General features: G+C 44.4%; 4 protein-coding genes across 6 annotated transcripts in view; 2 read left to right on the forward strand and 2 right to left on the reverse strand.

The window, feature by feature from the left end:
* Positions 1-12851: 12851 nt before the first annotated feature.
* pxylp1 (2-phosphoxylose phosphatase 1) lies at positions 12852-27828 on the reverse strand. 3 transcript variants are annotated; one of them, XM_030381697.1, is made up of 6 exons: positions 27626-27828; positions 25793-25928; positions 21073-21258; positions 20004-20130; positions 15029-15168; positions 12852-14602 (listed from the first exon to the last, which is right to left on the reverse strand). In XM_030381697.1, exons 2-6 carry the CDS (start codon positions 25869-25871, stop codon positions 13590-13592), a joined length of 1545 nt encoding a protein of 514 aa, XP_030237557.1. In that variant the 5' UTR covers positions 25872-25928; positions 27626-27828; the 3' UTR covers positions 12852-13589. The 3 variants fall into 3 exon arrangements, with proteins under 3 accessions (XP_030237557.1, XP_030237558.1, XP_030237559.1); XM_030381698.1 differs by having other exon boundaries at positions 27378-27642; XM_030381699.1 differs by lacking the exons at positions 25793-25928; positions 27626-27828 and adding an exon at positions 23999-24236.
* Positions 27829-38291: 10463 nt separating this feature from the next.
* LOC115561234 (solute carrier family 25 member 36-A) lies at positions 38292-51544 on the forward strand. The gene is made up of 7 exons (XM_030381102.1): positions 38292-38713; positions 42853-43017; positions 44183-44260; positions 46363-46463; positions 48050-48116; positions 48318-48607; positions 48891-51544. The coding sequence occupies exons 1-7, from the start codon at positions 38673-38675 to the stop codon at positions 49082-49084; spliced, it is 936 nt and encodes a 311-aa protein (XP_030236962.1). The 5' UTR covers positions 38292-38672; the 3' UTR covers positions 49085-51544.
* A 1412-nt stretch (positions 51545-52956) lies between these two features.
* Positions 52957-95826, forward strand: LOC115561663 (SPRY domain-containing SOCS box protein 4). The gene is made up of 4 exons (XM_030381839.1): positions 52957-53289; positions 64786-64882; positions 81954-82822; positions 94591-95826. The coding sequence occupies exons 3-4, from the start codon at positions 82114-82116 to the stop codon at positions 94716-94718; spliced, it is 837 nt and encodes a 278-aa protein (XP_030237699.1). The 5' UTR covers positions 52957-53289; positions 64786-64882; positions 81954-82113; the 3' UTR covers positions 94719-95826.
* An 11217-nt stretch (positions 95827-107043) lies between these two features.
* LOC115561537 (calsyntenin-2) overlaps positions 107044-130963 on the reverse strand; it is a 227159-nt gene continuing 203239 nt past the window's right edge. The window contains exons 9-17 of the mRNA XM_030381674.1: positions 129476-129638; positions 124563-124729; positions 122584-122732; positions 116960-117174; positions 112949-113119; positions 111615-111760; positions 111375-111501; positions 108637-108821; positions 107044-107509 (exon numbers count right to left, since the gene is read on the reverse strand). Coding sequence (XP_030237534.1) covers positions 107294-107509; positions 108637-108821; positions 111375-111501; positions 111615-111760; positions 112949-113119; positions 116960-117174; positions 122584-122732; positions 124563-124729; positions 129476-129638 — 1539 coding nt within the window. The 3' untranslated portion in view covers positions 107044-107293. The remainder of the gene's footprint in view (positions 107510-108636; positions 108822-111374; positions 111502-111614; positions 111761-112948; positions 113120-116959; positions 117175-122583; positions 122733-124562; positions 124730-129475; positions 129639-130963) is intronic.

Genomic DNA, 130963 nt, shown 5'->3' on the forward strand with positions numbered 1-130963 from the left:
CCTCTTCACGTGTCAAACTGGAGGCCTTGAGCTCGCTGTCAGCGGACCGCAGCGTGGCCAAGAGCCTGGAGCGCAGCGAGTGTGCAGGTTGGAAATCTCATTCACCATCCAAAAGAGAGGCCTCCTCTGTTACCACAGACCAATATAAAGCACACATCTGTATGACTCAATGTGTCGTTAGTGGGGAATGACAACCAGGGACGGCTGGTATAAATGGGCTAACAGGGCTAAGCCCTCCCTACCTTTTACAGTAAAAATGAAAAAATATTATTAAAAACCTTAGAACATATTGTTTAATATTTTGGTAGAACCAAAAGCAGCAACAGCACCAAAAAGTGACCGAAAAACCCAGGATGTATGATATATCTTGGGTTTTTTCCTGTGAATGGGCTAAATGTATTATTGGAGCCTTGTAGATCTAAAATTCTTCCCAAACCAAAGCATTTTCCTTAGGCCTCTTCTCTCCGACAGTTATCCTAGAGGCTACCAGATATTTAAACTCTGCAATGTCACACTATTCATACGCTTCACAGGAGTCTTATCGAACACAACGTACATTCATACGTCTTAGAAGCTCATTAAGGTAAGTCACCCATTCAACTTTGAGTACTGCTTATGATCGAGCATTGATTCTCATTTGCGTAAGTCAGTCCCAACTGGGGAAGTGAGAATGAAACATAAACAAACAAGACCTTGTGCAATTCTTCAAGGAATGTTGTCGTTTTCTGAGGGGATTCTAATTATTTAAGCGAGACATTGTCAGTCCACAGTATTTCCTTTTGAGAAAAGAGTTTCAAAATGGTCCCTGGACACAGGTCATTGACTGGCAGTGGTGGGATTTGACCTCACGCCTCCAAAGCGACTGCAGCCTAAATCCAACACCTTAGACCGAACGGCCACACTACCACAAATTAAGTGCTTTCTTAATGGCATTTCAAAATGATGCTTCAGTTCAAAGGGGTTGATTGAGCTTGCAAGGATTTGAAGCAACGCCTCCTTGAACTGGAGCCTATATCCAGCACCTTGGCCAACTCAACAACACTTTATCACAGGACATCTGCAACTATTTTTGCATTTCAAAGTAAGACTTTTGTTACATATTTTAAGAACCTGACTAACCCACGCATAGACCCTAGGAAGCAGGATCAAACATATAAGCTGTTAATACTATACATAGCCACAAGGGGAGCAGGACCTTACTGAAGGCTGCAATAGCTGCTCCATCCACAGAAGGCAGCAGCACAGACAAGTGAGGAAGTCGAGGGTAAAACGTCACACCGGCTCCTCCCACTGCTTCCGGGCCATGCGGATCAGACCATAACAACAAATCTCCAAGAGCAAGCTCCTCAGAATCTTCCAGCAGCGATTAGATAAGGGTTATGTTTATGATCTGCTAGGAGACGCTCAGCACGTGCAAAGACACGCTTCAACCTCCTTTTGCTCCATAGTATTAGTTTACCATACCGAAATACTTTATAACAAATAAAGTCTCTTAAAAGCTATCCCGGATTTGATCACTTTCCTTGAAGAACTCTGCACTTTAATGCAGTCTGAATGGTGAATGAATACTTTAAGTTGGTGGCAATAAGTTGGAATTATACAATTGTTCTTAAACGCTTGTGCCCATGCAAATCATTTGACCAATTTCAGAAATAGACATATCATTTAAGTTGGTTGTGGGTCGTTGGTCTCTAGGGGTATGATTCTTGCTTTGGGTGCTAGAGGTCCCGGGTTCAATTCCCGAACGAGCCCAGAAAGTTGTGCTCAAAGTTGTCCACAGTTTTGACGGATTGCCCCGACCTTTCTTGAAATGCTACAGGTTTCCCATTGAAGTCCCTTAAACCAGGCATTTTCCTTGGCAGGCTAGTCAATATTTTTGTCTTAAGTCTTAAGGTACGGCCACACCAACCGCGTTACCCGCGTACGACGCGTATAAAATTGGCAATTTTTCCATAGGGAACCATTGGTTTACGCGCGTATGAGCTGCGTAGATGCGTTACATGCGCTAAAGCAACATTTTAGCCGCGTTAAGGTACGAACACACCAAACGCGTACCCGCGTAAAGATTTACGCGCGTAACGCAGCTAAAATGTTGCTTGACCATTTTGTGTCAAAAATGGTCCTACGCAGCTACGCGCCTACGCTCCTACGTGCCTAGATGAGTCCATGTCCATGCAAGTGAACAGAGCGTTCCCTCTTCGTCATAACTATCAAACCAAACATCCTTCACATTCACCGAGCGAACATTACGAAAGTAAAATGCACATTTCTCGCTAATTTTTTTTCCATAAACGCATTTAATGGGGTAACTATGTTACTATTTCCACCCAGAATAAAGAAAGTTGTCGGCCGTGGCTGCGCTGGAGTCCGAGGTAGGAAACCCAAACGCCGCCGTGTTTGGGTGATAGAGTTTAGATCGGGTTAGATTAAATAATCTCGGATATAAATAACAATAATCGGGTTAAATAACTTCACATGGTGTGTCTGGTGTGTTTCCATCATTCGTAGTGTTGATCAGCAGATATATAGTCCGCCAAGACGTTGAGGTTGCTTAGTAACCAGAGACTCTGTCCATGCAAGTGAACGGAGCGTTCCCTCTTCGTCATAACTATCAAACCAAACATCCTTCACATTCACAGAGCGAACATTATGAAAGTAAAATGCACATTTCTCGCTAAAAATGTTTCCATAAAAGCATTTAATGGCGTAACTATGTTACTATTTCCACACAGAATAAAGAAAGATGTCGGCCGTATGCTTCTGTCGAAGCTCACTACTCTCTGCCAGTGACGTCGGGTCAAGCTCAACGCTGATTGGGCAACGCGGCTAATCGTCATGCGTATGAGCGTAAAAAGTTAAATTTTTTGAACTCCTCGCGTACGCGCGTATATGTACGCGCGTATATATACGCGGCTCATACGCGGCTAACGCGGGTAAAATGTTGCTTTAGCGCATGTAGCGCGTGTACGCAGCTCATACGCGCGTAAACCAATGGTTCCCTATGGAAAAATTGCTGATTTTATACGCGTTGTACGCGGGATACGCGTTTGGTGTGTTCGTACCTTTAGCCGCGTATGAGCTGCTATATATACGCGCGGTGCACCTAACGCACCTACGCGCGGAGTTCAAAAAATTGAACTTTTTACGCTCCGACGCATGACGATTAGCCGCGTTGCCCAATCAGCGTTGAGCTTGACCCGACGTCACTGGCAGAGAGTAGTGAGCTTGGACAGAAGCATACGGCCGACATCTTTCTTTATTCTGTGTGGAAATAGTAACATAGTTACGCCATTAAATGCGTTAATGGAAACATTTTTAGCGAGAAATGTGCATTTTACTTTCATAATGTTCGCTCTGTGAATGTGAAGGATGTTTGGTTTGATAGTTATGACGAAGAGGGAGCGCTCCGTTCACTTGCATGGACAGAGTCTCTGGTTGCTAAGCAACCTCAACGTCTTGGCGGACTATATATCTGCAGATCAACACTACGAATGCTGGAAACACACCAGACACACCATGTGAAGTTATTCAACCCGATTATTGTTATCTATATCCGAGATTATTTAATCTAACCCGATCTAAACTCTATCACCCAAACACGGCAGCGTTTGGGTTTCCTACCTCGGACTCCAGCGCGGCCACGGCCGACAACTTTCTTTAATCTGGGAGGAAATAGTAACATAGTTACGCCATTAAATGCGTTTATGGAAACATTTTTAGCGAGAAATGTGCATTTTACTTTCGTAATGTTCGCTCTGTGAATGTGAAGGATGTTTGGTTTGATAGTTATGACGAAGGGGGAACGCTCCGTTCACTTGCATGGACATGGACTCATCTAGGCGCGTAGGTGCGTAGCTGCGTAGGACCATTTTTGACACAAAATGGTCAAGCAACATTTTAGCTGCGTTACGCGCGTAAATCTGACGCGGCTTACGCGTTGGGTGTGTTCGTACCATTAGGCCCCGTTTACATGAAGGGAAAAGGCAGATATTTCCACGCGGTTTGGCCTCTCATTCACACGAAAATGCTGTTTTTGTCACAGAAAACGATCATTTCTAAAAACTCCGGCCAAAGTGGAGATTTCTGAAAAACGCCGGTTATGTGTTGTCGTGTCAACGGGGGGAAACAGGGTTTTAGGTTCTGAAGCGTCACATTATGCGCCAGGAAATGCTTAACGTCATATGAGCGCCCTATGTTTACAGTTTGTTTGTTACAGGAAGACGCTCGTGTTATTCGTTGTTGTTGATTCTGCGGATTCTGATTGGCCTGCATGGCTTTAATTGCACTCAACGGCGTATTTATGCGTTTTGGTGTAAACGACAACTTTTTTGAAAACGATATTGTGTGCACAATGTTATTTTTGAAAACGGAGGGGGGGAAATATTTGTTTCTATAAATACCCTGCTACGTATAAACGTGGCCTCAGTCACCATCAACCCGCAGACCTGCTTTCATTGGAAATACAATGTATTGGAATATATCATTAGGGAAATACAATAGGACAGGTCATTGCTGAAGTGCAATGACCTGTCATTGTGTGGTTTAACGATCAACATCTGGACTTTGAACCCAGTGATTCAAATTCGTATCTCGCTGGAGCCTTGAAGAAGTTATATTCTTCCTAAAAAAACAGTACTCTGAGCATCCCGCGACGACATCGTCTCAATGACTGATTTTCTAGAGTGTACAATATAATAATACTCTACAATGTTAAACTACTCAAACACTTCACAGGCATCCTACTGATCACTGTTCATTATGCTCCTTGAACACAGATTATTGACTGGCAGTGGAAGGAATTGAACCGATGCCTCCTAAGGGACTGGAGCCAAAATCCAGAGCCTTAGCCCCATCAGCCAAACTTCCAGGAATTAAGAACATAATTGATGGCCTTTCAAAATGACGCTTCAATGCAAAGAGTCGGTTCGCAGAGAATACTCGAACGCAGTACAGCTAGGACAGTAGCTACAGTACAGTCACTTTCGACCAATCACAGCACAGTAGCGCAAGTGCAGTATGGCGTATGTGTAGTATGTGTTTTTAAACGTTTCTATCATGAATTATTCATTTAAATAAATGAATAAACTTTAAATGTATCCATGAAATTTTGTTGTTTCGGTCACACAAATTACTAAAATGCTGTCTCATCTATATAACATTTTATTATTACGCAGTGCATTACGGAACGCACTGCTTTTACCGTCAGGAGTGCGGTCAGAATATGGCCGGTAATGGTGCATTTGTAATCGGGTCAACAACGTTTCGTATCGAAACATTAAAAAAGCATTTTTGACACAAAATGGTCAAGCAACATTTTAGCTGCGTTACGCGCGTAAACCATGACGTCATCGCCCCACCCCTCCACCTCCTAGCCAATGGCTCTTAAGCCCGCGGAGTCTCAGAAATCACGTGCGAGCATGCGCATAAGGGCAGCCTTTATGTGCATGCTCGCCTCTTCTTATTATTTCATTTCTTCTGGATTTCTGTACCTGAAGCAGCGCCCCTTATGGGCCTGGAATGTGTACTACAGCGTTTCTACAGATCTACCCGGTTTCGCTTGGCTTCGTCTTTACGGAGGTACTTCGAAACCGGATAGATCGAAACCGTAACGGTTTCGCCCGTTTCGGCTTCGTGTGAACAGGGCCTTAATGTTGCATTGTCAAAGAGGAGTCGCCATTCACAAAATTTAAATCCGAAATTATTCTCATGAAGAAAAATGGATTCAACGTCAACCCGACGTGTAACAATGAGACGGCATGTGCACAATTCATTGCGGTAATAGGCGACACCTTAAAGCAAAAGACAGCTGCGGACGTCGGAAACGCCACATACATGTGTGACGACCCCCTGCACCCCCTTAAGGCTCTTTGATGCCACCACAGGGCTACTACTTAGGTAAGGTGATCATAATCACATTATTGATCACACCTGGGTTAATGGGCGGGGTATATAAGCAGGTTAGATCTCTCTCTCAGGAGGCACTCTTTTCGGTTGTTGCAGGTACTATTACGGTATTCTTTCACTTGGGCACGTTGCGTTGTTCTTTGTCTTTAACTCTTTCCCCTCATCCTCACTCTTATCAGCTATAGTCTCATTTCTAACATACAGACGCATTCACTGCATCCACTCACCCACAACCTCTATCTCGCACTTAAACATATACCCTTAGACATTCGTTACTCCTTGTTTGTTTGTTTGCCTTGCTAAATAAATTACATTTTTGCTTTAAAACTCAATTCTGTTGTTGTCCCTTTAATTATGTAATGGTGAAGTGTTTCACCGTAACATAATTTTGGGGGCTCGTCCGCGAAGCCTGTCGGTGAAAAATCCGGAATCCATAGACATTTGTGAGTCAATTGTTTGTTTTGGCTATAGTTTTGTGCAGTCTCTGGCAAGGAAGAGTGCTCCAGCTGGGCTTGCCTTTCCTTCGGAGCACTGTTTATTGTTTTAGTTTGTTATTTTTGAGAAAATCCTGGTCCGAAGTTTTTTAACTTCTGTCAGGGGCACGCTTCGTACAATGGTAAAACATTGTAGCGAGTTCAGCGTTAACCAGTCGCCCCAAGGCCGGCACTTCTCAGAAGAGTTAGCCAGGACAGTTAGCTTCTTTGGGCTAGGTATTCAGGGCGCCAGTGGACTGCGTTTGAAGACACACTTTTCAGTGGGAATTAGCACCGACAATCAATGGATGATTTCACCTGGATGAATGGGAGTATTTTGGTTAGTGGCTTGCGGATGTGGTTAGTGTTTGTTTTTGTTAGTTTATAAGTTAGTTTGCTACTGTTAGCGTTCACTGTGCAAGTTGTTTAACTTGTAGCGGAATACTGCATTGTTTGTGGAACGTCCACTGGTCTATTTTTAGATAGACTGACGTTCATTGTTTGGGTTTGCGTAGCCTATATGCTATTTTTAGGCTGTGCATGCGAACGCATCGGACATTCAAAGCTATTGTGTTGTGGCGGTGTTTCATCCGTTGCTTTGTTTGTTAATAGTAACTTGGCCATTTTTGGAATTGGATGAAAGGACCACCAGGAAAACTGCACATCAGCCAAGATGGACATAGCAATGTTGTTGCACTACTGACTCCTTCATGATTGACGGCGACACAGACGTCTCTACCAAAGAGTGTGTGATAGTCTACAGACAGTGGCGAACTTAGCCCTTTGGGGGCTCCAGGCGAACAGTCATTTGGGGGCCCCTGCATCTACCGGTCTCAGTACCTTATATCGCATAATGAGATACTCCATACAAGGGATGAACAAAAGTCACTATCCTTCTTTCATGCAAATGTTAATTATCTATTTACAAATTGAGAATAACATACAAAACAATAAGATTAGTTATGTTGACACATTACACTGACTGTTAACCATAAGTCCTCATTTACCTGAGGGTTTCCAGTAGCTCACAGCAGCTATCTGCTGTGAGCTACTGGAAACCACTACTGGAAACCCACTGATAGCTGCGTCCAGCTATCACTATATTTCCTGTGCTCTTCAGACCTTTCATGGTTGATTAGATGCATTGCAAGGTTATTCTAGTCTTTAAATCCTTCCTCACTCAGTTGTTTTTGTTTTCCAGAAAGGCAACAACAAAAGCAAAAAACACGGTCTGCACTTTCACTGTAGACTAACCAAGACCTGTTCACCCTCTCACCATTTTTCATTACTATGTAATAGTATGCTTTTGTGAATCTGCGGCCCTTGGGCCAGAGTGCTGGGTCATCCACAAGAATATGTGTGCACCTGCCCAAGACACAGCAGCTTGGGCCAGAGTGCTGGGTCATCCACAGGAATATGTGTCTCGCAGTCATTGTTATCGTTATTGTCATAAATTTCAATAACCAAAGTGGAAGAAGGAGAGTGAGAAATATTCACTACCAGTTGTGCATCATCTCCGTCAGTTTGTTGACACACGTCATTAGCATCGCTGCTGGCTGAGCCAGAGCCACTTGGAATGAAAGGAGCAGTAACGTGACAGCAAACGACGTTGACGGCTGCTCTTGATCCGCCGACGGTCCCGCTGCCACTGCGGTGGCTGTAAAACAGCTGGATAGCTTTGGCAGCTTTGAAAGAAAGTCCTGCCTTTGGTCTTTCTTTTTATGTGACCCGCTTTCGTACGATCGCTTCATGTTTCACTCGATTTCTCTCTCTCTCTCTCTTACCGCTTACTGTTTTGAATTTGACATAATTTCCGCATACGCATGATGAGCGTGATGCGCGTAACATGGAATAGTCCATGTAGTGCAGACTGAAGGGGGGTGCACACGGAAAGATCGTCAAAACATGAGTAATAATTAGACATCCCGATGCTACTATTGTGAAGAGATTTTTACAAAAATAATAAATATGGGGAAAAAATATATGCATTGGGGCCCTCTTGACCAGATCAATATTGTAAATAAGAAACTGTTCTTAATGTTTTATTGGGAAAAATAAAGGTAAAAAAAAAATAAAAATAAAAGATTTTGGGGGCCCCAAAAACCTTCTATGGGGCCCGGGGCTCCAGGCAAATGCCTGGTTTGCCTAATAGTACGGCCCGCCCCTGTCTACAGACGCATTTTGGGCAAAGGCAGACCGGTCAACATTTTAATTGTTTAATACTTTAAGCACAAAAAATGTTTTATTTTGCTTAATGGTTTAGTTCGAAATGTTCAATTTCAGCTCAATTAAGCACTTTAACACCTTATTTTTCTTTTTATTTATAATTGTGCTTCAAATAAAGACACGCATTTCTCTACACCTTATTCTTGTTTAAAAAGTCATTCACAGTATATGAAAGTTATGTACAGAGATATAAAGGTGACCTCATGGCGTCTGGAGCCCTGTTAAGTATTGATAAATGTAATGCATTCGTTAGCCCACCCACCCAAAATCACCAACAGCCGTCACTGATGACACACTTCCCCTCCTTTTGCTCCGTAGATACCATACTAGGGTTGGGCAATCGTCTACAAGCTTCCATCGTCCGATAGAGCCCACTAGCGATCGCCGATAGTCGATACTATCGGGAGGGTCATCTTTATAATAATTTTATAATATTAATTATTTATAATAATTTAGCACTTTGAAAAAAATCGCGTTTTTATTTTTCGATTTTTTTCTTAAAAACAAATACGATGGTCTTCCCCTTGGACCAGCGTGAGCCGTGAGCCTCTGCTGATTTAAGTTTCGATGCGTTGGCGCCGGCGGCGCTGTCATGATGACACACGCTGATGACACACAGCTCGTAGCTGTGTTCGAAATCGTTCCCTATCACGGATATAGTGCACTATATAGGGTGCTCGCTATTTTGTAGTGTTGTTCGAATTCTCACTGGTTAATTTCATGCCCTATATAGCGCACTTAAAATACCCAAAATGTGATGTTCCCTACGTGTTACTCCCATATACCACAATGCAATGCAGTCGTGTTTTTCCGGAGGAGAAGAAGAAGCTCAATAACCGCAAGCGGCGAAAACGACTACATTTAATGATGGAGTCTCCGGCTTTCGTTTAGAAATATCAACAATTTATTTGGGATTTAACAAGAAAATGAAACATTCAAAATTAATAAGAAAAACCTTGTTCAAGGAAATGTAACATTCAACATCAATACAACCTCCAGCTTTCCTCTAGAGTGCCCGGTTTGTTTACACAATCTGGGCGCATCTGTCTGCGTCACACAAATACCCGGCGCATTTACTGACGCAGATGACGTTTAGAAATGTTCAGCGTAGTGTCCGAATTCTCGTTTGTACGTTCCCTATGTAGTGCACTATATCATGAACACTATAGGGAATAGTGAGTGAGTGAATAGGGAACGATTTCGAACACAGCTCATGTACCACAGCTGTGACCCGGAAATGGGGCAGCGGGGTGTGATGTCATTTCGCCGTGCGAGCAGACTGGTAGGTTTCGAGCCCCTCCCCTCTCCTCTCGCAGCAGTGAGTGAATACGGGAGGTCAGCGCTACATAGTATGTTTTCCACCGGTGCCAGTTAATTTCAATTACAATTTGCGGGGCTTTTTAAGTTGAAAAAATAGCTACCACAGCGCTTTAAAAAAAATAATAATAATAATAATAATAATTATTAAAATATAATTATCGCCTTTTTATCAGCTACTTGAGACGATCGACGATGGAATTCATCTATCGTTGATAGTCGATAGAATCGACTATCGGCCCATCCCTATACCATACCGAAATACTTTAACAAATAAAGTGAGTTAAAAGCGATCCGGATTGGACTACTTTCTTCGAAGAATGCTGCATGCCCCATATGACATCACAAGTGGGCATGTCCTCCTAGATCTGTGCTGGATAGATCAGTCTACCAGCCCAAGAAGTTGACTGAAGTAAACGTTGCTCATCTATCCAGCACAGATCTAGGTGGACACACCCACTAGTGATGTCACATGGGGCGGATTATCGAAACGGCTTGTAGGGCTAATCACACTCACACCAGGTGGTATATTATGTCCCCTTTAAGCGCTTCCGAACCTCGGAGCTGTTTTGAAGGCAGCATTGAAACAAACACCGTACCCACGAGGTATTTCTGGACAACATTTATTTATTGAAGAAAATGTCGCGCAGACGTTTGCCGCCATACTTTGTTGCTCTTTGTTGAATGTGTTGTGTTCTATTTCATTGAATTTATTAACAGGCTACACGATGTCAGGCTGCTATGATGCCGAGGCTATCGCCATCCGGTAACCCCCGGCCTACCATAAGGGTAATATCGTCGGTGGAAAGGCACTACCAGACACATTTTTTTGGGGGGGGAATGGTAGGAGTAAGTACTGCCTTTTTCGCCCCTGATTGGTTAGCAGGGCTCTCCTCCGATTGGTTAGGGTCAGAGTTAACACTAACCCTAATCCTAAACTCCCCCAAACAGCTAATCAAAACACGATCTAAAGGGGAGCCCTTCTTACCAATCAGAGGCAAAAAAGGCGGTACTTACCCCTACCATACTACGAAAAAAATATTTGCCTACCGGACCTTATCGTACTGGACCTAACCACACCCAACGGTGGAAACGCGCCATTAGATTATAATCTATATAACTTTCAAACAGGAAAATTTATGGAAGACGAATTGTGCCCACAAAATAATTAACGTTTAATATTTCAACCATAAAACTTATATTTCAACCATAAAACGCTGTATAGTGGGTATACGGCGTATACCTGCGTATCACGTAGACTACACCACTGCATGCAGGTCCCAATACTGTACATGGTGTAGAACTCTGCTCTGTAGTTGGCGGATACTCTACACCATGTAGTGACGCCTGTGACAAACAAAGTGTAAGATGAAAGAGTACATTTATTTTTATAGAGAACATGGTTTTACTAGTAACATTACTAGTAAAACCAAAAAGTTAACTATTAGGGGGCAGCCCTACTTCATTTATGAATGTGTATGTACAATCTGTGGTTAGATAACATTATGACAACAGGGTTAGGCTTAACTTAGTAGCTTCAGGAAATCTAGTGAAATTGCCAAGTTACAAATAAAGGTTAAATACAAGAAAATGTTTTGGCCAGTACTTGGAAGAAAAAAGCAAAGGAATAGTGCCAATACAGAATACTTCCGATAAACTGGCTCAAATGTGCATTTGCGTTTGATACACTGTGACTTACCTTTCAGAAGGTAGGTCTTTGAGACCCTCCTAATGTTGGCCTTCCTGCTCTCTGGGTTTTGGGCGGTTGTTGTTAGGCTGTGATACGTGTTCAGATTGAGGTAATGCTTGACTTCCGTATAAAACGCTTCCATTTCTGTGAAAATAAATGAAATAAACAAAGACAAAGACAGACAGACTGAAAGTTTTCAGAATTAAGCCCAGAAAACTAGTAATTCAATGGTATTAGGGAAAGGGGAATTATCACCTACAAAAGCGCCCCCCCCCCCACAACTTAATTCAAATGAAGTTCATTTTTAAAATGTCTATTTATTTTATATTGTTTTTGTTTTTTTATAAGTTGGCTGTAGTTATTTTGTTTTATTTCTCAAGTATGCTGCTTAGAATAGTTTGTGGCGTGTTTAGTCACATAAAAACGCCTAGGCTTATTTGAAAAGGTTGAAATAATTAGCTCCGAAATGCCATCAATCTCATTATTATTCATAAATTAGAAAAGAAAAGGAGATCGTTAATACTTACCTAAAGAGCGGAAAAATACGTCATCGTTAGGGTTAGTATGCGCATTTAATGACATCGTTTACAGGAAGTGCGTCATTATTGCGCATCTAGGACCCCCGAACCGATCTGGCAGCCGAACACATATGGTACCCACACCGGCAGCACACCTCTCCCAAGTGGCCAAATTGACCTGGCCTGGTCAGACTGGCCACACTCACACTGGCAGATTTGAGCACGGTTAGGTGTGAAAACGGCCACGGCCACGGCCAGATGGCCTAGTGTGAGTGCACAAGAGTGTTAAGTCACTAGAAGCAGCCCCAAGGGATAACTGTTCTTGTTATGCCTGGCATTCAGAAAATACAATGGGGTTCTTTCAAAACTAATCGGATGCTAATATATTAGGTCAGCAAATGAGAAAAGAAAAGCCATTCACTTTCCTCATCATTATTATTAAAATTGATAACATTAATCATGATGAATTCCATAATTAACATCTTCCAGTATTGACAATATCCTCAAATCAAATGAGTGACTATGAATGATGATTTGAATACCATTTGTGCGTTTATTAAACCTTGCTATGTGCTTTAGTGAGTTGAATGCTAAACCATAGTTTGTTGTTCCCTTCTTACGGAGCAAACCATCAATGAACAAATTTCAAGTTTCTTATTACAAAAAAGTTTCAACAGTTAGTCGTGAAAATAAGTAATGAAATAACAAGGCAGAAGACTCATGTTTTCCCTTAAACTCTACATGTTTAATACTGACTACACATTAAACAGGAATTACTAATCCAGCATTGTGAGGTTTATTTCCCCGGTCTTTCTCCCTTCTCAAACAGGCAGTTAATGTTAGCATCAAGCAACGACATTTCAACACCCTATGCTCTTATAGAAAAGGTAGAGATTTAAAGTGGCCATGTGCTGTTGTATTTCCGACCAATTGCATTTAGCGTACAAACATGTTCTGAAAAGACAATATTTAGAAAAAGCGGTGTACAAAGGTTTACAATTGTTGGTTTCTTAAAGACATTGCTGTCAACTTGATCTGAATAGGGCAGAGGTCAAACTCAAGGAACAGAGCCCTCCGTCCTTAAGGAAGAATGTGTATAAACTAAAGGAATGTAAAGGGACATAAAAAAACATTTTCTAACAGGAACCAAACATTCCCATCAAAGCTTATCTACAGCGCCATCTCTGGCCATCGCTGGCTATTGTTCCGTCCCTCTCCAGGTGATGACTCCTCTTCCTGCCCAGGGGCATTGAGAGCGAGCACCCGGCCACCGGTTTCGTTTGGTCCTCCTGAGGTTTGTGGATACTGCGCTTAGCTACTCTTTAAGACACTATCAACAGCACAAAAGCACCATTATAAAAAGAAGTGGAAATGAAACAAAATAAAAAGAAGGAAACCAAAGCCCTGGACGATGTGTCGTCTCTGTAATGCCCACGCTCCGGGGGTCCGTGGGACCACCCCTCAGCCAGGCCGCTTGTAGCAGGCCTCCTGGTAGGACGAGGCGTTCAGCAGGGCCAACATGTCCCTCCTCACGTACGACAGGAAGTTCTTCAGGGGACACAGGGGCCGGGCTCCGTGGCGCTTGTGGCCGCGGCAGAACGCCGTGTGGAAGGTCACGTCCTCGCCGTCGTACAGCAGCCGGACGAACGCCTCGCCGCCGGGCGTGCCCTTGCCCTTGCCCTTCGCCGGCGGCTTGCCCCCCGCCGCGGGGGGGCTCCTCCACAGCTCAAACACCACCCTGGCGGCGAAGCGGGGGAAGCGGGCCTCCTCCAGGCCCAGCGCGCTCAGCAGCGGCGCCACCGTGACATCGTGCGCCGCCGCCAGCGCCAGCGCCACCTCCGCAGCCGCCGTGCCCGGCTTGGCCCGCGCCGCCCGCTCCATGCGGGCCGCCGTGCGGTTCAGGTAGGGGTGCATTGCCAGGACGGCGTACTTGCGGTACAGCCCCACCTGCCGCTTGTCCGCCTCGTCGTCCAGCTGCTGGCGCCGGATGACCGAGAACTGCTCCATGGTCAGGCAGGCCTTGGCGCCGCCCCCGCCGGGCGCCGTCTGCAGGCAGGGGAACGGCAGGCCGTGGCACAGATGGCACAGCAGGGAGTCTATGGGGTTGGCGGCTCGCAGCTGGCGGTTGGGCAGGCCAAGGGCGCGCGCCATCTCGGCGTAGGTGCTCTCCAGCTGGGCGTCGCCCACGCGCAGGCGGTACTGCCGCCGCTGCTCCTCCTCCAGGTAGCGGTTGCGGGCGGGGCAGTCGCAGGCGGCGCCGCAGAACAGCGTGCTCCACTGGTGGCGCACCGTCACCTTGGGCCAGTCAAAGTCGGGCAGGAAGCCGAAGAGGAAGGCCAGGCCGCTCTGCAGCGTGCGGCTCTTGCCCGTGGTCTCCACCCAGAGTTGCCGTGGCGACCAGCCCGAGGGGAGGAGGCTGTGGCGCTTGTAGGCCTGGAGGAGGAGCTGGCCGTTGCGCAGGTGCTGCACCACGCCTGGGGAGGAGAGAGGGAGAGAGAGCGAGAGACGTAGGTGAAAGGCCTCTCTAACTCATGACCTGTTGACTTATGAACCATGCTGGCCTACACCCACTACACATACAATGATGCTAATAAAACTGGTGCGTGACAAGCACACACTAGCCACACCCATACAGCTTGGTTTGGCCAAACCAGAGAAAGGTTTTTCACTCCACGAACAGGACGTTCTGTGAAGAGGATACTCTAAGGTTTTGTCTGTATACCAAATATAAATAATAACCACTGAAGTTATTTATTAAACAATTATAGTAGAGACTAGTTATAATCTTTTGATGACCCTCATTTTAAACTAGGTGATTGTATGACGAGGGAACAGTGTCCTTCTACCTATGGGGAGAGCTACCCCCTGTAGAGCCCAGGGCGGTGCAGCGGAGGACCCACCTGTCTGCGTGAGCTCTCCCATCTCACAGGCGCTGTGGTTGGGCAGGCGGGGCACGGAGCCCAGGGTGGACTCCCAGTGGCCGCGGTCCCCGTTGGCCATGTGGCTGATGAAGGCGCTCAGCTGGGGGTGGGAAGGCTTCCTGGGGGATGGTTGGGGTTTGGATGATGGGAGGGGTTGTATGGATGGATGGAATGGGTGGGGAGACGAACAGTACGGGGTTACCTTCCATTTGGCCCAATTGTAAAAGAAAAAAAGTTGTCTTGGTTGTTGGTCTTGAAACAAACAAAAGTCCCCCAACTCTCTCACTAGTACATACATTTCCAAAACGTGCCACCAGGTGTCGCTCTAACACAGCACTGCCCTAACAGACGCTGCACAAAGTGTGTGGGTGGGAATAAAAAAGGATAATCTCTCATGTTCATACAGCACACATGCAGTGCCATGAGAGAAGCAGTCAGACCCAATAGATCAGAGATGATTGAAGATTACCCGGTAATATGTTTTCTGTGTAGGGGCTGTGACACAGTGGTCTCGGATTAAAGACCTAAGAGGCCAAACGAGGGACTAATGCGTGTGGGCACAGGCACTGACGCATTTGGACAACCACACACACACACACACACACACACACACACACACACACACACACACACACACACACACACACACACACACACACACACACACACACACACACACACACACCGTTTCCATGGAGATCAGAGATTGGACTGGATATACAACATTCCACTTCCATGGCTCAGCTTTAAAGAATGACCTTGAAACACAGAGAGACTACTCTCTTGTACACAGCCACACAACTAGGAGCTATGACATAATTCCTTTTCTTTAAATCAATACAGAGGCCACTACAAACCAGCGTGCATACTATTCATCTGTGATCTTCTCCTTGAGGCAGACCTCATGGCATGTTTTTATCTTTGCTGTAGCTCACTGTAGCGCAATGCACGCACACACTCACACACACACACACTTCACTATATTACCGGGCTAGTCCCCAAAACACTACCATGCAGCCGCAGCAAAAGCCGTTCTGCGTGTCCTTTTCCGCGGACTGGAGATTGGCTGATCCATATCTTAATTGGCTCCGCTGGGTGTCTGGCTACTGGAGGGAATGTGCGCTGGCCAGCCGGCTCACACTAAGATACCCCCGGCTGCCCTATTAAGATGATTGTTGCCAACTGCAGATTATGGAGCGCAATTACATTAAACAAGGGATTAGCATCACTGGCATACGACCGGGAGGCCGATTAGTCAGTGTGTGCGTTTGTTTGTTTGTGCATGTGTGTGTGTGTGTGTGTCCGTGTGTGTTTGTGCACGCGCCTGTGTGTGGGTGTGTGTTTGTGCGTGCGTGCGTGCGTAGTACACCGTAAAATAATTTAGCCGGCCAAACGAGAAGGTGAATATGGAGACGCTTGGATGACGGTGACCAGCCGGAGAGAGGACCACGGGAGAATGACAAAGTTAATTTTGAGTCCCTGTATACAAGAGGAAGAGAGACAGAGAGAAAGAGAAACGAGGACGGAAATGTCTCCCAGCTGTGGCGGGCTCAGTTAACCGCAGACAGACACGGTGGGCGAGAGCTGGTGCCAACAGCAACAAACAGACACACAGACACACCCACCCTTCTACCCACATGAAGCTGCTGCTTATCCAAGCAATCCCAATACAAGCCTTGTGTAGTGTCACCATTCTGCCCATCCCCCTCTCCATCTCTCCTCACCCCCTTCTCTCCATCTCTCCTCACTCCCTTCTCTACGTCTCCCTCCTCACCCCCGTCTCCCTCCTCACCCCCTTCTCTCTCCTCACCCCCGTCTCTCTCCTCACCCCCTCCTCCCTCCTCACCCTCTTCTCTCCGTCACCCTCCTCGCCTTAAACCACACACTCTGCATGTGTATTTAAATACGTGTTTGCATGTGTGTGGGTCAAAGTACGATTGCATGTGTATCGCCCTAGGCAGAGGATGTATAGCGGGGCTAACTAGACGTCCCTGTCGTGCTTAGCCAGGATTGCTCAGGGAGTGTGCTGCTCAAATCGAGCGAGATTAACCCATCAACAGCTATGCTCCAGCGCTCTCCGCACACACAGATATATATATATATAGCATCTGTGTGTAACCATCTGCACCAGTAGCTCACCAGCCCACCTGCTGATGTATCACACAGTGTGTCAAGTTCTGATTGTAGGAGGAAACAAGCAGACGAAGTGAATGGAGAGAAAGTAGGGCCTACCTCACACCGGGGATACTTAGACACGAGCATCACTCATTTAAAGGCCCACTATGCAACTTTTTTAGCCAAAATTACATTAAGTATGCAGGTTGAGAGTTATGCTGATGGTTCTGCATCCATTTCTGGGTTGATTGGTGGGTGTGTCATTTACCCATGTCGCCTCTCCAGTGAAAAAGCGCATATGCAACTTGATCTGTTCGGACCGACACAATCCGGATGTGACGCAGCGGAAGTATCCTCGGAAATGTAGTCAGATTGTAGTTTCGAAAATGCTTTACGGCACAGACACACACCCAAACATGGCACCGGCTAGATATAAACAGCCAGTTGCGAGGCAATTGTTGTCCGAGGTAGGAAACCCAAACGCCGCCGTGTTTGGGTGCATGATAGAGTTTAGATCGGGTTAGATTAAATAATCTCGGATATAAATAACGATCTCATCTCATCGTCATCCGTTTATCCGGGGTCGGGTCGCGGGGGGAGCAGCTCAAGCAGGGGGCTCCAGACTTCCCTTTCCCGGGCCACATTGACCAGCTCTGACGGGGGGATCCCGAGGCGCTCCCAGGCCAGAGTTGAGATATAATCTCTCCACCTAGTCCTGGGTCTTCCCCGAGGTCTCCTCCCCAATGGACGTGCCTGAAACACCTCCAAAGGGAGGCGCCCAGTAGGCCTCCTTGCCAGATGCCCGAACCACCTCAGCTGACTCCTTTCTAAGTAAAGGAGCAGCGGCTCTAATCCGAGTTCCTCACGGATTACTGAGCTTCTCACCCTATCCCGAGACGCCAGCCACCCTTCTGAGAAAACTCATCTCGGCCGCTTTTACCCGCGATCTCGTCCTTTCGGTCATCACCCAACCCTCATGACCATAGGTGAGGATAGGAACGAAGATCGACCGGTAGATCGAGAGCTTTGCCTTGCGGCTCAGCTCTCTTTTCGTAACAACGGTGCGGTAAAGCGAACGCAATACCGCCCCCGCTGCTCTGATTCTCCGGCCAATCTCACGCTCCATAGTACCCTCACTCGCGAACAAGACCCCGAGGTACTTGAACTCCTTCACTTGGGCTAAGGACTCATAAATAACGATAATCGGGTTAAATAACTTCACATGGTGTGTCTGGTGTGTTTCCAGCATTCGTAGTGTTGATCAGCAGAGAAATAGTCCGCCAAGACGTTGAGGTTGCTTTAGCAGCCAGACACTCTGTCCATGCAAGTGAACGGAGCGTTCACTCTTCATCATAACTATCAAACCAAACATCCTTCACATTCACCGAGCGAACATTCTGAAAGTAAAATGCACATTTCTCGCTAAAAATGTTTCCATAAACGCATTTAATGGTGTAACTATGTTACTATTTCCACCCAGAAAAAATAAAGATGTCGGCCGTATGCTTCTGTGCAAGGGTCACTACTATGGTCACTACAGTAACGAATTGCTTTACGGCACAGACCCACAAACACGGAACCGGCTCGATATAAACACAAGTAACTAATGGATTGTTATATTCATCATAGATCAGCCGACTAAAAAGAGACAGAGAAACCCAATGTCGGAGGAACAGAAGAAGAGAAAAGGGAGACAGACCGACAGAGAGGCCAGACACGAGTAAACGTTGGGCAAGCTTTTCAGGAATAGCTCGAACTGAAAGAAAAAGAAGACTGCAAATCAGACGCCGACTCGGCCGTGTTGCTTTTGAAATTGAAAGTACCCTTGGGTGAACTTTGTCTGCGTAATATTCTTGATTCTGATAGTCTCTGTACACATGTGTTTGCTCAAACATTTTTTTGAGCCCTGTAAAAATTGTTTTCTCGACCGTTTTGTTGTGAGCCCTGTTTGTTTCTAGCTTGCTTGGTTGCAACCATATAAACACCTTTGTTTCCATGGGTGTTTTGCTGTTCGTCTGTCTCGTCCCCCAGATACAGACTGAATCCCCGAATCCAGGTTCTTGTTTATTTCGATTATTATGTTGGCCAAACCTCTTACACTGATTGTTCTGTTCAACCTAAGATAAAATAATTATAACCTAGGGTATAAATTCTCCCCGTCAACTATAAAAAAATATGGATTTATGTTTATTGCAATGCAAATACACCATTTTAAAAATGTATAACCTTGCCTACACTTTATGAACATCTATTTCGGACATGGCTCCGCGCATTCGCCGGCTTCTTTGAAAACAAATGCACAGGGCTCGCGTAGAAGAGCATGGGGAAGGGACGTCAACGAGTTGTTACGACAGTGTTGTGAAATATCTACTACGAAGCTTTAGGGGGCGCTGTGTAGAGAAATGTGCGTGCCAAAACCAAGAAAACAGCGAAGACATGCCCGAAGTTGCATAGTGGGCCTTTAAAGTCAGTGGTGCGCTACACTCGGTCCAACGCGTCAGAGCAAGTGCGGCATCCTCCAACAAAGACCTTGTCCCTCAAGTAAAACCAAAAGTGTGTGTCATCCAAAAACTACAATACCCAACATTTGCATTTTTACACTTTAATATCCTGTGAAGTACTGGTACTGGGCCTCTTTATAATTGATACTGTTTGTTTTGTTAGCCCTGTTTAGCTTTGATTTCAGCATTTACTTTAGCCTCTATTTCTGTTTTCATTAGTACTTTGTATTTTTAACTACTGTTCAACTACTGCTGGGCTGTTGGGACAAAGGAGTTTCCCCTCTGGGGGATTAATAAAGTTGTTATCTATGTATCTAGAAGGGGAGGATTGTGCGCACCTGTTGGGGGACAGCGTGCAGTCGATGGTCGGACGCTTGGTCTTGGGGATGGAGTAGAGGGGGTAGCGGTCGCCATGGCGAATCATGACCTGAACGGAGAGCAGGGTGTAGTCCGCGGGACTGTGACCTGGAAGAGGAAACAGTTCCGCTCGCATCAGAATCATAGTGGCTGTCCCACCTCGTCTTCCTCTTCAATGCAAGGATTCAACGCCACCATCGTTCACGTCACTATAGACGTGTGTGTGTGTGTGTGTGTGTGTGTGTGTGTGTGTGTGTGTGTGTGTGTGTGTGTGTGTGTGTGTGTGTGTGTGTGTGTGTGTGTGTGTGTCCTTTCACATCCTGAGCCATCAGTGCAGTTCAAGTACTGTACAATGTAATGCAGCCTAGTCTGTGTATGTCAAAACAGGCCACTTTGTGCCCGTGTTTGAGAGTTTATTTCTTCAAAATCATCTTTAAAATAATATGTTTTGCCACATGCAACACACATATTTTGTATAGTTACAAACGCCATGTTTTGTAGTTTGTAACGATCCAAACACTGTAGCTTAATTTAGCTTGCCGTTATGTTTGGTAGTTAGTCCCCGGAATGGCTATGTAACCAGGTGGGTAGGGTTAGACTACACCTGCTTCATATTGGCCTCGAGTCATAGAAGGAAGTCAATCAACTGAAATTACTTGAGTTTGCAATTAAAACCATAATTGTGGGATGCTTAATGCACCCCTTAATAACATTAATACAGGTCAGTTGTGTTGTCTTAAGCTGTTTGCCCCAGGGTAGGATCCTTTTGACTTTGTTCAGCTGTTTTGTCTGATCCCTGAGGGCAACATGGTCTTTGTTTAACCTTAGAGCGGGATTGTTACAATGGAAACTCCAAAAGGTATGAATTATTCTGGTCGGGCATGGTGGAGAGTGAACTCAGAACTGAAGGATTCCAGTAGGCAGAGTGAATACTAATTGGCGCCTTGGAATTCCATTCACATTCACATCTACATTCCGCCTTTCAGCTTCATCCAGGTTATATAACGGAGCAACGACAGCTGATTCATTAAGGCTTCAGGACTCTCTTACCCTCCCAGGCCTGCTCCGTGCGGTTGGGGGTGTTGCAGTAGCCATAGGCCTCGGCGATGGGGTCCAGCTCTGGGGCTTTGGTGTGGGGCACAGGGATGACCCTCTTCCTGCTCTTCCCCAGGCCGGTCCCCGCCGCCCCCCCCGGGACCTGCTCCTTCTCCAGGGGAGTGGTGGGCATCAGGTTCACTGGGGAGACAAGGACCGGGGGGAAATATAGGTCAGGGAGAAGGAGAACTGAGCAATAATAATAATAACTAGAAAATGCATTTCCTGCAGAAAATGCGGTGAGTGCTGTGGTATAAAGTGAGGTTGTCAATATTTTTTTATAAAACCACATAGATTAAGACATAAAGAAATGTTAAATGGCTTAAATCAAGTGAGTGAGTGAGTGAGTGAGTGAGTGAGTGAGTGAGTGAGTGAGTGAGTGAGTGAGTGAGTGAGTGAGTGAGTGAGTGAGTGAGTGTCTTTAAGAGAATAGCGAGCCGGTGTGTGATTAAAAGTAGCCCAATAGAGCGGGAAAAACCGCCCAATCTGGCAACATTGCCTGAACGTCCTCACGCTCCAGTTTCAACGTAAGTCAATGAGACCAACTAAAAAAAGGAGGCGGTATGAAACTAAAACCGTGATTCTGAATAAAGTTTAAATGATATCGTAATTGAAGATACAAGTGTGTGGATTTGTTTAAAGGTGTGAACGATGGTAACCGGTGGAAATCTGACCGAGTTACGATGTCTTAAGTAATTTAAGTGTCAGAATGGGCAGATGGCTTCAATGGGACAACTGTAGAATATGAAGATACAAGTGTGTAGATATGTTAAATGGTTTGAACAAAGATAAACGGTTGCAAATTGATTTAGTTACGTCTTAAACAGTTAAGACGTCACGTAACTACAATGGGAGGCCTCCCATTGACCCTGGATTTTAGTAGTAGAATATCTTAAAAAGTATAAGATATTTAAAAAATCTGAATAGAAGTGCGCGATTCCAAGCTATTCTGAACATTTAAAAATTGGAATGGAGTCTCTAGGTGAAAAATTGTGGAAGGAGATAGGTCCCAAAGTTTGTAGAGAATAATGAAGAAAGAAAGAATAAAACTTATGAACAATAGTTGAGTGCTGCATGCAGCACTCACCTAATGAAGAGGAAAGAACAAATTAAACTTATGAAGAACAATATTTGAGCGCTGCATGCAGCACTCACCTAATAAAACTTATGAAGAACAATAGTTGAGCGCTGCATGCAGCACTCACCTAATAATACATGACCACAGGGTGCAGCCTGATGGCACGGGTGTGTCAGTGCAAACAACACTCTGTCTGACCACAAAGGGAGGGCATCAGGAACTAATGTTAGGTTTCAAGGAGGCTAGGGGCGTTAGAGTTTTGTCAGCAGCTCGTCTGTCATGAATATGAAATAAATCTGGGGACTGTGCTGAAAAGAAACAGAGTTGGTACATCTAACGGTGAAAATTGCCTAAGGAGACTTTTGGATGGCACAATGGTGAATTTTCTTGTGTTACCCTTAGTAAGAATGGAACTTGGATGGGCATAAAACGGGCATGTTTGCTTAGTATTTCTTTCCACTCAACACTGGAGGCATTGACTAGCAAGACAAATAGTTTTCCAGTAGGCTATATGCCAGACGACATCCACATTTAAAATCTCTCCTCGTCACATTAGTGCTTTTACTGAATGAATCACGCTGAGATCACTGTCCAATTTCCTCGTCAAATGTCCTACTGTTTGTGCTCACCTCCCGACTCTCTACAACCCAAAAAGGGTAACTGTATATTCTTCAAAGGCTTGTTTGAGTTAAGTAATAATGAAGGCATAAACTGGAAAATAAAAAGAAGGGTCTATAATTCAGACCTGTTCCCCCTTCCCCCTTCCCCCCCACCGATGTTGCCCTGGAGACCAGAGAACATTTTGACCCCCGCAAAAAGAAATGCCCTCATCATTAAACAGGAGGTGTGGGAAGGGAACAGCTCCTCTCATTCAGGAACGAGACGGAACACAGGGAAGAAAAGAAAATTGGGGGGGGTCCCTACTGGCAGTGCCGGTACAAAAACCACCGAAAGCGGTCTCCTTGCACTTTTCCTCTCACAGATTTGTATGTAGCAGGCTCTCCCTCACACACAACTAAGAACCCCTGGCTACTGTGAAAGGAGCCCCTGAACTAGCCAAACATTGCGTGTTACTGTGGGAGTTAACTGCAAAGTAGACGGGCACCTGCTGCCCCACATAAAAGACCACAAGTACATCAGGATTCGTCTTGCCACGACACCAACACCGGTACGGCACTGCAAGCTCTTTGCACAAACACACGGTGGGAGGATTCTGCATAGCAGTCGGTCACTCTTCACCTTCTCCCTCTTTTGCGTTGGCGCACAGACACGCTGCAATATCCACCCATTGTTTTTGTCTGGCCGAACGGAAAGGTAAATGACCCATCTGCAGCTGGTTTCACAGTAGAGCTGAAGACGGCATGGTTTGGCTGTGGGGCTGGATATGGCGACTCCCACTCCAATTCCAGAGGATCTAAGTACTGAAGCATCCCTTTATGTCCTCAGCCCAGTGAAGGGGATGGCAACTCCAATGAAAAGCTGACAGGAAACTCCCTGGGACAATCTGAATATCTAGCTTGCCTCACGCAAAAAACTCTGAACAGAGAACTACCACTCCAATAAGGAAAACCAACGTTGGAATTGTCCATTCTGGCTCAACATAAGACTCATCATGGCAAGTCTTTACAATTTCATCAGCTGCCTTAGTCGCGTTCTAGTCAAATTAATTAACATAAACCCAAACAGGTAACCAAAGAACATAGTGGATGTTTACAGTAGATATCAGAGAGTGATCTTAATAGTTGTATTAGATGCCCCCATCAAATCATTACGGAAGCGTTTCCATCCCCATGATTCACTCACCAGCGAGAAGGACCAGTAGAAGGTGTGGGGCAGCGATGGAGAGCATTCTGCAGACTGTGTGCTAGTGAGGAGTGCAGCCACACACTGAAGCCCTTTCACTATTACAACCTGTTCCCCTCGGCACCCAGTGCACCCCTTGCCAAAAACACAAGCACACCCACACACACGCAAACATGCTCATGTCCGCTCTGGCTGTGCAGCCTGACCAAAGCATGGTCCACTACATAATGGGCCTTTTGTAACGGGCTATGAGAACATGTACACAGCAGATACCACGATTAATACACACGGTACAGAAACGCCCAACATAAACCCTGAGACATTTTCAGGAGAGAAACACTGAAGACAAGATTTCCGCTGAAAAACATTGAGGAGAAAGGCTAACACAAACAGCAAAGGGCAAAGAGGAAATAGAGGGGCAGATGGCTGATGGGCTTCTTCTTGTGTGCTTTAAAAATAATCTTTATCGCAAACGACGCAAAGTGACTCACTGTGTGGCTTAAAAGCATCCAATCCTAACCTTATCTAGTTACAAGGCAACACACTTCTGTAAAACATTATAGTTGTTACGGGAAATGAAAAAGATTATTGCAAACTGTTTCACAACTCATTACGGGGTTGCTCGCACACTTAGTACTTGGTGCTGTCAACACTATACAGAGATATTATAGAAGAACGACCTAAATACAGTACGCTTCGTTCGAATAAACTCAAAGTTTGGCACCGGGTACCTTCCGATGCAGTGACTTCTTGCAGTTCAGCTGCAATTGTATTGTGCATAGGCTATAGGGAAACCGGGCTTCAGAGGAACATAGGAGAGCATGTTTTTAAATGCATTGCTGTGTCAAAAATGAGTTTCTAATTCAACCAGAAGCATGTACCAGTGCAGAAAGAACAGAATAGTCGACACTTCTTCAAAAACCGTCGGAGGAGAAGTTAAACCTGCCCTATGCCTATTTTACTGACTGCTTGACTCTTCCCCTACAGCAGTCATCCTTACTCATAGTGAAATGGTTGCATTTTGATGACTTTTTAACCAGTATGAATGCCCTACAAATGTATAACTGTGTATATGTACATAATAAGTGGTTATCTCTTTTATTTTATTTTACTTCTATGCATTTGCTTCTGTGGAAGCTGGGCTTCCTGTCTGGGATCAGTCCATCTCATCTTATGAAGGTGTGTGGTACATCAAAGTCTTGACACATCTTTGGCAGACGTGGAAGTGATGAGTCTCAGATAGAAGCATAGATATAATACAAAATGGAAACTGAACCAGTACTTTAAGCCATGCCCACTTGCTGATTGAGTCCACCAGGGATGTTGAAGGCCCGATAGAGAATGTTCAAGAATGTGTTTTACAATCTTCATTGGTTTGCATTCATCCGTCCAACAGAGAGCAGAATTGATTGCACCAGTGATCAATGTCTGTCTGTCTGCCAGCCCGCCAGCCTGCCTGCCCGCCTGTCTCTCTGCCATCGTAATGGCCAGCAAACCATCCCTAGAGTGCAATAATGCAAATACAATACATGAATGGCTCTAGGTTTACATGGCAGTTGGACAGAAAGGATAAGCTATAAAGGAGGGGGGATGGTTGGGACAAAGAAATAAACTAAGAATAAACTACAGAAATATGGACATTAGGAGGTTCATCTCAATATATTTGGATTTGTCTACATTTGTAAATAATCTGGGTGGAAATTTGAATTCCACAAAGCACACCACATTATTCGTAGGAAAACTAGAAATTTGTGTGTTTGAGACAATATAACAAACAAACATGTCGTGACTTACAGAACTGGAGGCTGAGGCTGACGATAGCCAGCACCGCCCCCACCAACACCAGCAGAATGAAGCGGTTCCGAGCTAGCATCCTGTCACCTGATTCGTCCACGTCCTTACCTCACACACCATCCCTACAGCCGAGACCCTAGAAAATAAAGACAACCATACGCAACGAGTCTGGACACAGTAGACGATCATGATTAAAAGAGTAGTAAAGTAGTATTACTAACGTAGAAAACAATATCAAGTGTTGTTTTTATTATTTCGTAAAAGATAATAGTACTAGAATTAGGGGGAGAAAAGCATCAGGCTGAACTGTAGACGAAGAAGAAATGGTCTGCTAGTAAATGTTGTAAAGTGTCAGAATTAAATGATTGCATCCAGTATGGAATCCATACTGTACAATTCCTAGACAGTTCCTCATTCTTATTACCAGTTCACCTTATTGTTCTCCGCTTCAGACAGCTGAAGTCTGTCAATTCTTAAATGAAACCCGCTATATAATACTAGCAGATTCTTTATCACCGTTCTGTGTAAAAGCCAACATTATATCATGAGTGCGATGATTACTGCCTTGTATATTAAATTAAATTCCTTGTTTTGTAATCTTGATCCGCTGGAAGTCACCCAGGGGAGCTCATTTTAATCATAGGACATGTCACATCTAAACGTTGGAAAGGATGGATGCGAAACACATCCCATGATGACATATAACATGAGCCACAGTACTGTATAATCTAAATGACATTACTGCATGTTGGCGCATGAACATACATGGTTTCTTTCTCTCTCTCTCACACACACACACACACACACACGCAGCGTGCCACACACACACACACACACACGCAGCGTGCCACTTTATGTAATTTTCCTCCAACCATCTAATTCACGAGCAGCAATTGGATGGAAACAGAACAAAGTGTGTGTGTGTGTGTGTGTGTGTGTGTGTGTGTGTGTGTGTGTGTGTGTGTGTGTGTGTGTGTGTGGTGGGGGGGGGGGGGGGGGGGGGGGTAAATGACGAAACAGCCACCAACTAAATGCAGTGCTACTGCAACCCTAGCATTAAGTAGACCGAAATACTCTAGTCTGGATGCAGTTATGACGACCCCGGTAGAACGAACATGGCTCACTCACTGCGCGCGCCGCTGCGCCCCCTTATTAACTCACGAGCAGCGCATGAACAACCGAGCTGAATGCGTGAGGCAGTATGCAAACCCGCGTGCACGCGCACGTTTCTGTTCTCCTCGGCAATGCAAGACAGCAAGAAACACAGCAAGTTGTTGTTTTATTGGTTGCTAGTTAGCAAGTTTGCTAATGCTACTAGCCGTCTTTACCTTGTTGGTCGGCGTTAATAAGCTCAGTAAATGTAAATGGGGAAGTTTATGAACCATCTACAAATCAATCACCGCGCTTTAGATCAATTGGTCCCCACGTCGCATTACAGAGCACGGCTACGTGTCACTGCTGCTTGAACACCTTAGTGCTTCAACTTCACCAAAGTAGTTCGGCTGACTGGAACTATATCGCTAGCTTCCCACGCTATTGTCAACAACAAATACCACATTGTCATTGCCATTGTAATGGCACATACCATTACAATGACCGCGGCACGCCAAGGGGTGAACGTCCAGACGAACGTTCAGAACCACAGGAATGGCTCACCGGATAGAGCGCGTATGAAGGATCAGTCCTGATTGCAGCGACCCGGGTTCGATTCCTGCCCGTGGTCCTTTGCTACATGTCATCCCCTCTATCTCCAATACCTTCCTGCCTATCCCAAATCATCCTGAAGCATAAAAAGCAAAACAATAAAGAACGGGGGGATCGCTGCACACTGACCTGATGTTGTAGTGTAGGGCTGTGAGTCTCACGTCACTCAGCTCCTCTGCTCAGCATTATGACGGACGGTGAACCGACTGGCGTCCAGACAGCCGGCAGTATCAGCGCCACGTTTGTTGCTAGGATCGTATGGTTCTCAGACAGTCCAGCCTCAATTCAATCTCCATATATTGAAGCTCAGTAGTGCCATCTAGTGGACAAGTAGTGGTAACACAATAAGAGGCGTGTACATTCTTGGGTTTACTGGACAAACTTTGAACTTTGAACATGCCATGGTCATGCAATGCCGATGGATTGGGAGTATGTGTCATGTTACATGTAGTATCAACTTTGTAATTATTAAGCATCTTAATAATCGTGATGGAAATAATATTTCAAATCTAATAATGGTATGAGGTACAATGGTATAACGTATGTATGAAGCCTATTTTTTATACAATAATGTTTATAAAGCTGAAAGCAAATGAATGTCGATCACAATTTGTCATGTCATTGAAGTCTTAGTATTTTGGGTTGATATAAAATATGTAAACACATGCTGGTTGTGGGAGTGTGTGTGGATGAAGACTGGTTTAAAGGAGACATATTATGGTGTTTTCCCAACAAGTAAACATAGTATATGAGTTCCAGAAAACATGTTTTTTAAGATGTTTCTGGTGTTTTGTAGCTTTAATGCAAATTAGCTGCTGCCCCATTGACCAATGAGCTGTCAGTGAACCACAGCATGGAGGAGAAGTTATTGTTGTCGTGTGCGGACTCCCGGAGCTCTGACTATATCTATATAGTATAATATAATATAATAATAATAAAAATAATAATATAAAATATATAGGCATTTATATAATATATCTAGGGCTGTCAAGCGATTAAAAAAAATGTGTCTAATTAATTACAGGCTCTGTGATTAATGAATCTTAATGAATCACATACTTACATTTTTCTGAGAAAGAGTTTCAAAATAATTAAATTCAAATAAATTATGGCAGATGAGTGATTCAATGAATAATAAAGTTCAATGCCTCTTTTATTTAAAACATGTCTTTTATTAACATAAGGTGCATTTTAAGATCAAATTATTGATCTTTTCCATCTCACTCAAGATTCAATGCATCTCAGTTGAGTGTGGCTTGACGAGGCTGGCTGCTAGCGCCAGCTTCAGGGGCTGTGGTAGCTCGTACCTGCGAGCTTGCTACCAAATGTTTGGCGGTGAGGTGATATTTAAGGGTTGATGAACTCCGGTGATAGGAAAATTCCTTTCAGAGATTGCAGATAACGGTTTTCCTATCTACAGTTTCGTCTGGGAGTTTAAACTTAAACATTTCGTTCACGGGGCCGAGCAGCGTCTTCTCGTCTGCCTCGATTTTGTTTCAATGCAAATGACGTCCCGGGTCAAAGGGCACTATAGAAGCGCGATTATCTACGTTAATTTTTTTAACGCGTTATTTTTTCTCTGATTAATTAATCAAAATTAATTCATTATTATTAATTTAAATTAATTATTATTAATTTTACAGACATAATTATATCTAATATCACAGCCAAAATCAATGTGCGCCTCGGATGATATTATGAATCATAAAGACTGCGTTTGAGGTCTCTGGTACTTCCCACAACAAGTAAAGAGTCGTAATGGGGCGTTATCTCGGCCATGGTTGAAAATAATTGGGGGATCAATGAGATCCGTTGACAGACGGAGGTAGTGTGAACACGCCAGGGCTTGTTCACACTACCTTCGTCAGTCGACGGATCTCCTTTGCATGGGGCTCTCGAGAAATGCATTGTGGGTCCGTCCATCCATTCGGCGCCGTGGCCTGCGTCAAAAAGTTGAGAAATGTTCAACTTTTCAGGCAGCGCCGGATCCGTCGGCCAATCAGATCGTGGTTATGCAAATGCACTCCACGCGTCTACTGGATTTTGCAATAACAAGCTGGAAGAAGCAGGAAAAATCCGGCCGTTATATTTTTTTAAAGAAATGTGGAATGATAGGATTGTTTTTAGTCACCTGTTGTTTGTTTCATCTTTTGTATTTATATCCACACATCGGCTTTGTAGCAGGAAGCAATTTGATTGGCTGCAGTATGCGTCTCCAAAGTCTAGTCCCCTGTCAGACACGCCCTCGGTCATCCGTCGACGGACGCATGTAGTGTGAACAAGGCGTAAAGGCGCTGTCCTGGTGATAACGAGCGGCTCGCCAGTGATGACGCTCATGCTTACGCAACAGCGACCGTTCATGTGCACTGCGTTGGGAATCTAAAAGTTCTTCAAAGCAGGGGTTTTAATCCAATAAAAAACACTCAGAATTAAATAGAACTTGGTAGAATCAGTTTCAAGTTTGCATGCCTTTATTTCCTTGATGCCTATCACCTACTATCCTTTTGCTTTTATTTATGAGAAGCAGATACGGTTTTGCCACTGTATGGAAGGCAACAATTGCCCCTATCGAGAGCTGGTTTACCAGTACACAATGTTTAATACTGAGCAAAGTCATGCCAACAGACGTTACAACGTCAATCAATAGTAAAGTGATATGATTATTTTATATTGAATAAAAACGATCATGTTCCGCCGTGTTCATGCGCGTCACCAGTAAACCATACGTCACCAACTGGACAACTCTGTTATCAAAATTTGGCCTAGTTGCTGAACGGAAGTAGAAGAGCGTCATGAGGCGTCGTTCACGCGAACTTTCCAAAGTTGCAAAAATGTTATCCCCATCATTTCCAGCGATGTGAACGCACCATGAGGCCTGAGCCCTGACGCCTTGTTCACACTACTTGCGTCCGTCGACGGATGGTAGCATGAAAAAAACACTTCTCTGTTGGGGATGAAGAGAACATGTTCACAGAATGGATCCAGGGGATCCTCATTAGGGCATCAGGGAGTGTTGACTTTACCGAGTGGACCGGCCATGTAGGCCTACATGTCTTGTCCCTGGTCAGTAGCCTATGTGAAACATTCACACCTCAGGTTACTGATGATGACAAATGAGAATTCCTCTGCGGTTTCTGCTTTTCTGTTGCTAAACGAATGTGATCAGAGAGAGGCTCTCTCTTTTTCTAATTACCCAGGCTTGAGCTTTTCAAAGATTATGAATGATTGAATCAAGTTCTCGTGCTTGTCTTCTCTAATTAACAGAGGTACCGTGGTCATGTGAGACAAGTCGCCAAAACGTGCATCCACTTTACTCTGGCTTCCCAGCCCATACCAATGGGAATCACAGGACACTGCTGGTTGGGCCTGACCTTTCTTATGTGATTGTTGGCATTGGCATGACATCGTGCCTTGTCATAATTCACGAGTCCTATTACAATATACTTTTTAGGGTGGAGCATCCTTTTGATGTTTCATTGTTGTAATTGTAAAACACTGGCCTGAATCACAGTGAGTCACTTGACTAGTTATATGCGATTCAAGATTTAAGAGATATTTATTTTGCTCATATGCAACTTGCATTATGCAAGTTTATATGCTTAAATATTGTTTCCTAAAACTCCCAGGCAGTGCACAACAAAGTACAAGAAATTTGAAAAAGCCAAGGTAAACTAGATACAGCTTTACCAAAATAGCAATGTATATAAAATAAATGCAAGACAGGTTTAAAGTGCAAAAAGTGAGGTCAACTAGCAGCCTGGGAACTTCTATTGATTCCAGAAACATTAATTTCACAAAGCCTTTCTCAATCTACAGTAATCAATAGAACCATTCTATCCTCTCAGCATTGGATTCATAAATGCAATGGCTTTGTTCCACTCTCTGTGAGTAGGAAATATTAGTCTTGACAAGAGAATATAACAGAAGTTCAAGTAACAAAAGTAACAATATCGATCTAGTTGTTTATTGATTTTATCCTTTTTTTTTTATTTCTTATCAAAATCTTCCTCTGAGTACCTGCTCTTTAATGAATTGTAGGCCTATCTGAATTCATTGTAACTCACTTTGGACTAAAGTGTAAATGTAAGCTAAATTACATAATATTCATAATGACTAGGTGTGCACATCAATTCAAAAGTAAAAAAAAAGAAGTAAATATGTGGCAACACATTTCTTTTATATTTGGTTTGATTAGGTTTTGGTAAAGTTTTAGCTAACATATGTGTAGACAAATTACATAAGTGAATTTAGACAGACTGTGTACAGGTAGGCGGATGAACTTTACACCTGACCTAGTTCTGGCATAGAAGAAGCATGTGATTAAAGCATGGGCCTCTATGTCTGTGCCTGGCGGCCAGTAATTTTTTGATGTGTAATGACGATGAACCACACACAGGAGACACACAAAAACACACACACACACACACACACACACACACACACACACACACACACACACATACGCACACACACGCACGCACGCACGCACGCACGCACGCACGCACGCACGCACGCACGCACGCACGCACACACACACACACACACACACACACACACACACACACACACACACACACACACACACACACACACACACACAAACTAAAATCCCACAATCTATTAATAGCAAAAAGTTCAGTGCCATTATTTGTCAACAAACCAAAGGTCCAGTGTAACCCCAATTCAAACATTAATAGAGAACAGCCGTGTTGACATTACTGCTGTACCAGGAAAGCTATTTCTCATAAATGGCAATAACAATGAAGGTTATTGAGTTTTATTTGCAGATACTTTGCTATTACCATTTATTTGTAAATACAGGGATAACATCTGTAAATTAAAATAATACATTCATTTTAATTAAAATTAAGGCTAATATCTGTAAGGGATAATGCCCGACGAGGTGTCCATTATGTAAGGAATAATCACCGAGAGGCTGGGCAATAAACAGTTTGATATGCCCGGCTCGTGGACGGCTTACCGCCCGAGACGAAGTTGAGTCCATTTCCTGATAATGGACACCTCGAAGGGCATTATAGAATAGAATAGAATAGACTTTATTTGTCATTGTGCATTGGATACACAACGAAATTTGTTTGTGCAACCACTAACAAAAGTGCAGTTGTGCTGGGTGGAGGGTAGGAGTGTAGTGTGATTATTAAGTTCTGTGATGGCCGTGGGGATGAAACTGTTCTGCAGTCTGGAGGTGCGGGCTGTAGTGGCCCGGTAGCGCCTGCCAGAGGGTAGCAGGGTGAAGAGATGGTTTGCGGGGTGAGTCTCATCCTTTAAAATGCCACATGCTCGGCGGAGGCAGCGCGTCCTAAAGATGTCATCCAGGGGAGGCAGTGGAAGTCCAACTATTCTCTCAGCAGACCTTATGACCCGACTGAGGGATTTCCTGTCCTTTTCTGTGCAGTTGACGTACCATGCAGTGATACAGTAAGTGATCACACTTTCAATGCAGCAGTGGTAAAAAGTCTTAAGCAGCTCAAGAAGTAGAGCCGCTGTTGTGCTTTCCTTACTGTGGCAGTTGTGTTCATCACCCATTTCAGGTCCTCTGAGAGCATAACCCCCAGGAACTTAAAGCAGGAGGTCCTCTCTACTTCCTCACCATTGATGATGAGGGGTTGAGGGTTCGCCTTTTGCCGCCTGAAGTCGACTATGATTTCTTTTGTCTTTCTGACATTCAGGGTCAGGTTGTTTTTTTGACACCATTCTGTCAGTCTGTCAACTTCGTCTCTGTAGGCACTTTCATTTACATGGGTGATTTGTCCTACCACAGTGGTGTCATCTGCAAATTTGATCACAGTATTTGAAGGATGGGTGTTGGTGCAGTCATATGTGTATACGGAGTACAGCAGGGGACTCAATACACAGCCTTGTGGAGCTCCAGTGCTGAGGGACAGGCTCGAGGATTGGTGGGGACCCAGTCTCACTGTCTGCGGGCGATCTGTTAGGAAATCCTTAATCCACATACACAGGCTGTAGCTGAGGCCCAGATCAAGAAGTTTGGTGATCAGCCGGTTGGGGACGATGGTATTAAAAGCCGAGCTGTAATCTATAAAGAGTAGTCTTACATATGTCTCCTTCTTGTCCAGGTGTGTCAGCGTTGAATGGAGGGCTGTGACGATAGCGTCCTCAGTGGACCTGTTTTCCCTGTAAGCATACTGATGCTGGTCCAGGGAGCGAGGGAGGAAAGCCTTAACGCGCTTCGCCAACAGCCTCTCAAAGCACTTGGCGATGATGGGAGTGAGCGCCACAGGTCTATAGTCATTTAAGGTGCTGATGTTACTTTGCTTGGGCACAGGTATAATAGTGGCTGTTTTAAAACAGGTTGGTACAGGTTATCCCGCTTATACCACGGTCACTTACCAACGGTGACCAAATTAAGACCATTCATTTATATTTTCATGCGTTTTACAATCTGAATATAAAGTTTTCCACAAAACATACATTTGTTTCCCTGGTTATGCCTGAGGGTCCGACTAATACCCGGAACCACCATTACACGCCCGTTGGGTTCTCATGCAACGGAAACGTTGTTCACTCCTCCAGTAATTAGGACGGACCATAGCTACGACTTTAGAACGGGAGGTAGCGGGAGGTAATATAGTCCGCTGAGCTTTGTTTTGTTTCCCGTTGCTATGGTTACTACTATTTTAGAGACTATACGCCAGCTAGCGCATTAATTGAGAACGGTAAACAGACAATTTGACGGAACTACTTGTCCAGGTGTCCGTATATCAGGAGTTAATGCACACCCTGCATCCAATCAGAATCGAGTATTCCCGCAGACCGTGGTATAATTACATATATATCGTGCATTGATTAGCACATTTTTGTTTGTTGATTGCATGCAAATCAGAAAATAGTCATTAATAAGTATTTAAATTAGAGCTGTCAAGCGATTAAAATATTTAATCGTGATTAATTGCATTAATGCCATAGTTAACTCACGATTAATCGCAAATTATTTTTCTATGCTAAATATCCCTTGATTTTTTTGTCCCATAAAAAAATAGGCAATCGGTATTTTGGTATCGATTCACAAAGGATACCCAACAGTGACACACAGATACTTAGCAAAGATGACTTAACAGGAATACCCCCAAATCAATTCTCTTTATAAGTTAGCATCCTAATATGGTTGTCACAGACAACCACTCACTAACTGCTCTTCATATAAGGCAGAGGAACCATCTTTCAACGCTCCGGTTTTAGGGAATGACATTCCAAATGAATCCAACTGGAAATTGAAATGTCATTTAAAAGGCTGATGTGTTTATTATAATTATAAATGTTTGTTATAAACCATTGTGGGGAACGGCAGTTACCGTTCCTGAATGGCATATGCCGTTCCACCTGAACGGCAGTGACCATTCCACCTGAACGGCAGTGGCCGTTCCTGAACGGCAGTTACTGATTCTGAACGGCATATGCCGTTTCTGAACGGCATGTGCCATGGTATGTCAGTGGTCGTGGTGTCACATGCCACAGGCCAATAAACGATCTCGGCGCTACTGGAGCTAGTGAACGACAGTAAAAATAACAAAAAAACTCAATGAGCAGTTATGTTATTCATGTTAGTCGGACTATGCATACTGCCCACGTTTTTTGCTTTCTAAAAATTTGTTGAGAAGGAAAGGTTCGGTTTCAGTGACGGTCCTACTTCGTCATTCAGATTGTATATCCACATAGGGTATACGTGAAAGCATGGGACATGGACTTTGTCCATGAGAGATATTGGGCATGGACTGTGCATCAAATGCAAATTTGAACAAAACATTGGTGTTCCTACATTTAGCTCTTAAGGTATGTTGACGAAGAGGCCACCCAAAAGCAGAAACTATCTGTATTTACTCTCAAAGTTCAGACTAGCATTCTGTTCGTTTCACTATTGACCAATAGTCAGTGATACAAGGAAACAGGAGCTCCACTTCAGGGTAATTCCCCAAAACAAAAACAAAAATACTTTGCCCTCACAAACCAAGCCTAGCCCATTCAAGCATGGCACTTACCGCAGGGCTTGCATTTTGCAGGAAAAGGCGTGTTGCGTTAAATTCAGTTTAACCGATTTTTACAAAAAAGTTCAAACAGTAGCGTTAACAGATAGAGCCATGCTTTGAATCAGGTTTAGGCCCTGCATCCAACAGGCATCATGAAACGACAATGTAGGCATGAAGCCATCGTCCATATTCCACAGATATGGCAAACAATAATAATACATAACATCTATAAAGCGCCATTCAGGACACAAAAGGCTGTGCTCGGTTGAATATTGAAACGGGCCAAGGATGCAGAACTGAGGACAGGGCTGTCTGCTGAGGGCCCTTATCTGCTCCGTCTGTCTTTAATCTCGAGGCAATTTAGTAGTTAACGTTGTTAGACTAGCTGCTGCAACTGGCTGCACATGATCTGGGCCCTGGTGAAGCTCAGCTCCAATTATCAAACTAAGAGGCGTATGCATTTTATTTAGCCACTCAAATGAGTATACCACATTTTATGCGTTCCACGCCAGAGAATTCACTCATGTCAACCTGCACCCCTGGTTCAAATGATGCTATATTGTAGGGGTCTTGTGCACGAGACCCCTACAATATAGCACAGACATGAACAACATAGCAACTAGATTAACAGGTTTTCTGTCCACCTTGCCCAGTCTTGTTCATAATTCTGTTTGTTTTACTGTGTTGCGGTGACTGCGACTGGATGCCTTGTATGCTGCGGAAACTGTGAATGAATGCCGGGAAACCCCTTTTTTTTCTTAAATGACTTAAAATCTTTGGCACCATTGCACTCTATGCTATTCCATGCTAATTAAGGGATTTTTTTTTTGCCCCTGGGGGATACAATAAATATATGGAATTTTAAGCCTTTTGAGACTGTAACTGTGATGATGGGCTACATAAATAAAATGCAGTTGAATTTAATGAATATGAACATGCACGGACACACGCACACACACAAACACACACACACACACACACACACACACACACACACACACACACACACACACACACACACACACACACACACACACACACACACACACACACACACACACATACACAGCCCTACAATCATGTGGATATCAGTTTGTAAATCATTTGTGCTATATATTCTGAAAAACATTAAGGGATATAAATGTCATCCATGAATCTAGTCTTTGGGTTTTAATACTACAAGAGCCTGGCTCTCTTGCAATTGGTATTGCTCATATTTCTGCATGGAGTCTGATAAGCCCATTAAGATATTGTGGACAGGTGACAGTTATGTATTTGATGGGGGAATTTTTGATTTGGAAGAGGGTGGACATTCCTTAAATCCCACAATATTTGGGATGATAATCTAAGGGTTCAGGGTTCAAGTCCCTGTACGGGCTTAATCTATTTGAACACAGATAGAATACCTGATGCCTAACATCAAGACAGAATGCCTGACTTGATTCTGACCTCTAGTAGGAATAGGTTACAAGAGGGGAACATGTGGGCAAGTTTGATACAAAACCAACTAAGGAAACTAAGCGGAGCCTTTTGATCCAATTGAGACATTGGTAACACGTGCTTCCTGCATCTTAAAAAGACCAACGCTAACTAGAAAATGCATTTCCTGCAGAAAATGTGGTGGGTCCTGTAGAACAAAGTGAGGTTCAAAATATGTTTTAGTAAAGACACATTGTATAAGATGTAAAGGAATGTTAAATGGCTTAAATCAAGTGAAGGGATTTGAACAGAGTCTAAATGGAGTAAACAATGTAAACATATACACCATTTAAAAAATAATAATGGTTAGAAACAAATAAAGTCAAGAGTTAAACAAATAGCTAGTGATCAAGTTTAAATGGTATTGTCTGCAACGGTTTGCTGTTGTGATAGCCAGCTTGGGCTAAAGCTCATCTAGAAAGTTCTCATGCTCTAGCAGGCTCAACGTAAGTCAATGAGACCAAGATGCACAAAGCAGGTATGAAATTAATCTTTGATTCTGAAAACAGTATAAAATATATTGAAAACCAAGTTACGAAGTCTGAGGTGGTTGACTTCCATTGTAAAAATAGTATATTAAACATAGGATATCTTAATATGAGTCTAAAATTGAAAGTCTCTAGGTGGAAAAATTGTGGAAGGAGTAGGGTCCCAACGTTTGAAAATAAAGAAATACTATAGATTTTTGGGGAAGTACACCTATGCTTATTACATCAACAAAGGACAACAAAATCAACACTAACTGTACACACAATTAAATAATGCCCCTTTAGATTGTGGCCTACTTTCCTGATATTTTTCTACAAATGAACCTTCCAAATGTTAATTAGTGATTAAAGTGCAAACATATATTAGCTGTTGCATTAACGTCTTGTCTTTGTATCTGTTGTTGTATTTCATTCTATAGTTTCTACATGTACTTCATGTGTTAGAATTTAAGATTTTTTACACACATTGTTCACTTGTTCAGACGTATTCTATATATCATAATGGTATTATAATATTATTGGATTATTACCAATAATACATAACAATCTGTGTAATTATTATCTAACAATAATTACACAAAATGGACAATATGTTTAAACATAAGAAAATTCCCCATCACACCCACAAAAATATCTCTCGCTTGTATATTATGTCTGTGAAAGACTGTGAAAGACTGTATAAGGCAGACATAATCATCACTAACTGTCTCGTTTTTTTGTGTTCTGTAAAAGAGCGCTATCACGTGCAAAGGTAGTGATTGGGCGGGCTTAAGTTGACGTAGGCAGAGCCCTCGCCCAATCCGCGCATCTGTTGTGCGGCTTCCCATTCGTCCATAAACACTGTGACCGTATGTCGCAGGCTTCAGTCAGGCACGGCGGGCAGCAGACTGAGTAAGTGAGGCCGAGGTTCAATATCACTCGTTACAGGGGCTCGATTAGAGGCGTTCAAACGTATGCACAAGCTGCAATGAAAATTAGTTTTTGAGACAAAAAAAGATACAGAAACATGCCAGCAGCCTTACCCGTCATCCCCTAGGAAGTGTCTTCTGTCAGGGGAGCCTGTATGCTAGGTAGCTAGGCTAGCTAGGTCTTATTGGTAACAGTCATTGAGTAACAGCTTGGGGGGGCGTGGGTTGCTTCAGTGCGATAGTCTCCTCTTGTCCAAGCTGGGGTCGTCTGGACGGTTCCTGAATATGATACACCATGAGTCAGAGGGACACCGTGGTTCATCTCTTCGCAGGAGGGTGAGTTCGCATCCCAGTGATGTCTCCCAGTAGCCTAGTTAGCTTGCGCTGCTTTGTGATGCGCCGTATCGCCTCGCTTCGCTTGACGTCGATTCCCAGTTTGGCTCAATGCAAAATGTGCATGTGTCATTTACTTTGAGTCATTGGTGTTCATTTACTGCAATAAATTGAATGTTGTGAAACCCGAAACATACGTGAACCCTGCTAATGGAGGCTAATATGCATGTACAACAACCACAGGTGTAGAGAAATGCCCCTCGTTAAATGTGCCTCGAATTGCTTGACTTAAATGCTGAAATGAAATGTTTAAATATAGTGACAAGGCACATGGTGACTATGTACTATGTAAAGTGTAAGATGTCAAACTTGTCATTTAGCTTTTTATTTCAATGACACTTGCATGCCTAACCGATTGTGATAAGCTCATCGTGATATTGGTTTATTGCAGTATTCAGCCTTCAAAGAAAATGTACAGTGAGCCTGGCAAGGCTGTCTGTTACTGAAGGATAGGACAAGTTTGTGCACGATTAAACTGTTATACAGAGTTATTGCAATATCGATAAAGACCAGTCGTGCATAACTGACTGATGCAACATCACATCCGTTGTTTCTATTGGAGACGGAATGCACGCTTGTCTATGCATTGTAGCCCATCTGTGCTTGTCTATGCAGTCTCTTTGTAGAGATATTCAACGTGTTTGCAGTCAGGCAAAATCCAGACGAGTGCCCAATGTCCACAGAATCAATTTGTTTTGCATTTATAATATGTTATTAGCACCTATGCCAAAAGTAATAAACGTCGTACCAATATCTTTGGAGTTTGGTACCGTATTTCAGATACAGAAGGAGCTCTTGTAAGTAAATCCAGTGTCCTCTGTAGACATGAGCGCACTTTCTCTGCAGCATGTTAAATCTCAAAATTTTGTCCCAGGCATGAAATGCTGGCCTGCTAGCAAAATCCGTTGACGGAGCTTATCTGTTACCGCTGCCGTCTCTATTTGTAATGATTGAAAATTAACCCCAAACCAGTGGCACAGTACTGTGACTGTTGATAAGTGGTAGACACACAATGTCCTGCCAAACAGAGTAGTTTATCTTTTTTTCAGATGACCTCAGTCTGGAGTATATTCTGTACAACGAGGAACTTTTGAATTCGTAGTAGACTTTCCTTTTTTATAAGCTTGGGTTTATCAAGAGTGGTTTTGAAATAAAAGTCTGGCACATTATCCAGTGAAGAATGTTGCCAGTCAGGTAACTGATTTCCCATTTGTAATGAACACGTGCAAAAAATTAATGTGCATGCTCCCGACACTATTGCTCGCCCATATTTCTACATTTTGTTGGGTTGCCCGGTATATCAAAAACATTATAGAAACATGCAATCACAGAATTAGTGATTTTACTGAAGAGTTCTGCTCCCTCTGTGTTGCCTTTTCCGTGTATCGCAACAGAGGTATGAAGGTATTATTGTAGCAAAAGTCTTTAGCACCTGTAACTGCAGAATTTGAATGCGTACACTAAAGTCAAAGTAAATTTGAAGTCGTATATATTTATTTTGCATGTGTACTCTAAGTCACAAATGTGTAACAGTATTTGAAGTCGTAAATATTTTTTCTACCATTGTAAACACAAAAGACGGTCTACTATGGAGTCAGTTTCCTGCCATAATTCAAACCTGAAAAAAAAAGTTTCAAAGGCTTGTAAGTCTGGGTTTGAAAACTCATCACCTTGTAAAAAAGGTTTTGCAACACTGAAAAAAGAGATTATAACCTGAAAAAAACTAAAACTAAAATTCAAACATCTGTAAACATGATTTTGTGTTCTATTTTATCTTCTTCATCATTTTCACCAACACATTTTCAAAGTTTAAACAATTTCACCAGCGCATTTGTAGAGTTTCAAATCTGGTACTGTTCTAACAGTGTATTTCATTGTTGCCCGGTTTTGAAACCTTGTAAATGGGATTCTGCAAACAGGTGTTCATACATTGAGAAATACGTTTTGAAAGGTTGAATATTTAGTTTTAAAAACTTGTAAAGGTGTACGTTTACGACATTGCAATGTATTTTTTCAGAACTGACTTTTCAGCACTGACTTTTCAGAGATTTGACCACACAGGCGCAAGCTGTGAGTCATGTGAATATTGGCAGTGTTCTGACGCCACTCGTTTTGAAACTCCTGACAGTCGAATCTGAAAAAAAAAAAACGTTCCTGCGGGCGGTACCATTTAGCTCTTAACCTATTGGTTGCTCTCGGCTGACGTACATTCCAATCACATGTGCCGTTCACCGGGCTGTGCGTTATTGACAGTGCTCTGCCGATGACACGAATAACAAGCGACTGTTGCAGCAGGTGCACAAATCCTTTTGCTACAATCTTTGCAGCGCAGTTGGTGCAAAACACATTCGCACAATCGTGTTTCATAATCTGAGAACATGCCCAAAATGGGTGCATTCGTAAACCCAAATTTGAACTAATGCATCAGAAGTGGCACATCTGAAAAATTCTCACAAATAAAATGATAAAGAACTCTATGTTGATTCGGCATTTTAATGAGCGAGCACAAGTCCATCGTTACAACTGCTCGAATCTGCTCCTGCAAGTCTCAGCCATGGACCTATAAAGATCGCAGCATACTCTTTGCGTGGGATAGGTTCCTTTCTGGAGAAGTGAAGAGGGCATCCTACTGAACGGAGGTGGGTATCCTACATTATGTTAATTGAAATGACTTGGTTCAAGTGAATTCCCCCCAAAGTATTGCATTAATGCCGCAAATGTGCTCAATGGACAAGCATGAGTACCACTAGCCTATCTATCTGGTGATCACGTAGCAAATTGTAATTTTACCGGTACAAACCAGCGCTTAAAATATTTTCAAATCATTTGGGCGATGGGGGGGATTCAAACCTTTTTTTTTAATCTTTTTTTGGGCAACTTCACACAGGCGGCGCAGCATCAAAGACATTTCTGAACTCGTGTTATGGCGACCATTAAAATACATTAAAGGACATTTGCGGCATGTTAATGCAATACTTTGGGGGGAATTCACTTGAACAAAGTAATTTCATTAACATAATGTAGGTTACCCACCTTCGTTCAGTAGGACGCCCTCTTCACTTCTCCAGAAAGGTACGTATCCCGCGCAAAGAGTATGCTGCGATCTTTATAGGTCCATGGCTGGCACGCGGTGGGTCCCAGTGTAATCTGAGAAATGCATCCCTGCCGGCGACTTTCATTGGATTAGGAAATTATGGGCGGAACTATTTTGTCCCGCCCACGGACGCTCTGGCATCTACGGATACGAATACTTTTGCTACACATTTACCACCTAGACGTGTTGCAAAAAACCCCACAGCTGAGACTTGCAGGAGCAGATTCGAGCAGTTGTAACGATGTTATTGTGCTCGCTCATTAAAATGCTGAATCAACATAGCGTTCTTTATAATTTTATTTGTGAGGACATTTTTCACAGATGTGCAACTTCTGATGCATTAGTTCAAATTTGGGTTTACGAATGCACACATTTTGGGCATGTTCTCAGATTATGAAACACGGGTGTGCGAATGTGTTTTGCACCAACTGCGCTGCAATGATTGTAGCAAAAGGATTTGTACACCTGTAACACCGATTTGCGTACTCGTAGACCCTATTTTGTGTTTACAATGGTACAAAAAATATTTACGACTTCAAATGTACTGTAGCACATTTGTGACTGTAGAGTACACATGCAAAATAAATATATACAACTTCAAATTTACTGTGACTTTAGTGTACGCATTCAAATTCTGCAGTTACAGGTGCTAAAGAATTTTGCTACAATAATACCTATACAGAGGGGCCAATCCTAGGCAATCAGGTTAACATGAACAAAACCTTTACCTTTCTCTTGCTTGATAGAGTAATTACACAATTACAAAATCTTTAAACGTTTACGACTACACCAAGGTTTTGTAAACAATTGATCATTTGACAGCAGTTGTCAATGATGTCCCTTTTTCTATGGCAGTTAAACAGTTTATTTTGAAACTCCTGACCTAAAGATTGTACAATTATCATGCAGGCCTGCTATATTGAACGTTGATTATTGCATGGAATGTGGTCGTCGCCATGCAACAAGGTCATTTCTACCTCTGTTCCAGGTCTGGAGGTACAGTAGGAGCCATATTGACCTGTCCGCTGGAAGTGGTGAAGACGCGTCTGCAGTCCTCCTCCGTCACCCTCTATGTGTCTGAGGTGCAGCTGAGCACTGCCAATGGGGCGAGTGTGGCCCGCATGTCACCGCCGGGTCCCTTGCACTGCCTCAAGTAGGTCTCTGTTTAATTACATTTCAAGCTGCTATCGGTAAGATTCAAGAGTTTTAATGAAAGATGGTGGTAAAGCGTACAAGAGAGCAGGATTTTGAGACTAAACCCAAACAATTTGCCCTCCCTCTCTGCTCCCTTTGTTTTCCACTATTGCTAAATGTAATATTCACCCAACTGTGACTGACTGGCTCAGGGAATCTATCTCGTCTGTCACAGAAGAGATGCCCTGATTGTTCAGAAATTAGCAGGGAGTGGTCTGAACCTGACATTGGCTCATACAGAGGCAGGCGCATTTGACTCAAAACTGATATTTCACCAAGCATTTCCCTCACTTGAAGCTGATGGATGGCTATGCCATTTATAACAAAATTCAATCTAATAATAACTCTTGAATCTGGCCTACATCTTTTTAAACCATTAAACAATGGTTTGCTTCCTCCCTACGCACATTTGTCTGGGCTCTCTGGGCTATTATACGTTGACAACGTAATTTACATGTTTATAGTGTCCATGAGCGTTGAGTGTTGGGTATGTTTATGAGTGGTAGAAGCTCTGTTGTGCGGCCACATGTATGTACTCTACGGCAGCGTTGAAAAGGATTAGCTAAAGAATGTCATTGCCATGGTTGCTCATGCTGACAGCCTCTCTCTGTAATCAGACTCTACAACGCCAGCTTGAGGGTGCTGGCTCTGCACTGACCAAAAAGACACCAATCCTTTAGGTTTCACTATGCATCCCGCTGGCCTTCAGTTTTTTTTCTTTTACTTTTACGCGTAAAAAAGAATGCCGCAGTCAGTTAGTTCCTAGTAACATAAACCTGCACCCTCCCTCCGGTCTTTTGGGCAAAGTGTATCAGACTGGTCCAACACGTTGCACTGGGTTACGCAATATACAACGCCGCCTTTTCAATCCCATTCAAAAAGCTTTTTGGCACTACTATTGTTTTGAACAGTATTACCGATTCATTATTTATCTTTATTTTTTTACTTGATGAAAGTATGTTTTCTTTACCTACGAGAGTTTTGCACTTTGTGCAAACCATACAGTGCTGGGGGAGACGCTGCAAAGGATGCCATTTTGAAAGTATTGAGGGCCAAAGAATTTGAATTCCTTTCCCTGGGCAGATGGTTGTTTCAGGCTTTAACACGTATTTCTGTGTATTCAGGTTGATCTTGGAGAAAGAAGGACCTCGCTCGCTGTTTCGGGGTTTGGGACCCAACCTGGTGGGCGTTGCCCCATCCAGGTAAGAGTGTAAAAAGTGTCAAGAATGTGTAAGACTGTTTCTGTTCAAAAGCCCTTTCTGTTCATAATTACAATGATGAGGACAAAATAGATAATCTACGGAATTGCCACTCCAATTTTGCTTGTGTCAATCCAGATCATTTGATATAAGAGGTTCTGTTATCACATCACACTAGGGTTGGATGGCTAGTGGAGAAGTTTAATGGGTTTATTCTCTACGTACTATACTTACTTACTACTACTTTTCCATTGTTCAGGCATTTCTTTGATTGATGACAACACTGACATCAGGACGATGTTGGAAACATTTGACGGTTGTTCAAAATCCTGCCAAAGATGTGCCCAATATCTGATCATATTTGTTACATTTAAGCATTCAAAGATATTTTTAAAATCCTTATATCACCTACCCTTCCCTACATTTTTTAATTTTTTTTTTTACCTTAATTTAACCAGGATTGGTCTGCTTGAGATTAAAAATCTATTTTACAAGAGAGTCCTGGCCAAGACAGGCAGCAGCACAGTTTCACAGTTACAGACAATAATTTGAAAACAACAGACGGCATATAAATAGAGTCACAGTCAGAACATCATCAAACAAAGCATGTACAGACAGGAGAGCACGCTTCAAAACGTCATTAAGAAGGGATCCCTCATCATGCTTTTAAATTAGACTACAGGACTTGCCAGTACTCCAAAGTCTCGGTAGACATTTAGAGTAATGCATGGACCTCGGGGAAAGTCATTCATGCATGCTTATTAATGGAATCCATTTACCTTGAAAGGCCAGCAATGCCCTCAATGCTGTGTAGGACACTTTTATACTGTTACATCTTGTACACAAATGGGGTTCTGAATTACATCTGCTTAGCGGATCGAAGCAGGGAACATAACATTGACGCTCACTCTCATGGAATAGTAAAGGGTCTGAGTGGAAAGTGTCAGTGTTGCTCACCTGCCATGCAAAATTTCTGCTAATGCTATTTTTCCTCCAGATGATAATGTCGGCAACGTTGTGCCTAATGATGCTGGGTGGTGACTAATGCTATATTGAGCTAGTGCTGGCACTAGGCATGTGTCGAGTGTTTGCGTTCTGGGCTAATGAATGCTGACACAGGGACTATGCAGTGTAAACACGTGCTGGTCTTCCCTTAAAGAGCCAGTGAGCCCATTGTTTCAGATGGAATTTGAACACCATGTGATTAAAAAAAAAAAAAAAGAAGCCTTTTGGAAATGAGTGTAAAAAAAAGCCCTACTTTCTCACGGACATCGCAGTCAACCGCTGCCCAGACTAAGCTCTACACGTCCACACAAACTGCGGCGCTGGTGCCCTTTGGTCGTGACTCGTGACGTCAGTCTACCTCGAAAAGGTAGTTTGACGTCATGAAAAGAACGCCACCTTCGTTCAGCAGAGTAGAACGTTCACATAGTGTTTTGGGGAGAATGGCAAAACATCTAACTTGGGAACTTATTTCAGTAACGGTGATCAAATGCATTTATCACTATGTTGCCAATCATATACGACAAATGACCACGTTCAAAACTGGTTTGGGTTCACTTGCTCTTTAAATTTGAAATGAACACTGAAATACATAGAGGAAACCACCAAGTTGAGAACCTCTCCTTTCTTAAAGAGACTAAGCTTTGAGTGGTGATACGTGTTTGTCAGAAACATGTTGAACTTGAACCTATTTACAAACTTCTTAAAAGAGGGCAGGGGCTCAGGCCGCAAGTTTCATCTGCTTAAGCCAGATCAGCATCTGTGTATCTCCCTGCTTGTGTCAATCACATCAGTTACAACCAGTCTGCCCTCCTACTATTGCCCTATTTGGGAATACAATCTCCACAATTGGACAAAGGGAATTTGATGCTTTGCTCTTTTAGGGTCTGTTGAAATGTTTCAGCTTTTAGCTTGTTACAGTGATAATACGGTTGTCATGTTGTTAAGTAGCGGCATGACGAGTGATGGTGGGTGGCTTGTTTATTTAGATGTACATAAATAGACTCAGTCTAATTAGCCGTCGTACTACAGAACGTAGCATGCATCTCTAAACATGTTTCTAATGTCTCATTTTTTTGTGTAATTGCATCCGTTTCTTACAGAGCCATTTACTTCGCTGCGTACTCCAGCGCCAAAGAGAGGCTGAATGGAGTCCTGGAGCCAGACTCCACGCAGGTGCACATGGTATCGGCTGGCCTGGCAGGTAATCAACTTCATGACGTGTTGTAATTTGCATTTAAGCCGGTGTAAAGATTATTGGTCCTACATCATCCACACCCTGTAGCTATTTAATATCCAGCCATGTTCCTGAGAACTAGCAGCTGTTGAACTACTGTGTGAACTACACCCATACACAGTATATATGGAAACAAATCTCAAATCGATTATATTGATTGATTGCTGCCGGCTTTCTGCAATGTTCTGCACTCAATTGTAGCAAAAACCTCCATAGTTCAGTCCAGAAACCTATACTCATGATGGGAGTGCATGTCACTGAGACGGCTTGACCACGTGTTTGGTGTCGTGCACCACAACACAAATCCTAGCAGCCGCCACCACCATCATGTTTTCCTAAACTAACGTCTCCCCCTAGGGGCCAACCCTATTCGCTGCAGGCTCACAGGGAGACCTGATTATGGGTGCTCCCGAGTTAGCTGTAATCCTAAGCCTGATGAGGTGATGGGCCAACAAGATACCCAGCCCGTCTGTTTGCCAAAGGCACTCTGATAGTTGATACAGATGGCAAACATACTCTCACTTAAAATGGGCCCCAAACATGATAAACGTTACTAAATTCAGTCTAGCGCAGGCATAGCTTGCACGGGGGCCTATGCTGGCACATACACAGGGATGTGCAAGGGGTTCTGTTTATTGGTTGAAATGAAGGACAAAACCTGTCTTTATTCCACCAACATTTCTTCCACTGTGGGCTTGACTCTGGTGCATTGAATCCTGTGGATGCTGTTTGTACGTTGACGGTGTATTTTCTATAATGAGGGTGGTGATGGTGGGACGGGTGTATCTGGGTACATTGGGGGGGGTGTATCTGGGTACGTTGGGGAGGGGGTGGGGGGGGCTGTATCTGGATACGTTGGGGAGGGGGTGTATCTGGGTACGTTGGGGAGGGGGTGTATCTGGGTACGTTGAGGGGCTTGCATGCCGGTCAGTGTGCCACACAACACAAGCCTGTGTCTGTTTTAGGCCTTTGCTCTACCGTAGCTCTTCTCTGGCACAAGGGCACAGAGACCCCTACTCCCCCACTCTCCACCTGGGGTCTCTGTGAGGTGCTGCATCTGTGAGGAGAGTAGCTCGGGTCTGCGTGAGTACTCACCACAGAGCTGTGCTTCTTCTATTTCTTCTTCCTCTTCTCCTTAATCCCCTATCAGTCTTCCTCCTTTCTTTCGTTCTTTCTTTCTTTTGCCACACCAGTTATCAGATGCACAGTGCACGGGTCTTTTCTATGTCCGTCAGCGGCCATGTCGAATAGTTTAACTCCTCCTTTTTCTCTCCGAGCTGCCTTACTAGTCTTTACACCAGCTAAACTTCTCCATTTTTAATTCCCTACTGTCCTCCTGGCCAACCAAAGTTCAGGAATGCAGCATAAAGAATATACACACATCTCAGCTATAACAGTTGACCAGTAGGTAAAGTTGTTTCCCGACTGGTAGCTCTTTATTTAAAGACGTTGGTTTTATCTGGGGTTTTTTTAGCACTCATGTGGTATATAGTATATAGATTAAAATAGCCCTCATAGTATGGTAACGTGATCCTCTCCCTCCCTGTCCCCAGGCTTCACTGCCATCACCGCCACCAACCCCATCTGGCTCATAAAGACTCGGCTGCAGCTGGACGCCAGGTAGGCTCTGCTGGGGTCATTTTTGTTTATCAGGTACTATCAGCACTTTGTTCAACATGAGACGTTTTGTATTGTCCCAGCCCAAGGCTATGGTTGAAGAAAAGTGGGAAAGACGACACACGATAGTATTCAATACTTCAATGGCAAATATTTCAACACTAAAGTTGTCTCTTAACGCGTGCTTTCCTTGACGTCCCTCAGAAACCGCGGGGAGCAGCAGATGAGTGCGTTTGAGTGCATGCGGCGGGTGTACCGTGCCGACGGCCTGCGCGGCTTCTACCGTGGCATGTCTGCGTCCTACGCGGGCATCTCAGAGACTGTGATCCACTTTGTGATCTACGAGAGCATCAAGCGGCGCCTCCAGGAGGCCAAGGCCGCCCACCACATGGAGGACGAGGAGGAGGCGTCCAAGGACGCCTCAGACTTTGTTGGCATGATGCTCGCTGCCGCCACCTCCAAGACCTGCGCCACATCCATCGCCTATCCTCACGGTGAGAGCATCCCGGCTCCCGCTAGAGCAGACGTGACTGATCATTTACAATACTAGCAATACGTGAAAATCATGGAATGGGACACACAAAAACTTTGCAAAGTTCATGTTTTCTTTGGAGATTTATGTAGGATAACGTAAAACATGATTTGGATTTGTGGATTTTCCGATTTATGATTTGAAGCTGATTTGTACCATGGAAATCCCATTGTAGTGAATCACCACGGAGTAGCCCTAATAAGCCCCTGAATCCTTTCCTCCTGTCTCTCGTGTTCCTTCTGCAGAAGTGATTCGCACCCGGCTACGAGAGGAAGGCACCAAGTACCACTCATTCTTCCAGACTCTCACCACGGTGCCCAGGGAGGAGGGCTTCCGTGCGCTGTACCGCGGCCTCACCACCCACCTGGTGCGGCAGATCCCCAACACCGCCATCATGATGTGCACCTACGAGCTGGTGGTCTACCTCCTCAGCGGTTAAACAACAACATCGACCACCACGACTAGAAAACAAACAAACAGCGCAGTCATCATTCGTGTTTGTGTAACCCCTGCCCCCTTTCCATTTCAAAGAGTCGGACTGAGAAAAAGAGTGTGAGGGAGAGGGAACCAACTCCCATATAGAACGGTATGTGAAGAAGCGAGACCCCCTCTTCAGATAGACAGCCTGAGCGCTGGGCTCACCCTGTGTCTTACTGAGGTCAGTTGGCTGCTTTATAAATGGGGATGTGTCTTTCTCTGTTCCCATGGGCAGCCTAAAACATTGTGAAGTTGTTGGCCAATGGTGTTGACCCCTGAAAACTTCTTGTTGCTTTTGAAAACGTTATAATTTGACCACCCTTCCTCCCTCCCTCTCTCTCTCAGGGGTTATAGGGGCCACATTACTGTACCGAAAAGTATATTTAATTACGATAACCGAGCCGAAGACAATAAATGAAGTTAAAAAAACTCCAATACTAATAAAAAATAAGTCAAAGTAATCTCATTGCTGGCACTGAGCCGGAATTAAGTATAGTGGCAGGAAACCAAACCAGATATTCTTGCCATCTGATAATTTAGATGCATTCTTTGGCTTTGGGGGCCTTTCAGAATATTTTGTTTTTTTTGTCTGCATGTTGGATTCAGAAACTTGAATGGCCGTTGCAGTGCAGCTGCCCCGCATTGATAATCTGTAAGTGGTCGGGGGACCACTGGTGCAGTCTAGGGGCCAGGGGGGGGGGGGGGGGGGGGGGGGTTGTGCTTTCTTGTGTGAACCGAGTAGAAAAGCACAATGGATGCAGTGATAGGGTTGTGGATGCTCATTCTCCTAGTGTTAAACACAAGGTGAGTTGTGTGTGTGGTCGCTGCTTGCACTCAAGGGAGCCTTTATCGATAAGTGCTAAGCAAACTCACGGACCGATAGCTAGCTCTGCGGTTCATCCTCAACACCCCGGTCCCTCAAGATGTGCCAGATGCTTGCCGTGGTCGAGACATGTAGGTGTCCCTAAACGTACCCGATGTTTAACGCATAGTTCTGTGATTATACCTCATCAAATATAGAATAAAGTATCGGTTTAAAGGCAGTGTTCAGACCTTACCTCTTCACATGGAGTGTGCGTATCACATGGAGTCTGAGATTTGCCTGCAGGCAGCAGTTTCTTAACCAACTGGAATCTAAGAAGGAAAAACAATATCATCATTACTAATAAGCCATTAACTCAAACCATTAACTGACCAATTTGTGAAACATCCAAAATAGACAATTTAAACTAGTTATTCTATTGGCTACAGGACATGCTTTATAATGATAAAGTATTTCAACAAATGAAGGGTTGTTGTGGCATTTTTATGTGTTAAGTTAAATGCATAAGCCAGTCTTCCCACACGTCATTTGCTTCTCCATCAAGCTGTCGTCATTATTTATGCACTTTTACATTGCTTCTAGCAGTTGTACGTGTTCTCTATATGTTAATGTTGTATTGTTGTGCCCTTTTTGCAATCCAGGATGGATGACCAGGTCAATCATCTAATTTACTCTTTTGTATGTGTGCGTGCGTCAGGATTTGTGTGTGATGTTACACAACTGAGGCTGAACCCATTCCTTGTTGAGCTGTTTTTATTTTTTGCACCATTGAGGGCCCTCATCATTTGACCTCTCAAATGATGAACTCCCGTAATAAAGAAGCGTCCTATGTGAATACCCTGATCCTTTTCTATGATGCATTTCACTCAAGCTTATGTTGATGACTTCCAACCGGCAATATGCACCCTCATGCCCAACTCCCCGTCCTTAATATGCAACACATGTGCTACACTTTGTGCCGTCTCACCTGAAGCTATACAAGTATCTGCGCCTGCTGCCCAACATATACTATCTAGGCTTGACTAGATTCTAGACTACTAAAATACACTAGTTAAATATGCAAGTAAATATGGCTATGGTCCAAACAACGTTGTTTATTATAATGTTGCTCAGACTCCAGTGCCAGTTTCAGCTTGCAACTGTAGGGCTGGACCTAGACTTGGGTGATCCTTTATATGTAAAGGCTATGTTGGGTTGCTTATGCTTTCTGTGGCTCGGGATTACCAACCTCCCTGTTCGATCTAATTGGAGTTGTGTTAACCTTAACGGAAATCACAGCCTGAAGATGGCTCAATTGGCAATTAAACGTTTGCATTGCGTCACCTTGAGGTGTGTGTGTATGTGCGCGGGTGCGTGTTGGTGTGTGTCTGCGCGTTTGTGTTGGTGCGCTCGTCTCCACGTTGCGTCATGTCTCTTTCAGTGTGTATAATAGTATGCAGTCGTTCTTATTGCCACAAGCAGTGTTTTCATTTGAATGTGAGGTTGGTTTTCTGGCCCCCTTTTTTCCCATGTCATATTTGATGAGTAAGTGTGACTCTGTCTATGCATTCTCATGCCTGTTTTTGGAAAACATTCAATAAAATGGAAAGAATGCACGTATCTCTATTGTTTTTTTATTTTATTGTTATTAAGAATACGGCCAGTAGATGTCACTGTAAGGTTTCTTTATTTTTTTATGTTTTAACATTTTGAAAAAAAACCTTGGGAGGTATTGCCACAGGAGGCAATGCCTCCTGAGTGTCGAGGCGTCCCTGAGCAAGACGCCTCACCCTAACTTGTCCCGACGAGCTGGCTGTTGTATTGCATGGTTGACACCGCCAGTGTGTGAATGCTTGTGTGAATTATAGGCAATAAAGAGGTTTCAGTGGTCAATGGTTAGAAAAGTGCGATATAAAAAGCAGTTTATTTACACCTTAACCACAGCTAGAATCTATCTAGTAAAGATGGACCATAGTTAGGAGGACCCTCCTGGTAAAGATGGAAGAAAAGGCTTTTTAAGAATCAAAACAATATTCTGGGCCTCCCCTAAGGGAAGACCGTGTCAATAGCGTATGGACATCATATACATGCAAGCTTGCACACACACACCCCCCCACACACACACACCCCCCCCCCCCCCCCCACACACACACATACACACACATGAGTTGAAATCAAGTAACTCTTGAATTGATTGAGTGTGCGTGTTAGTTTGAGTGCTTATGTGAATGTGTGTGTGTGTGTGTGTGTGTGTGTGTGTGTGCTAATCCTCCTACACACAGTGGTGCATGAAATACCCATTGGGGAGAAGACATTTAAAGACTGCTCCCACTGCCCTTCTCTCTCTCTCTCTCTCTCTCTCTAACACACACACAAATGACCCTCGAAAAGCGTGAGAGGCAAAAGCAGAAAGAGGAAGTTCAGCTGAGCCAAGTTTATACAAAGTCCTCTGCATCCCTTTGTCATTAGAGAAGTCGCCTATCCACACTGCAGGCCTTTCATGAGAACTGATTAACGCCTGCCGGCCTCACAATCTGTGTTTACACATTAAATATTGCACCCCTATACTGATATACAGTATGTATCTTGATCAATATAGGGGTATGGAAGAATCTGGTTTTGGCTTTGGCTCAAATGTGAATTCAAAGCATATGGAGATAGCTATGAAACGAGAGAATGAGAGCATTTCTCGGTTAAAGAAAGAATACATAAGGTGTGTGATACAACAAAAAATGTAGATATGATAATGAAAAGAAGATTTGAAAGATTTGAGATTTTGAGAAAATTGCTGCATCGGTCAGGAGAATCAAACTCCCTTTCAGCCCAGCTGAGCGTTGCTAAAGTCCAGTCAATGTAAAGAAGTCTGCAGTGAAGTAGCCTTCTACCACAATGCAAAGACAATGCAAATGCTTGGGCTGTAAAGGCATCACTATCATGCTAATGAAACCCATTTCTGCTTCGCCCAAGGGGCCAAAGGGAGGGATGGCAGTCCTTAAAGTCATTCAGTGGCCTCCTCCTCACCTATTCCCAATGATCCCATCCCTCTGACGGCGCAGCCAATCAGCGCGTGTCAGCCACACATGAATGGGAAGTCCCACAGAAAAGGGCTCGAGGAACAAAGAAGCCGCCGGTTTGCGGAGTCGGCTTGTATCCATAAATTGAACTCGTTTTGACTACAAGAATTCCTCCTTGAGTACCGTTTTCCGTGCGAATCACGACGAATCGGACATTTCAACCGACACCCAAGGAAAACTCCAACAGTTTTTCGTTGCCCGAGAAAGAGGAAACTTCGTGCGTCGCGACTCGCGAGGAGAAAACCGGAGGCGAGGCTTCCTCGTTTTCACCTTTTTCTTTTATCCGACAACGTGAGTAAAAAGGTTACATTTACTGACTTGATTCGGGATATCTTAAGATAAAACAAGGCGATTGAATTCCTATTCTCACCGATGGGACGTGTTCGGCATGTAAACATAGGCTAATAACCAACTTTTCTAACCAACTCTCGGCATGTGCCGTTTAAGGTAACGATGGATTCATTTGTTCTAACACCACTGGTAGAGGTAGAGGTAGGTGTGTGTGTGTGTGTGTGTGTGTGTGTGTGTGTGTGTGTGTGTGTGATAGAGACAACCAAGGTGGGCAAACATACAGGTGCGCAAACATGGGCTGATGTCTGGCCACCCCACCCGGAGTTGTCTGGCGTCCAGGTCTGATCCTTCGTCAATGTTTGTTGGTCAGTCTAGGGGCAAAATCGTTATATTTTGTGTAACAAAAAAAATAACGCATCTTGTCTCATATTCTTCCAACATGAGAATGTGGGACGGCAATTAGGAGAGCCAATGGCAGCAGATGAGGACCCTATTTCACCAGATGCCCTTAATTAGTTATTACCATGTCCGGTGTAGGCACAGTATGTCGTATCAATTTCTGCACTACGTATGTACCTCAATGAAATCAAAACTCCCAGATACAGCCAGTAGTCCACGACTGTTCTCTAATGCCGATGGGGCCATCATAGAGCTCTCTTCCCAACATAATCTCCCAACTACTACAACCAGCATCTGGGAGATAACCTTGTGACCTCTGTCATCAGGTGGCCTATGCTCCTCCCCCTGTGTTGCCACCTGGGTGTGTGTGTCATGGTGCTTGTGTGGCCCTGGGCAAACAACAATCAGTTCACAACAAGTGGATGCGAAACAGGGCTGTCCTCGGCACACATCTCCAAATATGTGTACGCTTGAGGTGAAACCCTATGGTAGCAGTTCAGTAAGGGGCCACATGTCTTAACATGACTCCAGAAAACGAAAGATGCCCAGAGTTTTGACTCCCAAAACTTTCTCCTGCCCGTTTTGAGTTCTCGATTTGAGCTTGTAATAAGAATCGAAACCATGGAAGAACTTTCGCTCACTTCCGTGTCACCAAGGCCTTTCTCAAGAGCTGTGGTCTGATCTTATCAAGAATATTTTTATTTTCTTCATATTAAATGACTTTCACAAATTTCACATGTCATTGAAAATCTATACCAAACCAGGACTGCTTGAACATGTTTTATTAATTTTTGTTGCCGGCGACCTTGACCTTGACCTTGACATGAGTAACTTGGGACCTGGGACAAATTCCATCAAGGAGATCGCTCAACACTTTCTTCTTGTGAATGTTGTTCCAACAGTCTTTTTGGAGTCCTTGCTGGGGTTAAAGCATGTGGGACCATTTCTCCTGTTTTGGTCTATATTCAGGAGCATATTCCAGGCTGTGAAAGGCCTAGGATCCACAGGGAGGGATCCTGTGTCTCCCAGCAGCCACCTGCCCTAGGCAACAAAGAGAGTTTGATGCCTTTCAGTTTTTCCCTCGCCAACATGAACGTGCTTTGGTTACATTGTGCTGTTTTATAACTGGCATATGCCCACCCTTTTAATCCTGAAGCACAGTTCTTTTTTAATACCCCATACACATGAGTCTTTGAAAGGGCTTATTGGAGGTTTATTTTATTCTGTTCTTGCCACCAACTTGTAGTCCTGCTTGGCCAGCTTCTATTAACAACTGGTGTGATATTGCATCCAGATAACACGCAAGGTGCAGAAGCGGTGAGCTGGCATTAGAAGTTAGTTTCCACCCACAGAGATTACTGCTACTTAATATTATCACAGTCAACAAAAAGTGCCACTTAAAACGGTCTGAAGCCCTCTTGGGTCATTTTCAGTTTGTTCTTTAATCTTCAATCACTGTGAAGAATCAACTTATATTACGGTTGTTGCAAACATGATTGCTTTCGTTCCATTTGTTCATGTTAATATATAACTTACTATATATTCGTTGATGCAGTTGTACGGCGACTTAAATTGTCTTTGATAGACTACACCCGCAAGTGTATGCCGGGTCCAGGTCCTTCTAGCAGAATGTTTATTATATCATAATCTGAACTGAATACTTGTCTTTTTAATGCAACACATATAAGGTGCCTCTGTCTCATGCTGTCACATACTGATTGGCTGAGCCGATGATCCAGATTTCCCTCCCTTTCCTCCCTCTTAATGTCTCAAGGCAATCACAGTGCAGGCAGTCACACAAGATCTGACTTGAGCGCCCGGAAAAACTGGAACCCAGTGATCCACACGAACGCAGAACAGTGCATTGTGTCAACGGGAATGCATGCTCGCTAAATTCCCTTTGAAGGAGAGGCTCCAGCCCAAGAGGAAATCCTGTGTGTTGCGGTGCTCATTACCCTGGCATCAACTGTCACCAGAATTTCTTGGGAGATTTAGGATGATGGCGGAGTTCCTCCCCGTTCACTACCACCTGTGTCAAGCAGCAATCATACCATCGCCAACGTACAATGTGTGACACATAAGTGCATGATGATGCTGCTTGTGCTTCCCTCGCTCTTCATATTTTCTCTCGCCCACGTCTGGCACTGTCGTTGTCTTTTCTTTCAGTCTCACTCATCAGTAGCCATTTATCTAGCGTCGCCGTAAGGATTTGGCTAAAGTTGGAGACAAGTGAGTAATGAAAAAAAAAGTGCAGCAACACAATGAAGTACAGAAAACAGGGCTCTAGTCTAATGTCATCTTTCTGTTTCATATTTGTGAACAAAACAGGCCACCTTACCATTGAATAAATTTGCTCATGCACACGTTCTCGATCCCTCCCACTGCTGTGTTTGTCGGCCAGCCTTAAGACTTTACTTAGCAGGAGTTGTACATGGAGAAGTTGGTGTACTCCCTCCTACACACCTCACCCGGTCATTCCCCACCCCTCCCTGATGCCAAACAGGCACACACAAACCAAAACACGCCCACGAGGCTGTTCGGCAGTGGAGCGCTGTAGCAAGTGTGCGAGTGGTGCTGAGTCCGGACAATGTGTTAAGGTTGTGAAATCCCATTAAGGGCTCTTTCTGACAGAGCGGGGCCATGCCCGGACGTCAGTGGACGAGCAGGCTGTTTTTGTGGGAAGGCCAACGCTGCCCTTGTGGTTCACACCGTATTGGATTCAAACAACTTGAGAGGAAAAAGAAGTAGCACTCCCCTTAATGCGGCCCTCCCATGTCCGCTTGCTCTTTGACGATTTGTTCAGGGGCTGGGCGATGCTATGGCTTTTATTGACAACACTGATGGAGTAAATTGTGCTCCATCAGGTTTTTCTTTTCTTTAACGCCAACTCATGTTTTTGTTCCACCACTTAATAGGTATCTGGATTTTGAGAACTTGTCAGAACGTGTACACATTCAGGGTGTGGAATCAACTCCTGGTTCACCTCAATAGGGCACGGTGGTGCCGAACCTCAATGTTACGTCTTCAACTAGTAATGGCCTAGAAGTATTTTCACAAACATTTAACAACCCTTTCATCTGCTTTATGTGTTGTTACAGTTAGTGTTGTGAGTGTTTAAATTACATATAATATAATGAGTGTTTGAGGCAGCTAAACTTATCTGCTGTTAGCGGCTGAATTTGCTGAGGGAAACCTTGGAATAGAGGTCAAAATAGACGTGGTCCTGCAACCATCCGCATCTTTAAGCTAATTACTTTCTTGTCGTTTTGGTTGTATTTTCATAGTGCTCGTAGATTCCCAAAATTGGAAGTTATATTTCGCTTACTGGATGGTGTTCTACCCATTCACACTATGTTCAAATTAAATTGCTTGTTCTCTAGGGCCAACACGCACAATATAATTTGTTCAATGTCATTTGGATTTACTGCTGTGGGTGGGTGTGGTCTAAACTTCATTGGTTCTACATCAGTGGCCTGAGTATTGATTGTGCTTGATTCCAATCTTGCTCCATTAAAGAGGGTTCCTAATGTGCTCTCCACATTCCCCTTTCTATCCTGCAGCCATGGCTTTGTGGTATTTATTTTAAACAGAATAGTTAACTGAATACATATGCCTTAGCTGTCTCATGGTGCGATGGAGTGATGCATGAGGAGTGACGCAAGCATATGTGTGTCAGTTCTTTGCGTCGTCTGCAGATGAGGGGGAGGTGGAGCGTAGTGCTGCACGATTAATCGAATCACAATCGTGATATCAGCCTTTGCGATTGTATAACCGCAGAAGGCTGCCATTTAATTAAAAATAAAGAAATAAATAATTGTATGCATTCTCTTATTTAGTTTATTTAGTTGTACTATTGAGAAAACCTAACAAGTTTGCACAGCAGAAATGCCTTTATATTGAAAATAATATATATTTATCTAATTCTGTAAAATATTTTAATTTTGACCGGTACTGTACACATTTTTTAGTTTTTGTATTTTTTATGCTAGTTAAGTTTGTATGAGTTGAGAATAAAATTATCGGTAATCTGTATGCATTTTCCTTGATAACCAAGCAAGTTTACTCATGACACCTTTTGTTTATTATATCGCAATCGCAATATTGTCCACAATTATCGCAATATGATTTTTTCACCAAATTGTGCGGCACTAGTGGAGCGGGAGACAGACTAAGTAAAGGCACCTTCCACCCACACAACACACTATACATCTGCATGCAAGGTGCTCCCTGTATATTGTTCAGCATTGGGCTGCCGTCTGCTTTCAGATGGTAATGGTTCTTCTGATATTGTAAATGGGCAATATTCTACTACTCATCTTTCATGGCCATGTCATGTTTGACACACATCAGAGTAGTGAGACCTAGGAGGTGTCTTCTATCCCTATAGTGAGAGATATCACCTGGTTCAACCACCTGCTATTGCTGTTTGGTTTTAGTACTTGGGTACTCTGTAAAGTGTCTTTGTGCAGAGGAGCCCAGTAGTGTTTTATATGGACGTGTGCGTCGTGTGTTGCCGTGCCCTTCACTTTGCTGTCCCCATAATTGCGATGCCAGAGGCTGCTAGATGCAAACCAACCACTGGTTTCTGCATTGAAATGCATTGAAATGGGACACAAAAAACGATTGAGGGGGATAAGCTCTGGTTGTAGAGGATAAGTGGGACACAGGGACTGAGTGGCTGGGAAGAAGGGCTATTGTGATCAATAACAGAGAGGGGGCCGATGATAGTGCAGAAGCAGGCTGAGATTGGAATTTGCCTCTTAAGTCCCACTCATCCGGCTGCGTCGTTAATTGAGGGTTTCTTAAAATGGCCTGTAACCTAAACCTTTTACGAAATTGCCATTTACTTGAGTTGATATGTACGGTAGTGCCCATTTTATTCATTTATTGTGGGCCCTATAAAGTCAAGTTAGCATTTTGATACCGCTTCATTTCTCCTAATTAGTGTGGTCGTTCATCAATATTTAAGTTGTGCAGACCGAGTCTATTGGTTTGCTATTTTTATCCCAAAATCGGGCCTAGAAGTAGCCATTATGCGTTTAGTCAAATCTGAATAAAGCAAATGCAAATATGTTTTTGAAAGAGTTTCTGAAAGTGTTTTAAGATGGGACATATGTAATTATAATTTGTAAGCCCATGTTGCATATATAACAAAAAAAACATTTTAAATGTTGATGCATGATTGTGGACTATATGGAAGTAATGATATGATCATGCAGTGAATACAGATTTAAAAAAAGAAGAGCAAAACAAGCAGATATATACCATAAAACTTGTTACAAAACAAATGTGGCTGCTCTCTTATAAACAATTAATCAAAAAATAAATCATCAGCGGCATTACAAGGTGAAAATATAGCCTAGACAAGAAAATATATTTAAACTTGCTCCACCCTATGATGACTGACAATGGGGTTGCCAGATTGGCGGTTTTCCTGCATAACGAAAGAATGTGCTCTTGGATGGGTTGGGCTACTGTGGGGATTTTTTCTTTTTTACAAATATTTTAATAAAAACAGGGTTCGTACGGTCATGAAAAACCTGGAAAAGTCATGGAATTTTAAAATGGTTATTTCCAGGCCTGGAAAAGTGCTTGAAAAAAATAAAGTCCCAAAAGTTTTGGAAAAGTCATGGACATTTTTTTTATTCATATTTTCTTGTCGTTCATTTACGCTGAGTTTTAAATCATGAATATGCCTTTAAATGAAATACGCTCAAAGTATAAACAGGCACGCGCTGAAACTAAAACATACGCAACTGAAACGTTTGTTGGCCATAGCAACAGTATCTGAGGGAAGCCAAAATTATTCAAAATGCCAGGGAAGTGTAGGTTCAACAATGCTTAGTTGCGAAATGAGAAATATATGTCATGGGTTTCATCCGACAAAGACCCGGGCCGAGCTAAATGTAGGTTATGTGGTGACAAAACGTTTGACATATCTAACATGGGAGAGGCGGCATTAACGAGCCATGCGAAAGGCGCTAAACACCAGAGCGCTGCTGCTAGCGGAGCAGCACCGGCTTTCTCACCACCACAGCCAGGGCAACTGCCACGGCAAACAGCACGTCTCTCTCTTTGGTCTACTGCGGAGGTAATGTGGGCACTGAAGGTGGCTAATTCGCATTATTCGTTTAAGTCATCTGAAGATGCTAGCCTGCTCTTTCAAAGAATGTTCCCCGATAGCCAGATAGCAACACAGTTTGCTTGTGGCGAAAGCAAATGCTCGTTCCTCTGCTCTTTCGGTCTCGCTCCCCACTTCAGGAGTCTGACGTTGTCCAACGTAATGAAGCAAAGGGCATACGTCATTCTCTTCGACAAAAGCCTGAATAGTTATTTACAGTCCAAACAGATGGATTTACATGTGAGGCTATGTGATGGCGCCGAAGTTGAGACAAAATACATCGTGTTTTATAAAGCTGTTTAAATGTGAAATTGTTTTGGTTGATTAATGGTCAAAGAGTTAGTTGCCAACTGTTCCGTTACATTTTGCACTAGAAAAGGGAAATCAATGTTTGCACTAGCTGGATGCTTCTGCATACTAAAGCTCTTATTGATGTCAGTGCTGTGAATGCAACCAGTATATTTATAAATGTTCATTCTTTAAATCAAACTATTGTCTCTCAATTTTGTGTCATTTAATGTATACAGTATGCCTCCGAATTCCCATTGTTAGTTTTAATACTACATTTTATCACTTTTGCACGTTAACACCGAGATTTCACAAAATGTTTGGTCATGGAAATTTGGTTTAAAGTCATGGAAAAGTCATGGAAAAGTCATGGAAATCCATTGGTCCAAAAGTGTATGAACCCTGTAAAAAGTAATAACTTATTCTTCAATAGCTTTCATGTTATGTGGCCCAGTGTCTCCACATTATTCCAGAAAATAGTACAGTCACACAAGTCTTAATTTTCCTCTCAAAGTGCACCAGATTGATGCATTCTAGGTTAAAAGGTACCAACATTTCTTCCGGGGGAGCATGTTCCCGGACCCCCCTAAGGACTGGGTTCCCTCGACAGTTTCACAAAATTCTGTGGGAATCACTGCTTCAGGGATGACATATTAATAAGCAGGCATACTTATGTATGACTGGATTTATAGGTTTTGATACTTTGCAGTAAATATGTCTCTCCTGCTGACTTTGTCCTGTCAGTGCGGCTCTCCTGAGAAAATAGTGAATACCACTACACCAGTGGAACATAATTGTATGAAGAAAATGCTTTTATTGAAGCTGTTTAGGAAGGAGTAGACGAGGCTGGACAAGGTTGAGGTCGCCGAGCAGTGTTGTATTTTAGCTGCGGTAGTGTCTGCTAATTATAGAGTAAAGTGAACCTGCCAAATTGGGGGTGACAATTTGGAGGTCTAGGGCGGGGACGGGGGTGTGTGTGTGTGTGTGCCCGCCCGCCCGCCCGCCCGCCCGCCCGCCCGCCCTAGTGGCAATTGATTTCACAGCTTTGTTGCATGCTGGCCCGACCGGCCTACCTCTGCTGCATGATCTAATGATCTTCATTCACACTAGCCGGTTTCCCGCCACACGATCGTAACTCTAATTTACCTTAATCTAGGGCCATATAACTGGGTTCTTTATCTTGGTTGATGTTCCCATGTAGCTGGCAGTTGGCCCAACCCTCTGAGTTCAGGGATTTTTTCAGTTCAACTGACAAATTGATCTTGCTGCAGAGCAAGACAGTTCTGTTGCTATAACAGAAGCGCAGTGCTGTAATAAAATACAATTCAGCATTTTTAGAAGGCAGTCAACTGGTTGAGCAAAGCGACCAATAAAATATCAAATTTACAATATGATGGTGCTAATGTACTTGCTTTCTATTTTTACACACAAGGCCCTTTTTTGACATGATGTGATTTAGCTGCCTAGGTGAACTGGCACCATTTGCTTGGGTAACAAGTCATCCAAATAGGCCTTGTGTCTTTTGGGGCATGCATTGGCCTACATCCAGCAGGATTCAGCAATTTTTCAACTTATTTATTTAATGTCGCTTTCTCACTCTGATAATCGGCTGCTACTTTGAGTTTTAACAAAGGAAATATGAAAAATAATGGCCTTCTTAGCCATTTCATTTTGTAACGTAACGACTTGCAACTCGTACGTACCTCAGTTTAGAGGAGTGTGGGAAGAGGTTAAAGTTAACAAACGTAGTTTCTTGTTGACTGCATTTGTGAATTCAGAAGCAATGTATACTATGTAGACCAAGCAACCTGTCCATGTGTGTGTTGTTGAGGGGATCATGGTGACGTAAGGCTTCAGCAATGTTTTTCTGTTTATTAACGTGGCCTCCCGCCCTCTAGTCAGCTGTCTAACACCATGTCTGGAGGGCCATGTGTGCAATTGCTACATTGTATTTCCGTTGCCCCTTTTGCCCTTTCTACTGGAGCTGCATACAGAATTAATAGATGGGAAGGGGAGCGACACCAAGGGCTCTGGCTATACTTTAGTAACACAAAGTAATGATCCCGGGTAGTCCTACTCGGCCAGGACTAATGGAGATCTGACTCTAATGGTCCAAAGGATGTAGAGATTGGGAGGTATAAGTTGTATTGGGGTGAGACGGTGCAAACCGCATTCTACAGCTGATAAAATACACAGCTGATGCTTTTATCCAAAATGAGTTACAATAAGTAAGTCCCCTTCAGACATTCATTTTAGTCATCACTTAAGACGACACATCATTTTTAATCTACACCATTTCAGGATGTGAAAGACTTGCTTACTTGCCACCAGCTTTCCTCACTTTTCGTAGATTAAGGGTATATCAATTCTCCTTCTCTCTGTGACATCTCTGGGTACGATCATTCTTTTGGAATCGACATGGAGAATGACGATGGTAAGGAGGGGAACATCATGGCCATATTTTACAAATGCCAAATATTTGCAAATACCTGTCATTTCTTTTATAAAAACAATGGCAGCCCGATGGCGCTTCATTTTAGTACAAACGCACATGTTTATTTTTGTTAAATGTTTTTAAGCATGTGGGGGCCTTTAATGAAAACACGACCATCAGCAATAAAATGAGCAGGGAGGACACCAAGATGCAAACTGGAGTTTTACAGATCAAACTCTGGTTTTGAAAGTTTGGTGCACTGCACACCATCACGAACACCGCAGCTGAGGTCTGCTTTGAAGGGCTCCCTTCGATAAATTCTTTGACCAGTCAAGGGCCAAGCGGCATGGCGCCCTCCGGGCATGATTTAGTTAAGGTGACCCTCTCCGCCAATCAGTAATGCGACCACTGACCTGAGGCAAAGGCAAACATGTACACCACACACTGACATGCACACAGCCTGAGAAATGTCATATCTCCACACTAAATGGCTGTAATTCCCAAGGCTCACCGGAGAACAATATAAATAGCTGTTAAGGTCATATCTGGGTTTGCTTTATTTTTATCCACACGGCTTACGGCGCCTGCTTATTAACACAGCTCTGAAAAAGTACCAATCTGTACAAATTCAAACTAATTGTCAGCTGTATGCTTTGCTACCACTGGGGCATTGAGTGATCCAAACAGAACAGAACAGCATTATATTTATGCTCATTGGTTTGGCTGGTCACATTTGCTTATCCATTATGATGTACTGGATATGCTGATGGCAGTGCTTTAGCTCTCTGCAGCTCTTTTTTGAAGGGAACATTCCCCCTAACAATATTCTATTCTAAAATCGGTATATTGTTCTTTCTCCAACTATTCCAAGTATTCTATCTGTCTCATTAATGAAATGCCAAAAATGTACAATTCCTCATTCTCAGCCTCCTAGATGGCTATTTTTTCTGTTGAGCTGACCCAGCCCTCTGCTCACTGAGTTCTGACACCAAGCAGCCAAACTGCATTCCCCTGCTACTGATTGGTTCTTTATAGCTGTTGAGGCCTAAGCGAGAGTTCCTGCTGGTGCGTCATGATGCTCAGTGTTGACTTCATGGGCGTGGCACAGAGTTCTGGTTCGTCAACATCTGGATACACAGCATGTGGTTGAAGTCCTCGAAGTCTTCTATCAAGGAAAGGTGAAATCTTTGTCAACTGGCCTTGTGGTGGCTCACTTAGGAGCCCCTTTGTAAAGCTCATTCATTCAGATAGCTATCCTACAGTGAGCCAGAAGATGTTTCAGAGGGGTAAAACAGTACAAATTTACATACATTTCCCTCCATTGGCACATTTCTGTTATGGCTTTGGATCATTACTTTAAACTCCAATGTACACGAATAGACTAGCAATGAATTATGACCTATAACAAGACATGTTTTGAGACTGTATTGATATGGAATTTCCATCATAATTGTATGCAACCAAGGTATATTATTCTTTCAGAAGATAAGCCAACTCTGTTTTGAAGCGTCTGAAGAGGGACTGGAATATTTTATTACATTGGTACATTTGTCAATATGTTCTGCTGTCATGACCACATCTATGGCTTTTGTTGCAGAGAAATCCCCAGCATGCTAATCTTTCCATGTCCCTCATTGCTTGTTAATCAATCAACAACTCCCTTCATCACCCCTCTTTAATTAACCCAAAGTAACCAATTTTTGTTTACCATGTTCTTGTAAACGTGTCTCTTCCCATGGTTCTTTCAGTGTTTCAAAGTTTGTATTTCTACCAAGCTTTGAATAAACACTGTTGTCTGCACTTATACCCCACCCACAGGGTTTGTTCTTACAGCTGCTGTAATGAACAAATCCCCCCTCAGGGATTAATACAGTATTGAACATTTGTTGTGCGTTTTCAAAAAGCCACAACCAGACTGGGGTGTAGACCAAAAAGATGCACTCTTTTCCTAGACATTTTTTAAAGTTGCTTAGGGTGTGTATGTGTCCTTATACAAAGTGTTCACAATGGTGCTTCTTTGTTATCGTCATTTTTGCAGAAATGGCTGTAGAGGAAGAGGTTTTATTTTGTGTTGAACTTTTGTGGTGATTGAGCATTCATTATGCTCGATACAACTCATTATAGTGTTCCACCACATTGCAAATATGGTGGAACTGCATAGTAATTTCAATATATCTTCCATGCTGCTTATACATCTTTTTTGAACATTGACCTATTGACCTATACCTTATATTTTTCTATTTCCTCTCCACAGAAAGTGCGCAGACTGTTCACCCTGTACGACCTATCGCCCCGTGGATTTGGCAGCGATGTGGATTTCTCTGTACACTGGCTTTCAAATGGAATAACAGGTTAGCTCCCAGTCTTCCTGTTAACCCGGCCCATTCACTATTCATTTCAGACTTCAACACTGCCGCCATTGTCTTGTCTTACTTATTATTTGAATGACATTTGTATGGCAGATCACACAGCTTTGTAACCCAGTAGGGACTACAAGAGGAGTAGGATTGTACTGGTCTGCTTTTTCATCCTCACAAATGACATGAAATGATAATGCTAGAATGGGGAAACACTTGATAGTTGGGGACTTGCTGACGTCATCAGGAGGCCTTGTTCGACGATTGTAAAAACTCAGGTTCTGGATGAAACGTGAGCTTATTTGTTTGGCCTTGCCTGCAGGTACAGGAAAATAGATACACGGGTTGCTGCTGATTATTTAAACTAGGCTCAAACCCCAATATGAGCCTGTGGGCTTGCAGAGACCCGGTTGGGATTTCATACAACGGGTCACTCATTTTTTTACGAACCCCGTCGTAAGATATGGAAATCTGATGCGTTGCTCGGTAGTTGTGAAAGAATGAAGAGGATATTGAGGGTAACGACCAACTGCCACAGTGTGCAAAGCAGGCGTACAAACATTTTACATTGATATCTGCTCTCTTCACTTCCTGTTGCAAAACTGTTTTCTGTGTGGTACTTTTGTGAAGTCCTAGAATTGCAATAGAATGAACGGTAGGGGACTTAATTTAAACTTATTTATTTTTGATTGCCTACTTCTAGCAACTCTGATTGACTTGCTAGGCCGTTGCCCGTGGTTTACCTTGCAGAAACGTCCTCTGATCCATGTAAGGAAGCCCCAGAGAGCCCTGTTGCAGGGCCGTAGCACCAAGTCCTGGGCCCCTATACTATAGGTACTAATGGGCCCCCCTGCGCTAAGTTGTTGACGGGGGGGGGGGGGGGGGGACGTGGCCCTGTTGCATTTCCATTTGACCTACTCAGCTAAAATATTACAGCGTTATATTACCGTGTTGCTGAATGAAGGAGTATGGAAGCCATGCGAACACAAACATTCTCTCTGCATGCAAGAAAAAAGTTAGTTCCTTTGTCAAGGAGGTGAGGTTTCCCTTTCGTATTTGTAGTATCCAGTGTATCCTGTCCAAGTATAAAAAAATCAATGCATGGGTACTTCAGTGACCAAAATGAAGACGGACCTTACTCTGCTTTTGTATGAAGGCTTGAATGGTCTCTGTCTTTATAATGGTTCTTATTGTTATCCTCGGTGTAATCACTTCAGTGTGCAATGTGGCCACTGCTGTCATGGAATGAAAGGGTGAGAGTTCTGTTGCATTCTTATAAGAACGTCACGCAGATGTGAGTCAGATCAGAACTAGTCGACTCAATCGCCTGCCAATATTCCATACTCCCTTAAATTCAACAGGGAGACACTTGGTGACTAGGCCTACCAGATGCCGTGAGGAGGATATAAAATCATACACCATGAACGCAAGCACACTGGAATTTGCATTGGATGTTTAACTAATCCCACATCACTTTATCTGCCATAGTTGTTTACCACCAGCACTGGGACAAGACTCGGAGTCTGTCATTGCATTACAAATAGTGGCAGTCACGGTTCGGTTCATACCTCGGTTCAGACAACACGATTCGGTACAATGAAGGGAAAAGAAAAAGCAAAAATGCAGAAGGCAATTCTTTTTATTTTGCATGTCTCACGTTGTACCAACTACTGTCATACAGTCTCTCCCCTGAGCTAGCTGCAACAGCCTGAAATGTGTAATTTAAGATGTAAACAATAAGTACCCCGCATCATCTCCAGACTCCAGCCATAACTTGTACAAAACAACAAAATTTAAAACTGAAAATGCACCCTGTCTTACTTATGAAAGTGCAAAGTACACAGAATTAAAATGGAGCATTTTCACTTAGGGCTGGGTATCGTGGCCAATTTCCTAAATCGATTCAATTTCGATTCATATGGTTCTGAATCGATTAATCACGATTCGATTAGATTCCATCTGCTCTTAAATAATGAATAATCTGATATTAAACTACAGGTTTTAAGTGCAAACTTGTAAATTGGACTGTTTAAACTTGAGCTGTAAACAAAACTATATCAAGTCTCAAAAGTGCAATTTTCAAATTAGAAAGGAAGTGAAAGTGTACCATACATTCCAAGTGTACCATACATATCATCCATCCATTTTCTTCAATAAACGAAGGTTTCGCCGTTGTCCAGAAATACCTCGCGGATAATGTGTTTGTTATTATCACCCTGTCGCACAGAAGTGCGATTTTGTTGACCAATCAATGGATGGCGCGTGTAGCTCGAACTTGCCGGCACCCTTTCAGGCATCTCAGTACACCAACGGAGGAGTACTGCGAGATGAGTACGGCTCAATACGGCTCAGTTCAGATCACACCCACTTTTGGCGGAGGAAACGCCAAAAGTGGGCGGGGGTTGCAGTTTAGTTGTCCCTGAAGAACTCGCGTACCTAACATTAGTTCCGCATCATTGATTAATTCACACGCCAGTTTTATTTAATTTTATACTGTGTATTCTCCGTGTAAATCCATGCACCGAACCGTGACGTCCGTACCGATTTAGTTCAATACGAATACATGTATCGTTACACCCCTAGTACCTTGGGACCAATAATATGGTGTTGGACCAGCAGTATTTGCAAAAGAATGAGGCAGGATTTCTACAAATAAACCATGGCAATCATTCATTCAAAGTATACAGTTCCCCCCCCAATGGTAAATTTGCAAAACGAATGCATGCGGATTGGGGAGAGGCACGCACGCACGCACATCTTTTCCAATGTAAATAGGCAACGTCTGGCTTTGAACTGGGCTCTGGCTGCTACCTCGATGAGGTGGTAGGCACGTTTGGCCCCTGTGTAAATAAAGATGTGGAGGCGGCACAAAAGCCATCGGCCTGTGAGCACGACTGTCTATGGGGAAGGAAGTCGTTTGGACAAATGGTCTCTCCACAGCCGAGCCCAGTCCCACGCCATCTCTTCAGTCTGCTCAGACCCTTTGATCCCCACTTGTGTGAACGAAAAGCCCAGCTAGGCTTGGGCGGCATCTACTTTTTCATACCTGGCTGACATTTCACCAGGTAATTTGTAAATAATACAATGATTACTCAACTTTAAGCTGAACTGCTTGTGGTAGAAGATCTTGTAACATGTATGATGTTGCCTAGCCTACAATGCTGCTGCCAACCGTGAAATGTGTAGTTGACAAAAGTCTTGCTGGGTTTAAATACTGGGCCCATCAAATAATGAATAGCTAAGAAATAATCACCCTTCTTCCATACATTCGATCCAAAACTCTGTTGAATTAAAGACGGGAGAGTTTCACCTAGGGAAAGCCAGGTTAAAATGTATTATATAAGGTCTATGGAAGGTCAGTTGAACCTGTAAAGTGTATTGTGTACGGTCCATGGAAAGCCTGTTAAACCTGTATTTTTTTTCTTAATTGTGCCTCCTATGTGCGTTACACTTGAACCGAAGCGCCACTGTTCTTTACTGTTGAAGTAATGGGACTGCTAAAACTGCTATTTAAATATTCCGTCCATTGGGGACATTTTGAGACGTGTCCGGGTTAATTGCATTTTAGGTTGGCTATCAGGGCGGGCTTCAAGGCTACAAGTTTTATAATTTTCGGCCACTAAATGTTGCCGAACAAACCTATTGTCTCAACAAGGATGCAACGGCAAAGACTTTATATTGGACTATTATTTTACATTCGGTCAAAATAAATAACACATAAAAAGATGGATTTATAGATGGATGAAACCATTGATCCAGATGTCGGACATTAAAATATTAAAAAGAGGAGTCTTTATTTTTGACGGTGTGTATACAGTCAGTATATCCTAGTACCGGCCAAGCCTAGGCTCAGCCCGTTCTTTCCTTTTTTTTTTAAAGGGCAAAGGCTCTACAGTTCAGTTACATTTATTTGCAGGAGGTTCAAGCTATGTCGGCGGTATTTGCAATTTTAATTCCATTGCTCTAATTCCCCATTCCCTGCTGTTCAGTTTCTCCCCCCGCCCCCCCCCCCCCCGGGCACACACTGTCGGCCTGCAATCATTCGCTTAAGTGGCTTTTATATATCTACTTCCTGCTGCTGGAGTCAACGACGGCTTCTCTAAATCATTCATTCACTGTTCATCAATCAAATGCCTTCTCTGCTTTCCATGCTAAGTGCAGTGTCCACACACACGCAGGCACGAACACTCTGACCCTCCGCCCCCACCCCCTAAGGTCATTCGGTTTCCAGCTACCCTATGATGCCCTATGAAAACACCAGGCCAGGCCGAAACAAGGCAGGCAGGCATGCGGCAGCTCTCGCTGCGGTGGGTGGGAAGGCTCTCTTGAAGTCTACCTGAATCTATTAGGAATGTGGTGAGTGTGCATTTTGTTTCCATTCAGTGGAAGCTTTAGCCTCGGTTTTTCTGCTGAAGTCGAGATGCAGGGCTTAACACTTGGAGCTTAATGGCGAGACTGTGCACAGCGTAAGGCTCTGGGTAAAGTAGTGAGCGAGGATGGAAGGAGTGAGGAGGCATGCAATAGGAGCTCTTGTCCTCTCCCCGGGGAGAAAGATGAGAGGGGAGTAATCACGCGAAGGGGGATGGCAAGTCGATGGGGGGGAGGTACAATCGAGGCTGAATCTAGAACCTTTTTGTGATCTTATCTTATAGTTGATATAGATGTTATGCCTTCATAAAGACGACTTATCCAAAAATCTCATTGAGTTTTTTTTTTATATATGTATAGATAGGCCGTTGCTATTATATCCAAACAACCTCCATTTTGGAAGCATTGGTGCATTGGAATGGATGTTGTTATGTTAGTAGTATGGGTTTTAGGTCATTGATTCATTTGTAATGGAAGACGTTACTTTTGGTTCCTTGCAATATGGTTTGGTAGCATCGCCAAAAAAAATTCCCATGATGCCCAGTGTTAAACCCTATTGGGTAAATTGAGTGGACTGGAGTAGTAGGAATAAATGTTTATTTTCTACTGCAACAGTATGCTTGTATTGTAGCTTTGTTGTCTCCATTGACCTCTGGTTGATCTTCCTTACTTTCTGCTGAGGGCATTGCAGCTCAGCTCAATTTCACCATGTGGGGATTTGTACACTGCCAGGTCGAAATCCCTCTACAAAAGTTGCAATAATAACAGAAGGCGAGGAATTAGTTTTTGTCGTTGATTTCCTTGTTTTCGCTTTAAGTGAAGAATGGGAACGCAATGACCTGCAACTCTGCACGGCTCTCAGGCAGGTGGTTTTGTGTGTTTAATCTCTCGCCTCGGTTTCCTAATTTCTCTCGCTCTTTACAAGAATGCATGTCTCTGTGGGCGGTTTTTCAAGTCCTTGGGAAAGACGTTCGGATGACTCCTCTGCTCTGCTCTGCCTACTCTTTCCCTTTTCTTCCTCTATTTTCCTCTCCTCTCCATATCTTTCTTCTCACTCTTATCCACCGGCTGCTTGTTATCCTCTGTGCGCTCGGAACCGGATCCGGCCCTATTGTCACGAGCAGGAACTTGCAGACGTGCATATCATCATTAATTTACATAATTACTTTTGTACGCCTACCTCGCCCTGTCCCACGGTGGGCTGGCCTAGTCGCTATTTTTTTCAGGGCCCGAGCTGCAAAGGACAGGAGCCTTTCTGCTCTTCCACCCGGCTGCTGTGTTTGTTGACGCCTGGGTGTGAGAAAGAGGGGCAATGAGAGCCGCCTGGTTGTCTGGACAGTACACACTTTCATGGTAGGGAGTCTTGGTTTTTTCCCCTCCTTATGTCCCTGTCCCACTTGTTGGCTATTCTAGGTGTCTTTCAGCCTGTGTTTTCACTCCCTTCAATCCGTTCAGGCAGCACTGCTGTCATTTGGCCAAAACCGCACCCCTGGAGCCTGTCTGTGTGTGTTTTGCGTGTGCGTGTTTGTCTGAGTGGACACGGTGTCGCAGAGTTGTCTGGTTGATTATTTAGTCCTGAAAGACGTGGTGGTGGTGGTGGTGGTGGTGGAGGTAAAGGTGGAGGGTCATGGCCCCCTTCACCCCCCTATCAGGATGACTAGTCAGTTCCCCTGGTGCACCAGTGTACCAGGGTATATTATGCTTTCCGGCTAGACTATATTCTAGCCAGAAAACCTCATAATTACACACTCAGAGTTTAACTGAGACTCTGCATTAAAAGTCTCATGTGATCATGCAAGTTTGCCTGGGAGTTATGTGCATATGTGTGAATATTCTCATTCTCATTTTGCTGATGGGTTTACCTGATTCATTATTGTAGTATTTTGAAGATCTAGCCATCCACATAATCCATCCTGTTTGATGTCCAAAAAAACATGGCATGGGAACACACCCTGTGTAATCTATGAAAAACATGCCTTCTGTCTCACTCCCCCTCATCCACCAGACAACACAGAGGCAGAGTACTGGCACAGTTCTCTGTGTTACGCACACTGATCAGAGGAAACTGGATGTCCATCCAGCAAATTTAGGCCGTTGCGAACGCACATGGAATCCGACTGCAGCCGATGCTGGAGCCATGTGTATATCTATCAAAATATAGTCATGGGGCATTGGGCGACTCAGCCATTGGCTGAGCTTGTGGACATGGATGCTCATGCCGATGTTGTCGTCAAAGCCCTCTTGTTACCTGTCTGGACATATCTTGGCTTGAGTTTGTTTTGTGTTTGCAAGCATGGCCATGTCTGACATTCGGTGTCTCACAAGTATGCTTTGGATGATGGTCATGCTACACATGACTCCTGTACACATTGTGGCGCACGTTTAAACATAGAACATACACGGTACACATTATACAATGTACAAATAAGACACCTGACCATGTACAGACTCATTAAAAACAAGAGCTTCAAGCAGATGTTGAGTGAAGTGTAATTGAGTACACCCTTTTGCTGAAAACGGGCCCTTCAGAGGGGAGAGGGTAGGGTTCTGGTGGGGTGGATGCTCTGGGTCATTTGAAATGATGTGTGCCTTTTGGGGTCAGAGTTAATATGAGGCAGTTTACGTTGGCTATATATTTAAATAATTTCTGCATCCTTAATCCTTAAAGCGGGGAATCTCTATCGCTCAATCCTAATGTCCGGACTCACAGACTTTGCTGCACGTTCTCACGAAATTATTAAGGCTTTAGGGCTGTCCCAATGTCGAATTCCAAAGGGCGTGAGGGTTTGAGTCCACACTTACCGAGCCCTTTCCGTGAGTCTGCATCAGTGCAGACTTCACTCAAGGGAATTACCCACAGTTCAAAGCGTTGTGAAGTTTACCGCGGAGACCATAGGGAAATCCGGAAATTAGGAAGGTAAACAACAAGACGACTCTACTGTCAGTGTGCGACCAGATGGGAAATTCAGCCTTTTTTTTAGTGAGCCAGGTCATTTGGATCAGCTCACCAACATGTGCCGGCTCTTTTGGCTCCCAAACGGCCCTTCATAATACTAATCATACCTTTTATAATTCAGCCAAATGTAGCCTCTTCTGACTTATGATTAGTATGTGTAGGCCACTAATCACCTAATTCAATACATCCTTTATACCGAGTTATTCAAAAGTAAAAATTAGATTTTCTAATATCAATAAATTGCTGTAACCCATTGTTTTCATTGCATTTACAAAAAAAAAAATTGCTTCTTTGTCATTAACGTTGCCAAGGTAACATGTGCTCTCGTGAAGTGCTGTCCCAATCCCATACCTATCTGAGCCCATGTGGCGTCACGCACTCACTCACTTAGCACCTGAGATAAATTAAACCTGTGAGTCCTTAGTCCTCAAGGCTCACTTTGGGATTGGGCTTATGCATGTCGTTCACATATCTCACGACCGGTCATTTGATCCCCTTCAAAAAGGCTGAATACATATTCAGCCTATACGGATTCCCCTTTTTTCGATTTTTATTTATAACTGAAGGGTGATCCGACCCATTTCCATTGCTACTGTACCTGTCCCCGGATTGTTTTATTCTTCTCTACCTAACATCAGCGTTAATCAGGCATCCAATTAATCAGACCTCTGAGGCCAGGCTGGTCTTTTTACTTGCTGCCCTGTTCATCATCTGACCCTCTTTCTGCATTTTTTTCTATCTGGCTCTCCCTCCTGTTTCTATCATGTTCCATCCAAGCCTACCTGTGCTCCCTTACCTCTCCTTGGCATCTTTCTCACTAGTCCCTCTCTCTTACCTGTCCTTGTGGACCTTTATAGACCCCTTTCCTCTCTGTCCTAGATATGGTAATGGGAAGGTAAGGTGGTTGGTAACTTGACTGAGCTTGACAGCATTGTGTTAATCTATATAGCTTTAAGAGTGTTAGCCGGATCAGTTGTTGACGAATTGTCCAGAGGGTTTCATGGTGCTGGGTAGAAACTACAGGACGATTAGCCTGATTATATCTCAGATTCCCCCACTCTATCGCTGTTCAGCAGAACACACTTTAGTTCTACATACTCCTGTGGTATGGGATATGATTGGCTTTGACGTAGCCACCGACCGGGTTGCAGGTAATTGAAATCTTTATTAATAAACGTGTTCAATATTTGCCACCTGAAATCCTGTAGTGGGGGGAGAACCCGAAGACAGCAGAATACGCTATGTAGGAAGGTCAAATGGTTGAAGACCATGGTCTTTTGCAGGGCCACACTGACTGACACTCGTAACAGAAACCAAAGCACAGGTCTACAAAGGGTAAGTGAGATGGATTTAGAGACTAGGGACTACCAAAATGCACCTACTGTGCATTTTCACGCAATTTCCTGACTTGGTAAATAATTCTTTAATGAATCTTTAGGATGTTGGGAGTGCAAAAGCTAGCACAGCTACCCTAGCATCGCTGCCCACCATGTTTGTTTACGGTATAGTGCCATTTCCGATCGCTAGATTGTGATTTGCAAGAGTTCTGGGTTTGACATTCAGAACTGGGTTGTTCAGGGTTGAATGAACAATGGTTAATTGCTATGTTGACAAAATTGTTGCCTAGAGGGTGGAAGAATGGTATAATCCAGCGGTTCTAAACCTTTTTTGGGCTGTGACCCCATTTTGACATCAAATATTTCTGGCGACCCCAGAGAATTTTTCTTTTCTAGAATTAGTTTTTGAACATGTTTGTTATACTGTGAACAAATACAGAATAGCCAGCATACGTGCACAAATTGACAATTTAATTTTCTCTGATGGCTGTATTCGCAAGGCTGAAAATGAAAAGGCCAACTGCGCAAGCAATCTCTCAAACTACTGCAGCATCAATGGCCACAGTGAGCATTTGAACGAAATTACTTATTTCCCAAAGTTTTTTTTCTTCTGAAAAACAATTGTATACCAATAAAGCTATTCAACTGCAAACAAACAACAAATCCTGGTCATTATTCCTTTGAGAAATACTGAAGAAATTGAATTTTTGCCCACCAGCTATAATGATCAACTGTCCATTTTAGGTTTCCATCAAGCTGCCTTTATATTTAAAACTTGCTGGAAATGTTTGCTGTGAAAAGGATATGAAAAGATATACTGAGGATTCAGTTCAAAACTGCACTGTATTTCAAGCCTTAAAAAAATAACATAAGTATGGCTGTCCATTTTCATGGCTGTATTCACAAGGCTGAAAATGAAAAGGCCTACTGAGCAAGCAATTTCTCAAAGGAAAAAATAAATAAATACTGCAGCATCACCGGCCACAGTGAAAATTTGAATGAAAAGTCACCTCACCACATTTAATGGGATGGCTGAGCCTGCACACCTCGCTGCAGCCTTTCAAAGTCAGGTGCTGTAGCAGACGGAGCGCATCTCATCTCTGACGTCACATCCAGTCGGGAACGGTACTTCGACTTCATACAAACGAGCACTTAATCCAGCTTCACACACGTATGTGTTTTAGAGCACACAGTGAGATCTCTGGGTACCCATCTCTTGCTCCTAACCAGAATTCCTCCGCTGTCACTCGCGAATGTAATCCCTGCTGAGTTCTGTCATAGAAAAGTTTAATCAGCTGTTCAATCAGCTGTTCAAAAGCGGTAGCAGGCAGGTGCACTGCGCCTGCGTCACAGGGAAATGGGTCTCTTACCCAGTCAAACTTTGACACATCAACGTCTCGGAAATGGGTAGCGAGGTGCTCTTCTAGGCGCTTCAGGTGGCTGCACATCTCCTTTGTGGAGCACTTATCGATGCTGTTGTCTTTCAAAAACTGACTCAGCTGGGTAAAGGGGCGATGTTTGCCTTTGAAATGCTTTTTCGCCAGTATGCAAATTTTCCCCCTGAATCCATCAATACGGTCACTCATGTGCATGAGATTTGTGTTTTTCCCCTGCATGCTTTTGTTAAGTTCGTTAAGTTTTCCAAAGATGTCCGTTACATATGCAATGAGGCACATTCTCTGCTGGTCTCACAGAAAGTCGCAAAAATCATTTTTTTTAACATCCATGGAAAACACTAACAGTTTGTTTCTCAGCTTGAAAAAACGCTCCAACACGTTACCTCTCGACAACCACCGTGCCTCCGTGTGAAATAGTAATTTTTCATATTCGGAGCCCATGCCGGTCTGAGTACCAGATGTGTTCGGCTGCCAGATCGGCTCGGGGTCCTGCGCTTACAGATGACATATCGACACTTGACGTATCGACAGAAGCCAACGGACAAAACCCGGAAGGGTTGTTTATAAACGGTGCTCCATCAGTTTTGGTTTTGATTTCATCAGAGCTGCAAACTTGTCGCTTTTCGGCGACAACGCCGTTTTCTTGGTCAATTTGGTCATTCACGTGAATCGTGTAGAACCGGAGAGTTTTGTTTTTTGGGGGGGGGGGGGGGTCCAGAATTGCGAAAAATTATTGGATCGTTCTTATAATTGACATTTCTCTGGGCCAATCGGAATCTCAGCACTTGCTTCAGAATCTTTCTTATAATTGACATTTCTCTGGGCCGGAATCTTGAAGCACACAGCGCCAACTGAGCTCGCCATTGGATGAGACGGTCGCCTACCGCTCATGCGCGCCAAACAACGCAAGAGAGCTTGCGAAACCCTCGTCCAGAGGGGTGTTCCACGAACGGAGGTTTAACAAACACTGAGTTAACGCTGAACTCTAGGTTGATTTACCCTGTGCCGACTAACCCAGAGTTTTCGGTTCCACAGCAGCGGTTATGCATTAGTTCAATCAACTGGGTTGGTTAACACAGGGTTGTGCGTGCCAAACCTAAAAAGACGTGATGTATGGATCATGGAAACCCTGTTCGAAATGGCGAAACGGGCCGCTTATTTCAATGAAATGGAACTTCAGGTTCCCCTGGAGAGCTATGACGAGGAGAAGGACATTATCACAAGAAAAGGGAACGCTAAAGCCTCTGCAACCCGGAGAACCAAAGCCTGGCAGCGGATCGCTGACCGCGTAAATGCGTTAGTTACACCTCAAAAGCATGATCCTTAATATTTGAGCCATGAATATATAAATATCCCAGTTAAGCATTCTTAAAGATCCTACCACATAAACCCTTTCTTCTAAAAAAATATGTACTCCGATGGCTTCCAAGCGGTCAGCGGATCAAATATAGAAATGAAGTATAAAAAACATAAAAACTGGTAAGCTTTAGCCATCATCGTATTGGTATAAATTTAAATTAGCCATTTTTTTAAGCAAATCGTGAATAGGCCGACAGTCGGCAGACTGGATCTGGCCCTCAAATTGTCTTGACCCCGGTGGAGGAGCTGTTAATAAACATAAATTCAGGGCGCCCCTGCATGGAGGTGGTACCTGGAGGTACCTACCTTCTCAGAGAGTCAGGGGCCATACCCCACTGGTTGAATGTAGGTTTTTGTGTTTTCTTGTATTTTAGATTTTTTTTGCCTTCGAAGTAACACATGCAAACCATGTGCTTGCCACAGCGCATACTATTCCAAATGTTTCTTTTTTTGGCAACTGGGTAGAAAACCTAAAAGTGACAATTCATCAACTTCACAGAATAATAATTATTTTTTGTCTCTCAAATAATAAGAGACAAAAAAAAAATGGTGACAGTTGTCAATAAAATATTTTTTATAAGCCTTAAAGATGTTTTGACATTGATTTTTGATAAAGAGTTTTGTTAAGTCACGCTTAGAGTAGTGTCATTTGTATATTACAATAAAAAAAAAATCCCCCCGTGACACTGTCACCTTTTTTCCTGATGAGTGATGAGAGGAGATGAGTTTGCAGGTCTGTTTCATTGAACGGAGTCCGTTCTCTCACAAAGCCAATTTTTTTTCACATGTTAAAGTAAGGATTGGCATTGTTAGTTAGGGTTAGGGTTTAGGGTTAGATTTTATTTGCTCATACAAAACAGAATAAATAAGACAATACATTGATACCACTGAGGAACAGCTCAATTTAAATCCATAAAAAACGGCATGTTTAGATCCCATGGTGAATTGAGGATGAATTCATGAATGTGTTCATATTAGATATTCATCCTATTCCTTGAAAATTGATTTTTTTTTTATGATTTTCCAGATCAATGAATTGTATCCTTGCCTATACAACTAATAACAATGAAAAATGTAACATTTTCCTCGTTTCCACTAGGGGTATCTTTGCTCTATAATTTAACAAACATCTGTAAAATGGTAAAAATGTCAAGGTAGGACTATAAGAATGTATATAATGTCTTACCACATTCATGAATATATCCTCAATTGGCCGTGGGATCAAAACATGTTTTCATTGATTTACATTGAGCTTTATGTGTGTATGTGAATTTCAGTGTATGTGGTTGGATACACACACGGGCACACACTGACATATTTGTATATTATTATATATTTTTTTATTCATGTGGCCTGCAGTGGCGATATCGCACAGGTGTATTCCCACAGGCTCTGAAAACAACAGTCATCAAGCCATATCTAACTTACCATTTTTTAGCAAAATCATTGAAAAAGCTGTTTATCAACAACTAAATAACTACTTCAATCACTGGATGTGCCAAAATTGTCTTCAATTGACCAATGAGAAAACTGAAGTAATGGTCTTTTGTGCAAGGGATGAACAATTAAAAGTCGGTGCACAGCTGTTATGTTAGAAAGCACACACCAAGGCAGAAATCTTGGTGTAGTCAGACTCGGCCTTGAATTTCTAAAACCACATTAAATGTGATACTGAACTAACTGACTAAGGTGTAAATGTGAGATGCATTTTTGACGGATAGATGCTTTTGGACTGATTATATATATTTTAATACAAATACCATTTAAGGTATTATTTTAAGCATTTGTATGACTTGGATTTATTCTATACATTTGCATAGCAATTAAATGACTTGCTTGTAGATGTATGAAATCAATGCTTGTTAAAAACAACAGTCATCAACAGTCCTCAAGTCACTTCTAAGAAAAGAACAATGTAGATACATCAATCATGAAAAATTATAGGCCCATATCTAACTTACCATTTATAAGCAAAATCATTGAAAAAGCTGTTTAGCAACAGCTAAATAACTACCACTTACTTCTTAGCAATGAGTACATGTACATATCGCTGACACAACCTGCGCATTTAATGACATCGTTTACAGGAAGTGCGTCATTATTGTGCATCTAGGACCCCCGAGCCGATCTGGCAGCCGAACACATCTGGTACTCACACCGGCGCACAGTGTTGCAAACAGACGTGCATGCAGAGGATGTTGCTTGATGTAATTCACCATGGTATCTACCTGTTGCAGTATGTCTGATGGGTGCATTCAGTTCTTTAGATGCAAGTTGTTCACGGTGAATCATGCAATGATTCCATATTGCAGATGGGGCCAACTGGGTGATAAGCGTCCGCAAACCATTTCGCCGTTCTGCAATGTCTCAGCAATGCTATGCGGCTTCATATTCCTAGCAATGAGAGCTCACCTCAAGAGATGCTTTCAGGGCCCGTTCACTAGCAGTCACAGCCTTTTTGAAATACACTTGCTGCTTATTCAGCTCGGCAAATTTATTTTCGAAAAAAAAAAAAATCGGCTTGGTTTGCCGACATGCTTTGTGTGTTGTTTCAAAGTGTCTTTTGAGTTTGTTACTCTCGGCAGACAGGACCTTGCTACACAGCAGACATTTCGGCTTCTCCTCATTGCTTTCTATCACACTGGTAAATCCATACTGAATGAAACTTTGGTCGTATGTTCTGTCTCTTTGGTGTCTGTGCCACAGTTCCTCTTGAAACTGTCTTTGGAGGGACAGGGCCAGGCGGGCGAATAAATCTTTCCATTTTGTTTTATACTCTCTGACTGCAAGTTTGTGTTTACATTTTACAGGTTTGAGTGGGTCATTTAATGTAACTGTGCAGTCACGTGATCGTGGCATTGAAAGATGCGCCAGCTCAGATATTTGCTGCATTTTCTTTGAACTAGATTTATATTCGAGAAAATGAAAGTGTAGAAGACAGTTATGTGCGATTATTTGTAGTGTTTTATTTAAAAAAGAATAGTGTGTGTGTGTGTGTGTGTGTGTGTGTGTGTGTGTGTGTGTGTGTGTGTGTGTGTGTGTGTGTGTGTGTGTGTGTGTGTGTGTGTGTGTGTGTTTATAAATCAATCCTTTTTTTAAATCAATTACTCGACATTTCAGGCGACCCCATTTAAATTCCAGGTGACCCCAAGGTTGAAATCGGTATAGAAAGTGCACCAGCATGAAGTGTGTCAAATTTCTAAATTTGAAAAATCATATGCGTGTGCCAGGCATTACCGTGAACACCCGATTGGTTCTATTCAGGAATTAGGCCAGCCGTCATCTCTCTGGGGAAAAGCAGACGACAATCCTTCCTCCCGCGTAATAGTGTGTATGTATGATTTACCGGGTAGGGTAAACTCCATGCCATTGCTAAGTGCTATGAAGGCGTTTCTTTCACCATGTCATGGCAGCTGCTTACAGAGCAGTTGTTGACATGATTGGACCCTCTTCATCAAAGATTAAGGGGGGTACTCTGTATTGTATAGTGAATGCTATGTTGAAGCTGATCTCTCCAGCAGTGCCAGCTCAAATATTTATTTGCTTTACTACTTGCTTACATTGGGCAAGGCAATTGAGATGCAAAGAGCAGTATGTGTAAACCATGCACAATTATGGGTATTGATGAAGGGGCATAGGCTTAAGTGTTAGTAGAATTCTCAAACTTTTCTTTGCCCCAACTGACGTGTCTTTGTTTTTAGTTCCTAGACTTCCCTGGAAGGGTCACGGCCTGCAACTGTTGTTCTTTTCTCTTTCCCGGGAAGAACCACATGGAGTCTTTTTCCTGGTAGAAAGGGTGTTTAAAGGATAACTTGGGGTTTTCTCAACCTGGGCCCTATTTTTCCCATCAGTTTGGGTCCAAGCGCCTAATGCGGACCAACAGTTTTTAAAATGGGTCCAGGGTTGAGCGCCCTTCAATGTACGTTTCTCTAAGTGTACTTGTTATTGGCAATGAGGGGCTCAGAATGCTATAAGGGATTAACAACATTTTTCTTTTGGGATACAGAGAAAAAAACTTTTTGTTTTCTTTAACTTTCTTTTGCCCGGTCTGTTTGTTGTTCGTGTCTTACCGAGTTTTGCTGAAGGAGAAGTTTCACTCTCAAATCATGCGTGTTGGGGGAGTTGTTGTTTCAGGGAATGATGCTATTGTCATGACAATCTCAACCCTCCTTCACCCAAATCTTTTAGATAACACTAAGCTACGCTTTCTGTAGTGCAACACCACAAACTCCTGACGGCATTCCATTCTCAGACTCCATCGTTCTCTTCCTAAAATAACTAATCTCACGGGTTTTCAGAGCGAAACTTCCCCTTGATCAATAATGATCAATATTTAGTGATCATTAATCTCGATGGCAGACAGCAGTGCAACAAGCCAATGTTTTCATGCACCGATGTACTTGAATGTAGGTTTCTTTTGATCACATAACTGTGCCGTTGTATGGCAACACCTTAAGTTTTGATACCAACTTCCTCCGAGAGTTATAGCCTATTTTAGTTATCGAACAGGGAAACTACCTAATTCATGAATGCCTCCCAAGCATGGATGAATTCCTGAATGCTTCACATGAACAAGAGGCACACTATTTAATCTTGTATCTATCCTGAAAAGGTAATCGATCAGATCAATACTTGCCAGTATTGGCTGATACGTGCCAGTATCGGCCGATACTCTTAATGCAGGAACCACCAGCAGTTGATTCATCATCCTCCTACACCCAATGACATGTTTGCTACCAACTATCTTTACTTCAAATTATCAGCAACACATTCTCAAACCAATGATGATGGACGGCAATACAACTAACATCAAATGGATTTTTGGGGCAGAAGGCTTAATAAAGATTTAAGCTTTGATTTATGAAGAAAAGGAGATGTATCCATATAAGAAAGTGGAAATGGCTTGAAATGAAGTCTGGTTCAACATTGATATATTGGTAAACATTATGCATGAATGAGATTAAGCTTGGTAATGTGTTTATTATTGAGGCCCATTCTGGTTTTGGTGCTAGGCCGTGGAAATATGGTCTCATCTTTGTTGTGGAAGTAAAATGCTGATAACAAAGTACCTTGCTTAAACGTTTCTTGAAATTGGCATCACCTCAGAGCAGACATGTACTCACACAATGTGTGTGAAAGCACATGTTTATTTTAAGAGCAGCAGAGGAGAGGGGTGTTGGCGTAGTGGTAGAAAACATTGTACTTGTATCCTCTGTGGGTGTCTATCTCTACCCTCCTGGGCTCTTTGGGTGTCTGGAGAATGTAAATGTGTCAGGGGGATGACTTCCTACTTCCAGCTTACTACACTCTGCTGTTGTAGGCTCACGGTTTCTAAGTGTGTTCGCTGACATAAACTAGCATGTTGGATAGACATTTCAAAGTATGACCATGGCCTTTCCTGCAGTGTTAATGGGGGATCTGGGGCCCTATACCAAGGAGGTCAATAGGAACATTATCAAAACGCAAACAAATGTTTCATGATTGTCAACATAATAAATCAACATAATTTATTTTTGCTATTGTCAGTACATTTGCTACATAGGTTCTTCTGAAATTTGATCTGGAATTGACTGGAAAGCCTTTTTTGTCAATGGCTTACATTTGTTTCTAGAAGTAATCTTATTTTAGCTTTTTTGATGTGTTTTCAGGAGCAGAGTAGCCCCTGGCCCAATAGTGGCTCTGTGACTGTACCCCTTCACCCGGGACCACGCTTGTGGCCACAGCGTCAATGAGGTAACACCAGCACCCAACCCCCCCTCGCTACCACCAACCTCTCCTTCCTCCCCGCTCCCACACACCCCTGTCGCCATGGGTCAGAAGATCTCGGGCAGCATCAAATCGGTGGATGTACGCGGGGAACCGTCTTACCGGCCTGTGCGCCGCGAGCTGCGGGGCCCGGACTTCTGCCGCCCCCCCAGGCTGGACCTGCTGCTGGATATGCCATCGGCCAGCGCCGACGCCCAGCTCCGGCATGCCTGGAACCCGGACGACCGCTCGCTCAACGTCTTCGTCAAGGAGGACGACAAGCAGACGTTCCACCGCCATCCCGTGGCCCAGAGCACGGACTGCATACGGGGTCGCGTGGGCTACACCCGCGGCCTGCACGTATGGAGGATCCACTGGCCCGCCCGGCAGCGGGGCACCCACGCTGTGGTGGGCGTGGGCACGGCCGAGGCCCCCCTACACTCGGTCGGCTACACGGCACTGGTGGGCGCTGACTCGGAGTCCTGGGGTTGGGACCTGGGGCGCAACAGACTCTACCACGACAGCAAAAACCGGCCGGCATCCACCTCGCCGCCAACCTACCCCTGCTTCCTGGAGGAGGACGAGTCGTTTGTGCTGCCGGACTCGTTGACGGTGATACTGGACATGGACGAGGGCACGCTGAGCTTCATGGTGGACGAACAGTACCTGGGTGTGGCCTACAGGGGCCTCAAGGGCAAGAGGCTGTACCCCATCGTCAGCGCCGTGTGGGGCCACTGCGAGGTGTCCATCCGCTACGTCAACGGGCTGGATCGTAAGTAAAACGCAACTCAAATGCACGCTTTCAGATTCGGTGGCCTTGTGTTGTTTGTTCTCTCAATAGAAGGGATGTGTTTGAAAGGATCATTTTTACTTATTTTTTTGGATCGCTGCTTTGTTTGTTTTGATAAGTTTCTGTACAGGGCTTTCTGTCTCCCAATTAAAAACCTCATTTCCCATTGATCATACGCCAGCAGCCATGGGATTAAATGCCAAAGCTTGACTTCATGAGGGTATATTTTCTTATCATTTCCTACTTGGCATTGTCAGTGCTCATCTCGTACATGCTCTGCCTAATATACCCTTGCTGTTTGGGAACTAAAACCTAAAAGCAATGAAAAAAGCAGATATTCAACCTTTTTAAAAGAAAATGACCTCGGGAAATGCAAATTTGATTAATTTAAGGTGTTTGGCACAACTGTTGATTAAGCATTGCCCACTATTGAGGTTAAGTATAGTTTAAGTATATGAACATGGTATACTGCCATTGAATGCCTCCTACATTGCTCTAATAATTTATTTGATCCTAACGGCCCTCGATTTGCAATAAAAACACCTCAGAACGTTGAATTTATGGAGAAACATATCAAATAAAATGGTCCCTGTGCTATGTGCACATGCGTCCTTCTCCAAACATTGTGACCGGTGCTATTGTTGTCCCTCCTCCCGCCCGGTGTATAGATGACTTCAGGGAGAAGGGCGAGTGTTTTTCACAACCTCCCAATGTAAGTACTGGCGAGAATGAGGATATGGATGGACTAGGGGAAGATTAGTAGGGTTTGAGAATCTAGCTCATGTATGTTGTACAGTGAAGGAAAGGGGAACATAGTGGATCAGAGTTATTGACTCAATCTTGCTCAATCTACTCTGTGCAGATCAAAAAAAAAAAAGGCAGTGTGAGGTGGTCTGCTGCGGTGTTTATTCACGGGGGAAACGGCTGAAAGAAGGCTCTCAGTCTTCTCCTGGCTGCTTTGCGCTCCTGTTTTTTTTGTTTTTGTTTTTGTTTTTGCTATGCCTTTTGTCTGCCGCACTCCTTGTTTCTCTCTCAGCCCATCACTCTCTCTATACAGTGATGCAGGCTTCTCAAAGCCTTCTGTCTCCATACAATCTCTCCCCTTTCGCATCTCTGCACAACTGTACCAGCGGGTAGGGGAATCACATTCACATCTCCAGCGTATAATGGTAACCATGTAATTTGATACAGTTTTTGCACACAATGACCCATAGAATAGCAAGAGCGTTCTACTGGTCATGCTGAAACACCATTGTCCATGGCTTCAAAGTGTGGGTGGTTGTGTGTTGATGTCCCAGGATACTTCTGAGCTCAGCATCTCGTCTCAGACGCAGACATAGACTGTGGATGCATCATATAGTGAAGGCGGGGTGTTCAATCATTGATACGTGCTTGTTTGAGGAATGCCTTTTCAACAGCGTTTTGTACATTATTATATAATGTACAAAACGCTTATGTACATTATTATTATTATTTATTTTTTTTTTTCGGCATCTGAAACTCATTTCAAGAAAAAAAAAGAGGCTGGCGATTGAATCCCGAGCTCATCTTTCCAATAAAACATCCATTGTGAAAGCTACTACTGTGAAATGATTCCTGATCCCAAAACTATGATTGTTGGAGTTACTTCCATGTAGGGAAGTAACTCCAAAGGCGAGGTGTGCCTAACTACTCCTGGAACTGGAGTTCTAGGAAACCTACCTTGAAAAGCTCTAGGAATTTTAAATGTATGATTATCCTAGTTTCCATGCTGGGGGCTGTTGAACCAGCAGTCAACCGACACACCAGACCTTGAAGACAAATATGGTACCATAATATGTACTTTCTTTGATGCAGCAGTTTAATTTCAGGAGTCTAACTCCCTGACCCCACTGTCGGTTTGTGAGATGCCCTGATGAATGGCCATTGGCTTATAATGTCATTAATCAAGTCTGTATTATGTAGAGTGTAGTTTGTCAGGGGTAGACGATCATGAAACAAATCCTACTCTGTTGGACTTTGTCCAGAATATCAATCCTACTAGCCACACGTGCTAACTTATTTCCCAAAAGAGGGGATTCTGTGTTTGTTTGTGTTGCTATGTAGATCACAGGTGACTACATGCTATAGATCTGTAGCTTAGTTCATCCTTGTTTTCACAGCTTGACTTAGTCTTGACAAGCATGCGTTATTTATTCCGCGGGAGAGCCTTTCATACGTGTCTACGTCGTTTTTTCCAAAGTAACCCAATTTCCCGCCACCGCCCCATTAGGTTTTGTGTGTCTCTATTGCGTATCTCTCCTCTCCCCATGCTGCATCCAGTCTACCCCCCCCCCCACATATGGTCTCTACACATCGTATTGTTATTAGTTGCCAAGGAAATAGAGGGTGTAGCGTGGTGTAGGAAAAAGGGACAGTAAAAGCGGAGGCAATTAACTGTTAAAGCCAGTAATTGTCAGGCTGCTGCCAGTCATGAAGATTAGATGTTTGATGTGTAGCTATCTCTTTGCATGCCCATTCATTTTAATGCATTTATCCAATTCAAACGACGACCTCAAATACCAGACGAGAGATAGGAAATTGGAGCACGGCTATCATGCAGCGGGCGCAGATCTCATGCACGGGAACTATTTGTCCCCATTGCCCGAGTTCCAGTGTGTCCGATTGCGTCTGCAGGTGCAAGCCAGGCTACTAAATAAATATTGAGACGCCTCCACCGTCAAGCTGGCCTCCTTTTTTTTTTTACGAGACTGGAAGCAGCAGTGAACCCCAGGGAGGCGCCTGCGGAGAGCGGTGCCCCAGTTGACTGCCGTACTCTCCTTCTCTATTGGCCTTACGCCCGCTCGCTCCCACCAGGAAACAGGAAGTTGGACATTGGAGAGGGGAGGAAAACGTGACCCCTGCGTCCGCTCGCTTCACCCGGCGATTGGATTCTGCTTCAAGTGGCCGATTGAATTTGGACACCGGCATTTCCAATTAGGAGAGGAGACTGATGGTTTGCCCTCCTCCTGTTCCCTCTGGTCACTCAGGCTGTTCTGTCCTCAGGCTGCCTGTTCCTTAATTAGTTTTTTTCCTCTTTTCCATATCTCCCTTTTTCTTTTTAACCCTTCAGACAAATATATCGTCTGCTCCCGCTAACACATCTGTGTCTGAGACTGTGCATACTATGCCTGTGGCGATAAGCAATAAATCAATTAATTGCGCGATAAATTAAAATGAGCGATAATTTTTTTTGCCAGCCGCAATAATTTGCATGCGCATAGTTGTCCGGTACCGGGCCGTGGCCCGGTACCGGTCCGCGGGACATTCCTAACCGGGCCGTAGGTTAGTAGGCTACGACATGACTAGAAAAATAAAAAATTACTTCGCAATACTGTCACTCTTTTACCTGCCATGAGTCTATATGCAGTTGTTAGATTGCACATAACATGTTTGCATTTTTGGCAAGGTCTTAACTTATTTTCTTAGGCATAACTGTCTGTCTGTCCCGTCCACAACAAGTATTGGCTTCAGCGGCTGCGCGCGCAGCCTAAGCTCACTTCACTTGCTCAGTTCAACAGTAGTGTCACACTATGAGCTCAACTCAACCTGACACTCCAGAGGGGAGAATAACGACTGTCTTTAAACTGGCAGATAAAGTTGCTGCATTTAAAGCCAAGCTTGATTTGTGGGGACGACGAGTGGACAGGGGAGTATTCGATATGTTCCAAACATTAGTGGGGATTTTAGGAGAGACTGAGGCAGGGCCCATTCTCTCGCAGCTGGTGCGCGATCACCTTGTTGCGCTTTCAAATTAATTTGAACGTTACTTCCCATCCTCCAAAGATCCACGGCGAACGAATGAGTGGAACCGCAACCCATTTGTCAATGTCCCGAATCACTTGTCAGTGCAGGAGGAAGATCAATGATCGAGATAGCTAATGATGGTGGTCTTAAAAGTGTGTTTGAGCAAACCTCTCTGGCGGGTTTTTGGATCAAAACCAAAGTGGAGTATCCCGAGATATCCGTAAAAGCGCTGAAAACGTTACTTCCATTTCCCCCCACGTACCTATGCAAGGCCGGGTTTTCGGCAATGACTGCAACTAAAACAAAATTGCACAATCGATTGGACATTTCAAACACGCTAAGGGTGTCACTGTCTTCCATCACCCCCAGATGGAACCTTCTTGTTGCAGGGGAAAAAGCACAGGGCTCCCACTGATTAAAATGAATTGTAGGCTATTCTGTGGCCTCACATACGCGTGTTAAGTTCCCTTACTGACATTTTGTGTTGTGCATGTTTACATTTGATAGATGTTACTTCAAGTTTAGTTCAATATATTTATGTTCATAGTTGTTCATTTTTCACTTGTTCAAGTTCACATTCTTTTTTTTTTTAAGAGTTTGTTACCTTCACTGTTCATAGATAACTGAAATTAGTTATTTTAAATAATTCATTGAATTTATTTTATTTATTTAGCGCTTTTCTAGACACTCAAAGACGCCTACAGTGAAGGGGGGGGGGGACCTCACTAACCACCACCAGTATGTAGCACCCATTTGGGTGATGCACGGCAGCCAATCGGCGCCAGAACGCTCACCACACACCAGCTTGAGGTGGAGAGTGAGGGATGAGGTGGAGAGAGAGGGAAAAGAACATTTAACACTACTATTGACCACATGTAAACCCTATGGACCACATGTAAACCCTATCGACCATATTTAAACACTATCGACCAAATTTAAACATGTAAACCCTATCGACCACATTTAAATGAATGCATGCACAACACTATATGAAAATATCAACAAATTGGCAAACTCCTGCTGATCGCTGCTGATCGACACTACGAATGCTGCTAATGAATAAATTGTAAAAAGACACACCATGTGAAGTTATTTTTCGTTTTGGCAAGTAGCCGTGTAATAAGCGGGATAATGTATAGAACGTCACCAGTCATTATTGAAGATATGCCCCGACAGGGCGAAGCAAGACACCTCCGCTGCGCGTCGGTGTCCTGTTCGCCCTGTCGGGGCTTATTTTCCCAATAATGACCGGCGTTCTATACATTATATATATTTATTTATATTATATTTATTTAGCAGAGTAGGCCTAAGTAACAAATGTCGGGTTGAAATCGGGCTCGGGCTCATAATTACAGGGCACAACGAGTAAACCCCCTCTCGAATTTTTTGCTAAAATAGACTGAGTCCATTTTATTTATTGTTTTAGGTTGTTTTGTTAATTTATTCTGGATATTTTAAATGTCTTCCAGCCGTCCAATTCCAGTGTTCTTTAAAAATAAAAGTTTATTGATCTTCGAAAGGGTATACTTACATTATTATGCCATTATCATTATATTAGTGGAAAAACTATAAGCGATATTATCGCTTATCGAAATAATTTCTGGGGCAATTAATCGCCCAGAAAAATTTGTTATCGTGACAGGCCTAGTGCATACATCACCTCAACTAGATTACGCAGCTCCTATGGCAGCCATATGCAAATCTCAAACCCCACCTGGTGTGAAGTGAACAACCTCCACCTTAGTCCCGGTACCTGGGCGTAGCCACAGTGGCGTGTGTTACTTTGAGTGAGTGAAGAACGGAGGGAGGACCCCTGTGAAACTGGGCCAACAGGGTGAACCTTTCAACGCCTTAATTAACTGCAGAACATAAATGGGGCGTCTCCATTTGTACAGATTTGTAGACGATGTGTGCGTTTGACGCAAGCAAGCCCACACCCACACGGACAGACGTTTGTGCACGTGACTTGTGGGCTTTGCGTGACAAGAGTGGAGGTTGTATTTGCATTGAAATATACTCCTTTAATAATTTACAAAGTAGACCACACATGAGATTCAGTGTCTCTTGAATGCATGTCTGCTCTTCTTCTCGGGCCTGTCTCATCCCCACCCCTGACTCTCCTCGCTCTATCTGCCTGTCCTGTGGGCTCCCTGTCGTGTATCACGCATCCAAAGGTCCCTAACCACCCCTACCCAGTGACGGGGTCCACTGCATCTTATCTTTAAGTATACCATCAACCTGTCAGAGTCTCTTCTCTGACCATTCGGAAAAAGACAAGGGGACAGCAGGGGGAGGGCTGGACTGTATGGACTGACAAACCACATGACTTCAGCTATTAGAGGCCGCGGGCTACAGGGAGGTTTAGAATCTAGGGCTGCCTTCTACTCCACTTAACCTTCGAGCTGATTAGCATGGATTCATTATTCATCTTGCCTGTTTGGTTGTATGTTCCTTTTTAGACTTGTGTCTAAAATGCCCGTTTTCATTTGATCAACAATGCACGCCAGACCTTGTAACGACGTACACCTTGTTCGACCCATTTCCTTCTGCTTAAGCTCTTTTAAAAGGGATAGCTTCAGATATTCTTGAATGGAGCCTGCCGTATTAAAGTGTAGATACAGACTAGGTACACCTGAGAAATTGATGCAATGTGATATTTGCATCAATTTATTTGCACCTAATTAAAAACGGTATGTTGTGCATTTTGTGACCCACATGATTTGTCTTATTGAGAGGGGAAGTATAGTTCCACTCTGTGTTTTCTTTCAGACTATTTTCAGACGGATCCCCAGAGAACAGCATCATACATATTGCATCTTACTGCCATTTCCCACAGAGGCTATTCTTAAAGGCTCACGAGCAGATATGCCACGCTGCAAATGCAAATCTTTCCCAGTCATTACCAAATAGTGTGGACAAATACATTGACAATTTTTTTTTTTATAAAGGCAATAAGATCCTAGCGCCCAACTAGGTAAAGCTGCAATGTAGATTGGATGAAAAGTGAGCAGAATACCACTCCCGAAATCACCAAATCACCTTGATTATTTCGGCCAGGCTGTTAAGCCAAGCGAGCTGTGCATTTCTTGAGACAACGGACAGACAATTCCCTGAGCATCCTCATCTAGTCTAGTCTACCTCTGCAGCATGCTCTGCGCCCTCTGTTGCTCAGGACCGGATGTTGCCCTCGGCAACCCTAGCTATGGAGGCCAGCCCGCGGCTGCCGGGATTGGCTGATTGTAGCGAGGCGCTAGCCTCCTCATTAGCTCTCTTGGCCCGTCAGTCTGGGATGTAGTCTCTGGCACCTTTTGAACCCATAGGTATATTTCAGGCCCATGTCGAGGCGGCTGCCTCAGCGGTGGTACAGGCACCTGTTTCTCAGCGCTAATGACATCTCAGAATGCAGACAAACGCTGCATGGAGTGTTGACTCATTAGGCCTCCGCTATGGCCACTGAAAAGTCCCAGCGTCTATGTAGATCATTGTGCGAGCTGTGGGTTTGTGGTTGCCTAGGCAATTTGCTGAAGAGATTATTATTGTTGTTGATGTTTATGTCGGATCTATATTAGTGTTTAGTGAATAGGGGAGAAGACTCGAGGGCCATGTACACCTGTTTAGATCCCACAGCAATACCACTTGGACGCACTCATCACACGCACATCTGCCGTGCGTAGTCACGTGACCTTGCACATAGGTGAGGAGTCGGTTCCCATAGTAACTGCCTGTGTGGTGGGCGCTGGTTGTGGGGAGGGAGGCATCGCTGTTGGTGACGTCAGGCTGATTGATGGGTGCTTTCAAGGCCGACGGAGTGCTCATTCCTCACCGGGGGGTTGAAGGATGTGGGCTCACTGCACCTCGTGTGGCACACGTGTAGATCCACGAGTGCCATGAAGCGTAATAAAGTACATCCTCTCTTACGCTGTCAGACGGTATGAATCATGACACGACAGCCCTCTGCAAACCCCAAAGCCAGGTGTTTCTCAACTTGTGACGAACCAGGATTTAGAGTATCGTCATTTAGCCAATACAGCCTAACGTCAGCCAACAAAGCCAACTCGTACTGCTTGATTTAAATGAATATCAGTCCAATTCTGGAAACTGGCTGCCCTGTGATTTTCAGTTTGCCTTCGGGACCTCTGGTCTTTTTGGACCCCTTGAGTAGGGAAAAAAATTTCATGTGATGTACTTGGTAAAATGTAAAAACTATTGAACCAAAGCCTCTTAAGGGGGAGTACTCTTCACTCTTCATGACAACACATTTCCCCTGTCGAGGCAAAAAGCATAGCCCAAGAGACAGGCCAGTGGTCGGACTACAAATCATTTCAGCAGTGCCTGGGATTCCTACATGTATACAGAATTGCACGCACAAGCAATATTCCAGTGCAGGCTATGGAGACTTGTTGCCGTGAGGAAGCATCGTGCTCACCTTCTTTACATCAAGGTCATCACTCTGGTCCCATTAATTGAATTGACTCACGTAAAATAATTGTATGTGGGATAAGGGGGGACAATGGCGAAAACAATGCTTTGTCTCTCACGCTGCGGTTTTATATTGGGTGAAAGTTTTGATGAACATGATTGGAATCCACTGCGATGGTTTCTGGGCACGGTGTGCTGTGGTCGGCAGTGTTTCATGTCTGAATTAGTTTTCCAGGGTCCTTAAAAAGTCTTAAATACAACTTTCTGTCGTATGTCTGGAATTTTCGAAAGGGAGGTATTACATTTGATATGGGACCGAGCGAGTGAAATGTCTCCATGCGGTTAGGTGTATATTTTTTAATCACAATTGTATAAGTGACCAACGTATCTTTTCTGTACGCTGCAACCAACGTTTTCAATGCGAACGCCATAACTTCCATCGCGTCGGTTCTCGCTTTGTGAACGAAGCGCTTGATCTCCTTTTGAAGGAACTCGCAGTAAAGATAGGCTCATATCGTGGTCCAAACCAATCAGAGACAGAGATGGGGCGGGTCTTTGCTTCAAATATCTATACTGAAATTTTTAAACGGTTTCAATAATCATTCTCTGCAGTATCGATACACAAATACCACTGCGCTTTCTCGCTATCTTCTCTCCGACAGCTAGTTAATAGACAGCGCAAACATAACTCCGCCTCCCCTCAACGCCTCATGCCCGCTGCACCGTCAGTCAAAGGACGTCAGAAGGCGTGGCTGACGGATGGGGGAGGTTTCCAGGGTCATCAGAGCCCGAGTAGTGTCACAGTGCTTAAATTTGCATACGTGATCTGATTGGATGACGGATCCGTCGCTGCCGAAAATGTTGAAAATTTTTCGGAGCCTTCGTCGCACGGATCCACAATGCATTGCGCGTCCGTCCCCATTCAAAGTCAATGGGGATCAGTCAACGGACGCACTTTTGAATTGTACGTCATGAGCGACTTGAGCGACCAAAGCGAACAGAAATATTCGCAGCGAAACTTTATTAGCTGTCGCTTCGTCCTCTTCGGCACTAGTCTCTATTGAGGTCGTAAGTACGCCCCCTCCGATAGAACCCCATGGGACCTCTGAGATCGTAAAACTATGAATGGGATCAATGGAGAGAAAGTAATTATTTTTTGGTCCCAGTCTTTATATGCCCTTTACACATATGTTTGTGGATTCGAATTATAATTTTTTATACAAAGAGAACCAAAAAAATTCACGAGGAAGTTTGATGTTAGGTTTTGTGTGAGGCCGCTTTGCACTACAGCCCCTCGCTGCTCTCGACGCGAATTATACGCCACCACCACTCTTGTACAGACATGGCGATCTCTTTGCTCCACTTCACCACTATTTTCCAAGGGGAGTATAACGGCATCGAAAGAGGTGAAAACCATTATAAATCGGGGCATGTGTTCTCATTGTGTTTTCTCTACAGCCTTTAACTGAACAATTGCACAATAAACGGTCAAACTCTCTTTATTTTTTTCTTATTTTTCTTATTTATGTGTAATCCAAGGCATTTGATTACTGGGATCAGAAAATAATACATTTCTAGCATACAATACATTGACTCCCATTAAAATTCTCCTCGCCCAGAGGTCCCATGAGGGGTCTACCGGAAGGGGCGTTTTTACGAGCTCTATGTGACGGTGTCCGCGACCGCTTTAGGTAGTCAAGTCAAGTCACTTTTATTTATATCGCACATTTAAAAACAACAGGAGTTGACCCAAAGCGCTTTACAATTGCAGAAATCAGGGTTGGGCAGGACAGTTGTTGAAAGGGGCCCAGGAATACACAGGTCTTGACTAAAAAAGGAAATGCATAAAATAAGTATAAAATAAGTAGAAAGAGAGCAATAAAAATAGTAAGAACAGGGTTAAGGGTTGTTAGAAGCAAGAGTGAAAAGGTATGTCTTTAAATTAGACTTAAAACTGGCAAGGGTGGTAGAAGACTTGATGTGGGGTGGAAGGGGATTCCAAAGGTTTGGGCCAGCAACAGAGAATGCCCGGTCACCTTTCGTTTTAAGACGTGTATGGGGGACAGATGGGAGCTGTTTTGTGGATGATCGGGTCGACCTTGAGGTGGAATGTGAGGAAAGCATTTCAGCAATATAAGGGGGGGCTGAGCCATTAAGAGCTTTAAAAACAAAGAGTAAAATCTTAAAATCAATTCTAAATTTGACAGGTAGCCAGTGCAGCTGAGCCAGGACTGGTGTGATGTGCTCTCTCTTTTTAGTGCCAGTGAGCATTCTGAATGCTAGAGGTAGAGAAAGAAAACGGCAGGAGTGCTGTTTAGAAATACTTTGGATTTGAGGCAAATTACCCAGGAAAGTCAAAAGACGCATGTAAACCCATATGCAAGAAAAAGGTTTTAGGTTTCATAACTGTGCACATGCACAGCAATAGCGATATTTTTCACGAAATTTGACATGCACAAACTATACATTATATGAAAGCTGAGCCTCCACTGATTCCAACAGTCCAAATCGTATCACTCTGACTAAAACTCGCAAATTACAATTCAAGAGCAAACTTTTTTTCTATAACAACCAAAAATGTTTTTTAATTGTTAATGTCTTACCTTTGTTGTCTTTGTCCTCAAAGTTGAGGACATGGAACCACCATAAACGGATAATCCATTTTCTGAGCCCAATTTCGCCACTAAACATGTTGTTTACAAACAATGAGAAGGGTTCTGAAGAAATAGGTAACTTGCCTTCATCAGAACACATGTTCTTCAGTCCTATCTGGTGGCCATATGGTGTTATGCGTGTTTGGCCTGATGTCATTCAATTATATTTGCCCTGGACTTTCAAAAGAGGGGTCAACTGTCAAAAATACTTTGAGACATGAACATGTACGGTCTCAGTTCAGTGAAGCACTTTAAACAGTAGCACTTTTATTTGGAAATGTTCATCTTGCTTAAAAGGTTTTGGTATGTTCAATTTCCTTTCAGTGTAGCACTTTAAACACTTTCTTTCTTTTGGTGTTCATTTTGAGGTGATTTGAAAGGGGGGAAGGATCGCCCTCTACATTAGGTCTAGGTCTTATAGTTTCAATTTCTCAAATGATACCGGCTGCGGTTGTTCAGCTGGTGCCGTTTATTGCTTATTTTTCTAAATGTTTCAAGGTGCTTGCTCCAGTAACTCAGTCTTCTCCTTGCTGCTACAGTGGCAACTGCAGGCCCAAAACACAAGAGCTGGTTTATCGAAGCACATTGCATGTTTGCATGTCTAACAGGTGACATTAATGCACCATGTTGTTCAACAAACGTGAGCATTCTTCTAAAAGTTAGTATGAAAGTTTTAATTTGCCTTATTTAACTTGTTTTGCCGTGGTACAGTCTTAATTTTTGAAAAGGTCTTAAAAGTCTTTAGTGTGTGTGTGTGTGTGTGTGTGTGTGTGTGTGTGTGTGTGATCTTGTTGAAGTCAAGCCGTTCGTGTATTGCAGCACCAGGGGGCTCTAGACGTCATCATATGACAAGTAAGTCATTCATGACAAATGTGTCATTGACTTTAACCTTCTCCCTATCTCTCTCTCTAGCGGAGCCCCTCCCCCTCATGGACCTATGCAGGCGAGTGGCCCGGCTAGCGCTGGGCAGGGAGCGCATCCATCACATCGACACACTCCCCCTGCCACAGACTCTCAAGAACTACCTCCAGTACCAGTGACCCTGCGAACAGACTCTGACCACATCAGGCGGAGGGGGCTGTGGGTCCTCCGAGAGGACCTTCTCACGGCCACCAGACACGGACTATGCTTAGGACAATGAGGAGCCGGTGGAGATGGTATCAGAGAAGGCCTACTGCTGCAAGGGCTTTTGTTTACATTGTAGGCGGGGTGGGTTTTTAGGATGTTTATAATCAAACTTTTAATAATTTCTTTATTTTTTCTGCTGACTGGACAGATTTAAGGAGTTGAGATTAAAGTGTGACGGGTAAGAGCAATGGAGAATATGGAAATCAGGCCAACAGACTCTAAAACTGTCAAAGAAAACATTTTAAGGACCGTTTTGATGAGCTTTTCTTGGGAGAGGGACAGCGTGTGGGCTGATGCGCGATGGGCCAGTCTCTAAATTTGTTCTGTACACACTCTGCCAAGGCTCCCCCAACACACACCCAATCAGTGTGTGCACACTTGGCTTCAACCGAAGCACGTTGGTATTTATAATATCCTATTTCGGGAGTTGTTTGCGTTCGATAACATCCAAACGACAAAGTAGAGTCGAAGAGGAACAGCTCTCTTGTATGCCATGTACCAAGTTCCACCCAAGCTTACGGGTGGTGCATCAATAGACGTCCATTACCAGAGATAGTCCGCGCTATCTCTGGTAGTTTGTGCCTGAGTCAGTGGCTCTCTCTCGGTGCATTTCAAGCATCCGTCCGTCACAGCGGTCGGAGGGCCTGTGGTGTCAAATGGACGGCTCTCCTTAGCGGGGTGAGATTGATCTGGGTCTGCCTTGATCGCTTATGTGCCTGACTATGAGATTCTTTGAATGAAGCACACACAAATGTTTTCAGATGGTTCTTTTCTCCATGTTTTTTATGCTTTGTTTATTCTTCCTTTCCTGCTTTTGGCTTTTATTTTTTTATCTTCTAATAAATTCTGGTCTAATTTTATGATCTTGTTTATTTTTCTTATTTGATTTATTTTTTGTTGAGATTTTAGATTTATCTGCAGAAAGCAAAGTGAGTCCCGGAATGCTCATGTGGGTCTTAGTCTGTGGAATGTGGTGCAATCAGCATCTGTTAAATGTGAATAAAAACAAAAGTCAACGTCTAGCTGTTTCTGTTTTAATCTAACGTGTGTTAATCTGTCCTACCATACCACGCATCCAAGACAAACTAAACAAAGCGCCATCTCACTGGCACTGATGCCAAAGCGGCTTTTTCCATTTTGGCATTTAGTCAAGCTTCCTAATAAAGTATTTGACAGAGCTAAGCTTGTTATGTGATCAAAGTTTGTAGGCAGGCGTTACTTTCCATTGCGCTGCAGACCTCCACCTATCCACCCCTACCCCCCCCCCCCCCCCCCCCATTTTTCCAGTGGACCAGTGTTGATCATATCGCCGTGCTCCATCTGCTTTCAGATGAATGAAAAATCAAGAAGTGTCTGTAATGGCAGCAGCAGTGTCCTTCAGATGATTTCAAATGCTTAAGAGAAGGATATTGATTGTAATTGCAGTTCTAAACACTTGGATGATCGATGTCATCCATGTTGCCTCACACAATCCAGGCTTAAGTACTTTTCATTAGAAATATATTTGCGCCACCGACTTGAGACGGGGAGAAGCGGTGTCTCAATTGCTGCTTGTATTCTTTAAGTTTTAATGAATCAAGTAGAAGCTCTTTCAAATGGATTGAAAGTATTTTTTGAGACCTTGATCTGAGGCGGCCTGCTTGTTAGCTGGGAAGCCGCCTCTGCACCGGACAGCATCAGTTAAACTCTGGTTTTGATCCATCATGGGTTCCATTCTTCCTTTGAAAGTGATGGAACCCATTGCCATTTCCGCTTACCTTTTCAGGTTGAACCTCTTCATCACTAGGCCAATTTCTTTGAGTTATTTCCTGAAAATCATATTCCCAAAGTAATTGGTGTATCTCCACAACTGTGAGTAATATGTCTAATATTTAATATCCAAAAGAAAGAACATCTGAGATTGTTACGTAAGTGAAACATGTGGATACTGCTTGGTTAGTGAATAAAGCTAGAACACGGCATAACCCTAGATTTTAGATTGAAAATAGTGCATAATCATTGTGCTAGTAGTGCTTGGGGAAAACCCAATGAGATGGCATTGTTACTCCACGGCCATCTTAAGTATTGATATAAATTATGAACTCACAGCCATTATACACAATACAAAAATTGACATTCATTCAGCACATTCATCAACTCATGTAAAACGGTTCTTATTCCAACAACATTTCAAAGTTAAAAAAAAATAGTAATGCTCAGGTATTCTAACTGTGGGCCCTCCTATGTCTGCTATTACCTCCCCTACCGTGGACTGCTTGAGGAAACGTGTTCCTGATGGGCGCTGGTGGAGCCATGACGAGAGCCGGTGCAGCGTCAGAGGTTGGCCCTTCTCTGTCTCCTGTGTGTTACATCATGATCTTTATCAGCTGAGCTGAAAGCAAACACGTGTGTTTACCGACAGATGGCTGCAGCATTAATGTACGAAATAAAAAGTAACAGTAACTAGGGCAACAGCAATTTGTGAGCGGTGCTTTTTGAAGTCTTGCATCGTGTGCCTACTGTGCACTTTCTCTGCCTTCTGAAGGAGACTATGGAAGAGGGAAGTAATTGTAACAATTTTCCCCGAGGTTGACACTGTATGAGTTAAACACGATACCGCCTCGTACCTTCTATAGGTATCAGTGACACGCACTATGCCAGGGGGTCTCCGCCACATCCACACACACTTTCCGTGCACATAAGCGCACCCTCAATCTGCCTCTTACACAAACACACACACCTTGCACCCTGACAAACACGACGCTCGATTTCGGTAATTTGTTCTTTCAATGACTTATTCAATGTTTTTTATTCATTGCTTTTCCTTCTCTGAATGATGTATGTACATGTGATTCTGCTGAACGAGACAGTAAGGAGATGATGGGAGTTGCCCAAATAAGTTGGGTTGGGGCACTTTTAAAATGTTGAAAGGGTTGACCGCGCCAAACTCTCCATTGAGGTCCTTGCTTATATTCTCAGTTCTGTCTGGACCTCCCGCGTGCTGTCTCAACCTTTCCCAAATGTCACCCACTGCCCATTAGGCAGAAACAAAGCATGATACTTCAAGCCTGCATCTACATTGAGATGTATAACCTGTCACACATACACACACAAATCTTCACAAGGAACTACAAATCACCTTTTAGCTTAGACTATGCTGCTATGTATGAGGTGTGTTTTTGTATGTGTGTTTGTGTGGGCGTTTGTACCTAATATTATTTTGAGAAATGCAACAAAATATTTATATCCACGAAGAAATAGTGCCAGTGTCAGTCGTTGTTTTCTACTCAAATGTGTACTCAAATACACATATATTACTGTGGCATTCCATACACATTTGATTATGCATTGCATTCCCTGTATTATTAGAATGGAGCAGTCATGTTGTTTCACCTGACGTTCTGCCACCATCTCCTGGTTGATAGCAGTTATTGCAGGAGAGAGGGGAACGCTGGTGTTTGGATTTGCATCGAAAGTGGTGATTACATTGAAGTGGATAGCTGTGCCCTTGACACTGAAGTGCTAGGGTCATGCCGGCCATCATGGGTGTATGGATTACATAATCCTTCCACGATGTGAAACAGCTGGGCCACACTGGATATGGAATCCCATCCGTAAGGGTTCATCTCTCAGCAGCAGAAGCTGAGGTTCAAACGGACCATTGTATAATTGTGCTCCTGTTTGCTTATTGAGAAATTGTATTTTAACAATATATGAATTTGTGTAACTTTATACACAAATTAACTTAACTCCTAGTAAATAATATTTGAATGTATTTTTTGCGAGCGAGAGAGAAAGCGAGCGAGATTTTTGGAGAGAGAGAGAGAGAGAGAGAGAGAGAGAGAGAGAGAGAGAGAGAGAGAGAGAGAGAGAGAGAGAGAGAGAGAGAGAGAGAGAGAGAGAGAGAGAGAGAGAGAGAGAGAGAGAGAGAGAGAGAGAGAGAGAGAGAGAGAGAGAGAGAGAGAGAGAGAGAGAGAGAGAGAGAGAGAGAGAGAGAGAGAGAGAATTACATCCAAACAAACACTGGCCAGGAGGGGGCGTTAATACAACGTTCAATTGGTCGTCACACACACGTCTTGGTTTTTGGGTGGTTGTGTGTGTGTGTGTGTGTGTGTGTGTGTGTGTGTGTGTGTGTGTGTGTGTGTGTGTGTGTGTGTGTGTGTGTGTGTGTGTGTGTGTGTGTGTGTGTGTGTGTGTGTGTGTGTGTGTGTGTGTGTGTGTGTGTGTGTGTGTGTGTGTGTGTGTGTGTGTGTGTGTGTGTGTGTGTGTGTGTGTGTGTGCGTGCGTGCGTGCGTGCGTGCGTGCGTGCGTGCGTGCGTGCGTGCGTGCGTGCGTGCGTGCGTGCGTGCGTGCGTGCGTGCGTGCGTGCGTGCGTGCGTGCGTGCGTGCGTGCGTGCGTGCGTGCGTGCGTGCGTGCGTGCGTGCGTGCGTGCGTGCGTGCGTGCGTGCGTGCGTGCGTGCGTGCGTGCGTGCGTGCGTGCGTGCGTGCGTGTGCATATGTATGTAAAAAAAACATCTATGTCTTGATAATGATATTGTGACACAAAGATAATTTAGATCTGACTTTACAAAGACCATTTATATACGGTACTAGTCGAAACACACCAGGCTGGGATATATGTGGAAATTGTGGAGTTGACCAAACAAACATCTAAAGGAATACTAGACCCTTAACAACTCACTTTGTAGAGAAGAACTCAGGAAGATAAAACAGTGTTTGCGACCCTGTGATGACCACCACAGGTCCACGAGACAGTGTGAAAGGCAAACTGAAGCCCTCTTTATCTTTTGAATCCTCCATTTCATCTTTGCTAGGTATATTGATTCACCAACGAGCGACAAGCCCATCTATGTAGTACAAACCAATATCTCAGTCGCTGTCATGGCTGTTGGTTTCATTCTCAAGTTCCTCCTCCGCTCCCTCTACCTCTTTCTGAAAAGTTTGCAGAAGTCATCAAGTTTGGTTGGCTGGAGATAATTGTTTCACAGCACTTGTAGCGCAGAGATTATTGTCGTCTGGTTGCCTGCGCAATAATAGGCCTACTCTTGCACTTGGTCCATAATTAATTGCTTCTTACTGCTGTTGTGACAGATAAGCCTCAAACTGAAATTAGATGTGTTCATACAGTGGTGTTTGAGAGGTTTACATATAGATTACTCCACAGATGCTGCGCGCTGTCACAAGACTTCAACACTATAATGTGTAACTGACAATGGCTATATTTAACTAAAGGTAAATATTTTCCGTCTCTTTGATTGGTCTTTGGCTGTATCTCTAAGGCAATATGGTGTTTTTTATGGAGCAGAGCAATTGCTCAGGTCAGCTTCATGTACACTAGAAGGCGGGGGAGTTACAGAGACGAGATCCGGCCGCTTCTTTACCCACGTCATCTCCCACAGATCATCTTTGCACTTTGGACACTAATGTATAATATAAAGTGTTATGTGATGCATGTTAAGATTTTTGCATCAGTGAACCGATTCTGAGAATTGTCTATTGAAGACACCAGAATAGCTATGATGTCGACTGCTCCAAAAGCCAGGCTGGCAAAATGAACTCAAAAAGAAGAAAATCGATTTCCCTGATTAATTATACAAAAACAAATGATTGAGTCATCCACTCGTAAAGATTGCTGATGATCGTCAAAGCAGACAATACTGGACAGAGTCAATAGCAATGCCCACACTGTCAGTGACGTGCTGAGCAGCAATTATTTTCTAGCTTATGTGTACAATATGCTAATGAGGTCATCATGAGGATTTCATGTGACTTTAGGAGTCACCTTGTGGGCGCATTCATCCGTTAACATGGCACTGCTGTAGCTGCTCTGGCCTGTTGGTCATGCATAAGCCGCATCCAACAGCTGCTGTATGTATGTTGGTGTATCTCTGTGTTATTAGGTACAATTATTATAGTGCATAGTATGATTGTGCATATACCTTAATCCAACTGCACCATCATGCAGGGTGCTGTAGAATAATATGTCATTACTCTATATATTGAGCATCAAAATCATTTAGGAATTATTTAATTCAATATATTTGAATTACATTTGTTTGACGTTTTGAATCTGTAATAAACGTATTGACTCGGAAGTAGCAGAATTTTCTCTTCTGTGTGTCAAGTCAAGTAAAATGTATTCTAGAGCACTTAAACACCGTCCCAAGTTCTCCACAGGCCACTTGTTATGACACCCCCCTAACCCTAGCCCCCGAAAGGGCAAGGAAGAAGAGACGAAAACAGAAGAGGGGTCCTCCTTCCAGAGATGGTTAGGACTGCAATGCGTGTGAAAATGGAACGACATAATGGTAGCACAACAAGAACCACTGTTTAAATTAAGGTACAATTCTAGAAATTAGCAATGTCCCTGGTGGTATATAGTTGCAGGTGCAGGTCTTCAAACAGACATCAATAGTTAGATTCGCCACGGCGGAGGAGCAAGCAAGAAACATCTCTAATCCAGTACCTATTGGAAGCAGGGGAAGGCTTGGGATTTCAAACAAGTTGATTAAGTTGGAAAGAGCTGAGGGACACACACTGGGAAAGTAAAGAACAAGGTTTCATGTCTGTATTTCAATTCATCAGGAGAGTCAGCCCCCCTGGTTACAGGGGGCAGACAGGGCGAACGATTAGAGAACACTGTTTCCTAACTTTCGTAATTTAAAGGAGGGCAGCTCCTGAAGGATTGTATTTAAAAATGTATAGTTGTGTTTTTGACTTTAGTCATATCTGAATAAGGGGGATTATTTATAAACTCGGATGAAATGTTAATTGACTTAACATATACAAAGATTTTTTGCATAATAACACATTAGAGCAGAGAATAGGATGAATGAAGAAGTATGGCCACAATGATTGTAAAAGTGAATCTGGTGTATTCTATCATATCTCTTTGAGGGGATCCAAATCCGAGAACAGTTGATGCCAACATAATGTTCAAGAAGATCAAGGAGAATGCATTGGGGCTGAGATCAAGCAGCCCCAGGGAGCAGGGAGCCTGCATGCTGTCCGGTGGGAGGGACAAGGAGTTAGGCCCAAGGACTTGCAGGTAAACAGTTCAAAAATCTGTTACTTCATCCTACCCTACAAACTATAAACAAATAATATGACTAGAAATGAGAGTGTAAATATATGCAAAAATGGGTCCAAAATAAACAGAGGTAAAGACGCTACAAAGCAGTTTTAATGAACCCTAAATCACATCAGAACTGAGCAACATCTACAGACAAATAAAAGAGAACCTTCCTTCCAGGGAACATGAGGGAGCCATATGGTTGCCTCTGTGCTTGCTGACGGAACCACTCTCAGGGCGCTGCAAAGAGCACGGTGCAGATCCGAGTTCCCTGACGAGCTTCTTGCCTACCAATCTCTTCTCTCCCCTCACTCTGCCTCTCTATCTGCAGCTAAAACCTCCTTCTTTCAATCTCAAATTCGATCCTCCTTTCCCAATCCTAAAAAAAAACATTTTTCTATCTTCTCCACCCTCCGTAATCCCCCCGCTGCTCCTCCTCCCTTCTACCGACTGATTTTTTTAACTACTTTGTCAAAAAGATAGATGACATACGCTCCTCATTCCCCAAGCCACCTGCTGTCCCCATCTGTCTTATCGTCAGCGCTTCATCTCTCCGATTCTCACTTCCTTTCCATCTCTCAATCCCAATGAGGCACTGGGAGTGAGAGGTATCCCTGGTCCCTTCCCACTGCCCAACAACCTGCCCTCTCTGCCCTACCCCTACCCTAACCTTACCCCAGCCCTCTCTACCCTAACCTTACCCCAGCCCTCTCTACCCTAATCCTACTCCAGCCCTCTCTACCCTAACCCTACCCTAGCCCTCCCTACCCTAACCCTACCCCCCTCTACCCTAACCCTACCCTAGCCCTCTCTACCCTAACCCTACCCTAGCCCTCCCTACCCTAACTCTACCCTAGCCCCCTCTACCCTAACCCTACCCTAGCCCTCTCTACCCTAACCTTACCCCAGCCCTCTCTACCCTAATCCTACCCTAGCCCTCTCTACCCTAACCCTACCCTAGCCCCCTCTACCCTAACCCTACCCTAACCCTACCCTAACCCTACCCCTCTCTACCCTAACCCTACCCTAGCCCCCTCTACCCTAATCCTACCCTAACCTTACCCTAGCCCTCTCTACCCTAACCCTACCCTAGCCCTCTCTACCCTAACCCTACCCTAGCCCTCTCTACCCTAACCCTACCCTAGCCCTCTCTACCCTAACCCTACCCTAGCCCCCTCTACCCTAACCCTACCCTAACCTTACCCTAGCCCTCTCTACCCTAACCCTACCCTAGCCCTCTCTACCCTAACCTTACCTTAGCCCTCTCTACCCTAACCCTACCCCTCTCTACCCTAACCCTACCCTAGCCCTCTCTACCCTAACCCTACCCTAGCCCTCTCTACCCTAACCCTACCCTAGCCCTCCCTACCCTAACCCTACCCTAGCCCTCTCTACCCTAACCCTACCCTAGCCCTCCCTACCCTAACCCTACCCTAGCCCTCCCTACCCTAACCCTACCCTAGCCCTCCCTAACCCTAACCTAGCCCTCCCTACCCTTACCCTACCTTCTTCAGTCTATTGCCCCTGACCTTCTAACTTCCCTGTGTTTCTTTTATCTCTTAAAGAAACACACACTCAACCCATCTGATGTAAAGAGCTCCTTGCCGGTCTCTCTTTTACCATTTATACCTGAGCATGCAGTCTTTCTCCAACTCTGCAAGACTCCACCAGAACATTGACCCTCACTAGTCCAACTTCAAGGAGACTGAGACTGCTCTCCTTGTCGTCACATAAATACTTCACACTGATATCACCACCTTCCTCTCTTTCAGCAGCCTGTGATACAGTGAACCACCAGATCCTCTTCTCCACTCTCCAGGAACTGGGAATCTCTGGCTCTGCACTCAACCTGTTCACATCCTACCTCACGGTCAGCATTTACAGGGAAAGCTGTGCCGCTAACAGATCATCGTACATCTATGATATAGTGTGACGATACTAGGTGTGATGCCACACAGAGGGGGCGGTGTTGAGGTGCTCATCACAGGTAAGTAGCAACAGCTGAGGGGGGCAGGGGTCTCTCAGAGTTTGAGACTGAGTGGAGAGTGCCTGGTTTCAGCAGGTGAGTTCCGGTGAACGGAAGTAACCCGATGGACACACGTTTTGGCGACTTCGAGGAGAGAACCTTTTTTGAATTTTTGTATACATGGTGGAATTGAAAGACGCTGGCTGGTCACCTGGATACGAGTTGCCGGTGCGGCAGAACACAGAGCTGTTTGCCTACGGTGGCTGTGGACCAGTGGTGAGTACCTCGCACCCAACCCTTGGAATGCACTCACCTTGGGAAAGATTAGGAAGAATACTCAAGTTCAGCACACCACGCTGGGAAAGACATCGGTTACGGGCTGTCTACCCAGGTTAATGAGTGTGGCAGGTCGGCATGGTAACATATAGTCAAACCCTACACCCGAGCCCGTCCACTATGATCGATAACTGCCAAACTTCTTGCTACTCCCTCACTACTTGACAATCTGACCTCAGGACAGCTGAATTCGTACCCATCTTCTGGCGCAGACTGAAGCCTGTATTTTCAGACTGCGTCTTTGTGAATGAAAAGGAAAAAAATAAACCCAGTCTCTTGTTAAAACTCTAAACTCTTGTTTCTAAATGGTAGCTTTATTACATTTTTTGAAGGTGTTTGTACTTAAACATTTATCTTCATGGTTGAATGCACTGACTTAAGCGTCGTAGGTAGGCATAGTTTAGACCAAAATGGACAAATGAGGGGAGGAGGACAAACAATAAAACTAATAAAAATATCCTATACTAATTATTTTGATATATATTCATCTAACTTTTTTTTTGTGACTTTTGATCTATGAATAGAATTTGCGTTTGCCATTCCTCTCTCCGCGTACATACCCTTGCAGCCTATCATCATAGACACTTCAGCATAGGGCCCATAGCAGCTGTAGTTAGTAGATAGAACGTTTCTGGAAGTGCATCATATGGTTTCTAGTGAAATCCCTTTACACGATGTCTGGCGTTATTAATCTAATATTATCGTAAGTAGGCCTATTAGTTTAAATAATAATCAGTCATTTATGTAGACCATACAGCCAGACATCTGGTTGCGTTGCTCACCTGTTGCGATCGCCCGAGCGTGTACAGGCCTTAAGAAGCCTTCCCATCAGGGTGGCGTTCAGACTAATTCACACAAGCAAGAGACACACGACTATAGATTCTAAAACAAGTTTTTATTGGTCCATTTACAGAAAGTGCTGTAGTGACCATTCAAAAGGAAATCAGACCAAAGAGTCCAGAAAAATAACAAATAAATAAATAAAAAAGGTTTTACACATTGTACAAGATTGTTTATCTTTTTGTAATCTTCTATTTTTCACCCTTCTCCTCTTCTAAAAACGAACGGCAGACAACATTAGGAATCGGGTCGATGCAAAGTCATGTCCACCAAAAGGAATCGTGGGGGTTTGGGTAGGGGGTGACCACACAAGAACAAAGTGTCACAGAGTATATGAGGTGGTGGAGGTGGAGGGGGGGGGGGGCACTCCTAAACAACACATGGGAATCTGCTGAGAGCAGACAAAGCTATACACAAAGGACCTTCCTGCTACACCCAAGAAACAGCTAAACCTTTCAACAAATGACCGCACTACGCCGTCGGTCACTCAAAGCCTCCATTGTTGCCCAGCGGCGGATTTGTTACCTGGTGAACAATGAGCGGGACCTGCCTACGGAACAGCCTAATCTCTTTAAGTAATGCCCTTCTCGGACACGAAGACAGAGGATTTTTGGATTGGATTCTTTTGGCGATGTTGCTCAATGCAGGCGCCATCAAATGTAGTTACAAAAATGCATTTCAACCAACACTCAGTTTACACAAACAAGGAATTTGATTCAAAGTGACCACCAAAAACTCATATGCACACAAAAGACCTGAGGGGGGGGGATTGAATGGGTGGTGTCAGTGAGCTGTAAAAAGACTCGGGATTGGTCAGGATTTAGGGGGGGTGTCTGTACATATAAAGGGGGTGGAGTCACTAAATGTAAATGACGGGCTCGTTTCGGGGGCAGGGTCAGCCTACTATACTCTACTCAATATTTACATAAGATGTGCATATAAAATGTACAAGGAATTATCTCCCGTCTCACCAAATCTGTCAAAAAAATAAATTAATAACATGACATCTACAATAGCATTGTAACCTTAATCTTGCATAGCCAGATCTCCATCTCGCAAACTCCGGCTGGGTCTTGGGAAACTTTCCACTCCAAAATGTTTGGATCACCACACCTCAGAAATCCTGAGGAAGTCATCCAATGGGAAACACGTTTCAACTGGTTAACGTTGTGAAGTGGCCTCCTTATAGGCTACCATCATGGGTTGCGCGTATGAAGACTGCCAACATTGTCTCGACCCCACACTACTCATCCTTGCTGCTCGAATTTCCCAAGACTTTGGAGAGTTTGCGAGTGGATGTATGGCTACATGAGACTACAGCAACCTCTGTATTATTTTATTTTACCTTGAGTGCCATTGAAAATACGTTGTATCTTTAAAGTCACCTGGATTTTCCATTCAGGCCGGAATAAGCACTATTAAGTACCTAAAAATATATATAAATCAAAAACAAACATTTAGTCCTCCTTTTTGTCAGGGGACCATGACACATTAATTTGAAATAGCACAGGTCTTGTTTGGAGAAAACAAAACAAAATGGGAACAAGCAATGGGGTTGTTAAATGTGTACTTCATCCAATGGTTGTGACAAAGACTGCTGGAAAAAGGACATTTCAAGCAACCCTAAAGAGAGGCGTAATCATTTGGTTTGCTTTCCTTTTAGGAGTCAGAACGGTGATGAAATGGTTTGCCAAGCAGTGGTATATGTTAATTGTAGCGCCGTTCGGCCATTTTGACACGCCTCACTTCAAATAACTGAACGATTGGTGTATGCGTGTGTCTGTGTGTGTAAAATTGCATTCAGATAAGATGCTGTGTGCGCTGTGCTACGCTCTAAACTATTTTGTTCTATGGCTTGCATGGTTCACAAACAGCTAGCAAAGCCAATGCTTGCATGGCGGAGAGATAAGCAGCCTTTTAACTCCTTCAACTCAGTGTCCTATCTAAACGAGAGAGAGAGAGAGAGAGAGAGAGAGAGAGAGAGAGAGAGAGAGAGAGAGAGAGAGAGAGAGAGAGGGAGAGAGGGAGAGAGGGAGGGAGAGAGAGAGAGAGAGAGAGAGAGAGAGAGAGAGAGAGAGAGAGAGAGAGAGAGAGAGAGAGAGGAAATGCCAGAAGAGCCGTCTTTCATCTCTCTTTAAAAGCTTCACCACTAGGGGGAGTTGTTACCTCATTTAAAAGCCGCATCACGGAGTCTTCTGTTTCGACCATTGCACTGGAGGGTTCTCTATGTGATTATGTGTTTTTGGATGTATGTGCGTGTATGTGAGTTTTTTTATGTTTCATATTCATTTGTTTAGTAAGATATCGTTGCTTTGTCCAAGTTGTTCCCTCTCTTGCTGGGCTGGTGAATCCTGGGTAGCTGGACATCCACCTCCTCCTCGCTGTCGTCTGATTCGGCACTGGTGATGTCATCCTCATCTTCCTCCTCATCGTCATCTTCCTCCTCGTCCTCCTCTTCATCCTCTTCACTCGCCTCCTCTTCCTCGCTGGCCTGGGGCTGTGTAAGGTTCTGTTGGGACATAGTGGGATGTGAGAGAGAGTGGCAGAACTCATTTTCACTCTCACACCTCCCATTATAGTGTTGTGTGAAACTGAATCCATACAAAACTATAGCACATATTGTTTAAAAGTACGACGTGCATAACCACATGCTTTGACTGGCGCTGACACCCGTGTGGGATTAAGTATCTGTCTGGTAATGGATAAAAAAACGTTGAAATTGTCTGTTATTCATGGTAATATTCAGCATCAAACAGCGCGTTTGGAAATGCAAACGGGGGTGGAAAAGGTAGAAGCAACTGTGCCCAGTCTTGTTATAATAACTTGTAACACTTGGTTCATATTGAAGGATAAAATTATTCACCCTTAAATTTTGCTCACTTCTCCACAGGTCAACTCATTGTCTGCTAAATGTTCCTTTTTTCTTTTTCCACAACAAAATAATAATTCCCTTCCACTCACCCGCCCAGTCTGTAGTAATCGGACCAGTGTTATAAGTGAAGTCAAAAAAGGACGTGGTAGCCTTTTCGTAGCTTGGGTTTTTCTGTTTTTACCATTTTGTGGCACTGTGACAGCTTTGATTCTTGGAAACTCAACTCTCTGTCGCTCCATATTACACACCACATTAGTGTCACACTTAGTCATTCCACAGCCAATTCCGGAGATTGCTCCACTCCTCTGCTTCTTCTGTGTCAATGTCACCTCAGTGTTACGCTAACTTCACCTGATAAATGACTGGAAACTAGCATAGGTATGAACTCTATGTATGTTAGCAGGTTTGTGATCATCCTTTGAAACAATATTCTAAGAAGGATTCTTCTGAGGAGTAAATCGGTCCTAGCAACAGACTCGTTGCCTCCTCCTCCTCCTCCTCCGCCATCTCTTCCTCGTCCTCGTCCTCCTCCACCCCTCCGCCTCCTACCCCCCTCCTCCACCTCCTCCTCCTGCTCCTTCCCCTCCTTCTTCTTCTCCGCCTTCACCTCCTCCTGTTCCTCCCCCTCCTCCTCCCCCCCTCCTCCTCCTCCTCTGCCTCCTCCTCCTCCACCTCCCCCCCCCACCTTTCTGCCTCCACCTCCTCCTCCCCCTCCTTCTCCTCCCCCCCCCCCCTCCCCCCTCCTCCTCCTCCTCCCCACTCACCTCCATGGGGTTGACAGTGATGGAGAGGGCTGAGTCATCCCAGGCCACGTCTGCCTCCTTAGTGGTCTCAACCAGCTTGGCTTCCTGCTGGTGTGTGAGGTGGATGCGGTAGATGCCCAGCACCACCACCACCACCAGGGCGGCGATGCACATCACGATCACCACTGTGGCGGCACTCGGCACTCCTGTTCGATAACATGGGAATCTGAGATGCAGTGCTTTATAATGAAACCCATCCCAGCTGAAATGGAATAATGCATGTTCCATTGGGGCTTTGCTCCATGTTGCTTTGCTACTGTAAAATTGAAATGTCTGGTAAAATATATCTTGATGTTGAATATGTAAACAGACACATCCATGACATACATGAATTGAGACATAAAGATATTTTCAGTGGAATTCTGGGAGCTGTAACTGTCATCCTATGCTCTCTCACACACACACACACACACACACACACACACACACACACACACACACACACACACACACACACACACACACACACACACACACACACACACACACACACACACACACACACTGGGGAGGGAAGAGAGGGGGGATGGGGGGGTGAGTCGTTCTCTTGATCTCAAATGTGTATTTTTTTATACTCGGATCACTCAACTCCAAAATAGCTAGGCGTCTGAACAAGGCCCGTTACTCTGTGTGTGTGTATGTGTGTGTGTGTGTGTGTGTGTGTGTGTGTGTGTGTGTGTGTGTGTGTGTGTGTGTGGGTTTGTTTGGGTTTTTCTGTGCACCAACTTTGGACACTTATAGAGGAGCCTTTAATTGATCATTTGATTCACAAAACAACACCCAATCCATGGCCTTTGATCTTCTTCACAGAGACGAAGTGCGCTGCGTGTTTCCACTCCCAAACCCCCTTAAAAGCACACACACCCTCAGTCACTTTTGTTGTTGTTGTACTTGTCTGGCTTCTCCTTGTTATCATTGTACTCTGTACTTGACATACCCCTATACCGTGCAGCACACTACAGCCTGCCATACAACATCGAGGTATCTCATCAGCCATGACGCACAAGCAGGCTACGTCACGAGGACACAAAGTCGGTGACTGCCAGGCCTGTGAAAGTGAACACCTAAGCTAACTCTGTCGTTTGAAATTAGTATTAGCGGTTCTACTATTGGCAAAAATAAAGATTATGAGGAAATCATACAAATATGTTCCGTAATGCCAATTAGTGTTTCATTGAGTGATTAGTTGCTCATAAGAGTGTTCCCTTAAATCGAGCATCTCCTGAAATAGCCATGCACGTTTGCTGATAAGCTTTGACAGATCCGGGTGCAACTTTTAGTTGGTGACTAAACATATCAAACATGCACATCAAATATGTTTTGTAGTGCAACTTTGCTATTCTTCAGGTATTAGTAAGTTAGATAAACTCACAAATAACTACTTACTGACATGCCCTCAGCTATTTCTTCACGCAATGTTCTTGCTTTTTCAGGGACATTTGATAAATTTGCACCTTTTTCATATGTTTTCCATGACTGCAAAACAACTTTTTTAAATCCAAGTTTTCAAGGACGTGTAGGAACCCTGCCTTAAGTAAAAGTCATTGCTGGACGCCAGCACTGTCATGGTTTGACCAGTGAGTTGGCGTCTATATCTCAGATGTTTTCCAAGTAAAACATGTTTTTATAGTGCTTTCAGAAGTGCCAGTTAAAATGTTCTGATTGGGCGGTACAGAGCAGTCTTTCACCTGTCACACTGACTGGAGAAGATTTCAGACAATTTCAGACCCCGATGAGTTTCCACTTTGTCTTCCAGAAGTGTGCCTCCATCTGTCCTCCTCCTCACCTCCCCTTCCCCACTCTCTGCCTCTTTGCCCTCGGAGTAGCAAACAGCAGCACAATTCTCCGAGACTCCATGAGGAACCCATTAGAGACGCATCAATAATTAAGACCCATGTGATCTAGGTCAGAAACCACTCTCCTCATCCTCCCACCTCCCACACCTGCTCTTTGGATAGTCCCTGAATCCCCTGGGTCTAATGGGACTCCCACCACTACCAGGCGGGAGCTCTGCTTCCAAGGATGCGGTTATGGACAGCTTGCGAACGCCAGTTTGAATTTAACTACATGGTAAGGGTTCAAAAAATATCAGTCCCTTGGAATGAACTAGAGTTCATCTTCTAGTTCAGTTTGTTCCTCTTCACTTTTGCTGTGCAGGAGAACTGACAAACCCACAGTGGGTTCGGGTTTGGAGTTGAATTGAATCATGTTTTTTATTGTGTAGATCTTTCTGTATCAAAGGGGCCTTGCATGCATACGTGGAAAATACATTTAAGATGTTGTTGTTTAATTGCAAAAGCTTTGTGCCCTAGGTCTTGGGAACAGTGCGGTTTACTATCCCAAATCCCTCAGAGAACTCCCTATCAAAAGGGATGTCTGCTCTGCCTGCTCTTATTTCATCTGTTCAGAGTAGAGGAACAGGCGCGGGATAATGGAGGCATGTAAAGCGCCAAGCCTTCAATTTGTCTTCACTTGTTTGAGCGCTTGTTTGAAGTGCACCTCCTGCCCTCCAGGGGTCAGCAATAAAGGATTGCCGCTTTGATTCAATTTCAGCGGAAAAGCAATGGGATTCATTTATAATGTTTATCTTTATTTGATTGGATCTTTATTTCAAAGTGAGATGTACTATTGGGCTTGATTTGACAGAGGCTTTGGAAAGTTGGCACCTGTTTAAAGCCTTGTTTGCTGTCTGCTCTTACCTGAGCTGTGGCCGGGGTACAGGCTGTGTTGTAGGGAAGACGGTCGATGCACCATCTGCATGTACTGCGGTGGAGCCACCATGTAGTTGACGTGCTCGCCGGCCTCTGAGTCATGGAGCACGCCGATCTGGAGTGGATTGAGTCAGCAAACAGAAATGACGGAATTAGGTATGGTTGAATTGTGCTCTGGTCCGAATTTCCGCCGACTCTGGAGATGGGCTCGGCTCCACTCAGACTGACCTCCAGTTTGAACTCGTTGCTGGTGTAGCGTCCGTTCAGCTCGGAGCAGGTGAGGCGGAAGCGGCGCTGGGTGAGTGTGGCCGGAAGCCAGTGGTGGTAGCGCACCTGTCGGATGACGTGCTCGTAGTTTGACATGGAGTCCACGCCTGTTGTGGGGGGGGGGGGGGGGGGGGGGGGGGCGCAGGGAGGGTTGGTTACGTGGGTGGGCGGTAACCATGGTTACCCTACAAGATAAAACACTGGAGGCATCTCTATAGTTACCGTTTGCGTTCATATGACAATGGCGTCAAGGACTCTAGCGCTGCTCTCACCTCAAATAATGCAATTATATAAATGAAGGACGTGGCAGGAGTGAACCAGGACGCAGATAACGTTGTGCCTTTAATAAACGTGACATTGCGGTGTGAGTTTGTTTACCTCCCCAGGAGAATACTTTGATGAATCGATGCGTCTACTGAATTCAAGGCTTTAAGGGTCGTTTTGTTTAATGCGTACAATCGTTGCGTTGGCTAGCTGCTTTGTATGACTTACGTCAACAACTAAAAATAAAAGGTGCTATGCAAAGTGTTGCTTTTGTTATTTCATGTGGGAATGGGCGGCTGCCTGGACTCTGGGTTTAGTATTGCCTTTTTACCAAGATACCGAGGTATGCAACTCAGGTTCTGGGGAAGAAAGGCAGGAAAGCCATTGACGTCGTTGGTCCAGGATTTGCCTTCTCCAGTGGTCCAATTTGTATTTTTGTCTGGAGGATATGGAGTTGTTGTTGCAGACTGCTCATGTATTAGAGAACAACCTTGTGTGACGGTTCCACTTCATTACCTCGTGTTCATATTCAGCACAAATTCAACAATCCATGCAGAAACAAAGAAAAATTAATTTTCTTATTTAAAGAGCATCTAATCACCTCTTAAATAAAAGCGTTTTTGATCGCAATGTGAGCGAGAATAACGCAATACCAAAAACCAAACGCCGTTGGATATTCAAATCCTATCCCCCATTGTTTTTCTCTGCCATAACATCCTATTTCAACTGAATAAGTGCCTCATGTCAGAAGTAAGAACCGCCTCAAATGCCTGCGAGCAAAATGTATTGAAAGAAGTATGTTAGACGTGAACCTCTGTTACCACTACCTACTGTCACACCATCAGCAAACCCCAGCTCGGTATCCATGGTAATGGAGAGCGGGAACGAAAAGTCAAGTACACTTCACTATAAAATGTTTCCATATCCTATTGGGAATATTGACATCAACCTTTGACTGTATCTCAAATCTTACAAATTTGCTATTGGGTCAGATTAGTACCTAGGAGGTAGTGGAGTGGCCACTAGCCTACCATATATGGACATGCCGGAGGTGGAATTGGTGGCGTCCAGGTGCATGCCCAGCAGACTGCTGCGGTCCAGCTGAAGAGACTCCGCCTCCGGCCTCAGCTCCTCCCCCAGCACCAGGATGTCACAGTAGTCCAGGTTGTGGATGATCTCCTCCAGGACTCCTCCAGCATATGCTGCACACGAGCACACGCACACACACAAACGCACATGCAAGCAAGACAGAGGAATGAGTATAGCATTCACGTTACACAACATTATCTGTACAAACCTACAGCAGATAACTGTTGGCGTTTTTTGTTCAAATTGAATCATGACTACAGTCCAAATAGTCAGTTGTCAGTAATAGTCTATAATTTACGTAATTGACTAGTATCAATTGGTAATCAATAGTCAATAGGATGGGATAAGTATTCATTTACTATAGTACATTCTAGGCTATACTGTCTTGTTCTTTTATTGGGCAGTGGTAAATGAGGTAGGTATTGGTATCCAAGAGATTGGATAGGAGGTATTGGAACTGAGATAGGAATGATGAAATAGAGTATTATAGTATTATATTAGATGAAGCTGAGGAAGCGTTTTTGGATGGTTATAAAAAGCTTTGGCTGTGCAATGATCTGGAAGCTATCATTATGAAAAAAAATAAGACCCACTCCAAAAGATTTAACTAAGAAACATGGCTGTTCCCAACTTCTGTGAACACCAATTATTCTCTGGTTCCCCAACGCAGCAACGCTGCCGTCAGCTGCGGCGATAACGAGTCCCTCCAGACAGCTGTCGCCGTGGCAGCAGCAGGTGGGCTAACGGATGCTCAACACTTTGCTAAGCGGGAGCCAACGTTTGCCTTGCCGACAACCCGCCGAACCGGCGACACATAGCGACATATCCTGGTTGGTATCCCCCCCATACCCCCCACCCCCCCCCCCCCCCCCACCCCCACACACACACACACACACACACACACACACACACAAACACACACACACATTGCTGCCACTTCCCCCCCCCCTCCCCTTCAGAATCAACCTTGAAGACCTAACAACCTCGTCATTGAGATACAAGGAACAAGTTACAGACAAACAGACACACAGACAGAGAGTAATAGGAAGGACAAACCATGGCAAAAAATCGTGGCGAGTGGGAGCGAGTTACAGAAGAGGGAAGAGAGGGATGAAATACAGAGACAGGGCGAGAGACAAATGGAGAGAAAGAGGGAGAGAGAGAGAGATTGAAAACCCCAATGGTAACTGACACCGGGGATCGCAGAGGGCTCCACGGCAACAGGGGAGTTTTCAGAGATGAGGGTGGAGGTGTGTGTGTTTGTGTGTCTGTGTGTGTGTGTGTGTGTGTGTGTGTGTGTGTGTGTGTGTGCGTGTGTGTACGTGTGTGTGTGCGTGTGTGTGTGTGTTTGTGTGTGTAAGCATCAAACAGGAATGAAAAAAGACAAAGGCAACCAGCGAGATGAAGAGAAATGATGGACGAGTGGGAGTTAAAGCAAGGACATATTGACCAATCAGAGCCTTGGAGGTTTCCTACATGAAAGAACAAGGAACGAAAAGAGCGAGATGAGCAGTGAACGTCTGAGAGACATCGTGGAGAGGAGCAGGGGAAACTCAGACAAGTAGACTGTATTTGAAGACCTAAAATAAAATAGGGGGCTGGCAAAGACTCGGGTGGGTGGTGGTGGAGGTTAGCAGGAAAAGAAAAAAGATGAGGGACAAAAAGAGAGACAGGGGGTAGAGAGAGAGGAATGAGGGGGGAGAAAGAGAGGGGAGGGGAGAATGAGAGAGGGGAGGAGAGAGAGAGTGAGGAGGGGAGAATGAGAGACTGAGGAAGGGGACAGCAAGAGAGGAAGGGAGAGAGCAAGAGATTAGGGGAAAATGAGAGAGGGGGGAGAGAGTAAGAGGAGGGAGAATGAGAGAGGGAAGAGGGGGGAGAGATAGAGGATGGGAGAGTAGGCCGTATCAAAAGACAAAGTGCTGAGGGGGGGGGGGGGGGCGAGGGATGATTAACTGGGTCCAATGGAAACTTATTGCGTTGGGCTGTAGTGTAGATACGTGATTCATCTGGAACCCTCTAAGCCTTGGAGACTGGAATGAACGAGATCTGCTCATTATAAAGACCTTGTTGCAGCTTCCGCCTCCTCCCACACACACACACACACACACACACACACACACACACACACACACACACACACACACACACACACACACACACACACACACACACACACACACACACACACACACAAATGCACACACGCAAACACACACACAAACGCTCTTCCTCTCTTTTTGTCCTTGCCTCTCTTTATTTTCTCACTCTCCCTTTGGCTTTATAATAATCCCCCCCACCATACACACACACACACACACACACGCTCTCCATCTGAACTAGCAACACAAACCATAGCCACTATTCTCTCCTCTCGTGGTGTTGTGAGAGTGAGGCATCCTGGGTAATCAACTCATCTGGTTGTGCAGAGGATAGACGCACACCCATGTCAATGTTGCCGACATAATGGAGAGGTACTGGCTTGTAAACATATATAAGTAAACAGGTTTGTAGCGTTTTATTCCGATAAAAAGCAGTATAATAACATCATACTGTTTATCCAGAAAGATTGAATTCGTTTTTACATTTCCAGTACGCCAGTGACTCTGACCAATCCCTTAAACAGGACAGAGACGTCCTTACGGCGCCTGTACCGTGAGCACGCTCAGAGTTGAAATGTATGGCGAGGCAGTTTATAATAGCGCTGAGGACTTCAGCCCACACAGGGGGAATCGCGGCAGTAAATATAAGCCATAAACTGTGGAGAGACCTTGAGGATGTCCCAGGTGAGGTGTGTGAAGCAGCCGACACGACACGCGCTTAGCAGCGGAATTCAGATGACCCAAGACGATAAGAACACAAGCGATACACCTGACACAAAACAAAAGCCCAGCCTCGGATGGGAGCTCATCACACCCCGCAGTTGATTCACCATCCGTCAAGCCACTCGCTGAAATATTTAGCATCCGCACACTCTCAAGGGTTTGTTTGGCTTGGGTATTTTCTTCCCTCCGTCTCCGACGGGGTGACGGGTGGCGCGTGCATTGGCGATGGGACATCATGAATCAGTGAACACGTTATCATTATGGAACGGCCCACTCGAATATTCAGTGAGCTTAGCATCTGCGAGGAGGCATCATCTCTGCATTGGGTGATACCGAGGGGTAGAATAGCATTAGGAGAACGCAACCGGTGTGGAGAGAGCGAGGGAAACAACGTGCCTGACAAAAGTCAGAAGTAATGAATATAGAAGGGGCCGTGTGGCTGCCACAATGGGGGAAGAGAGCAGAAGGGAAGGTTTACTTTGAGTTCCTCGCAAATTTGCATTTTGATCATTTGATCATTTGATCATCTGGCGTTTTTTCTTTATTTGTTTTTTTTGCAAAGACTGAAAAGACTTCGTGCCATTTACTTTGAGTTGAGGAGATAGTGGAGTAAACAGGACTTTGGCGGCGTTAAACAAACTGTGAAAGACAGTCAGAGAAAGTATTCAATAGTTAGTCAACCCGAAAATCACTTTGTTCTGATTGAAAACCGTTCTGTATGGGTCTCGAATAGTGTTTATGTGTTTTCTTTAGACTCCAAATATATACCGTTGCCACACAGGGGACGTGTTGGGCAAAGTACGAAGGCTCTGGCTCTCCTTTTGACTCTATGTTTATCAAGACTGGTACTTTTCTAAGGGCCGTGCTCCCTTGCCTAAAGCAAGCGTCACCTCACTTGTTCCCCTCGCCTTTTAAAAGATCAACTGGGTGGAAGTTCGGCCGCGCTCGCCCCGAGATACAGAGAACGAGAGAGAGAAAGAACGAAAGATGCTAAAAAAAGCAAAAGCCCCTGTTTCCACAGACGCTTCGCCAACCGGCCCTTTTAACACAGAGGTGACGTAGGTGACCCCCACCCGCCCGCCGACACATCTCGAGTACAGGACACCGCATTGGACGACCCATCACACGTACCTCCGGCGTAGCGGGCGGCGCTGTCGGTGCGCGTGACAGTGCTGGCGATGTGGAGGTCCTGGAACAGGTCCAGGCCGGAGGAGCCGCTCAGGTCGACGGCCGGCCGCCTCAGCTGCTCCACCCCGGCGATGGTGATGCGCGGCTCGCTGGGCTGCAGCACCATCACCACCGCGTCGATGTCCGGGATGCTGAGGCAGGTGTCCTCCCCGAAGCACCTGGAGGTCGGGACACAGGTCAGAGGTCACGGGAGGATGGGATTTTTTGTTGCTCAAGGGCCAACGGTGTTCAGATCATTCAGGCAATCCTTTTTGGAGGATTGTATCCCTACACCATATCCCGCCCTTCTAAAGGACCCCCTCCCCCCTCCCCCCCAAGGCATCGAACACACAGAGCGCTTTCAATACAGAGAGAGTATAAACTGGGAACCCAGCGTCTCGCTCACTGCCTTTGCAGTTGCTGAGAGCCTCGCTTGTTCTTTCTGCTGTCAGGGGCTTGTGTCTCTGGCGAGAGGCCCCTAGACGCGGGTTATAAAATCTAAAAATAATCATCATTGTAGGCTTAGAGGTAAATGTTTTATGGGGGCTTTAAAACAGAGAAAGACACGGCGCGCTGCTCTGCTTTTGTCTAGGCTCCAACCCAGCAGCCAATGCAGTGTACCTCTTGTTTTACAGCCTGCTAATGGTTAGATGTGATCGGCAACTAAGATGTGAACACAGTTTGGCACCAAGAGGTGGCTGGGAGCCACATTACAATACACAAGGGATGGAAATAACGTTGGAAAAAATTAGCATTTATAATTGCGCATATCCAATCCACATCACTTATTTACTGCCGAAATGCAGTTTCTTAAAATAAATCCTCCTACCTGTTCCTGGAAACCACATGCATTCCACTAAAAGTACATGACCGTCTCTGGTTTAGAGCTTCTCCAATGGATTAGGATTTGGTTTTGGCTTGTTTTGCTATTTAAAAAAGCCAAGTGATGCAACTTTTGTTTTTACTTGCCGTTTTTATTTGTCAGGTATTTGGTGGGAGATTGTCAGAAACAAGAACTTCACATCCCCAGATGAGACTCCCCCGATGCCACTGTTTGAGTCTACTCTTCCTACACAAATGAAGACAAACCAACGCATACCTAAATGATATATGTATCCACCTATTCCAAGTGAACCCCTACTCTTTTCTCCCTAAGATTTGGAAACACAATCCTCTCTTTAAAACCACTAACAGAAACATGGGTCTGGGGTGGGGGTGAGAGAGAGACAGTGAAGGGTTCAGAGCTGTTTTGTGTGACACTTGTTAGCTCTGGCCGGTGGATGCGAGCCAGAGTATTTAAGGACCAAAACCAACACACACTCAGCGCATGGAGCAGCTAATGAAGGGATCAGGCCAACACCTGGCCGTCAGTCATTAGCCCGTGGAATTGACTCGTTAACCCAGAAATCCCCTTACATGAAACATGGGAAGCAACACGCACACACACACACAAACACACACACACACACACACACACACACACACACACACACACACACACACACACACACACACACACACACACACACACACACACACACACACTCATACCCACACACAAACACACACAAACATACACAGAGTGATGACATGTGATGATGTTCTGTTCTGTTTTGTGATTTAAACTAGTGTCGGGGAACTGTGTTGTGGAATCATCAATCTATCGCATGCATCTCTTGTATTTGAATGTTTTGAACCTTGTTAAGCACATTGTGACAATTACTATGGAAATAAATTTGACTTACTCACAGATCAAAACATTGATGAATAAACATTCATGCATGGTTGCGTGCAATAATGCACAACCTAATCAGGCACGAGGATCAGATAGATTTGGAATAATCCCAGGGGAAGTTGTTTCCGACACAAAACACTAAAGGCGAGATAGAAAAATTAACACACACAAATACTCAATAGATGATAGCAAAAGAGAGAGTGATGAACAGCGATGGGGAGTCATGAGGTAAAGAATAATATGAGGCGTAGAACAGCTGAAGGGAAGAAACCCATCAGATTAACGGAGCGCCTTGGAGGGAGCCACGGAGCGGTGGCAGAGGGAGAGCTCCATGTTTTTACATTCCACCCTGGGTCCTTTGCGATGGCGCCGGCGCATCTGTCAATGGAATGTGCACACCCACCTCCCAGGGCAGGAGGTAATGACATGCAGCCATGCCACCGCACTGCGACTGCCGCGCCCGGCCGGTAATCAGCCACCTAGCCGGATTACGGCGCTCGACACTTTACTTTTGCCTTCACCCCGCTGTCCTAAGCGCGGTCACTCTGATCCGAGAGGTCCCTTTCACATTCTCTCTCTCTCTCTCTCTCTCTCTCTCTCTCTCTCTCTCTCTCTCTCTCTCTCTCTCTCTCTCTCCCTCCCCCTTTCACGCTCCTTCTCTCTCTCCCCATACTCACTCCTGACATAGTTTCAGATGGATCAACTTTCAAAATGGGGGGCATGGCAGTTTAAAGGCGTCTGAAGCATACATGGCCACTTCTCTTGTCATCGTATCAGCGTGACGTCTTGTCAGCTAGATGTCAGACGTCGCCTCCCTCCCCTTCCCCCCGCAGACTCTATCAGATCCCTCAAAAGACTCCGCCTGCATAAGGTGGCCTATTTTAGGAGAAGCTATGTCTCAAGAGAATCATCGCCTTTGTTTTTTGAACACAGCGGGTATTTCAAGTGTTGATATTAACCGTAATGTTATCGTAGTATAAGCAATATTTAGCAAATTAAATTTGTATCGAATATTAAATTGAATTTAAATTCACTCACAGGCAATTAACGGGCACCCTTAAATATATTTATGATTTGACTCGAGACTTTGGTTGACCACGGTTGACCACAGGCAAGCACGCAGTTTGGCTGAGCTCATGCATCAGTAGTGTGAATGTGTCTGCGTGTGTGTGTGTGTGTGTGTGTGTGTGTGTGTGTGTGTGTGTGTGTGTGTGTGTGTGTGTGTGCGCGTGTGTGCACGCGCGCGCGTGTGTGTTACTGCTCTCCAGGCAGACTCCAGGTTATGGTTGTGAGTCACAGACGGATTTACTTGTGCAGGCTAAACCCCCTACGATGTTCCTCTAGCAGTGGAACACACACAAACACACACACACACACACACACACACGCACACACACACAAAGAAACACACACACACACACATGCGCACACACTCACTCCGCCCTGGCTCATGTCCAACTTAATTATAAAGATAGATGGGAAGACGTTTAGGGGAAGCCTAAAAGGGCCCTTAGCAGAGATTATGGCCGGTCGCTTTTATTTTCCCGATGCCGGCAGTAATTGCGGATATTAGGCGTCAGCAACGAGTGTGTCTTAATTGTGTTATCCAATAATTAATTAGCGACTCTGTGTCGTCAGTGATAGCGACCCTCGTGGTACATAGGAGTTATTTCCCCGTCTATACCGGCGGACGGGGCAGAGCCGGAGGTCAGGGGAGTGCCACTGATATAACCGGGGCTAATCGCTCTCCGGGACTCTGCTGGACGGCGTTCTAAACCAAAAAACAGGGAGGCTAAAGCGTCCACTTTATCAGTGGTTCAGGAGGGCCTCTGGACGGGCACCTGGGCTACAACCAGAACAGCCTCACTGGGCCTAGGAGAACACACACACACACACACACACACACACACACACACACACACACACACACACACACACACACACACACACACACACACACACACACACACACACACACACACACAGGCACGTACACACTCATGGGTACACAATCTACAGAAGAGGCACAACAGGGAGCACACACATACCTGCACATACCACATACCCGTTCATGTCCTTGATAATACTAATTTAATTCACTTCAATACCTCCTTCGAAACAAGATAAGAACAATCCATTTGCATTGGAATGCTTCTGCCGTTTTGAACAGGTAAAATACAAAATGTATTAGCAAAGACTAGTGCTGGGCTGCTGGTACACTGCTACCAAACTCAGCTCTGCTTTAGAAGCATAATGCAACAATAATGACATGCTGTGTTCAACAGCAAGGAGATAGCAAAGGGGGTGCAGGCCTAACAGCTTGCCATAATCCCTTTTATGGTTCAGGTTTGCTGGACACATGTCTATAAGCGAAGATACTTTGTGACAACAACACTAAGCGAGGACATACATTAAGCCATGGTTTGCGTCATGTGTGCCTTGATAACTGGTGAGCCTCTAGCTAAAGGGAGCCTGCTCATCTTCTGCAAACACAGACACACACACACACACACACACACACACACACACACACACACACACACACACACACACACACACACACACACACACACTAGCATGCACACATACACACACACACACACACATTTGAACACACAAACACACACAGTTGCGCACACACACACACACAGTTGCACACACACACACACACACACACACACACACACAGTTGCGCGCATACACACAAACACTCACACAGTTACATACACACACAGACACACACACACATACAGTGTCATACACACACAATGGCACACACACAAACACACAGTTGCACACACAAACAGTCACATACACACACACACAGTGGCACACACACAGACACACACAGTTGCAAACACACACACACATACACACACCGATGTTCCATCCCGACAAGTCAGTGGCGGTTGTGTTGCCCGCGGCTGCGCAGCGGGCCCAGCAGGGGGCGGGGAGAGGACCCCCTGGGCTCTGCTGCAGGGGGCCTACACATACTTAAAACAATCATCCATATTAATGGAGCCGCCGAGGGAGGCAGTTCTACAATACAAGCTCCTCACATCGCCCCTCTCTCATTCCCTCTGTCGCTGTGGCCCTCGCACGCCCACTTGCTCGCTGTCTCTCTCTCTCTCTCTCTCTCTCTCTCTCTCTCTCTTTTTGGTCCTCTGGCGGGTTCCAGACAGAATTATGAATACGCAACGTGAAAATGTGTAACTGGCATCAGGTGGCCAGAGGGAGTAGCAGAAATGGCGGATTAAAGGGGAATGAGGGGAAGAAAGAGACTTAACAGCAAAGGAAAGAAGGGGAGGGGACGGTTATTATTTCAACACGATTATAGTATGAACCAGAGGCATAGGGCCTGGTGTGTGCTGCGGCCCTGGGCCCATCGAGCACTGCTCAGCCGTGACCTCACGCGTCTACTGCACCAAACCCCCCCCACGGTGAGTTGTGTTGATCTCCTTCATGTTCCCTCAACCGTCGGGACTCATTTCACTAAACACTATTAGTGTTGCTCAGTAAACTCCTGGTGGCCGACTGGTGTATGAAGATCAAAGAAAAAGTAAAACCACACATTAATTGGAAAAGTCCAAAGCGCTGGATGGATTGCAATTAGCGCCGATAACGTCTGTGTTGGCAGGCGCCCTGCGTTAAAGTCACGCGTGGAGACCCAATCGTCGACACGTTGACTCCTCGGGGGGCGTTCAAGGTCGACGGAGAGATGTTTTTCCATCTCGAACACCAGTGCTTGTTTTCATGAAGCACTCTCAGAGTCACTTGAGCCCCACACACACACGGGGGCTGACGGGTGGTGCAGGGTTCTGTGGGGTGCTGTGGGGTGCTGCGGTGTACGTACTGGACGGTGGTGGAGATGTGCACCCGCCGGATGCCTGGCGTGGGGAACTGGCGGGAGTTGATGTAGGAGACCTTCACCACGGCGGCGTTGATGTTCTCCAGGTCCTCCCCCTCCATCACCAGGATGGACTGGGCCGGGTTGAAGTGGAACTAATGGAGGGGGAGAGAGAGAGAGAGAGAGAGAGAGAGAGAGACAGAGACAGAGAGAGAGAGAGAGAGAGAGAGAGAGAGAGAGAGAGAGAGAGAGAGAGAGAGAGAGAGAGAGAGAGAGAGAGAGAGAAAGAGAGAGAGAGAGAGAGAGAGAGAGAGAGAGAGAGACACAGAGAGAGAGAGAGACAGAGACAGAGACAGAGACAGAGAGAGAGAGAGAGAGAGAGCGAGAGAGAGAGAGAGAGAGAGAGAGAGAGAGAGAGAGAGAGAGAGAGAGAGAGAGAGAGAGAGAGAGAGAGAATGCCAGAGGGAGAGAGGGAGAGGGGGAGAGAGGGAAGGAGGTTAATGTTAGTGTTGGTTTTGCATGGCAATCAAGCTCTTTTGAATTTAATTGAGGGATGGATCGAGGGAGCAAGCGAGAGAGTGAGAGAAAGAAAAGGATTTATTTAATTTGTTACATTTGATTCCCGCATTTGTTATGTTTTCATATTCCTCATGTTGTTTTCCATCGCCGCTGGCATTACCGCTGATCATTAAGACTATTCATTTTTCGCCTTGGCAATCCAAACCAACTCAGATTTGCATGTTGTCATGCCAAAGTAACTTAAAATTGAAATTGAAATTGAGAGAATGTGGCATGGGAGAGAAAGTGCGGCGGTGGCGCGGAGACTCAATCATGGCGGCTCGCTCGCCCAAGCCTTGGAGACGCCGCCAATAATGCAGTCTCCTAAAACCTGCGTGGCATGTAATTGCTTTTATGATAAACTGACAAACACGCCAATGGCGGGAGGATAAGCTGGGAGGCTGGAGTACACATGCGAGACCGACACTGGGGAGAGAAAATGAACAGAGAGCAACTATGAACTCTCTCGTGCGGCTTCTCCCTCTTTCAACCCAAAACATTTCCTGTTTTTTCCTCTGATGAAGGCCTTCCATCCGAGGCCCGGGGTTCTGGCAGTTTTGGGGGAGGGGGAGGTGGGGAAAAAGCATTTTACTGGGGTGATCTGTCAGTGTCTTTGGAGCCTGGAGAGGTTCAGCGTATGAGCGGGGTTAGTATCAGTACACGTCCGCTCTGCCCCGGCCCTTTCGTACCTTCACTTTGATTTGGTGGAGAGCGCTTCCTCTCTCTCCCTCTCCCTCCCTCCACTCTCCCTCGCTCTCTTCTTACCTTTGCTTTGATTGAGTCTCGCTTCCTCTCTGTATCTCCCTCCCCCCCTTCACTCCCCCTTGTTCTCTTTGCACCTTTGCTTTGATTGAGTCTCTCTCTCTCCTTCTCCCTCTCTTTATCCCCCTACCCCGCTCCCTCCTTCACTTGCTCTCTTTATGTCACTCTTCCCTATCCACCTCTCTCACCCTGGCATCACTCTGCTTTTTTTAATAAAATGGGACCCGAGGAGTTGTCATTGCAGCAATAGACAATAAGAACACTGCGGGAAGGGAAGAGGGAATGGGGGAGAGAGGGGGAGAGAGGGAGCGAGAGGGAGAGAGAGAGCGAGAGAGAGCAGAGAGAATCCCTCCCATCCATCTTCTCTGTCCTCCATCTTTCCGGATATAAGGAGATGGATTAGTTGAGCCGGTGGAAGAGGAATGAAGAGAGAAAGGAGAAGGAGAAGAGGAGCAAAGAGTCTGGAAGAGGCTGATTGGTGATTCAGTTTAAGATGGATTCCAAGTTACAGCATCCATCCTCTCTGTCATCTGGGATACCCATCAAGGTTCACGTCTCAGTGTGTGTGCGTGCATGTATGAACCTGTTTCTGTGCGTGTGTGTGTGTGTGTGTGTGTGTGTGTGTGTGTGTGTGTGTGTGTGTGTGTGTGTGTGTGTGTGTGTACCTTAATGTTCTTATCCAGGCTCTCCAGGGAGTTGATGTCCAGGCCCTCCTTGCAGGCCTGCAGGCAGGAGATGACCTTCTGGCTCTCGATCTTGCCGGGTCGGATGGTCAGACCCGACAGGCTGCCCCGGAAATACTGTGTGAACCGTGGCTTGGCGACCTCGCCACCTGCACGAGGGCACACGCCCATACACACAAACACACGTACACACACGCACACACACGCACACACACACACGCACACACACACACACACAGACGCATACACACACACACGCACACACAAATTCACACACACAAAATGGGAAAAGGGTATATATCAGCAAGGGCCATGCAGGTAACAATATATGCCTTTAATGTTCATGTGAAACCTAATGGTACATAGTTATTTTCGGAATTCTCTCATTAACGTTATCTAAGGATATCTAGACACATTAAGCATTGTGATAATTTCATTGACCAACTTACTACTTATTGGTGTCCAACAGGTTTATTAAACGGTTTCTTGTTTTCAATGAGCCACCGTACCAAGCTGAAGCCTTTTAGTAATGCTCTGGTTTAGGGCAGCGTACGTTTGTAATTGGTTGATTGTATTGAAATAATAACCAAACTGTAGCTCTACAGAGAGGAGCGCTGCTTCCCAACCGTCTCCTTGGCGTGAACAGGTAGAGGCCTACCCGGGCCACATACTCAGCAGTGGCAAACAAACTGATTTCATACAGTCTCTCAACGAAAATGCAGGACTTAGAGGTTTTTGACCACTTATTTATGTTGACTACCGTTTCCAAACTTGGACAAAATACATACGTAAGCATAATATATAAGCTTCTCTTCCATCCAGCGCCATTGCAGCAGATTTATTTCACCAGAAAATATTAAGCGGGATTGTGAAATCCTGACACAGATCCGGCAACAGAGTTCACATTCAGTTTATCAGGTGAGGACGTCAGAGCCCCGTTCTGGTGTATCCGATCACAGAAGTCTCATTGAAATGAGAAACGGGTTAACGTTAGATTCTGTGGCGACAAAGGATTCCTGAGCCTTCAAGTTAATTTGTCCTAGATTTGTCATCATTCTGGCTGGTTCATTTTATGATATTAACTACCAAAAAGTAGCTTTTGAGCTTCTAATGCAAGCTGTTTGTATAAGTGTATGGTAACACTATCACCATGAAATTTCGTTTTTTGTAGTTGCAATGAAACGGACAGTAGACACTTCTTAAATACTTTGACTGAAGCATTTCTCCAGAATGGGGCGGGTAAGAGATCATAATGTTTCCTTCATCAATTTGTGCAGATATGTTTGCAGCGCAACCCACTCCACAACACTTGCAAAAAGAGAGCTATCCAGCACCACTAGCACACTTAGTGTCAGGCGGTACAGAAACAGTGTGAGTACAGAGTGCTCTCTGACTGAGTCCTACTCGCTGCCTTCCCCTGTTGTGGCGGTTATCAACTGAAGGTTGCTTCAGTTTAACACTGACTTCAGGACCAGGGACAGCGCTCCACACTGGACCAAACACTACTGATTGATTCAGCCCACCTGGTGAAGCCTCACTGCTAAGCCCAAAGCCCTCAAAGCCTTGTCGGGACAGATCTCAAATAATGTTTTTCACGTCCAAATTAGACCTCAGTCCTTCAGGAAGCAACAAAGTAATTAAAAACAGCCTTGCCACATTGCCCCTGGTGTGCTTTGCTCTGCTAACACAACATTATGCTATTTATTTTTGGATCACGCTGCAAACATGGAGCAAAATTGGGCTTTAGGAGACTTGGGTGAAATAAGGAATGGATTACGGACGCGTTGAAATGCAAGACTGTACAAACACACAATGGGCCCTATTTTAACAGTCTGAAACGCAAGTGAGAAGCGCAAAAAGGAAGTGGCTTTGTGGGCGGGGCTCAGCCGTTGTTGCTATTATACCGGCGGATAAATGACTCTTGCGCCCGACGCAAATCCAAAAAGGGTTGCCCTGAAGTAGCCTAATTACCCGTAGGTGTGGGTTGGGCGTCATGTGCAATAAACCAATGAGGGTGCCGTCTCCCATCCCCTTGAAGAGACATCAGCGCATTTGAACCTGACGAATTGATATTTTGACAACGCGTTTACAGTCTCCGATGAGACAGATGCATGACCACATGAATTTCAAACTTCAAATGGCTCAGTTTATGGCCAAATAATATGCCCTAATTCACACAAATGGAATAGCGTATAACTCCGAAATACTGAGTCGTCAGTAAATTGCGGCAAAGAAAACTTAACAGACATAAGATATGAGGTCCTACTACAATGTTCATTCATGCAGCCCCTATGGAAAAAATGTTGCCTGTTCCGACCTGCCATGGTACGTCAAAATAGCAACACCAACTGCAGTTGCGCAACTACTTTATCGATCTGCAAGATAGCACCATGTATCATTTGCGCCGGAACACGCATCTGATTTTCGCCAACACGCCTCTCGGGGCGCAAGTTTAGTGGCGAAGGTTTGCTGCGGGGGGAAATCGGCTTTGCGCAGGGTGCAAACTAGCAAAGATACATGCGTCAGTGTAGAAAGTCAATTGCGATGGATGCAAGATAGGGCCCATTATGTTTCATCGTCATAAATCAAACATCACCCCTGGTCATTGAGTCGCCACACCAGCTGACCCGACCAAACACCCTGTATCAGGAACACAACCATGAGCCCCTGTGTTGACTGGCATGAGCAAACGAAAACCATCCAACACCGGCCTTGTTATGATTTAATCCTTTTAATTGCTGCTCTGATCGTTTCTGCTGACGGGAATGTGTTGACGGTGACGTGGACGGGCGAGGAGAGATGTTAAAAGGCAGATCATCAAATAATAACTGAGTACATGGTGCCACGCGAAAGCCTTTCCTTGTGATCAGCCAACAAAGGCGTGTGACAGAGGACGGACGGGGCGAGAGCAGGAATATCGCAGCGTCGTTAGTTTAGTGTTTTGGCAGAGCCATTTGCGTGTTTGTTAGCATGCATGGCCAGGCGCTGGCCCTGGCCGTCTGGAAGGGCTGAATGCCAGAATGTGTGATAGAGTGGGAGTGTGGAGAGGGATGTACAGAGAGAGAGAGAGAGAGAGGGAGTGCGTGCTGGTGGTTCTTTGTGTGTATTTTTCATTGTACTGTTTGAATGTGTTTGCTCTCGAGAGGAAAGCACAACAGCCCCAGAGGTCAGAGATTAAAAACAGGTTAGCGCTGTAAAAAAAAGAAAGGGGGACAAGGAAACGAAAAAACACAGCCCTACACAGCCAACACTTATTGTCAGAGGAGAACGAAGGGAGGTGGAGGGTAAAGTCCTCTATTAGAAAACAGACAGAGCGGACATTTACAGCCCTGCACCTTGGTACAATTCGCCTCCCTTTGGCTGTTTTTGGGTAAAATAGGTCCTGTGTATGGAGTTTAAACTGACAGCTCATAAGTGGTCTCTTCGGCAGATGTTTTTTGAGTTGTGAGTTCTCTGCCCTCTACCCTTCTCTCACTTTGCTTTCAACTTTCTCCCTCCGCCACTGTCAATTCCATCATTACGCACTATCTTAACCTAATCCAATTCTTTCCATCGACCATACCAGGGGTCAGCCACCTTTTCAACATGCAGTGCCATTTTGACATTTTTTCGTTAATGAGTGTGCCAACAATATATAAAAAATTAAGCTGAATTATGACACAGCGACCAAAAACATTTCCAGAAGACCTGGAATGGTACTATTTCCATATAGTCCACAATCATGCATCGACATTTTAAATGTTTTTTTGGTTGTTATGTTTGCAACATGGGCTTACAAATTATAATTTCATGTGTCCCATCTTCAAAACATCATTTTCAGAAACTCATTCAAAAACATATTTGCAATGTAAGAAATGTAAAAGACGAGAATATATGAGAATGTTGGAACCATCCACATCAATATCTTTAGGACATGTACACATGTAAGTGTACCAATGATTATGATGCCCCATGTCAGTGGTGGCTAGCGTGCCTGGGGTTGCAGACCCCTGGCCCATACCTTTGCTTCTAAGGAGAGCTAGTGGGCCATGCTGCTACCGAGACAATGAAACTAGCCGATGTGTGGTCCCAGATATAAAAACAGCTCTAAAATCAGTTTACCACTTTCACAAAAAAAGAAGCGAGGCTGGCCGGCTAGCTTGGGCTAGCTAGAGCCCGGCGCTGTGAAAAGGCAATCTGCTGAAGCTAATGGCTTGTGTTAAGATATCAGGATCGACTTAACAACCTTACTGGGGCTAATCCCTCCCGGCCACACCCAGTAGAAAAGAAGGACTAGTCTCTGAACTCCCCCATTTCTGTTAGGGGCCCTTTTAATCCTCCTAAGGGCTCTGGCACTCAATAAAAGAGATAGGAGGAGGTAGATGGTGGGTGGTGGTGTGGGGGTGTTGGTGGTGGTGGTGGTGTGGGTAATCGTTACGGCGGATGAAAGGGGGCTAGGAATGACCCTCTCCTGCCCCTTTAGAAAAATATATATCTTGACTCTTTATCTCAGGCTAAGCATCATTAAGCAGCCTACTTCTCCCATTTGGGCTATCAAAGTACCCTTAAGCTCTGCAGTGTGAAAGAGAACCCATTTGATCTCCAGTCCACATACAGTTGCAGCACCAGAGACATATTTATTTCTGCAAGGAGACCGCTTCATTGAGCCGCGATGCATCCATTGAGGGTCAGAGAAGGACGAGGCACTGCAACAACACATTCTCCTTTGTGGCATTCTTACCTTCCTACCTGAATGGCCTCGTGCACAGACTAATGAATTGATAATCCTCCCTGTCTAGCACAGGCACGAGGGACTCATGGAGGATGGATGGTAGAGCAAAGCATAGGTAAACAATTTCTGCAATGTATGCTTTCCTCTGTCTGTATCACCGCCATTCAAACATGTCATATCGTACCTTGCCAGCAGGCTCCAACGGTCAGCTGCACATCGATCTGGGAGGGATGGATGGGCCAATCATCCGTCACCAGATAGGGGTCGTAGGTCACACCATCAACGTACAGGGTCACCACAGGAAACTCAACGTTGATGACGTAGTAGTGCCACTCCTTGTCGCAGATCTGAAAAATGGCGCGAGAGAGGGACAAGAGTTAAAGGAGCATTCAATGATATTCAACCACTAGAGGACAGAGAAGTAATCTACTAACGCATTGAAAGAAATGCTCAAGTGTATTTATGTTGTTTCCACTATAACTCTTCTATTATCACGATGGCAGTCAGTATTATCTTTAAACCTTCAAAGGATTGAAGACAGGTTGACAGGCGGGTTTGAACTAGAATCGGCTAAGGGAGAAAGTAGAACAAGCATCAAGATCTTCATAACGCAATCAAAAACAGCATAAGCTGTTGAATCACACGTCTGTAAATAGAACAGCATACCACCCTTGTTGGTGATGCTAACAAAATTTTTGCAAATGTAATGAAATAAAGACAAGAATAGCTGCGGTCATCAATATATTTTCTTGTATAACGGGTGGACGTTGTCGATTTGTCACTCAGCACGATTGGATATCGATGTGAACAGCATGGGGGGTTAATCAGCATGCTTCTGGCTTTATGTGATGGTGGTGATGTTGGTATTGTGGAGTCGATTTTGGAGGATTAAAGATGGAGAAGGAGCCTAAACCAATGCCCAAAAGGCAACACACACCGAGAGAGTGTGTGAGATGGCATGGCCTGGCGTGAGGGGATGGAAGGATGACCCCTTTAATGGTGCATTGATACCCTTCTGTTGTCGTGGAGGAGATTTGTGAAACTGAACTACACCTCGAATCCAGGCATTGGAGCTGACCTTTGAATGATTGTGTTTCATTGCTTTCCATATCATCCCCCGACCCATACACACACGCTGCGTGTGTGAGTGTGTGTATGGGTAGGGGGGATGAAGGGGAGGGTGAAGTCGTTTCCTATGCCTTTGTGTGTCCGTGTGTGTATGTGCTTGTCACACGCACACAGACGCTAACGCCTCATGCCCACTGCACCGTCAGTCAAAGGACGTGGGAAGGCGTGGCTGACGGATGGGGGAGTAGTCTTTGCAGAGGCATCCGTCAGCCAATCAAATCGCTTCCCGCTAACAACTACAAAGCTGGGTTCTTCCCGCTTCTTCCTGCTTGTTCCGTTGTCATTGCAAGATGACCCGCTTTCCCGCTTTCCAGTATCGTCAGAGCCCGAGTCGCGTCACAGTGCTTAAATTTGCATACGCGATCTGATTGGATGACGGATCCGTCGCTGCCGAAAAAGTGGAAAAGTTTTCAACTTTTTGACGGAGCCGAAGGCTCCAACGGAACGAACGGATCCACAATGCATTGCGCGTCCGTTGCCATTCAAAGTCAATGGGGATCAGTCAACGGACGGAGGTAGTGGGCACGAGGTGTAGCGCTACATG

The sequence above is a fragment of the Gadus morhua genome, chromosome 16 (genome assembly GCF_902167405.1).
Source record: "Gadus morhua chromosome 16, gadMor3.0, whole genome shotgun sequence".
Lineage (NCBI taxonomy): Eukaryota > Metazoa > Chordata > Actinopteri > Gadiformes > Gadidae > Gadus > Gadus morhua.

Coding starts and splice junctions, on each gene's coding strand:
- LOC115561234 (XM_030381102.1), top strand. CDS start 38,673: ATGAGTCAGAGGGACACCGTGGTTCATCTCTTCGCAGGAGG. Junction 43,018..44,182: donor GGTCCCTTGCACTGCCTCAA/GTAGGTCTCTGT, acceptor CTGTGTATTCAG/GTTGATCTTGGAGAAAGAAG. Junction 48,608..48,890: donor ATCCATCGCCTATCCTCACG/GTGAGAGCATCC, acceptor TTCCTTCTGCAG/AAGTGATTCGCACCCGGCTA.
- LOC115561663 (XM_030381839.1), top strand. CDS start 82,114: ATGGGTCAGAAGATCTCGGGCAGCATCAAATCGGTGGATGTACGCGGG. Junction 82,823..94,590: donor CTACGTCAACGGGCTGGATC/GTAAGTAAAACG, acceptor CTCTCTCTCTAG/CGGAGCCCCTCCCCCTCATG.
- pxylp1 (XM_030381697.1), bottom strand. CDS start 25,871: ATGCTAGCTCGGAACCGCTTCATTCTGCTGGTGTTGGTGGGGGCGGTG. Junction 21,259..25,792: donor CAGCCTCAGCCTCCAGTTCT/GTAAGTCACGAC, acceptor TTGTCTCCCCAG/TGAACCTGATGCCCACCACT. Junction 14,603..15,028: donor GGGAGAGCTCACGCAGACAG/GTGGGTCCTCCG, acceptor TCTCCTCCCCAG/GCGTGGTGCAGCACCTGCGC.